The sequence below is a fragment of the Lissotriton vulgaris genome, chromosome 10 (assembly GCF_964263255.1).
Source record: "Lissotriton vulgaris chromosome 10, aLisVul1.2, whole genome shotgun sequence".
NCBI classification, from domain to species: Eukaryota; Metazoa; Chordata; class Amphibia; order Caudata; family Salamandridae; genus Lissotriton; species Lissotriton vulgaris.
Genome location: NC_141698.1, coordinates 1,037,373,708 through 1,037,517,886, shown reverse-complemented (window position 1 = coordinate 1,037,517,886; position 144,179 = coordinate 1,037,373,708).

Genomic DNA, 144,179 nt, shown 5'->3' with positions numbered 1-144,179 from the left:
ACTCTCACCTTCTGGCATTGGTTGTTTAGTGTGTCGTTCAACTGTTTAAGTACTACCTTCAAGGCAATGCAAATGAGACTATTTTACATCAAAAAAGTTCACACAATCAACAGATATTAATTTCTTGAGCTCTTTTATGCACTGGTAAGAGAGCAATACTTTTTGTTTCTTTGACTCCAATAGGCTTCATTTGTATGATTAGTCAGGACTCAAGTTCAAGTTCAAATGACTTTATTCGATTGTTAGCATTACAATCATAAAAGCACAATTCATAAACATACAGTTAAAAACAAGTGATCCATTTCATTTGTGAGACGAGAGGTTACATAGACAATATAAAACAAGAGTAACAGGCAGAATAAACACTTTAAGAATATAAATAGTTACAGCCAAAAAATTAAAAATATACCTAACAACAGCGGCATAATTATCCCTCCATACTTTTCCTGAATGTAATTGCTAATTTCAGAAAACTGCATACAAATAAAGTGCAGTCACAGTTCAGGAGTTGAAGGTAGTAAAGTGCTGGTTTAATCTGTGCAAATTTCAGTTCTTTGAGGCGTGGTTTTAAGTATAGCCTCCGGGGTACTATGTAATAAGGACAAATAAATAAAAAGTGCGCCCGATCTTGCGGAGACTTTCCGTCGCAGCCGCAAGCTGGCAACACTTGACCTCGATGGGCCCCACTCGGTACCGCCAGTAAATGATGAAATAAATAAATCAAAACGGAACCTTGTTAATAGATAACGTTCATAGCCAGTCATGGGCCATGACAAGTATGGTTCCATTTGTAGACAGGTTTTAAGTAATACGTGTTTCCTAACACTGTCTTTATGTAGCTCGGCCTCCTCCCGGGCTAAGTACCTGGTTGTCAGGACTCACCTGCCGGCCTAGTTTTAATTTGATTAGTCCCAGATAATATCAGCCTGACATGAAGATGGATGCCTCCTGAAGGTTCATTGTGATCTCAAAGATGGCTGCCATGTGTGTATGAGCATCCATGGCAGCCATCTTTAGATAAATATGTAATATTTTGTTTAATCCCATTCCAGGATGGGCGCTGTGGATGCATGAGCATTTGCAGCAGCTTCCTAAGCCAAAAAAGCATTGGCAAGGCCAATCAATCAGGCCATTTTCAATCAGGTTTTTAGGTCGAGGCTACCGTCCCACTGCGAAGATTTCATGACTTCAACAGTGTGGGGCTTTAACCCGCCTCTCTCTTCTATTGGCTAGCTTCGTAAATGGAGGCTAGCCATTGGAAGAGATGTGTGTCAATTACTCTTTTCCCCGGCTTGATGCGATCCGTGGGCGTTTCTGTCCCGCCCCTTTTCTAGTGGTGGGCGTCTGTTCCCTCCCTTCCCGCCCCCTCCTTGTAGCCATTTCTGCCCTTGTTTTACTTCTCGTAAAGTCAAGGACACTGGGACAGTTCGCAGTGCTAACTGGTTTTCTCTCGAGCTTGACAAAGCCTGTCAGTGAAAGAAAAGAGGCACAGATGCTGAAAGCGGTGATGCAACCACTCGTTGCGTTTCACAGAATAGAAAAAGACAGCCTTGCTAACTCGTGATTATAACTCGCGCTTCACGACATTTGTTAAATGTATATCCTATCCGTGATACGCCTTTTCATGCTTTTCCGTTGATGGAGAGTTCTCAGCGTTATCGCATACTAACTTTTCCCCTTTTTAGTGGGATTCGGTTTCAACGTTTTCTTTGAAATCGGCTGTTTTGGCAATGTATGTTAGTGGGAGATTAAAAAACTCATCGACTCAGTAACCCACGTCGTTCATGGGGCCTTTTCCTTTAAATTTACATTATATTAAAGAATACATGATCGGGTATAAAATAAAATACTGAAAGCTCAACCTTATATATTTTTTTGCAAAATACTGCGGTTATCGGGCAGTCTCTGAAACCAAATTAAGGAGTACCATGCTATATAGGTAAGCAGCCCGTGAAGCAGATTTAATTCTCATTTTTAACCGAACTGTGAGCATCGTCGAGAGGAAGGGTATGTTGGCAATTTTGCTGATTATGGGTAACGGTTTTCATTTCGTAGTATATGTTATAAAGAATTACGCCATAGACTAGAAATCGCTAACGCGCACCGCACCCTAAAGGTATTTGGTGAGGCGTGCATAATGTCGTTTAAGTTTGATGTGGTTTACGGAACGACTGGGAGAGCAGGAGGTTGGTTTGCTGTTGCTTTTAACCTTTCACGTTTGTGGGAGATTAAAAAACTCATCGACTCAGTAACCCACGTCGTTCATGGGGCCTTTTCCTTTAAATTTACATTATATTAAAGAATACATGATCGGGTATAAAATAAAATACTGAAAGCTCAACCTTATATATTTTTTTGCAAAATACTGCGGTTATCGGGCAGTCTCTGAAACCAAATTAAGGAGTACCATGCTATATAGGTAAGCAGCCCGTGAAGCAGATTTAATTCTCATTTTTAACCGAACTGTGAGCATCGTCGAGAGGAAGGGTATGTTGGCAATTTTGCTGATTATGGGTAACGGTTTTCATTTCGTAGTATATGTTATAAAGAATTACGCCATAGACTAGAAATCGCTAACGCGCACCGCACCCTAAAGGTATTTGGTGAGGCGTGCATAATGTCGTTTAAGTTTGATGTGGTTTACGGAACGACTGGGAGAGCAGGAGGTTGGTTTGCTGTTGCTTTTAACCTTTCACGTTTGTTTCCAGCAAAATAAAGATTGAGCATGCTGGTTTATAGATACGTAGAACTGTATAATACTTTGAGCGGCATGAGTTTCGGTGCTAAAAGTAACTGTGAAATAAAGGTTACATTTGCGGTGTAAAAATAATACTCTGCACACAACTCGATAATGTTTTGTATACTCGTGCTTCAAATCTTCATATTTACTCATTTCACCCACAAACAAGTGGGACTAATATATACCGTAGGGTCCTGTATTAACTGAATTAATTGGAACAATGATGACTTCCTGAAAAGCACCATCAGCAAAACACGCAACTCGTCTTTTAGGCTGCTTAATTTACTCTATCTCCTTTTCAAGCAGTGCATTAAAACGTGGATTTGCAACTTGCGTGTCATTTTGAACAAAACATTATAATCTATCCCAGTTCCCACTACTGAGAAGCAGTGTATTACCCTCATCGTGCAGCGACACGCATGCTCTCTGCAGCTCATCTGATCCTGCAGCTGCACATCAAATGCCATTGTCCAGCCCCAACTTGCTCTCCGCCCACTGTAGATAGCCTCTACCAATCAGAGGTTGCTCAGTTATTCTGAGTCCTGGACAGCCTAGTGCTTATCAGACAAGTTCAGCCCTTGACGGAGGAGAACTTACCTGTCTCCGTCAGACAACTGGCCAGGCCTTTTCTGTGTGGCATCAAGAATCGACTGTAGACCTTTCGTGGTGTAAAGGTTGAACACAGCACGCCGTTCCTCTTGCTTAGACAAAGTTCATAAGAATCCATAGCTGCCAAGTTTTTAGATTGCTTGTGTATGGCATTTCTATGATTTAGTGTGCCTATGTGTGACATTTTAGTGTCTTGTGAGTGACAGTTTATTGATAGTAGAACGAACAGATCTGCCCATATACGATACATTTCGGAAATTACCAACATAATGCTGCAGAGCGCCGAATGTTTAGGCTAGGTCTGAATAGTACTAGAAATGTGCGTCATAAATATCAATACAAACACAATGAGATGATAAACAGAGCGGAGCGCCAACACTTTTCAGACACTCACCCCCAGTCCCAGGATGCTCTTTTCCGAACCAGGGAAGACCTGGATTGGCAGTTCGGTCTGGACTGTTCCCATGAGGCACAGGGTCAAGACTAACTTGCAGATAGCTGGGTCCGAACTGGGGTGGCGAAGTGAGCTAAAGAACCATGATGGATTCAACCCAGATCTGTGACTGGGGTGGGTATCTGAAAAGTTTCAGTGCTCCGTCTATCATCTCCTTATGTTTGCATATTTAACAATAATCAAGCCATTTGGTTACTTTTTCAAATGCATGTAGACTCAATAGTTTTTTAGGTCTCGGCCTCTGTAGCACTGGATAGGTCTCGGCCTCCGTCACACTGGGAAAGCAGTGGGCAGAGTCCGAGATATTTTGTTTTGGCTACAGTGGGGCTTGAACCCGCCCCTCTTCTCCATTGGCTGGCCTCGTAAATGCTGCCAGCCATGGGAGGAGAGGGGCGTCACTCGGTTCAAGCTCCGTCTTTTTCAGATTCGGGGGCATTTCGCTCTCGTTTTTTAAGCCCCGCCCCTTTTCTAGTGGTGGGCGTTACACCCTCCCTCTCGCTGAGATCCATGGATTCGAATAAATGCTTTTGACTGGAAGAGTCGTCACACCGAGTGTTCTAGTGTACCCTGAGGGCTGGTTGATGCTGCGAAGAATGACGAGCAGGACGTCCGAAGCATAAAAAACAAGACCATTAATTCCTCACTTAGATGCACAGACACATAAGCCCATGACCCAGCCACCGACGCAAGGCCTGCCGGACTGGGCGTTTGACTCCATTAAACTCCATCTCGCGCTTCACCTCCGGCTTCCAAACCTCGCCCCCCTGGTCAAATACTCAGGCCCTCGGAGACCCCATGGGGTGTCCCCGTATTTGTACACATGGCCGTGGTCTGCGCGGGAACAATTACACCTACTTAATACTCTTACTTCCATCCACTTAAAGCCAGACTCCTACTTAAAATCTCACTCGCTCCGCACCACTTGCCAAATGTAGCATAAACAGACGCTCAAGCTTCACACCCAGGAACAGGCGGCCTCCCGGGGGCGAGCGCAGGGCAGCTGGCAGCCTGGGCATGTCCCAGCGTGCTCCTGCAGGTCACGGCTGGGTGCAACACTGGTGGTGCTCCCGGGGCAGCTCTGCAGCACGTGCTGCACCTGTGCAAGGCAGGGCCCCAGCTCACGACCCTTTCACTCACCCACTTCTTTAATTTCCCTCCTTACGCCCTGCACTTTCGTGTTCCTCTTCTTTTCCCACCCACCCTTTAACACCCCTACTAGTTGTTGATTACCCTGTTTTCCCTTTCTTTTCATTCTTGCCTTTCAGATTCCTTCTGCCCCGTGCCCTCCGTCCTGCCCCCTCGTCCATTCTAATCTCTTTTACTGCCCGCCCCCTCTTCCTTCCGCCGCTCGCTCACACAATTTCCCCTTTTTGGCGATTCACCCTCTATTTCTTTCTTTTCACCCCCCACCCCCTCAGCATTCCCAGCCTCCGGATGCCCCATTTCCTCAGGGTTCAATTCTTGGCTGATGTCCCTACTCCCATCCCGTGTGCCCCTTTTCACCAAGCGCTGCCCTCCACCTTCCTTCTCTGCTCCCCCCACTTGTGCCCCAATGCACCGTGGGTCCCACCTTCTTTCCCTGCCCTCCCCGCCCACACCTTGTGCCCTTTCGTGTGCCCCTTTTCACCAAGCGCGGCCCTCCACCTTCCTTCTCTGCTCCCCCCACTTGTGCCCCAATGCACCGTGGGTCCCACCTCTGTCCCTGCCCTCCCCACCCACAGCTTGTGTCCTTTTCACTAGGCGCTGCTCCCCCTCGCCTTGGGTTCCACCTTCTTTCCCCCTACCCCGAGCTTGTATCCTTTTTCACGAGGCGCTGCCCCCTTGCCTTGGGTTCCACCTTCCCCCTCCCCCGAGCTTGTACCCTTTTTACCAGGCACTGCCCTCCCTTGCCTTGGGTTCCACCTCCCCCCCCCCGAGCTTGTATCCTTTTTCACCAGGCACTGCCCTCCCTTGCCTTGGGTCCCACCTTCTTCCCCCCGACCTTGTGTCCTTTTCACCAGTGGCTGTCCCTCCCTTGCGTTTCACCTTCCTTCCCTGCTCCCCTCCCGACCTTTTGCCCCTTTTCACCAGGCGCTGCCCCCCCTTGCCGTGGGTTCCACCTTCCCCCCCCCCCCGCCACACCGACCTTGTGTCCTTTTTCACCAGGCGCTGCACCTTGCCTAGGCCCCCCCTATGTTCTTTTTCACCAGGGCTGCCCTCCCTGGCCTCGTTGGTCATTCCGCACCATCATCACAGTGCCCTGTTATGTGTACCACTGTGCCTTACATTTAGATGTAAGTATGCACTTTAAAGATCTAGGTGGCCTATAGGGCACCATTCTGTTTGCCCCTACGAACGTCATGATTAAAAACTAAAATCTGTAAGCGAGCAGATGAGCAGACAGAGGAAGATGTGTGTGATTTCTAAGCACGTGTGCAGCAGTCTGGGGTACATAATGCTAAGTGGAGATTTGTGGTCCAAAAGTTCCATTAGAGCAGCAGATGGCAAGTGTTTCCTTCCATTCTAAGCTTACACACTGAACACGACTTACGTGAGTGCCCGACCCAAACAGGGGCCACCAGGGGCATGGAGGGTTAATTTAGCTGAGTAATCAGCAGCTTGCATCACGTCAGCCTGCTCCCCAGATTTTAAGAGGAGACCATAATAGTGGGCACACCACACACTGAAAGGAAATGAGCATGGAGTTCAGCTGACAGTAGGATTTTGTGCACTTGTTGCTTGTGCTTGCTCCCCTACCCCCCCCTTGTTGCTCGTGCTTGCTGTCCTCCCCCCCTCGTTGCTTGTGCTTGCTGTCTTGCCCCCCTCGTTGCTTGTGCTTGCTGTCTTGCCCCCCCTCTTTGCTTGTGCTTGCTGTCCTGTCCCCCCTTCGTTGCTTGTGCTTGCTGTCCTGCCCCCCCTCATTGCTTGTGCTTTCTGTCCTGCCCCCTCGTTGCTTGTGCTTGCTCCCCTGCCCCCGTTGCTTGTGCTTGCTGTCCTGCCCCCCCTCGTTGCTTGTGCTTGCTCCCCTGCCCCTGTTGCTTGTGCTTGCTGTCCTGCCCCCCCATTGCTTGTGCTTGCTGTCCTGCCCCCCCTCGTTGCTTGTGTGTGCTCCCCGCCCCCCGTTGCTTTTGATCGCTGTTTTGCCCCCCCCTTGCTGTCCTCCCCCCCTTGTTGCTTGTGCTTGCTCCCCTGCCCCCTTTGCTTGCGCTCGCTGTCCTGCCCCCCCTTGCTGTCTTGCTATTGCTTGTGCCTGCTCCCCTGCCCCCGTTGCTTGTGCTTGCTGTCCTGCCCCCCTCGTTGCTCGTGCTTGCTGTCCTCCCCCCTCGTTGCTTGTGCTTGCTCCCCTGCCCCCGTTGCTTGTGCTAGCTGTCTTGCCCCCCTTGCTGTCCTGCCGTTGCTTGTGCTTGCTCCCCTGCCCCCATTGCTCGTGCTTGCTGTCCCCCCCTCCTCGTTGCTTGTGCTTGCTCACCTGCCCCCTCGTTGCTTGTGCTTGCTCTCCTGTCCTGCTATTGGCATTGTAAATGACAATGACATTTATTTATGTTTTTAAAAAAACCAAAAATAATGTCATTAGCAATGCCAATAGCTCTAACTTTAAAAATGCTGAGACCATTGCATTGTAAATGCTTGTTTAAAGTGCAGCTAATCTCTTAATAGGGTATCCAGTCAGTGAGGTGATGGTCCTGAGGGGTGTGGGGAGGCAGTTCAAGGTCTTTGCTGCAATTTGTGAGAAGGAGCGTCCTCCACTTCTTCTTCTGTAGATGCAGGGAGTACGAACAAGTAAAAGGGAGGCGGAGTGGAGCCTTCTCGATGGTTGGTGGAAGTTCAGGCAGTGGTTAATATAGATGAGTCCTTCACTGTGTAGAGCAGCAGTCTTCAATATGTGGGGCGCGACCCCCAGGGGGGTCGTGGAGTCCTGGGAAGGGGGTCGCACATTCTGCAGAGTGCAGTTCCTGGCATTGGGCTGATCGAGGGTGCTCACGGTGGAGGCCTAATTCACACCGAGGTGTGAAAAACATCAACACCTCATCAACAAGTAAAAGGTCTTTTAAAGACCTGTCAAGTACTTGGGTGTGACTGTGTGTGTGTCCTTGAAGCTGTTACAGCCGGGCTCACATACACGAGCTGGGGGGAGCTGGGGGTGGGGGGGGCTGGGGGGGGGCTGGGGGAGTGGCTGTAGTGTAGCCCTTTGAGTTCAATGGATGTTGCGCACCTGGAGCTGTGGGTCCCGTGACACGTCCCACGCACCCAGCAGGAGGCACAGAGATGCCCTCCCATGAGCGGGAAAGAAGAAGGAAGACGACACAGAGAGATACTGATCCCCCCCCCATGAGAGAGGCACAGAAAAGGTGTGTGGATGAATGATGAGTGGATGGATGGATGAAAGGCTGAAGGATGGATGGATGTGTGAAAAGGTGGGTGGATGAATGATGAGTGAATGGATGAATGAAACAGTGGATGGATGAAAGATGGATGTAAGGATGAAAGGGTGGAAGGATGAAGGATAGATTGGTAAAGGATAAATGTATAGATGGAAGAATGAAAGGGTGGACGGATGAAGGATGGATGGATGAAAGGGTGGATGGATGTATGGATGGAAGGATGAAAGGGGGCGTGGCTAGCAGCCGATGGACGCGGTCGCAGCCTAGCGAGGCTCCCGACCCTCAGCCTGAAATCCGCCTCACATCCTGTCTCAGACCCGGGATCCCCGTGGAAATCGGGTCGATCCCGGAGCCAACCCTCAGGTCTGTTCCGGTTGGGTCAGCGCGCCGCAACACCAGGCATAGCGGGCGCTGAAGGGCACGGACCACCCAAGACGGCAGGGGATAAGATGGCGGCTCCCTGCATCGCAGCCGCTAGGGAATAGCGACGACCCCGTCCCTGATGTCCTGAGGCCACAGCGTGGCGCAGCGTACAGTGCTGGACTCGCGGGACACGGCGGCGGCCACACGGGGCATCGGCGGACCCTGAGGTCAGTGCGTGGTCCGCTCGGGAGCGGAGTGCTGGCGGGGCTCCGCCCACAACCACAAGGGGCTCACTCTAGGCCCCGGCTTTGAGGCCTACGACGTCCTGCAACGGCGCAATACCCCCGGAAGCGGCCGTGACACAGCGGGCCTGCCTTGAGGAGGCATACGGAGGCAACAAGAGTGGAGGGTGCTTGGAGGACGTCCAGCCTCGATCGGAGGGGACACTGCATGGCCCACCGGCAGGGCCTGTGACCTGATTGGGCGGCGGCACGGCCCGGACCGAGCGTGCAGGGTGCAATTGACTCCGCAAAGGAGGGGCATTGAATCAGCCCGGGACCCGTGGGAGACGGAGAGCCGGGACCGGAGGGAGGATTACGCCTGCTGGGGTACTGTGCATCTTATACTCACCACTCCGCCCCTGGCCCCGGGTTGTGCACCCCGGGTCGTCGGCGCTGCAGAACGCTGAGATGTGCTCCATGGAGCACTGACCGGACGACGGAACCGGCTGGTGGACCCCAGTGCTGACCCCTGACGCCCGGTCGCCGGGGGAGGCTGTAAGCCCTACCGGTTCACTGGCACCATTTTCGATCTCTGCAACGCGGCCCCCGGAGACTCGGCTCACCCCCCCTGACGACGGCTAGTAGTGTGACTACCTTGAGGTTGGTGGCAGAATATTGCGGGAGGCGTCGTTGACGTCGGACCACCCTGAGGGTCCTGAATTGCAGGGAGGCGCAAGATGGGAAAACCTAGAGGACCCAAAGGGGACGGGAGCCCAGCCACGGAAACACCAGACGACTCCCCGCAACCCCCCACGGAGCTCCAACTGATGCAGGACCGGATTCTAGACGCCATTGCTGCTACGAAGGAGGCCCTACATCACGATATTGGTCAGGTGGCGACGGGGCTGGGGCACCTGCGCGCAGATCACGCAAAGCTGCAGGACAGAGTCAAGGCCGCAGAAGTTACCCTGCAGGATATCGTACCGGCCCACAAATCGATGGAAGGGCGACTCACGGAGGCGCTGGAGAGGATACAGACCCTGGAGAAGAGAGCAGAGGACGCTGAAAACCGCAGTCGGCGGAACAACGTGCGCCTGGTTGGCCTGCCGGAAAAAAAAGAAGGTACGGACATGGTGGGCTACCTGACCGACTGGCTAAAGACTGTGGTTGCCCCGGAGGGCTTATCTCCCTTCTTCACACTGGAACGGGCGCACCGCGTGCCCTCCCGACCCCCGCGCCAGGGTCTCCCGCCGCGCCCAGTGGTCATCAAACTGCTCCACTATAAGGACAGAGACTGGCTCCTCCAGCGGGCCAGGGAAGCGGGCCCATTCCAGGTGGACAATAGTAACGTCACACTCTTCCCGGACTATACGTTCGAAACTCAGAAACAGCGAGCCTCCTTTCTCTCCATCAAAAAGGAGCTACGCACCGAGGGACTGCAATACTCTCTGCTGTTCCCGGCCAAACTGAGAGTGATAGTGGACGACAAGGCGTTATTCTTTGAAACTTCGGCGGACGCCTGGACCTGGTGGGACACCTACAAGGCGGGCACGGATGGGGCTCGATTTAGGGCCGAGGAGGAGCGCCAGAACCATGCGACCAGACGATCGAGAAGACTCCGGGGACGCAACCGGGGAGCCAAGAAGCCTTCAACGTCGCAAACTGAAGAAGAACGGCGAGCAGCGCTGCAGGCGGTTAAAGAGGTGTCAGGAACGGCGCCGGTCCAATCGGCAAGAGAATCAGCCTCGGAGGCCCTGGCCACGGGATCAGACACTGACTTCTCGGGGCTGGACGGGGCTAGGGGCCCGAAGGTCACCCCCCAGACTTCGGGGGAAATCGTTGGACCCTAACAGCTGTCCGCGGCTTCCGAGTGAAGGAACCCTGAAGGCGGCGCCCCCCCATGGACATTGGAACAGACTAATGTGAGACTTTTCTTTTATGAGTCGCATTGAGTATTGTGGGGCAGAGGGTTATGGGACCGAAGCTTAACAGGCCTAGGAGCCAGCTCACGCGCCACAGGGCCCATAAGGCCCCCGTGGTGATTACTACGGACTACAAGTTTACGTGAGCACGTTTGCTCGCTAGTTTGGATGGGTGCCTCTACTTCGCAGTTGAGTCCTGTTCTGGGGGAGGGGGGACCTGGAGTAGTTGGGGTGACTCGAGGTGCAGTTGGGGATGGGAAGTTGGGCGGGGGGGTGGGGTTGGGAGGTGGTGGGAAGGTGCCTGGTGTCCGGAAGCGTACGTTTACTGATTTAATCTGCACTGACTGGGGTGATGGCTGACATGGGCTCGTTGAAGTGTGTGTCCTGGAATGTGCGGGGACTGAATTCCATGACAAAACGACACAAAGTACACGCCTACCTGGTCCGCAGAGGGATACACATTGCCTTCCTACAAGAGACCCACTTGACTAAAAAGGAGGGCACCGTACTGCAGAGGAGATGGAGGGGTCACCTATTCCACACCACATACTCGGCATTTGCCAGGGGGACACTTCTATGGATCCGGGCGGGGGTTCCCTTTCAAGCTACTAGGCACACTATAGACCCAGAAGGGAGGTATGTGGCAGTTGAGGGTCTGCTCCGGGGCCGTCAGCTGACACTTTGCAGCGTCTATGCGCCAAACGTAGAGCAGGCATCATACTTCAATAGACTGACCAAACAGTTAGCCTCTTATTTAACGGGTTCAGTGCTGCTGGGGGGAGATCTTAACTCCGTGGCGGACGCCACCCTTGATAGGTCACACCCACCTCTACATGCATCCCCAGTTCACAGACTGGCAAAACACAGATCAAACTGGCAAGGGTTGTGGGACCTGACGGATGCCTGGCGCGCCCAACACCCAACAGACAGGGATTATTCCTTCTATTCGGGCCTGCACGACCTCCATGTTCGCATTGATGCGTTCCTATGCTCCCAATCGGTGTTGCCAATGGTTACTCGAACCGAATACCTAGCGCGCACGATTTCGGACCACAACCCCCTACTCCTTACATTTGCCTGGATGAACGAAGTCTCGCCAATCCCAACGTGGCGGCTTCATCCGGACACTTTGGACGATCCGCCGTTCAGCGGAGCGTTGGAAGGTAGAATCTCCCAATACTTTGCCGAGAATGAGGGGACTGCCTCTTCCAGGGCAGTGGAATGGGACGCGCTCAAGGTGGTAGTAAGGGGGCACTGTATAGGGAAGTTCGCGGGCGTACGGCGAACACTGGTCGAAGATGTGTACAAGGCCGAGCAAGCCTTGCGTGCGGTAGAGAAACAGCGGCCCAACCACCCCGACTTGCAGGATAGAGTAAGTTCAGCGCGGGAGGCAATGGCGGTAGAGGTGGAGCGCCTTCGCTGCTTTGACCACAAAACATACTTAACCAAAGCACTCGCCGAGGGAGATAAGACGGGGACGCTCCTAGCCTGGTTAGCAAACCCCAATAGGGGTGCTGCCCCAATATTATCTCTGACGGACGCGAATGGCACTGAGTGTAACACCCAGCCGGACATTTTACAATGCTTTAAAGCATACTACGAGCGACTGTATAAGAGAGGCCCGGTAGACCGACCCGAGGTGTTAGAGAGCTTGTTGTCTGAAATACAATTACCGTGCCTAGAACCAGACCAAGCGGAAGCCCTCGGGGGCCCAATTGACCTTGCGGAAATAAGGGGAGCCATAAAGAAAATGGCACGCAGGAAAACTCCAGGAGTGGACGGTCTGCCCATCGAGTTCTACGGTAAATACATTGATATCCTAGCCCCACGACTCCAAACCGTATACAATGAGGCGAAAGAGAGGGGGGAGCTGCCCTGCTCGATGCGTGAGGCGCTCATGATCCCCTTGCTCAAGCCACATAGAACCAGCTCTGACCCGGCATCGTACAGACCACTGTCGATGCTCACGACGGATTACAAAATCTTGAGCACTATACTAGCCACCAGGCTGATGGCCCATATGCAAGACTTGATCCACAAGGACCAATCGGGCTTTATCCCCACTAGAAATACGTCTCACAACATTCGTAGGTTGCTGAGGATAGTTGCGAACCCTCCACCGACCGCCAGAGCCCCGGTGGTGATGGCGATCGACATAGAAAAAGCCTTCGATAGCCTGGAATGGAGCTACTTGTACAGGGTGCTGCGAAGTTTTGGCATTGGGGATGAGTATGTGCGGTGGACAGAAGTGCTATATGCCTCGGCGGGAGCTAGGGTGCGGGTAGGAGCATTGATATCGGGTAGATATGCAGTGCATAGGGGTACTAGACAGGGATGTGCACTCTCCCCCTTGCTGTTCGCCCTCGCGATAGAACCCCTGGCGGCACTGGCCAGGAATGGTGACTCCTACCAAGGGCTGGAGGTGGACGGAATTCGTCATCACATATCATTATATGCGGACGACCTCCTACTGTTCATGGAGAATGCCGAAGAGGCAGTGGAAGGGGCGGAAGATCTACTAGCGCGTTTCGGAGATGTATCGGGCCTGAGGGTGAACTGGGCGAAGACCTGCCTCTTTCCTCTCCGGAGGGCGGAGAGATGCCCCATGACCCGTCCCGAGCCCCGCTGGGAGCCAACCTGTTTGCCCTACCTAGGGGTGTACATTTACCACGATCCCACAGACCTGTTAGAAGGCAATATAAACCGTTGTATCCGAACGCTGCAGGGTAACATGCTTTTCTGGGCCACCCTCCCTTTGTCTATGACAGGCCGTGTCTCGCTGCTTAAAATGATCGCCCTGCCGCGATTGCTGTACTTCTTTCGAACCTTGCCTGTGTGGATACCGAGTGCCGTGTTTCGACGACTAAAATCCCAAGTGGTGTCCTTTCTGTGGGGAACTGGTAGGCGGAGAATAGCCTTGGCAACCCTGACCCGCCCGAAGAACGAGGGCGGACTCGCGGTCCCTGATTTCGAGTATTATTATTTGGCCGCCCAGCTGCAATTCCTCACGCAGGAAGTGGCTAGGGTATACCGAGGCCCGGAGCAGGAGAGGGACACTGGCACCCCTCGCCATGTGCTGGCGTACATCACCCTGCAGCAGAGGCTAGCACTCAGAGACCTGTCTCAGGAGGAACGGACATTGAGGCTCTGCTGGAACCGCGTGCAAAAGCGCGCTGGCCCCGGACACCCGTACGCACCCGAAATACCACTGGGCATGCTCACGGCGCTGCCACATGGCGGCGACTGGTCGAGCCTCCGGGGCTGGGAGGAGGCTGGCCTACAGGTGGTGGGAGACCTCTTTGCCGACGGGGTGCTCACGCCGTACCACTCCCTACAGGAACGATACGACCTCCCGAGAGGGGACTATCTACTGCACGCAGCTGTGGTACGAGGGATCCAAGCGCACTGGGGCGAGGGACTGTGTGAACCCGCGACGTCGCCACCATGTCAATATGTGATGATGGCCGCAGGAACAGTCAAGGCAGTCACGTGCCTACACTCCAGAATCCTCGAGAGCACCTTACGACCCCTTGCGCGCTTAAAGACCCAATGGGAGACTGACCTACAGAGGGAGATCCCGGATACGACGTGGGCCCAGCTGGTTCAGAGGCCCAGGAAGAGTACCAGGAATGCCCGGTTCCAATTGATACAGCTCTATATCCTTCATAGGGCTTACCTCACGCCGCACAAAATAGCGAGATACTTTGGAGCAGAAGACGCAGCGTGTCCTAGATGCGCACGCTTGGAAGCAGACTTGCTGCACATGCTAAGGGACTGCCCGCACCTGCAGGACTTCTGGAGGGACGTGGGCGATACCATGAACGCGGTCACAGACAGGGACTTACACTACGATAGCGCAACCACACTACTACACTGGTTTCCACACACACGTAAGAACAAATTGACAAGCAAATTCATAGACATGGGCCTACTCCTTGCGAAGAGGGAACTCACTAGGGGATGGAAAGCGAAGATGGCACCGACACATGGGAAATGGCTCACAGAATTCCTGAAATGGGCGGCCGCAGAGAGCACGATCAGGTATCAATTGGCTCGACGGGGGCCTGACGAGAAAGCCCAGGAAGCGGCACTAGCATGGGAAACTCTAGTCCAGGCACTTAGGGATAGTACAATAGAGAGCGAGGATGAGGAGGATGCAGAGGACCCTGGGGAACCTAGGGTAGCGGGGTCTACCACAACTCCCCCCATGGACACACACACTCCTTAGACATCTCAAAACTCCACAGGTCACCATCACACCTCAGAGTGCGGCAACCCAGACACCAGACACCATGGGACACCGGGGGTGGGGGGAGGGCTAGGGGAGGGGGGGAGGGGGGTCGCAGTGTGTCATTGACGCTGAGCTATCAGTAGGAACAAACCGGATACTGGACAAGGGAGGGGGGTTGGTGAGGGGGGGGAGAAAAGTTAAAAGCAGATAGCGGTTGATCATTGGACACGCCACCGAGTAGTGGTAGAGGGGGAGCGCTAGGTGAGACAACTATCACCCAGCCCCAGGCCCACGAGCAATGACGATGTCGGAACTTTGTTGTAGAAACTTTGAGAACTTGAGATCCCGCATATGTATACAAACGGAATGACTGTAATGCTTGTATTGAAATCTGCAATAAAAATTGTTTTACAAAAAAAAGGATGGAAGGATGAAAGGGTGGATGGATGAAGGATGGATAAATGGATGGATGTGTAAAAAGATGGGTGGCTGAATGGTGGGTGAATGGATGGATGAATGGATGGATGATAGGGTGGATGGATGAATGATGGATGTATGGATGGAAGGATGAAAGGGTGGATGGATGAAGGATGGATGTATGGATGTATGGATGGGAGGATGAAAGGGTGGATGGATGAATGATGGATGTATGGATGGAAGGATGAAAGGGTGGATGGATGAAGGATGGATGTATGGATGAGAGGATGAAAGGGTGGATGAATGAAGGATGGATGTGTGTATGGATGGGAGGATGAAAGGGTGAAGGATGGATGGATGTGTGAAAAGGTGGGTGGATGAATGATGAGGGAATGGATGAAGGAAACGGTGGATGGATGAAAGATGGATGTATGGATGGAAGGATGAAAGGGTGGAAGGATGAAGGATAGATTGGTAAAGGATAAATGTATAGATGGAAGAATGAAAGGGTGGGCGGATGAAGGATGGATGGATGAAAGGGTGGATGGATGAATGATGGATGTATGGATGGAAGGATGAAAGGGTGGATGGATGAAGGATGGATAAATGGATGGATGTGTAAAAAGATGGGTGGATGAATGATATGTGAATGGATGGATGAATGGATGGATGAAAGGGTGGATGGATGAATGATGGATGTATGGATGGAATGATGAAAGGGTGGATGGATGAAGGATGGATGTATGGATGTATGGATGGGAGGATGAAAGGGTGGATGGATGAATGATGGATGTATGGATGGAAGGATGAAAGGGTGGATGGATGAAGGATGGATGTATGGATGAGAGGATGAAAGGGAGAATGGATGGATGAAGGATGGATGTATGTATGGATGGGAGGATGAAAGGGTGGATGGATGAAGGATGGATGTGTGTATGGATGGACGGGAGGATGAAAGGGTGGATGGATCAAGGATGGATGTATGGATGGGAGGATGAAAGGGTGGATGGATGAAGGATGGATGTATGTATGGATGGGAGGATGAAAGGGTGGATGGATGTGTGGATGGATAAAAGGTTGCATGGATGAATGATGGATGGATGTGTGAAAAGGTGGGGGGACGAATGATGGGTGGATGGATGAAAGGGTGGGTGGATGGATGTATGGATAAAAGGGTGGATGGATGAAGGATGGATGTATGGATGGGAGGATGAAAGGGTGGATGGATGAAGGATGGATGTATGGATGGGAGGATGGATGGATGGATGGGAGGATGAGGGTGGATGGATGTATGAATGGATAAAAGGTTGCATGGATGAATGATGGATGGATGTGTGAAAAGATGGGTGGATGAATGATGGGTGGATGGAAGGAAGGGTGGATGGGTAAAGGATGGGTGAATGGATGGATGATGGGTGTTTGGATGGATGGATGTGTGAAAAGGTGGGTGGATGAATGATGAGTGGATGGATGAATGAAAGGTGGATGGATGAATGACGGATGTATGGATGGAAGGATGAAAGGGTGGATGGATGAAGGATAGATTGGTGAAGGATCGACGTATGGATGGAAGAATGAAAGGGTGGACGGATGAAGGATGGATGGATGAAAGGGTGGATGGATGAATGATGGATGGATGGATGTGTAAAAAGATGAGTGGATGAATGATGGGTGAATGGATGGATGAAAGGGTGGATGGATGAATGATGGATGTATGGATAGAAGGATGAAAGGGTGGATGGATGAAGGATAGATTGGTGAAGGATAGATGTATGGATGGAAGGATGAAAGGGTGGACGGATGAAGGATGTATGGATGGATGTGTGAAAAGGTGGGGGGATGAGTGATGGGTAGATGGATGGATGAAGGGGTGGGTGGATGGATGGATGGATGGATGAAAGGGTGGGTGGATGGATGGAGGAAAGGGTGGATGGATGAAGGATGGATGGATGGATGGGAGGATGAAAGGATGGCTGGATGAAGGATGGATGTATGGACGGGAAGATGAAAGGGTGGATGGATGTATGAATGGATAAAAGGTTGCATGGATGAATGATGGATGAATGTGTGAAAAGGTGGGTGGATGAATGATGGGTGGATGGAAGGAAGGGTGGATGGGTAAAGGATGGATGTATGGATGGAAGGATGAAAGGGTGGATGGATGAAGGATGGATGTATGGATCAAAGAATGAAAGGGTGGATGGATGGATGTGTGAAAGTGTGGGTGGATGAATGATGGAGGGATGTGATGAGGTCTAACAGGCGCATTTATGGTTGTCAAAAGTTGATGATGAGAGTACCAGTTTCTAGAAACTTTTGTCAGAAGGGGGTCCTTACGCCTAAAAAGGTTTTACAAGGGGGTCTCGGCATCAAAACGTTTGAAGACCTCTGGTGTAGAGCCTTGTGTGTGTAGATCAGCAGCTTGAATTGGCATCTCTTTTGTACGAGGAGCAAGTGGACTTTCCTGAGGTGGGGTCTGATGCAGGTTCATCGAGGAAGTTTGAGGATGAGTCTGGCTGCGGCGTTCTATATGGTCTGAAGTATCTGTAGAAGGTGTGTTGCAATTCCTACGTAGAGGGCATTGCTGTAGTCAAGTCGGCTGGTGATGAGGGCTTGTGTCACAGTGCAATCAGTCTCAGTATTGAAAACTATTGTCTTTGATTGTGCTTTTTTGGGCTAGTTAGCCTCCACAAATGTGCATAGATTTCACTGATGACACTTAATAGGTTTACAGATGGCTGTTAAAACTGTTCTCAGGGGAGAGCCCATCTTAACTCCACTGGAACAGATCTGGCTTGGTCAAGTTTGTCGCTTTCTGTGCAATCCTGGTTCATAATTCCCTCTCCACTTTGTAATTTCTCCAGTTGCCGCTGCCAGTGGGTTCCAATGGGAATTCTGCAAGACGGAGTTTATTCAATAATTCATTTTGTTCTGCTTGGGAATAATTAGACACCTGCTGATAGAGTTCGAGCCCCTATTTTAGAGGACGTGAATTGAATGATAAATTTAGTATCATTACACCTGCGTGTGATTGGACCATGGCAAGCATATTTGGGGGACAGGACAAACACAAAGGTAAAATGTCGTTTGCTAGTTATATCGTAGCCAGTGGTCAATTTGCAAAACAATAAGTGCCAGGGTTCTCGTCAGGAGGCAGCTTGCACCAGCCCATTTCTCCTGTTAGCGCTGCCTAAAAGAAAACCAAGTGGGGGGAGGGTGTGGCAAAATGGCCAGAGCTGCCGTCCTTGGCGCTGGAGCACCAGGCTCGAGTCTCGGTATCGGCTCAACAGCCTCTGATTCTGGACAAATCACTTAAGGGCAAATTTACAAGCCCCTTGCGCCACTTTTGCGTCACTTTTCCCATGTTAAAAGTGACGCTAAAGTGGTGCCAGGGGCTTGTAAATCTGCCCCTTAATCTACCCGGCCTACCTGAAATGTGTCCTTAACTGGTGGTCATGATAAGCGCCGGTGTTGATGATTAAGTGCACGTGCTGAGCACCGGAGACCACCGGGCTCAAATTAAGCACTAATTATATGTGCTAACATATCTGTTTTTCATGTAATCTACTGCAAAATCGATATTCTCCTTGCGTATTCTATTTATGGTGGCAAACTGTGAGTTGGCGTACATTCAAAATTGTGAATCCTATTGAACAGTAACGAGACAGAAATATGAACTATGAAGAAAAACAATTGTTTTCCAATTCTCCCAAATGCGTAGAAGCAATTCATTTCACAGCGTGTGCTGTAGTCAAAAACACATCTCTGTGCGCGCAGACGACTGCTTTCTAAAAGATGTTTAACAGCTGGCAGGGTAGGTAGATTTCAGAAACATTAGCATAAAGAGCCTACTCCTCACAAATCAAATGTTTAAACCCTCATTAACAAGATGTATTTACTTATTTTGTTTTCAATATTGTGTTGCTAAATGGCCTGCTTGTTTATTCTTGACGGGCTTACAGCGCCACCTGCTGGAAACTACACATAATGCCAAACACGTTCTATTTTCTCTCGGAGAGACTGCGCATAAGAGGGGCAGTATTTCTGGTGTCTATTCCATATACTTCTGCCGCGCCTAAACAAGAGCAGAGGGAAATCGTATTATTCCCAGCACCGCAGAGAATGCTCCAATGCTTCCTAATGACTCTCGTGATGTGATTGGACATCGGTGAGAAGGTGGTTACTCACACGTGGGGGGAGGGGAGGGGGGCGTTTTTTAGGGCTCGCAAGCAGTGGTTGAAGTGGGAAATAAAAAGTAGGGGATCTGTGGGTGGAGAATCAGGGGGCAGGAATAACCAAAGATTGAAACAGTGGGCGGAGTCAGGGGTGTGGCTAGAAATAGCAAACATACCAATTTTTAGTACGTTTAGCATTTCACTGACCAGCTACAGCTTATAACATTATTTAATTAAAACAATGGATAAACATGTTTATTTGAGGTTTTATTCAGGAAAAAGCAAACACTTATAGGGAATACAGGTTTATGTAAAGCGTGTGAAATATAAGCAGGAACAACATGTTACCTTAACCCTTTCGTTGCTGCCGTCGGCACACAAGGTGCTCCATGCATGGCCCGGTTCAAACCAGTTACTGGGCCACTCCAGCCCCAGCTCTGGCGCGAAACTAGACAAAGGGGAAGGGGTGTAACCAGGGCCGGTTCTAGGATTTGCGAGGCCCTGGGCTAAAATGGAATGTGCCCCTCTAATGTAGATAAGTGGCCCCTTTAGGAGACCATTCACAGACACTGTGGGAGGCCCATTGTCCAGCATTTTGGCCCCCCGCACAGTTTTAACTTTCAGACCATAAGCATTTCTAACACCTTCAGTCTGCCAGGTGTGAGAATTGCTTGTGGGCTAAAAGTTAAAACTATGGGGGTGCCAAAATGCTGGACAATGGGCCTCCCACAGTGTCTGTGAATGGGTCTCTTGCAATTGAAGGGAGCGTCTCCCTCCCCTATGCCTCAAGACACCATCCCTGAGGGGCCTGGGGAGGGGGGCCCCTCTGAAGGACCTTAATTGCAAGGCGACACCTTTCTCTGAAATGGATCGCCAGGTAAACAACAGGACACACCACCAGTGCGTGGCCCCATGCTGGTGGGCTGAGTGCGAGGCCCTGGGCAGCTGCCCACGCTGCCCATGCCTAGCACCGGCCCTGGGTGTAACCACCCCCTTCCCAGGTTCCACCCATAGGAGGGACCTAGCAGGTAATCCAGCCCCTTAGTTTAGTATAAAGTTAGGAGCTGTGTATAGAGACTTTAGATTTATCCTGGAAAGAAACTCTGAAACTAAACTCTTGGACTTTCGACGTTCCATATCGACTGGAAGACTGAAGACATCTCCCTTGTGGCCAAGGAGTGACCACCCTGTGCAAACAGGCACCAACAGTAACTTGCCGGTTTGCTTTGTCGACGCTCCCGCTGGAACCCGAAAACTTAGCGACGCAGGAACTGGACTTCCAGACTTCTGACTCCGACCCACATCCACAGCAAAGCTGAGACCCGTGGCGGACACGAGAGACGTGGGACCGGACATCCTGGAGTACCTGATTTTTGCTACCTGTGCAACTTCTGAGGTACCCTTGAAGTTGTGAATTGGAGTTTGAGAAGCCCCAGACCCGAGCAGAATTTGCACCGAAGCTCAGCCCTCCACACTCTACGAGTGCCGCGTGGGGCCTGCGCCTGCATTTCAGCTCAATACGTCTTCGCGGTTGCTAGCCCGTTGGCTAATAGGCCCTCTGAAGACATCTCTGAAGCAATCAGATCTGCAGCCATTGCAGTCTCAGACAAACAAAGTCAGCATAGAGGGAATTGAGACAAATAGTTTTTCTCAGTCTCTTTTGATTGTACTGGGTTGCCTTCCTGAGGAACAGTGCAAAACATTTCAGTGCATCAGTGAAAAAAAATGTATTAACCCTATACACAGAAAAGGCATTTCTTTCAGGCCTTCTCACATAACATGACACAATCATTGTATTGTATTGTTATTGCATTTATATGGGGCTTACTACCCCCAACGAGGCGTCGAAGCGCTCTTTCAGGGAAAGCTCCTCTGTAATCACTAACTCCAATCTCAGTGGCACATGAATTGCTAATGGCAGGCGGCGGACGCATTGTCATTCGAAAGGGGGTCATCAGCCTTAATCGGAATGACAATGGCCTGCCCTCAGCCTGTGCAAGCTCAGGGAGGGGCTGCTGCTGCCTCTGGAGCTTAACAGAGAAGTGCGAGCAACCCCTGAAAGCTGAAAGAAAAAAGTTGTAGTTTTTATTAAGTAGAACTATTCTTGCCGTCCCGGGATGCGTTTTTGAAATTAAGAAGTAGGGGAACGGACTGGAATAATTTCTAGAAGTAGGGGCACGCCGTGCCGTTCCGTCCCCGCCCACTTCTACCACTGCTCGCAAGAGAGCCCTCTTGAAGGGGCTTTAAAAACAGACGTGCACATTCCACACACTCGTGCGTGTGATTTTCTTTTTGTGGCCTGCTTTTGGCCTTTCACTGCTTGCTGTTTTGTAAGGTAGACACCAATAGGCCAGAGGTGGGCGCATAGCTCCGCTCCTGGCCTATTGGTGTCTATTACGCGCATTTCCTGACATATGCTTTCAATTAATTCAAAGCATATGGCAGGAAAGGGGCGCGCGTGCTTTTATTTGGATCCATTTCACGGCCGAAGCAACTAAACGCTGAAGTCTTGTTTTACATGCACCAAGCGTGTCTTTACAAGTAAAAAATCTGCTGATTTTCTAAAATGGATGGCCAGTATTTCCAGTTAACTAAGGCAAACTTTAACTTTGATGCCCGGGCAATTTTTCTGCCCCAGTCCGACCCTATGGTGGAGTTCTAGGATGGGAGGGGGCGTCACATGAGAAGAGGGATCTGACAGACAACTTGAAAATCTGTTTTTTAGATTCAGTTTGCATCTTGCAAAAATGGCAACAAAGACAAACCAAACAGTAATTCTGTTCCTGCTTATATAATTGAGCGCAAACGAACTGCATTTAAAATGTATTTATTACTGGGTGGAGGCACCTGCGGCCTCGATCTCTGTGGACTGCGCAAACTCTGGGTTGTAGTGGCGGCAAGGCAACTCTGGTGGTTCCTGCACTGGCTGTTGGAGAGTGGCTCCAAAAAACTCAAGGGACACTGCCAACAGAGACTTCGGGACAACCAATTGCTTCCTTACCCTGCCGCTGCGCTGCACGAGTCCTCCCGCCGCCGCTTCTACCATCTTAGCGGCCGCCGAGTGGAGGACTCGGCTTCCCATCACCCACTGCGGCAGCGCAGCCCGGAATCGTCATCCCTGCACCTGGAGGCGCTACAAAGGCTGCGAGTCCTCGGTGGAGCGGGTGAGGCTTCAAAAAACTCAAGGGACACTGCCAACAGAGACTTCGGGACAACCAATTGCTTCCTTACCCTGCCGCTGCGCTGCACGAGTCCTCCCGCCGCCGCTTCTACCATCTTCGCGGCCGCCGAGTGGAGGACTCGGCTTCCCATCACCCCCTGCGGCGGCGCAGCCCGGAATCGTCATCCCTGCGCCTGGAGGCGCTACAAAGGCTGCGAGTCCTCGGTGGAGCGGGTGAGGCTGCAAAAAACTCAAGGGACACTGCCAACAGAGACTTCGGGACAACCAATTGCTTCCTTACCCTGCCGCTGCGCTGCACGAGTCCTTCCGCCGCCGCTTCTACCATCTTCGCGGCCGCCGAGTGGAGGACTCAGCTTCCCATCACCCCCTGCGGCGGCGCAGCCCGGAATCGTCATCCCTGCGCCTGGAGGCGCTACAAAGGCTGCGAGTCCTCCGCATCGCGGGACGCCGGGCTAAGCCCGGGCAAAGGGCGGGCCCTCTGTGGCCCTCAGAGTCTGGAGGAGGCTGGGCTGGGCCATCCCCCCTTCGTGGCGCTCCCTGTAACTGTGATCAAGGTGACTCTTGACTTTTTTCTTTCTGGTAATTGGATTTCCATTTTGGCGCACGTCTACACCTTGTGTCTGCATGATAACTTTACTTGAGGGGGGTACTGTATACTATACTTGTAGCCGTTCAAAGGAATTTTAACATGATTAAATCTAAAAATACACCAATGTCGACCAGATCTACCTCAAGGAAAAAGGCGCAAGTTACCACCCCACTCCCAAGTCTCACCGCATTTGATAGAGTGCTTCAAAAGACCATAGGTGTTGTGGTCAATGCGATTGAGAGTACGGAGAGGCGCCTCTCCTTACCCCCAAGTATGTGTCTATCCAACCAGTCAACCCAAATTACTACGAATGTTAACACCGCTAATACTACCGTGTACTCACAGGATTCTATCCTCATGCAATCATTTGCAGGTTTCCCAAACATAGATAGCAATCAGATAATTTCACTAGACCAAACCTTACCACCTGACCTTGGCAACAGGGAAAGCAGGTTGTCACTGACCCCTAGCATGCAGATAAATGTAGAACTCCCCAACCTCATCAATGAGTTGGATGGAGAAGAAGGGATTGATGTTTGCATCCCTAATGACGTTTGTACATCACCTGATAAAGGGAGCCCCCTAAATGAGTGCTCGAGAGGGAAAGGGTACACAGGCAATTTGTCATCTAGAAGAATCATGAGGGCTGCCAGTAAATTCAGGGAAAAACCGAAGGTTGTATGGCATAAATCTAGACTCGGGCAGAGGAGAAACACGAGTCATACCCAGAGGATCATCCATAGGGCGCCACAACCTATCACATCAATAGCCCAAAACCAGACAACAGTCACCCAGGGAGTTACAGGGCAAGACACTATCAAATTAGCAAACCAGGCCCGTGATAACTCTACTTGTGTGAAGACTCTCATGGAAAAAATGGAACACCTAATGAGGTCTCTCATACTCCCCATTCATGAAAGGGTAAAAATGATAGGGGAGAAACTGGAGAAACTAGAAGTAGTACAACAGCAAAATAATTAAATCTTGACAAAATGTATTAAATCCCACAAACCACAGTCTCAACATAGACTCAATGATAAACCATCGAATACGCTAAATGATAAAAACATCCAAGAAGCTGTATCGGTTACATGTAAGTCAGCTAAGCAGATACAGACACCGACACCTCCAGATAAAAGTCACAAGGAGTCTCAAAACAAACGAGGCGAGAGTAGGGACGTGTTGCCCCCTCTTGATGCACAGCCTAGGGCTGCAGCAGCAGAAAATGCAAATGGGAGGGACGGGAGCGATTGGGCGGCAGAGGGTACGACCAATACTGTTAGCAAAAGCCGGCCAGAGCAACCTAAAAGACCAAGACCTGTTAATAAGAATGTGCGCATTGATTTGCCTCCTGAATCTCACCCCTTTACCGTGGTCATGATAGGTGTATCAACACTAGGAGAGGGGAAATCGGAAAATCATAGTGAACTAAAAAATAAAGTTAGCCACTGGTTAACCAGATATAGGCCAATTCCCCCATACCTAAATGGCAAAATACTTCACGTTAGAAGGGTAGACTGGGTGGGTCAGAGAAACAAGGTCTTAGAAGGCGATTGCATTATTATAAATTTTAAAGATAGGCGTGTGGCAAACTATATCAGCGGTTGGAGGGAAGGCGACTTAGACAGTAGGATTCAAACTGTGGAACTCAGTTACTTTTACCCACCAACCGCCATGACCCAAAGAAATACGTCCCAACTCTACATAAAGGGAAGCAGGTTTTATGATCATTATGATAACCAACATATGATCCATGGTAATCCGTACTCAAACTATATCCATGAAAATAGGTACTACGATCACTATGACAATCAATATAGGGTCCCTATCTTCAATCGATTTAACGCCTTCCACTCTCAGGGAGACCTTGAGGGAGTGGACTGACTTTGTGTAAAGACCCCGCTCTCTGTTAGTTACAACCTCCCTGAATCATGAAGTGGGATAGCAAACAGGGAACAGATGAAGGTAGCTCCGGTTTTTTCAACCGTTGTACGGGATATATCAAATTCATTTATAGTTAATATAGCTTGGGTAACTGACGTGGCCGAGCCTCATTTAGGGCAACGAGTGGTAGATAATGTTCCCCTGAATCACAGTGGCCCAGATAAAGTTTACCCTGTAATAACCTGCGAACCTACTCAAGTGCCAAAAATTACCCAGAGAGATGACACTAAATTAAATACAGTCGCAGGGGATAGCATTGAAGCCAGTCCTGTGGCTCTCCCAGAAAAAGGCTTAGCTGCACGTGTGATGGCCCCTACTGAATTGATGACTTCTAAATTCAATGTAATCTCTTGGAACATTGCTGGGTTAGCAGGCAAAATTAGCGACCCGACCTGGGTAGCCTTTATAAGATCTTTTGCAGTGGTATGTCTTCAAGAGACATGGTTGGTCGGGAATAATGTATTCATAGAGGGTTATAAAAGCTTCTTTGTATCCGCAGAGCCGTCACGTAGCGGTAGAGCCAAAGGGGGATTGGCTGTGTTTATCAATCTAGCACTAATATGCACAGTCAAAAGGTACTCCTTCTGTAATACTGATATCCAAGTGCAGTAGGTCAAGAAAGGGAAAGATTCACTAACCCGGATTAATTTTTATAACGCTGTAAATTACAATGGTGAGTGTAGACTCGTGGATTTGGGTAATTTCCTCAGGAATAATCTGGAGAGCCTTCCACACCATATACTTATTGCAAGGGATTTCAACGCACACCCGTGTGGGAACCCAGGGGATACTGTAACGGGCTCACTGGGTTGCCACAGACAGAGATGTTTTCATTTTGATCACACACGGCGGGGTAATCTGTTGAATGACCTCCTGAATGAATTTAATCTAACCCCGGCCATGTCTGTGGTGGCTGACCACACCCTTCATGATGTACCCACTTATAAAGGCAATCCAGGGGGATCCTACATTGACCATATACTTATTTCTGGTGACCTTGGTACTTCTATCTTGGGCTTTAAAATTCAGGAGAACCAACACAGCGATCATAACCCAGTCTGTATCCAAATGGGTGGCGTGATATTTGAACTACGTAAGAAGAGGTTAGATGGTTGTGTCTTAAAGAGTACTGACCGCAAACGACGTTTAAAGTGGGCAATGGTAAACTCGAGCCACTTGTACGAATCAATTAATAACACGTGTGGCCCTGAGTTGTCTCTTTGTGTGTCTTCGGCACCTCCACCCCAGGAGATACTGTCTGCTTTTGGGGGTATTGTATCTAAAGTTGGGGCATTGTTAACCATGCCCTCAACGGGGCCGGCTCGCAGCGGCCCGAAATGGTTTGATCACTCTTGCTCTAAGGCAAGTCATGACTTAAAGGCGGCACTAAAGGCCAGGCCCAGAGACCTGGCACGAATCAGGGCATCACACATTTATTATAATAAGGCCCTAGTTAAACGTAAATCAGAAGTGAAGGCCTCCATCTGGGAAAACCTGTTAGACCCAAAAATTCTTGGAAATAGTGCAAAGTTTTGAGAAATTATAAACAGACCTCTTTTTTGAACTAACAGGTAACTCCGCTGTAGGCACAAACATACTAGAAGAAGAGTGGGTCTCTCACTTTAGCTCTATTTTTAATAGTAATTTACCACAAGCAGAATTCAAAAATGGTGTTTTAGAAGATAACCCTCTGTGCTTTTCCATTAGTGAGGTTGAAAAGGGAATCAAGGGCTTAACAAGTAATAAAGCTCCAGGGCCCGACGGCCTGCCCCCGGACCTTTTTAAGTCAAGTGTATCACTGTGGGCACCTGTCCTTACCGCTGTGCTTAATGCAGCCGTTGTATCTGGATGCCCTAGGTCATGGGGGGTCTCCACGATAGTTCCCGTGCTCAAGAAAGGGGACCGTAATAGTACGACCGTAATAGTACGTCCTGCTACAGACCAATATCTTTAATTGATTCTGTGGTCAAAGTAGCGGGGGGGGTAATCTTGAACAGATTAACAACCTGGGCGGAAGAGCATAACATAATCTCCCCGATCCAATAGGCCACTCCACGATCTCACAGTGTCTCAATTTGTATATGGTCCTGGGAAAATACACCTTGGCACGTCAGGGCACAATACACATGGCATTTATGGACCTCTCATCAGCCTTCGATTGTGTTAATCGGGCTAAGCTCTGGGAGGCCATGGGCCACATGGGCGTGGAGCAACATCTAGTTAACTTGCTGGCAGATCTGCACCAGGACACGAGGGCCAACGTACGTTACTCACAAGAGTTAAAGGTAACAAGGGATTTTGGAGTGCATCGGGGAGTCCGACAGGGCTGTATTTTAGCTCCGTTTCTTTTTAATTTATATATTAACAATCTGGAGGAGAACCTTTTAAACACCGGAGCAGATTACCCCTATGTTGGGCGCAAAGGACTACCCGTTTTACTTTATGCGGACGATGCAGTTTTGTTGGCAAGGACCGCAAAAGGGCTTCAATTATTACTTGACTCCTTTTACAGCTTCATGAAATCCCGAGACCTCGCCATTAACAACACTAAATCCTTTGTAATGAACGTAGGGCAGGGCCACAAAAAGACGCTCTCATTTTATGTTAATGGGGAGAAGATCCCTACCACAAAAACCTTTTCATATCTGGGTGTCCTGTTTGATAACCAGTTGAAATGGGGCCCTGCAGTCCAGAGGAAAAGGGGGGAGTTAACTCGGGCTAACGCGGCCATTTTTAGCTTTTCTAGGAAAATGGGCAACCGCCCAATTGCTGCATTGCTAAAAATTTACCAGGCAAAGAGTGTGGCGTTAGCCTGTTATGGGAGTGAGCTTTGGGGGCACACGGCAATCAATGACCTGGCGGTAGTAGAAAATAATTTCCTGAAACAGATGATGGGGTCCCAAGGGGAATGGCCAGTTTTATAGTGCATGAAGAACTAGGCGTCCCCTTTTTAAGTGATACTATAACTCTATGACCTTTAATCTGCTGGTTAAATTGTTGGCTAAACAAAGACTTGCCACTTAATCACCAACTTCTGAGAGAAGCCCCATCCTGGGACAATATGCATAAAATCCCGTTGGTTAAATATTTGAAAGACTGCTTCTCAGAACTGGGGCGCCCGGAGCTTTTCATAAGACCAGACTCTATCAGCAGATCTGATGTTACATATGTGAGGAAAACCTTTTCCCTTTCTCGGTACCTGTATCGAGAGGAGGTGGAACTGAACAAAAGCATTGTCCGGAAATATGTTGTAATAAAATCTACACCTAGTATGGAACCGTATTTCTCTTGACCAATGTCGGGCTTTGATCGATTCTTGCTAATTAGGTTCCGTTTGGACCTTTACCATCTACTGCTTGCCGTTCCCAAGGGGAGCCACCGAGGTCAAGTGCTACCGTCCTGCGGCTGCGACAACGTGTCTCCGCAGGACTTGGTGCACTTCCTATTTATTTGTCCTTACTATGACATACCTCTGAGGCTTTATTTAAAGCCCCCTCTAAAAAAATGAACTTTACACAGGTTAGACCTGCACTTTGTTATCTACAGCTGCTAACCCACGATTGCACTTTATTTGTAACTGTGTTTTTAAAACTAGCACTAAAATTTAGAAATAGCATGGAGGGATAAATGTTTTAAATTGTTTTTAACATTGTTTTGTACATGGTGAATTGTGATTTTTAATTCTGGAAGTGGTTTTTAGATCGAATCAATCTTTTTTAAATTTTGTTTATTGAACTGTGCTTTTATGGTTGTTTGTCTGAATAACCGAATAAAGATTTTTTGAATTTGAGTGGTGAGCGGTCTAATCACACGATTGACTCATAAAGTTGAACCGAGGTTTAAATGTTGGCTGCACATTCTCAATGATCCGTGACCAGCTGTCCCCTCATCCTGCCCTCCTCCCTCCTAACATCTGTCTTTGTATATGCGACATTACAGTATAGTTCCGTGAGTTCTGAAATGGCTTCAAGGAGCTGCATACAGGCTGCAAGGTGTCCGTTTAGAACCCTGCTGTTTTGTTTATCAATATTTTGGTATGCTAATGTTATTAAAAATTGTTGCTTATTACTTATTTGTGCCACTTTGATGGTTCCTCACTTAAATACTCATTCAGATACATCTGCGGTTCTCACAGTGCAGGCCTGTCTCGTACATACAGAGGATGAAAAGGTCATGAACCTACCTCTAAATCATAGTCTTATCTCTCATGGAGGGACAAGGTGGGGGCCTTTGTTCCCCCATTGACATTGGCGTTAAGGGCGCGAGCTGACTTCCTGCTATGATGACGCTGGGACACAATGAGTGCCGATGGCTCTTTAAGTGATGCATTTGTGTTATCCCCAGCTGCAACACAAAATAAGACACTTTCCTAACCCCTTGCAGTTTGCTGCTCTGAAGATAAAAAAAACACAAGGTGTTGGCACCCCTGACTGTGTCCCCGTGTCGGCAGATTGCACTGGGATACAGCAGTGTGGTGGTCCTGCATCTGGCTCAGTAGTAGCTGTTGCATGCGCCTGGACCCCCTGTTTTATACCACTGCTCATGCTCTCTCTTTCTCAATGTGTGTTCTTTGGCTAACATAACTTCTGGATATAAACTTAAAAATTGTGGACAGGGGAGGAGCCAAGATGGCGGACGGGATGGACGTTTGAGCTCCCGGCTCCGTAAGCCATCTGCCTTTGCAACAATATCCTGTCGTTAATCCTAGCTCACACCGTATTGGAATGACGGAACGAACGCGCAGAAGCCGACTGCTTTCCTTTGGGACCTCCGCCGTCTGATTTGGTGCAGGACTCGCTGAGTTCGTCGACCTCCGGAGCTGCCCGGGTAGCTGTGCCGATCACCACCGCTGGACATCACGAGACCAAGCCGGTAGGACGAGCGGGGGAGGCGCCGTTGACTACGGGAGTATGGCGATCTCGGAAATGGACTTCTGATTTCTCTCCCGATGCAGAGTGACTCACCTTGGCTGAGGAGTGTGTCTTTGTGCGACTGGAGCCCCCCACGCGGCGCTTCCCCCCGCTACGCTATTCATCGCCTGGACAATCTCCATTTTGGGGCGACTCTCGGCTGCTGAACACCCGCATTGGCAAGTAAGGCGAGGTGACTCTCGTTCTGTGCGACCCCCTTGCTGTGGGCTGCATTTCTACCGGCGGTTTCAACGCATGCTTCCCCGGATAGCGAAATCGCCCCCCCCTCTCCTCATTGCGGATTACCTGAGGGGCAGCAATGGCGCTTGCCTTTCGGGACGAAGAGGAAAGCTGCTCCACCATCCCTGTTGCGCGCTGCCCTGCCTGTTCCCGGACTGGAGGCGGACCCCGGGGCATCGCCGCTCGCTGCGGATCGGCTGCTATCTCAGGACACCCTGACTTATGGGGATATTCTGTTCGCCCTTGCAGACCTGGGGACAACATGGCGGCGAAACGTCCAAGAACTGACGGAGAAGATCGAGGGAGCTTCATCTGGCATAACGCGACCGGGGCTGGCTGACCCTCTGCCACCTTTAACATTGTCTGGAACGGTTACAAAGTCGCAATATGAGAGGGCGGAGGTGTGCAGTGTCCCTGGCAACAATGTTGATGGTCTTCTCCTCGGTGAGGCTCTCGATACAATGTTACCCCCCGCTTTGAGAACTGTGACTCTGTCCCCACAATGGCCCTGCTCATCGAACTTCCAGTGCCTGACCCCCCCTAAGGTCTTTGCCTCCGGAGCCGTTTTTCTACAATGGTGGAGTGTGTGCTGTCCGGTGATGGAGGGGGTGTTCAACAGATTTGATGCTGGACTTGGTGGTGACCGGGGACGCTCCTCTCCGCCTCCTGTGTTTCTTCCTTGTCTAGAGCGGCCATCTTGCTCCTTTGTTCTACCCGGGGAGTGCTCGCAGCGATGGCCAGCCCTGGCGGGACTTTGCCGTTCAGGCCAGGGCTGAAGATATTTTCTCGTGGGTTTTGCTCGGACGGATGGCGGAGACCCGGACTGAACTATATTTTGATAGGCTGACTGCATAGAATGTGCTCCTTTTTCCCCACTTCGGTTCATAATTTCTATGTCCTGCTCTTTATTCTTGTTGTGGGGGTTGCGATTACTGTGCTGACCTGTGACTCTAGATATGGCTGATTAGACTCTCTCTTGGCTGTAAGTCTTTCAAATTTATTGATACACGGTGTGGGAGTTGCACATGGCTGTGTGAGTTCGGGAGACCTGATTTTGGAAGGAAATTATGGCCCTCCCCCGGGGTTAGGTTTTCTTGGGAGGTTTAGATTAGAATTGTCTTTTCTGGCTCCCTATATCAAGGTGACATTATATCTTTTTCTTTTTCTTTCTTTTACTACCTCTACTATATTTCGGGTTTATGGGGCGACAGACGCGCTGCTGGGGGGGGGGGGGGGGGTAGGCCGTAGCCTTCGCATGCGTGTAGGGTGGGGGTTGTGGGATGGGTATTTTGTTTCTTTTTTGTTCCTATGGTGCCTTGTTTTTTTTTTTTTTTTCTCTTCCTAATTTATTTCTTCTTCCTTCTATCTTGGGTCCGTGTCGACGTTATTGCCGGGTGGGTGGCGGTGAATGCTGTTAGGGCCTTGGGTCTAATATCCTGGTAACATACATCCTGGCCGCCATTCTGCCTGGTGGGATTTGTCCTCTGAGTTGCTGGGCTGTGTATGCCTATGTTGATATCACTATCTCACGTCTTCATGGACCCTGTTCTTTCTTTTCGTTTATGTTCCACTTTTTATTGAAACGGAATAGTTGGACATTATTGCTTGCAATGAAAACTTTAAAATTAACCTTCAGAACTCCTGAGACGCGACAGCAAGGGCTCTACAGTGTAACTGCTGAATGCTTACTAATTATACTGCTGTACTGTTGCGTCACCGTCTTGCATGTACATGTGCTCAACCGTATTTGTGGCCGGCCTGAAGGTTGTAGGCCACTATTTGTACTTTTCTAGATGCACTAATAAAGGTTTTCAAAAATTTAAAAAAAAAAAAAAAAATTGTGGACAATGGCCCCCAAAACAAATGTGCAGCACCCGTAACGTTAGTCCCCAAAATATTAAATGTGCAACGTAATCTTGCGTGCAAATCTCCGGAAAAATCCCCTTGTCCAAAGAGGGCCACCCTAAACAGAGGGATAATAGACAACAAAACGATATTCGGAGCTGCACCACTAGCAAATGAACATATAACCAACTTTGAACACAAACATTAAAATGACATAATTAAGTTAAAAAGACATTTGTAAATGCAATGCATATATTCATGTTCTTCTTTATTGATATTTATTCTGTTCATAAAAAACCATCAGTCAACGGGTTTCGTCCTTTTTAACATAGGACTTCTTCAGGGCAATGTTATTGTGAAGCGTCAGACATAAACCATAGTGTACAGAAATAAAGACACTTTCCAATATCTGTGCCAACTACTGTCCTCTATTTAAATGTGGATATATTAATCACAACAGAAGAAGAAATAATATAAGGAATCCAATGGACCAACGGAAAATTGTAGATCAACCACGTGGTCTAATAACCATGTGTCATCACTAAGCATGCTGGTTCAATTATGGCTAGCACTCAGTGGTGGAGATTCGCCACTTGATCATAGGCACTGCAAATTGAAGTGCATCTGGGCGTCCCGATGTCTGGAAAAGTCGCAAGCTCCATAACTTCTGTATTTGTAAAGCTCACCTTTACTCACAGGGGCATCTTGGCATTGAATAATCAATGTCTATTGTTACTGTTAGAAATGGGGATTTCTGGTTGGCTAAGGCTTGCGCCAAAGCCAGGCAGAAGCCACCATTCTAAGTCAGGGCAAGGAAGTCACCCGCCAAGATAACCCCTGCTCACCCTCTTGGTAGCTTGGCACGAGCAGTCAGGCTTATCTCAGAGGCGATGTGTAAAGCATTTGCGCACGCACCCACCAGCAACAACATCCCAGGCCCCCCACAAAAGGAACTCCACACAAGGTATATGTAAAAATAGCCTTTGTATTACAAAACACATTAGATAGTAAACACACACTTTACAAAGTTCCAGAGGCACGGGCAGAATTTACAGGGGATTATGTACATGGGACAGGGCCACCTGGACCACTGTCAGGAATAAGCACTTTTAGAACTAGCTTTTGGTAGAATTAGCACTTTGTAGAAGTAACACTTTTAGAACATAGAATATATAATAACTGGCGGCAGATACGGACCGTACCTTCCGTTCTGGTTGCGCAGGATAATGCGAGTGATCTCCTCAGTAGGCCTGAGCGGGTGGCCGGCGCACTCCAAGTGTTTGACTGGGGCGACCTAGGTGTGGGGCTCAGAGGAGGGCGCAAGGCAGGGTGCGGGGCGGTCCGGCCGAGCGGGCACGGCTCCTGGAGGGAGCGGTGGGGGCTCAAGGTGGGAGCGGCCAGGCACAGGCTGCCGAGCCCAGGGCAGTGTGCGGGGCGATCCGGCCGAGCAGGCACGGCTCCTGGAGGGAGCGGTGGGGGCTCAAGGCGGGAGCGGCCAAGCACAGGCTGCTCAGGGGAGTGAGCGAGGTACACTTCAGGCAAGGCCCGAGCGGCCCAAGGAGATCAGACAAGTCCCAGCAATTTGTCAGGGAAGGCACAATAGAGTCCACTGGTCCTGGGACTCTGGTCAGGGGGCAAGCTCAGTATCAAGCCCTTGGAGATAGTTTTAAGCACCAAATAGCAAATCTAGCACTCAATCAGTAACCACTAGTAAAAGGTAAGTACCACCTACGCAACCCTAACCACCGTAGGAAAATATTACGCAGGGAACCATGAACTCACTAGCATAACTATACTAGGAAACACCACCACCTAAGCATAAAAATACATTTAGGGGTATAGGTCAGGAGCATTACACAGGATGCATAGAAACACATTCAGAGGTGTAGGGAAGACACATGATGCATAAAAACACACTCAGAGGTATCAGAACACAGGGTGCGCAAAGCATACTACACACAGTGCATTTCCTAACACCCAAAGCATTAGCGCATGAATCATAATATCACATAAATCACATTAGTGCAGAAATCACATGTAGCACATAACTCACATCAAAGTCCAGGTTGCGCCACTGCGCCAGAACCTAAACATAGCAGCTGCCCACTACTTGCTGGGCAGCTGGGGACAATAGCAAGGAGCCTACACGCTGCAGCTGGCACTAATTGCTGCGCAGCTGGGGAAGCCCAAGGTAGGGACGAGGGAGTGCGACTCACTCCTGAGTCCAAAGTACATGTCCCTAGGAAGGAAGATCCTAAACGGTGCAGCTGCCCACTAAGTGCTGGGCAGCTGGGAACAAAACTGCAACAGGGGCTCTCGCTAGCCCTCAGGGACAAAACTGCACAACTGTGGGAGCCCTCTGGCTCTAGAAATCAACTGGTGCACTCCCAGGCTGTCCTAATAACATGGCCTAGGGATCACACTGGCTCCTCAAATCATAAGGCCCCCAAAAATGTAGAATGGGCTGGCGCTTGAAATAAACATGCCATGGTGGAGCCACTCAGGCTCGGTAGTTAATGGGGCCTAGAGGTCTGGAAAGAACATGGGCATTTTAAGGAAGTACTGTAAAACGCTGGAGTGCCCCGCTGCCATCTGGGGCCGCCCTGAGACACCTGTGCGCCTACTGAGCCATCTGGCTCTGGGGGAAACGGGCCAGATGGGGGGGCCCTGGAACAACAAAAGACCCATTGGTGGAGTGGCCCGCTGCCATCTGGGGCTGCTCGAAAGAAGGGCACCACTCCGGTGCCCGGGGAACACATGTGGCCTTCCCCCCCCCCCGCCGTCTCAACTTACCGGCTCTCGGCGGGGGAAGGCTTTCTCTTTGTCGGGTGGCGGTAGCGCATGGTGGGGCTCTCTCTCCTCATGGGAGCCCCGCCTTCAGAAGGCGCCCGCTTGGCCCGGTCTTGGCCCGGTCCCCCATCTCGGAACCAGGACTTTGTGGGTGGAGCCTTCGGGGCCCTTGAGGCAATGCTCTCTTCCTTCGACCGGGCACCGGCCAATCCCTGCACGGTGGCCGGTGGGACTTCCTCCGGCAACCTGGAAGTCCAGGCGCGATGCCGCCTGACTTCCGGTTTCGCCTGCGGCTGCGGCGGTGATTTCAGGGGCAGTAGCGAGGGGTAGGCACCCTCGAGGTACAAAAACAAAAGGTAGAAACGGGGTGGGCACCCGTTAGATAACCAAATAAACGGGGTGGCACCCGTCAATAAAAACCATTAAAGCATCGGAGTGACGCAGGGTGGGCTCCTGCCATTGGGGCAAATTCGGGGGGAATCCCTACACCGGGGATTCCCTCAGGGAAAAGGGCAGCTCAGCGCTGCCAGGCTAAACTAAAGCGCTCCGAGAGGCGCTAGGGGCACCACAAACACACAAAGGCCCCAGGAATGGCCCCTTTAGAAAACAGGGACCCAGCAACAAGGTCCTCCATGGTGAAAAGGGCAGCAGGGTCCAAAAGAAGTCCTCCAGGGCATCAAGGCAAGGCAGAAAAATCCCAGAGGGAGAAGGCATCCAGGGGCTGGGCATGGCCCAGATAGGCAAGCCTTCCCCTGGGCCTCAGCAGCAGCACGCCCCTGGTAGATTCTAGTTAGGAAAACAAGAACATTTTACAAGAGGTCACAGCCTCTTTTTATACACAAAAATCCCATTGTCTAAAGGTGCAGGGTGGGGGCAAAACCAGGAACAGCTGGTTTGGGAGCACTCTTGATGGGCTCAGCCCCTCTCACTATTCACTGGCCATGCTAGGGTCATTAGACGCACCACAGGGGGCGGAGCCAGCCTTGTGTGGGGAAAGCCCAGCCCTATTCAGGTGCCAGGTGCAGCCCCTCCCTCACATCAGCGGGCTAATCTCAACACTCACCACCGGGGCAGATCCATCCTGACTCCTGGAGCCAGGCTCACCAGCCAGCTTCAGCCAATCACACGCCAGACACAAATTAAACAACCATGCCAACTTCTAGAAGTGGCACGTCCACACTAGACACAATCACGCTGCATACATCATTGCGCAGCATTTAATCACATGAGTCCGCACATACCAAACTCGCACCTGCACTCCCCACGCATCAGGAACTACCAGGGACACACACATTCCCCATGCATTCCTATGGGAGGGCAGGCCAATCTCACACACCCACTCAGAGAGCGCACGCACTTTACACTGCGCCACAGTGCTAAAGTGCGCAAAGACCAGAAATCATTATAATTATTTAACACTAAAAGGCAAAAAGTTCAGGGGTGAACCTGCCAGAAGGGCCAAGTCCAACAGTTACTCACCTCAGTGGTCCTCGTTTTTTGACCCTAGGAAGATAACAGAATGAGTGGACCCAGCAGGATTTGGATCTGTGACTTAGAGGGCAAACACAGACCCCTGTAGTAAATACATTGGTCCACTCGCCGTCAGGTCCGGTGTTGGATGTCTTTAACTCCAGGGCATGCTGGTAGCTGTAGTTCTTTGTTACTGGAGGTGCTCTTCTTCTCAGTGCAGAATATTTTGGTATTTTCTTTTCACTGAATATTCCTTAGTGCTGTGAATGGTCATATCTATTGGTCTCCGAATGTCACTCCTCCCAAGGAATTCTGGGAATTGTAGTTTTACTGTTCTGTCTTGTTGCAGAGTTGCTGATATTTATAGCTTGCATGATTTCCTCTCCTCTGATTATGCTCATGTTCTCAGTTCTGACTTTTGCTGCATTGAATGATGAAAGTGATTTTTTTTTTTACAGCAGGGCATGCTCGTAGGTGTTTGTAAGTGACCCTCACTGCATAGAATACTGGAACTTGTAGGTATTTTTTGTTACTGCACGCCACACACTGCTGCACGCCACACACTGCTGCATGCCACACACAGCTACACGCCTCACACAGCTGCACGCCACACACTGCTGCATGCCACACACAGCTACACGCCTCACACAGCTGCACGCCACACACTGCTGCACTCTGCAGGCCACACACTGCTGCACACCACACACTGCTGCACGCCACACACTGCTGCACGCCACACATTGCTGCACGCCACATTTCTGCACGCCACACACTACTGCATGCCACACACTGCTGCAAGCCGACACTGCTGCACGCCACATACTGCTGCACGCCACATTGCTGCACGCCACACACTACTGCATGCCACACACTGCTGCAAGCCGACACTGCTGCACGCCACACACTACTGCATGCCACACACTGCTGCACGCCTCACACTGCTGCACGCCACACACTGCTGCACGCCACACACTGCTGCACGCCACACACTGCTGCACACCTCACACAGCAGCACGCCACACACTGCTGCACGCCTTGCACTGCTGCACGCCTCACATTGCTGCACGTTGCAGGCCACACACTGCTGCAGGCCACACACTGCTGCACCCCTCACCCTGCTGCACGTCACACACTGCTGCACGCCACACACTGCTGCAAGCCACACACTGCTGCACGCTGCACGCTACACACTGCTGCACGCCACACACTGCTGCACACCACACACTGCTGCATGCCACACACTGCTGCACGCCTCACTTCTGCAGGCTGCAAACTGCTGCATTACTAGATACTGATGCATGCTGCACATTGCCGCACGCCTCACACTATTGCACGCCTCACACTGCTGCACGCCTCACACTGCTGCACACTGCTGCATTACTCACACTGCTGCATGCCGCACACTACTGCACGCCGCACACTGCTGCACGCCTCACACTGCTGCACGCCACACTGCTGCATGACACACTGCTGCACGCCACACACTGCTGCATGCCACACACTGCTACACGCCTCACATTGCTGCATGCCTCACATTGTTGCACGCCTCACACTGCTGCACGCTGATGCACGCCTCACACTGATGCACGCCTCACACTGCTGCACACTGCATGCTACACACTGCTGCATGCCACACACTGCTGCACGCCACACACTTCTGCACGCCACACACTGCTGCACGCCTCACACTGCTGCACGCTGCACACTGCTGCAGTACTCATACTGCTGCATGCTGCACACTGCTGCACGCCTCACACTGCTGCACGCCTCACACTGCTGCACCCCTCACACTGCTGCACACTGCTGCATTGCTCACACTGCTAAATGCCGCACACTACTGCACGCTGCACACTGCTGCATCAATCACTCTGCTGCACGCCTCACACTGCTGCACGCCACACTGCTGCATGCCACACTGCTGCACGCCACAAACTGCTGCACGACACACACTGCTGCATGCCTTACACTGCTGCACGTCTCACACTGTTGCACACACTGCTGTACACCTCACACTGCTGCATGCCTCACACTGCTGCATGCATCACACTGCTGCACGTTGCACAATGCTGCATTACTCACACTGCTGTATGCTGCACACTGCTGCACGCCACACACTGCTGCACGCCTCAGACTGCTGCACGCCTCAGACTGCTGCACGCCTCAGACTGCTGCACGCCTCACACTGCTGCACGCCTCACACTGCTGCATGCCTCACACTGCTGCACACCTTTCACTGCGGCACGCCTCACACTGTTGCACGCCTCACACTGCTGCACGCCTCACACTACTGCACGCCACACACTGCTGCACGCCACACACTGCTGTGTGCCTCACACTGCTGTGCGCCTGACACTGCTGCACGCCACACACTGCTGCACGCCACACACTGCTGCACGCCTCAAACTGCTGCATGCCTCACACTGCTGCACACCACGCACTGCTGCACACCACACACTGCTGCACGCCACACACTGCTGCACGCCACACACAAACATCTTTTACTTGCAAAATGTGCTTTCTTTTTCGCATACTGTAAATCAAAGTCCCGAATACATATTTTACGTACATACCCATTGCATAACTAAGATTTTTTTTAAAAGATGCAAAATACATACATCATTATTTATTAACTACTTCTTCAACACCATTATCTATCATTTAACTTTTTAATACACCTACGCATTAGATGTGATTGTATTTCAGTATAATTGCAATTCCATAACTAGCACTAACAACATTGCCATTTTCAATGCCAACTGCTCAAACTTTAATAATGCGAGACCTATTGCATTTCTAATGCTTGTTTTTTCTTCCATGGTTATTTTCTTTGGGTGTAGATGCGCTGCGAGTTTAGCTGTTAAGGCATCAGCTTATTTATTGAATGTCTCAGTGCTGGAACAATTCTGGTGAATGAATGGGTGTATTGGCCAAAAGGCAGGTTTCACGTAAGGCGGGCGGATAAAAACTGTCAAATCCTATAAACCCATTTTTGACTGTTGGTGTTTCCAATACCTTTGCCTCACAGTGGCTCTCTTTGATCGCTATTTCCAGAAATTTTAGAAATGGATCAACATCCATTCTACAAACCTTAGGGCCTCGGAGGTGTCAGCACGCCAGATTATCAACACCTCAGTGGTGCACCTGTGCCATATTTTTATCTGCTATTTAAAAGAAATTGTCTCATTGAAGATGTTATCACATTCAAATTGATGGATATATAGGCAGGCCAGGCTTGAGGCAAAGGTTCGGCCCAGTGATGTCACATGAACTTGATGCTAGGGCAGTGCATTCTCTTATGTAAAATAGTTCTCTGTGAGAGCTGTCGTGGCGCACTCCATTACAAAACGCAGGGGGGGGGTGATAGTGTTCTAAATGGGGCTACATAAAATATCTTCTATCAATTCTTGTGTCTGCTCCTGGGGTATACTAGCGTACAGTGCCTCTGTCTCCATGATGATAACCAAGTCACTGGTCTCATCTACATTAAGATCTCATGAAAGGCAGAGGGCATCCTTTGTGTCCTTCAGGTAAGATGGCATTATTGTCACCGAGGGTCTGAGAAGCCAATCACAAAACTCAGAGAGAGGTTCCAGTATGGAGTTCATTCCTGACACTCTGGGTCTCCCTGGTGGAGGGAATCTCATTTTATGAATTTTGGGAAGTTCGTAAAACGACACTGTCTGTGGCTCTTTTGCTAAGAAGAATCCGGCCTCCTGCCCTGTAATCCAGCCTAGCGCCAGTGCCTCTTCTGTAATGTATTGGAGGGTGGCTCTCAGTCTGGGAATGAGGTCAGTTTCCAATACCTCGTAGATGTTAGTGTCTGGGAGACAGGGCCGGTTCTAGGATTTGCGAGGCCCTGGCCTAAAATGGAATGTGCGAGGCCCCTCTAATGTAGATAAGTGGCCCCTTGCAAGGAGACCATTCACAGACACTGGGAGGCCCATTGTCCAGCTCCCCACAGTTTTAACTTTGAGCCCACACGCATTTCTCACACCTTCAGTCCAATAGGTGTGAGAATTGCTTGTGGGCTAAAAGTTAAAACTATGGGGGCGCCAAAATGATGGACAATGGGCCTCCCACAGTGTCTGTGAATGGGTCTCCTTTCAATTGAAGGGAGCGTCTCCCTCCCTTATGTATCCAGATCCCATCCCTGAGAGGCCCGGGAGGGGGCCCCTCCATTTCAAAGAAAGGTGACACCTTCTTTGAAATGGATCGCCAGGGAACCAACAGGACACATCACCAGTGCGTGGCCCCATGCTGGTGGGCTGAGTGCGAGGCCCTGGGCAGCTGCCCACGCTGCCCATGCCTAGCGCCGGCCCTGCTGGAGAGAACCTAGACATCAGGGCCGGCACTAGGTATGGGCAGTGTGGGCAGCTGCCCAGGGCCTCACACTCAGCACACCATCATGGGGCCCGCACTGGTGCTGTGTCCTTTTGTTTCCCTGGAGATCCATTTTAAAGAAAGGTGTTGCCTTGCAATTAGGGTCCATGGGAGGGGCCCCCTCCCCGGGCCTCTCAGGAATGGTGTCTGGAGGCCTAGGGGAGGGAGACACTTCCTCTTGTCTCAATTGCAAGAAGACCATTCAGAGACACTGTGGGAGGCCCATTGTTCAGCATTTTAGCGCCCCCACAGTTTTAACATTTAGCCCACAAGCAATTCTCACACCTATCGGACTGATGGTGTGAGAATTGCTTGTGGGCTGAAATTTAAAACTGTGAGGGCGCTAAAATGCCAGACACAGGCGTCCGGCAGTGTCTCTGAATGGTTTCCTTGTAAGGGCCCACCTATTTAAAGTAGAGGGGTCTCGCGCATTCCCTTTTAGCACAGGGCCCCGCATATTCAAGAACCGGCCCTGCTAGACATCACCACAATAGCCCTTGCTGCGCCTGAAGGTTTTATGACCATGTCATGGTTGTTTTCAAGCTACATGTACTTGACATACCACTGGGTATCCGCCAAAGAATTATAGTAAGAGATATTCTTAGCTTCATTTTTTCGTAGGTGTCAAATAACCATCCCGCCCCCCCAAAAAAAGACAGTATTATGAATTTGACTCAGTTTTTTACATGAATCTACTAAACAATACTGACCCTAGGTAGCATAGGTAGAAAGTTGGTAATTAACATATAGTGGTGTGACTTTTTTGCTCCTAGGGAACAATTATCGCCCTGTCCTTTTGCAAACAGCTTCATTAGTTCCATCTAATTAAAGAAAGTTTGAAGGAAAATATAATATTCTTTTTTTAATGGGAGCACTGTTTTTTGAAGCCCCATTAAATAAATGTGAGCCTGATAGTAAAACAACAAAATACAACTCTACATAACTATCCTTAGTGGAGGGTGACAGTATGAACAAGGTTTTTCAACTACATTTCCCAGCAGCCCACTCACCTCTGATGTCAGGCACATGCCTCTCTGATTCGTGAAATGAAGGACAGAATACAAACGGGGTACTACAACTATAATTCCGAGTAGCCCCGCTCAGTCATGACATCAGGAACGCGCCTTGTGCCATATGATGTTTCGCGGGCACACTCTGACTTGTGAGGTGAAGGCTGCCTTGTAAGCAGTCTCCTCCAGGTACCAACATCTGGAGGGTCCGCCTTGCTGCATAGGTAACACAGCGGCAAATACCTTTGATGGCATAAGTGTACAGGGTACGGTGCAGACAAGGGATTTCTCTCTTTTACTGACTGGAAGTGGGCATTATTTTAATCAGGGTAAGAAACTTTAGGGTACGAGCACAAATCATGGATTTGTGCACATTCAGGGATTTGCAGTGGTTTATAGTTTGTACCTATCACATGTCTGACAACCTTTTTCACAAATCAATCAATCAATCAATCAATCAATCAATCAATCAATCAATCAATCAGGTTTATAAAGCGCAGTTACTCACCTGAGGGTTCTCAAGGCGCTGAGGAGGGCGTGCAGCTCGCAGAAGATCACGGAGCTCCGTCGAAGAGCCAGGTCTTGAGGTCCTTCAGGAATTTGGGGAGCGTTGGTGTCTGTCAGAGGTGGAGGGAAAGGGAGTTCCATGCCTTGGCTGCGAAGAGGGAGAAGAAGCATCCTCCCGATCTGGTCTTCTTGATGCGTGGTACCATCCCAAGGGAGAGTTGGGCCAAGTGGAGGGAGCTTTGAGGTGCGTGGAAAGTGAGGCGGTGGTTCATGTAGGCAGGACCGGTGTTGTGGAGGGCTTTGTGGGCGTGGGTGGTTAGTTTGAAGGTGATTCTCTTCTTGACGGGGAGCCTGTGTAGTGTCCGAAGGTGTTGGCTGATGTTGTCGTGGTTCAGTAGGTTGAGGACTAGCCTGGCGGTGGAGTTCTGTATGTTCTGGACTTTGCGGGTGAGGTTCTTGTTGATTCCGGTGTAGAATCCATTTCCATAGTCCAGTCTGCTGTTGATGAGGGCATGGGTGACAGTTTTCCTGTGTTCGAGAGGAATCCAGTTGGAGTAGGTGGTGGGTGTGGTACCAGGAAGAGGTGACGGCGTTGATCAGGCGGTCCATTTTGAGTTTGGAGTCCAAGATGATTCCAAAGTTGCGTGCGTGGTTTGTGAGGGAGGGAGTGTTCCCGAGGGCTGGGGGCCATCAAGTGTCTCTCCAGGCGTCTGGGTCTGGGCCCATGATGAGCAGCTCTGTGTTTACCGTGTTGAGTTGTATGCAGCTGTTCTTCATCCACCTGGCAACTGCACCCATTCCGTCTTGAAAGTTATGTTCGGAGAGGTTGGGTCCATTGAGCAGGTAGAGGATGAGTTGGGTGTCGTCTGAGTATGATACGATGTTGAGCCCTTGTGATCTGACGATGGAAGCAAGCGGGGCTGTGTAGACGTTGAACAGGGTCGGGCTGATGGAGGAACCTTGTGGGTCTCTGCAGGTGGTTGGTGTGGGTTCCGAGAGGAAAGGAGGAAGTCTGACCCGTTGTGTTCTGCTGGAGAGGAAGGAGTGGATCCAGTCTACGGCCTTGTTCTGGGTTCCCGTGTTGTGGAGTCTGCGGGCTAGGGTGCGATGAGAGACTATATCGAAGGCCGCAGAGAGTTCCAGGAGGATGAGGGGCACAGTTTCTCCTCTGTTGAGGAGGGAGCAGATGTCATCTGTTGCGGCACAAAGGGCGGTTTCAGTGCTATGGTTCTTCCTAACGCCTGATTGGGAGGAGTCGAGGGTGTTGTTATCTTCTATGAAGTTGACTGTTGACAGCCTTTTCCATGACTTTCGCCAGATACAGGAGCAAGGAGATTGGTCTGAGGTTTTTGAGGTCGGTGGGGTCCGTCAAGGGTTTTTTCAGGAGAAGGTTGATCTCAGGTTCCAGTCACAGGGGAAGGAGGCAGTCTTGAAGGAGCGGGTGATGATTAGCTGAAGCTCAGGTGATGATGTCTGCTGCTCTGTGGTAGATGTGATGGAGGCAGGGGTCCATGGGGGCCCCGGAGTGGGCGGTCTTCATAATCTTTAGGGTGTCCTTGATGCTGAGGACAGTCCAGGTGTCCAGTGTCGGCTGCGTGGGGCTGGGAATGGTGGCAGAGGGTTTCTCGTGGAGTTTGCTGTCGTCGAAGTTGTCATAAATGGTCTTGATTTTGTGGTGGAAGAATGCTCTGAGTCTGTTGCAGCGGTCCTGGGAGGGTGGGATGTTGGCAGTCGCGCTGTTGGGAGCCTACACAGCATAGATTAAGAAAAGCTGCCTGTTGTTTGATTTTATTATTATTTCTCCCCTTTTGTGTCCCCAATGTTATGTAATGTCGAATTGCATTTATATTTGTTTTTTGGCTAACACAAACTTACAAGACCATCCAAATCTGGCAGACTTCGCAAACCGTATCAGTCAGGACTGTATTTATAGGTATAGTGTGGATGTTTTCTGATGAATGCATGAGTGTAACTATAGAACTGAATTAGGAAAGTGAGGTTCTATCATCTGGGTCCTGAAGAAAGCCAGGGACTCCTTTTGGGGCCACCACATAGGCTGAAACAAGTTGACTCATGTAGATGCAGAGATAATAGGCAGCCCAATGCATTGCAATAGTGATTCATCTCTTTTGCTGACCCTCAATAAATAGAAACACTTAGGGCAAAGAGATTTGTATATTCTCTAGATCCCATTTCCACTAATACCCAACCCTAAACCTAGGGATTTTTATGTTCTCAAGATCCCATTTCCACTAAAACCCACTCCAAGATGTACTCCCCTTGATAACAGGAAGCCCATTCACCACTAGAATTTTCATGGATAGGAGGATTTGCAGAAGATGGGTGATTCTCTGTGGGCGACCCTCTATTTAGTCTCTCCAAGACCGGTCACATTTGCTTTTGGTTTTTAGGTGCATAGAAGGAGAGGATGCGAACAATGACAGCACCTCTTTTCCTCGGTTTCCCACTGACTCCTCTCTTTGTTTTGGAAAGGGGTTCCATATTTTTAGATGGGCAAAGTGGGCTCTGGCCGAGGACCCAGGCATTTCACAAACCTTTCAGGGACCCTCTTTAATAAAGTCTTATCAACTGATTGCCTGATGCATCTGTTTTATTCTGACAGTCCTGCCCTGATTACTGTAATGCTCCTTAAAATAGATTGCTTTCAATACAATTTCATTTCATGTATTTTTTGCAAGGGAGAGACTGGGGGATGTGGGAGTCCATTATAGAAAATTCTCAGAGCAATGTTATTAGCCCCATGGGACATCCATAAAGAAAGTTAAATTAGATCTAAACAATATCTCACTGATGAGAAAAAGGAGAAGGGCAAATAGACTATTCCTAATAAGGCTAGTGAGCTGCACCTGTATTGCAATATTGAAGACTCAAATGTTACTGCTTTGCCTTCTGGTACATGTATTCTAAATATTAGATGTCAAATCTGTCAGTAGTATGTACCTATAAGGAAAGACAAACATATTCAGTGCTCATTCCGCTTCCAAGCGTGATATATAGCTGCTTTGCACTATTTGCTCAAACTTTGTTACTTTGTGTGAGGAAAGCTTGCTTGGTTTTTATGTACAGATCTAGCACTGCAGGTGAAGGTAGCTTGCATTACTAGGCCTGTGATGTATCTCATCTGCGTGAGCGAGGTTTGCATTTGCTGCTGCCTGTTATGTGTGAGTAGCCAATCATGTGTTAGAAACACTTGCATTGTTGCTGCACAATTTGGTGTGAAGTGTGTGTGATAGGACCTTGCAAGCATGATCTTAACTATGCTTCACCAAGTTTGTATATGAGAGAAGCTTGCACTGGTGTCGTCTGAACGAAGCTCTCACTGGTACTGCCAGTTGGTGTTTGCAAGTGATGTTTGCACTACTGCTAATAATGTTTGCTTTTTGGTTGCCTGCATTCTTCCTATGCAGTTCATGAAGGAAGATCACAAATCTGCTGCCTTAGTCTGTCTTCAAACAAGCCTTTGAGATTATGTAAAATGTTGTGCTTTTGTGTGAGACCTTAGCTGGTAGCATTTATGTAACCTGGGGATGAGTTGGTTACCTGAGGTCTGAGTCTGTAGCATTTCCTTAACACAAGGGACTCCTTTGAGTTATATGACTGAGCCTGTCAATTCTGTGTAACCAGAGGGATACATTCGTTTTCAGATGTTTCAGCACAAAGGACCTTCATAACCTGGGAGCAGCCCTGCTGCCATAGGCCTGAGGGTGCAGGGGTGTAACACAGGCCCCTGCAGCCCATGAGGAGCAGGGGTGTGTGGCAGCACCACAGGGGTCCTCAATCTTGTAGGGGTCCCTATTCAGCTCAATGTCAATGAGTATTTGTGAGATGTGGGACACTCAGGGGCCCCTTATAACATTCCGGTGGGGGGAGGGGGGGGCATCATTATGCGTTACGCCTCTGTGAGTCTGTAAGATCTGTATATTTTGAGGAATGCTGATGCTCTCATATAGCTTACCTTCACAGTATTTATGATCCGGATATTCTTGACACAATATTTTGTCCACATGGTATTTTGGACTCAATATGTTGTCCAAACATCTGTCATCTTCAAATTGTGGTTTGCTTAGTGATCTTAAATTACTCAAACTCAGAAATGATTTACTTTCCAACGGCCTTGGGACCTGCCTCCCTTCCCTCCCTTATACATTTCCCCCTGACACCATGACCACAGCATCCTCAAATAGCAACACTTCGGGTACATTTACTTTAAACAGTGTTGTGAGCATATATAGGTTTATAACCAAAAAAGACACCGCATCATCAATTTAATAACCAAACATGTGGTAAATACACTGTAATATTTCCTTCCACGCAGCCAACTAGTAGGCCTCACTCAGTGTTCTTTTACCCCACTGAAAATGTTTCAAAATCTTCTGCATTTTCCTAGACACTCACACCTCACTGAATCCGCTGATTATCAGGTGATAACAAGGCTCTGTGCAAGCTACTGATTCTGGTCTTCCAAGCCATAAAACACGCCTCCCTGAACTATCTCTGTAATCCCGATTTGATACATGCCTCTTTGCAACCTAGGCCCACCCAACAAAACCTCCTAGCTACAAACCCAACCTCCAGAAGCACCCCTGAGGTGCCTTTCCTCACGGTTACTTGGCCACAGCACAGGAGCTCTCTTCCAGCTGAAATGCACTCAGTCACTCAGCTTGCGCCAGTGAAAACTGCTCCAAAGGCACCTCATCTTACAGGAAGAGCCTTAACGAACATAACTACACCCTTTTCCCTAACTGTAATTCAACTTTGCATATATTTCTATAAAATAAATGTATGCACTGCCATGTATTCTTCATCATCCATCAGCCTACATATCAAACCCCATTTTATGTACCTGCCAAAACTGCTAAGAGGTCTGAGGTCTGTGCCCTGCCTTTATTTTACAACATTTCTTGCTGAAATGCTCTATTGTATGCCTCTACAAAAATACTCACATTCATTCATGGTATGTCAGATGTATGCATCATTTTGTCTCCATTTAAATAATATTTTTTAAATGTTGGGTACTTTAAGGTTTACAGAGGACACTGATACACCATTAATGATGACGTATCAGTTAAATATGCAGCAATTAGTGTCTAATTGCTGTGATATCTGATCACTACAGTATACATTCATATAGGAGTTCCTGCAAGAGAAGGGATCCATCATATAAGAAAAGAAGGTATATTTTCGTAAAACGTGAAGTGGAGAATTCTCATGTTACCAGGAGGAGTGCAGTAGAAGGGTCATTTTTTAATATATATCAAAGCAGGAGCTCTGGGAGGAGGTGAGCTTGGGGACAAGGAGTGAAGGACCACTCAAAGCCATGGGGGAGACCTCAGGAGACCAGGCAGTGTTTGCACCACTTCCAGCACTCCAGGAACACCTCTGAATTACAGAAGAGGTCACAGATGTTTGTGGAACCCACTTCTGTTATATTTCTTGCATTTATACCTCATACCACTTTCTTACCCGCTGGCACACTTACTGTGTCTTTAACCTCACTGTGAGAAGTTGGCCTGATATATAATGTTCACTATTCTAGGGAGCACTTTGTATCAGTCCAAACAACCCTTATTGATGATTGGTTGTAAGTCAACCTTATAGACCAGCTATCCTAGTAGCATGGATACGAGCAGTCTTCGGGCTAAACTCTAGAGGGCATGTTAAGCCAGCTGTTATACCATCACATATACCCCTTGAACACCAAGTGAAAGGACACCACACAAGTGTTATGAAAATAAACAGTGTATTTATTAGAATCACAACAGCCCTGTACTCTTTATGAGGACAGGGTACTAAGCACACAACAAAACACTTATGAAAATACTTTAAGTTGCACAATTTACACAAATGCCCGAGGGGCACGGAAAACCATATACTCTGGAAGTGGAATGCGAAATTACTAGCAGGTAAGTACTGGACTAATAGGCTTTGGAATCGCTAGGACTACGTTACTGAACCTTCAGATTACTAGTAGGAGGCCTAGGGGACTCGGGTGCAGAGTGTGCACTCTCACGCGGGATGCAGGACAAAGTCTATGGGAGCTAGTAAAGACAAAGTTAGTGTTCTCGGGCGAACCCGATAAGGTAGGTCGAAAACGACAGTGGATCCTGACCCTTGGATAGTGAGGCTATGCTGGGGCACCGAAATGCCGAAGTTACCTAGCCCAGGGGCTGCAGCTGCATATGTCTCAAAAGACGTCGGGAATCCTCGTAGACGAACCAGCAGCCTGAAGAAAGAAGTTGCTGGCAGGCGACCAGTGAAGATAGTTCGAGTGATCCAAGCCTGGATCGAAGATGGATGACACCTGAAAGCAGAGGGGACCAAGTTCGCGACTACTAGCCAGTAGTCAGGTGGCACCAGGAGGGCACCGGATGGTAGTCACCTCGACTAGGTGAGTGGGCGACGCTGTGCTCTGCAGTCTCACGGACCAGGAGGCGTTGTCGGCGACCAGGATGGAGGTACGAGCTGTCCCACGATGGATGATGCTGTCGACGTCGCTGGACCCAGGATTGGGCAACAAGTCTTGGCAAATTCAAGCCCACGCGGGTGACTTAAAATGGCGTTTGGAGTGGACCAGGAGGGTCCGGGATGCTCCTCTTTTGGAAGGGAGCAAGGGCCAGTCTGGAGCAACCAGACCAGCAGTGGTGATGTCGTCGTTAGGAAGGCCACAAGCCAGCGGGCTAGTAGCCAAACAACGCGGTGAGCAGCAAAAAGCAGAAGGGCCCCACGCAGATCGTGGAGATGCTGGGAGGCTGGACTTCGGTGCTGGAGCTGCTCAGGGTCGGGGCTTCTCGGACCCCAAAGCACTCACCAGAGGATCCCTCGGCAGTCGTGCTGGATAGAAGTCGTGCAGTCTTGATGATAGCCGGTTCCTCGAGGTCTCGTCGCGCATACGGTTCTCAGCTTAGCTGTAGAGGTAGGTAGAGGTCAGAGGTGCCAGGGAAGCCGGGTCTCGTCAAGCTGGGCAGTCGGATTCCGGAGGAAGGACGTGCAGCAAACCGCAGAGTTCTTAGATGGTGCCTGCGGATGCAGGGTGACTACTCCTTAGTCACAAGGGAGAAATCTTGAGAAGAGTCTTGAGTTCCTTTCGTAGAAAGTAGTTTCTTGATTCAAAGATGATCTAATTTGGAAGGGTCCCAGCTCCTGCCTTTATCCTAAAGAAAGGGGTGGGTATGCGACTAGGTCCTGCCCTAGGGGTGGGACCAGGAAGGGGGGTGGTTACACCCCTCTTCCATGCCGGACTTCCCCAGGCCAGGGGCTGGTGTGCCCCTGGAACTGGTTCTAGCCGGCAGATGCGTAGTGAGCACCGGGGTGCCACTTTGCAGTCACCTTCCTGTAAAGCCCTGCCTACCCAGGATACACAAAACCCTGTCTGGGATGGTGCTAGCACCGCCCCTGACAGAAAACCCTTTGTCCAGGCTCCCCTCGCTGGAAGGACTCCCAGCTGCAGGGGGTCAGACTTGTGTCTGTGGTGGCAGCATCCATTTTGTGGAGCTGAGGCTTCAGTTAACTTTAACCGGGGTTCACAGTTACATACATGTCGTGTCCCTCTAGAAGGGTGGAATGCTAACCCCGTCGCCAGAATTGGTGAGGGGTTAGTATTCCAATTCGTATGACACCTTACTCGACATGTTTTGATAAAGCAATACCAAAGATAGCATTTAACCGCGAGGATTATAATGCACTTAAGAGTATATGGTATGCGTTATCATGGAACAGCTATTAGGACTTGGTTCCGCAAGCTGCAAACGGGCTCAGCTCATGCCAGAGCACCATCTCACACGATTCCAAGCACTCTGCCTTCAGGATTGTCAAGGCCTGCCATAGGAGTGACTGATAGGAATCTGTGTGTCCATTTTTAGAGTTAGATATAGGTATACTATATCTAAAGCAAAGGGTGATTACACCACCTTGCCCCAGCTGTCGTGCAGCCAGTTGTGTCAGATTTAGATGGCCATTCAGGGGTGGCATAATACATGCTTCAGCCCCTGGTAGGCCCTGGGTACACCTATGCCCTGAGTTACAGGGTCTGATAAGGCGGCCCAGTACCAATTGGAAATGTACCTAAGGTACATGGAATCCATTTTAGAGAGTGAGTAGTAGGCCTGGGGTCCTGATTGGCAGGGTCCCAGGCCAACTAAGTCGGAAAACCAGCAAAACACCAGGCAAAAAAATTGGGGGTAACCATAGTCAGGTATCTACCTTCCTACACTCACCCTTACATGCACTTGTTTATCCCTGCTTTCTCAATTTGTCACTCTTTTCCTACGTTTTGATATTTTCTCCCTTTTCTGCTTTTTTAATTCTATACTTTTGGGTGACAGTCTATGATGGAAAATTGGCCCCATCCCCAAAGACAAGTGATGGTAGCCAACACCTGCAGGCATCTGTGCAAATGAAGATCTGCTTGGGACACACCACAGCCAGATTGGAGTAGAGGTGGCAGATTTTAGGATTTAAAGAGAATGAGGGAGGGTATCAATGAGGTGGCTATTGTACACGTATATCATTCTCAGCACTAGGGTACAGACCATGTCTTGACAGAGAGGAATGTTAAGTGGAGCCGAATGTGTATGTTAATAAACAGAAGAAAGCAGGAAGACGTGGTACTGGAGGTGATGAAAGAGGATAAATGCATGCAGATGTCCATGTGGACCAAAGTAGGCAGATGTGGTGCTGGAGGTGATGAAAGCGGATAGATGCAACGTAGATGGAGATGTAACTCTCCATGTGGACCAAAGCAGGCAGATGTGGTGCTGGAGGTGATGAAAGCGGATAGATGCACAAACTCTCCATGTGGACCAAAGCAGGCAGATGTGGTGCTGGAGGTGATGAAAGCGGATAGATGCACGTAACTCTCCATGTGGACCAAAGCAGGCAGATGTTGTGCTGGAGGTGATGAAAGCGGATAGATGCACGTAACTCTCCATGTGGACCAACGCAGGCATTTGTGATGCTGGAGGTGATGAAAGCGGATAGATGCACGTAACTCTCCATATGGACCAAAGCAGGCAGATGTTGTGCTGGAGGTGATGAAAGCGGATAGATGCAACGTAGATGGAGATGTAACTCTCCATGTGGACCAAAGCAGGCAGATGTGGTGCTGGAGGTGATGAAAGCGGATAGATGCACAAACTCTCCATGTGGACCAAAGCAGGCAGATGTGGTGCTGGAGGTGATGAAAGCGGATAGATGCACGTAACTCTCCATGTGGACCAAAGCAGGCAGATGTTGTGCTGGAGGTGATGAAAGCGGATAGATGCACGTAACTCTCCATGTGGACCAAAGCAGGCAGATGTGGTGCTGGAGGTGATGAAAGCGGATAGATGCACGTAACTCTCCATGTGGACCAAAGCAGGCATTTGTGATGCTGGAGGTGATGAAAGCGGATAGATGCACGTAACTCTCCATGTGGACCAAAGCAGGCAGACGTGGTGCTGGAGGTGATGAAAGAGGATAGATGCACACAGCTGTCCATGTGGACCAGAGCAGGCAGACGTGGTGCTGGAGGTGATGAAAGAGGATAGATGCAGGCAGCTGTCCATGTGTACCAAAGCAGGCAAACGTGGCTCTGGAGGTGATGAAAGAGGATAGATGCACACAGATGTCCATGTGGACCAGAGCAGGCAGATGTGGTGCTGGAGGTGATGAGAGAGGGTAGCTGCACGTAGCTGTCCATGTGGATCAAAGCAGGCAGCTGTGGTGCCGAAGGTGATGAAAGAGGATAGATGCACAAACTCTCCATGTGGACCAAAGCAGGTAGACGTGGCTCTGGAGGTGATGAAAGAGGATAGATGCACACAGCTGTCCATGTGGACCAGAGCAGGCAGATGTGGTGCCGAAGGTGATGAAAGAGGATAGATGCATGCAACTGTCCATGTGGACCAGAGCAGGCAGATGTGGTGCCGAAGGTGATGAAAGAGGATAGATGCACACAGCTGTCCATGTGGACGAGAGCAGGCAGATGTGGCTCCGGAGGTGATGAAAGAGGATAGATGCATGCAACTGTCCGTGTAGACCAAGGGTTTGATCATTTTGGATGAGGGCACTTAGTGGTCATGGAGGAATGAGATGACACATGGTACTCTCAACAGCGAGACAGGTGATGAGCGATAGAAAATGAAAGTTGCAGACGAGCTGACCATCAGGCCTTACACCAGCAGATCGTGTTAGATATTCTGTCACTTGGAAGTGAGATTGGTGAAGGAAAGTGAGGAAAAGAAAATGTGCATTTTGCCAATAGATAATTTGTGGTCACACCGGAAATAAAAGATGATGTTCCTAACGTGTTCTATTATTTCAAGAACATGAGGAAAGGCCTTTGGGAGAGAACGCCAGCATGTTGGGTGGTCGGAGGCAAGGCTCTGTCTAGGGTTTTTATTGAGTGAGGATTTGCAAAATATAACATCATTAACAACAGCAATAAAGTATCAAACTGCCATAAAACATGCTCTTCCTCTCTTAAACCGATAAAGTTGGATCTGGTGTACTAAAAAGATAATTTCAAACACCAATTCAATTATATGTCAGGAAAAGACAAAACCCTTAATCAAATTGAAGCTTCTACATAAATGTGTTTCCTGCATAATACTGTCATTTACTATTTCATTATGCTCTGGATAATTTACTGAACCGTGGCTTTGACCTTGACCATCAGACATTTTGCTGAAGCCGTATCTCCAAGGTGATATCACCCTCGTTCAGCATTTATTGCAGCTGTTTGTTACTGAAATAGTTGCTAGCCCTATAGAAGTGAGAAAAGGTGAATGCTGTGGTTCGATTACAAGATATTTCCCCACTTTACACCATTGGGAAGACGCCTGGAGTATTGAAATGTTCATGCCTCATAGTGCGTTGTTAGTTCTGTGGTCGCACTATCTCCTCGATAAAATGAATGTTAGTTGTGCTCAGTGCGGGGTCGGGTGTTGTTGTCCTCATAAATAAATGAGGCAATGTGTCCCTAAGGTTAAGATTCAGAACAGCATTTCAAAAATACAGTCAATATTGAAGGAAAAAAGAAAAACAAAAGAAAAGACTGACTCAAAAAGGAGTTCGTGATCAAAAATGTAAGAAAAACTATGTAGGTTTATTACAATATTAAAGGCAAAACAAAGCCAATTTAAGGCTCAGTTGGTTCAATATTCGATCATAAGGCATAGAAATCATTTGCCATGAAGACTTTTAGAAATTTAAAATAGATGCAGCAATGTAAAGTCAAATCTAAAAAATGACTGAGTCCAAATTATGCAGCAAATAACCAGAGAATCATGCAGCATCCCAAGGGGCTCAGAAAAGAGTCTGGCTTGGAGGGGCCTATATACCCTTTTCTAGCATAGAAAGCATAGAAAAATAGGTCAGCATGGTGCAAGGCAAATTATTGTTAAATTAACAAATCACATTTCAGCATTATAAAACACCATATTAACCACCTGCATGAATATTGATTTGCCCCTCTGACCTAATGTCATCTGGCGATGTCAGAACAAACTAGTTACAAGAACAATAAATAGATTTTTAATTGAATGCAATGCAGCCCACTAGCAGGAAGAGCCTGGGAAAGTATCTAAAGGCTTCCTCCAGAGGGTTCTTTGAGAGCAACACGTCATACAAAACATGCAGTATGCATTTTGCTGCATGTGTTGTCAAATGAGAACTATACATGCATGATTTATTGCTCTATTCTTTGATTCCAGTGAATCCCCTCATGTACAACTTGTAAATGTAACCACATAACACGTAAAGCGCTCTGATACCCTCGGGTCTAGCACGCGCTACATAAAACTCATAAATAAATACACAAATGATGATTATTATGAAGTCAGCAGCCAAATTAATGCTTAGTTAAGCAGAGGCCAGGAAAACACTTTGAAAAACCTTAGCATTTTCGTTTCGATTGCATTTTTATTCATATTAACAAGCATTAATATTTCTAGTTAAAGAAAACTCCAGCAGTTAGTATCAGAGATGCCTTTTGTAGCCTTTTGCTGCCCTACATTATCTAAATATGACAGAACTCTCTGTCAGTGATCATATCACTAGCTCAGTCCTTTCAAATATTTGTAATGCCTAATTTTGATTGTTGTCCTTATATTTACTATCATCATGCTACCCCTGTCCGTCTGGTTGTTTACCTAAATCAAGTAAACTGAACTAAAAAGGGTAGTAGTGGAAAAAGAATTGCACCTCGTATAAAAGAAATACAATTTAGTGGACATGTAAAACACCTTGGGTAAGTATAAAGAGTCAGTATGGGAGATGGTGCCACAAGGGTAATACCACGCCTACGACCCTAGGCGTGATTGCACACGGGACAGATGACCCGTGTGCCACATATATCCAGAAAGTATACCCCGGCACTCCACGTTCAAATGTAAATCAATTTAGGTATTAGTCTGTCCAAAAGAGAATGTTATAAGACAAACAGATTTCTGTATTGCTAATAAAATGTTATTCAGCAGTTTTACATCAATTTTCTCTTTTCACAGGTTGAGATTTTCAGTCATAGTCTCTTTCATAGCTATTATCTTTCAAATTTACAATCCATCAATAAACAAATTATATCTATCCAATTTTCAAAAGAATGATGACAGCCTCAATATAATGATTAGCAGTTACAGCCCGTCCAATTTGCGATGTTTGGTAACAGACGACACGTGTTTCGTCACACAGTGACTTTTTCAAGGCTGTATAACAGTAAAAGACATTTGTGGAGGAATATCAGGGAATAAGTAGCTAGTTGTCGAGAAGATAGTGAGTACCAATCATGATAAATGTCCGGAAAGAAAGTCCTCAAGAAAGCCAAAAAAGAAAAAGACCAGTTATAAGGAAATAGACCGTCAGTGACATAGATTTCTTCCACAAGTGGTATAGAGGTATGCAATCAATGTGCGAGAGGTAGGGCTCTCGCTGGCAATGTTCTTAATGGGTTTTTCACAAAAGAAGTCAAGAAAGGTAACACCAGCTGTGAAAATGAAACATAGGGTGAGTTAAGAAGGTTGTCTAACCTTAACAAATGTGTTCCAAGATTGTCCATCGCAATAGATGGTAATGACGAGTAATTAAATCAAGTAAACTGTCGGAGAAACATAGTGAAATACAACAGTATATGGGAAACACGCAAAATTAATATTATTATTAATTCTTGTATAGCGCATAATTACCTGTGAGGCATCCCAGTGCTGGACGATATTGGTCTGTACCCTGCACGTGTGACCTATATTAGACAAGTACGTTTTTAACTGTTTGCAGAACGGCTAAGAGAGTAACAGCCTTTCATTGACTCCAAAAGTGTTTTCCAATGTTTAGGTCCGATGAAAGAAAAGGACCAGCCCCCTATTCGAGAGCATCTGGATTTAGGCACTGAAAAGCGAGACTGGTTACTAGAACTCAGTGTGCGGGAGGGACGATAAGGCTCAGGCAACTTTTGTAAAAATTCCAGGCCGGTGCAGGTTTTGATTTTTTTCATGAAGCAAAGAGCCTTGAAGATGATGCGTTTATTCATGGTAAGCCAGTGGAGGTCTTGAAGGAGACAGGATACTGAGGAATGTTTAGGAAGCTGGAAAAGCAGCCCTTCTGCGGTGTTTTGCACCAGTTGAAGGCGTCTGATTGCTGCCTTGTCAGTGCCCAGATAAAGGATGTTGCCATTATCCAGTCTAGAGAGAATCATGGCCTGATGACCATTCTTTGGGCAGAAAAGGGGAGTATCCAAAGAATCTTTTTAAGCCATTTCATAGTGGGGAAACTAGAGGAGTCAATTTTGGCTGCTTGAGGCTTCATAGACAAGGTGAAGTCCAGCCAGACGCCCAGTTCGGGGAGTGAACCAAGGGCGTCAAGCCAATACTGTTACCCCAAAGCTGGTGGTTTTTGGCCAGTAATAGCACCTCAGTCTTATCCCCATTTACTTTAAGAGAGTTAGAGGTTATCCAGTTGGCTACATGGCTGAGGCAGTAGCTGAGATCTTGTGAGCCGGCCTCCCGTTCCGGCGATAGGGAAAAAGTGATCTGGGTGTTATCAGCGTGGGAGAACGTAGTCAAACCTTGGCTTTCCACTAGATCTGCCAAAGGGCGGACGTAGATATTAAAGAGCAAGGGGCTAAGAGCAGACCTCTTTGGGCCACCCCAGGTGAGGGAGTGCAGGCTTGACGCAGTATCTGTAGAAAAACTTGAAGAGTGCGCTCAACCAGAAAGGATTTTAGCCAAGCAAGAGCTGCATTTAGGAGGCCGAGTTGAGCCAGTCTGTTGATAAGCTTGTTGTGAGACACCATGTCAAAGGCCACACTGAGGTGTATGAGAATCAGTGTCCCCATGCCACCCCTGTCTAGCATTTGGCGCAGGTGTTCCAGGAATCCTAACAGGGTGACTTCTGTGCTGTGATCAGCTCTAAATCCTGCCTGGGAGGGACGAAGGGCATGTTGTGTTTCTACATTCATACAGAGTTGAGTGTTGACATGTTTTTCAAAATTTTAAACAGAATGGGCAACAGTGAGATGGGTCTTTAATTTGCCCAGTTAGCAGGGTCTAAGTGGGGCTTTTTGAGCAGGGGAAGTACCATGGCATGCTTCCGGGTTTTAGGTAGGTGGCCTTCTCTTAAAGTCGAGTTCAAAAGATCCACTAATAGAGACAAGATATGCTGACTTAAGGCACTCAGCTTAGAGGGGGGGGTCAAGCGGGGACCCTGATTTAATGGACCGTAGTAAGTCCATGAGTCGGGTAGCAACCAAAGGGGAAAAAGACTGTAAGTGGGATGGTAATAACATACCATCTCGTGGAGTTACTTCCTTCATTGGTGCAAGGTTGAGTGTCGGGTAGGGGCAAGCATCTTCAAGTGGAAAGGAGCAAGCACTTAGTTCCCCTGGCCAGAGTCTTTGTGTCGAGTGATGCTCCTCATGCAGGGTAGTCTCCAGCCTAGAGAACCTACAACAGAGGCATATGATGTGATGAAGCCAAAGTCTTTTAAACATTGATGTACTGTTCAATGCTTTCCTCTGGCTATTGTACCCCTGAGTAATATCTGAGTCCTTCTACCACCACATGCACTTTGGTTATGTAATTTTATTACATCACTCATTTAGCTTGTTCATAGTCAGCATCTTCAAAGTCCATTTTATCATCACTGTTGATTTCTCTGTTTGGTTTATGTAACTCTTTTTAGAATAGCCTGTCTTTCACTCCAATATTGAGTCATAAGAATGCCATGTTTTGAATCAAGACGACCACACCCTTACCTATAGCTTCAAAATACATCTCATATGCATCATTCTGATCTTTACAGCCACTGAAGAAATATTGATGGGGATACAATTAAATTCCATTGCCTGACTTACTCACTTGAAAAGAAATACAAAATATTGTGCAAACTAATAACAACAATAGTGTGAATTACACACGCCACTTGTTATAAATAGAATAGGAGCATGCATTTAATTGCTTTAAATTCTCTTGACTTGTGAATTCAGTTAAAATTTACATAATTGTCCCTTCCACTCTTTGTCAATTATTCTTTCTGATGTATTCGTTTGACATTAAAGATACATTGTGTAGGAGAGTAGGGTCTGCAATCCTATGATCACCCCAGATTTTTGCTTTTTGCTTCACTGGTTTACGACTTCTCTGGCTGTGGGCCTGCTAATCAGACCCACAGCCTTGCTGTTCTCTCACTAAATTGACACGTGTACCTTAGGTGCATTTACCAATTGGTACCTGGCCACCTTATCAGACCCTGTAACTCAAGGCATAGGTGTACCCAGGGCCTACCAGGGGCTGCAGCATGTATTATGCCACCCCTGGCTGGCCATCTAAATCTGACACAACTGGCTGCACGACAGCTGGGGCAAGGTGGTGTAATCACCCTTTGCTTTAGATATAGTATACCTGTATCTAACCCTAAAATGGACACCTGTATTTCTATCAGTCACTCCTATGGCAGGCCTTGACAATCCTGAAGGCAGAGTGCTTGGAATCGTGTGAGATGGTGCTCTGGCATGAGCTGAGCCCGTTTGCAGCTTGCGGAACCAAGTCCTAATAGCTGTTCCATGATAACGCATACCTTAAGTGCATTATAATCCTCGCAGTTATATGCTAACTCTGGTATCGCTTTATCAAAACATGTCGAGTAAGGTGTCATACGAATTGGAATACTAACCCCTCGCCAATTCTGGCGACGGGGTTAGCATTCTACCCTTCTAAAGGGACACGACATGTATGTAACTGTGAACCCCGGTTAAAGTTAACTCAAGCCTCAGCATCACAAAATGGATGCTGCCACCACAGACACAAGTCTGACCTCCTGCTGCTGGGAGTCCTTCCAGCGAGGGAGGCTTGGACAAAGGGTTTCCTGTCAGGGGCGGTGCTAGCAACATCCCAGACAGGGTTTGGTGTATCCCGGGTAGGCAGGGCTTTAGAGGAAGGTGACTGCAAGTGGCACCCCGGTGCTCACTATGCATCTGCCGGCTAGAACCAGTTCCAGGGCCACACCAGCCCCTGAGCTGGGGAAAGTCCGGCATGGGAGAGGGATGTAACCACCCCCCTTCCTGGTCCCACCCATGGGCAGGACCTAGTCGCGTGCCAGCCCCTTTTCCTAGTATAAAGATAGGAGCGGGCCCCCTTCCAAATTAGATCATCTTTGAATCCTGAAACTACTTTCTACGAAAGGAACTCTCGACTTCTTCTCAAGATTTCTCTCTAGTGACTAAGGAGTAGTCACCCTGCATCCGCAGGCACCATCCAAGCATCGCGGGCTGCTGTAAGTCTCTCCTCGGGATAGCTGGGCCTAGACTATGCGATGCTGTACCCAGCCAAATTGAGGATTAACTCCGGCGGGAAATCGTACTTCTTCACGGACCCTAAGGAACTACAGAAGTCACTGAAAAACTGGGCCAAAGAACGTAAGGAACACCGACAGCAGCACGGAGAGGATTCGGGGGAGGCGCCGACCCTGGAGGAACAGGACTGAGGCAGTGCACCTGGTTTTTTCTGTACTCCGTTGCACGTGTCTTTGTTGGACAGGCTACGATGGGTACACTGTGAGTCTCCATATTCTGAGCCGCGCCCTGGACCCAACTGGAGTCATTGGCTGGGAGTCGGGTGGAGTCATGTCGCAGCGGTTCCTACTGCCTAGTTGTTGCCGGACCAATCTGCAAATGCCGGTGAGGCGTTCTTTGAGTTGTACTCAGGGTCGGGTTGGGGGGCGAGGGGGGAACTGGGTGAATTCAGTGTGAGGCATTGCAACACGATGGGGCTAAGAGGGGATGCGGAACTGGAGAAAAAAGTACTTTTACACCGCTGGTGTTTTTTATGCAGTTTCGGCACGCTTTGCCCCTGTGCTTTTGGTTGAGACACTCCCCAGGGAGTTGGGACTTGTATCGCCCGCTACTTTGGGGTACCTGAGTTGATGGGGAATTGTGGGGGGCTCTGTCTGGCCGGGTTGGGGGTGGTCAGCTGTGGGTGGGGCGGGGACAGGGGGGAGGGCGGTGGGGCTAAAGTTGAAGGGTTTGTTGCTGTTCGGAAATTGAAAGGCCTGTGGTTTGCTATGAGTATCTGGCGAATGGTGAGTGCGCGTGAGCGGAGTGACTGTCTGCTTGTCTTGAGCGATGATGTACTGTTTAAGGGTTCGCCACCTCCTGACGGAGTTAATATGACGCGTTGCGATTTACGATGTCTGCTGCTGTAATGTCTGAACACTCGCATGCCATACGCGCGCTGTCCCTGTTGACCTGGAACGTGCGAGGGCTTAATGACCACCGAAAGCTACGGAAGGTCATGAGCTTTCTTAATAGACACCATGTGGATGTGGCCCTGCTGCAAGAGACACACCTGCCCGTCCACAGTAAGATGTTGCAGGCTAGAGGGTTGGCAGGGAATATAGTAGCAGCGGGTTTCACCTCCCACGCCCGTGGCGTAATCACCTGGGTTAACCCCGCCTCGAGATTGAAACTGACCCCGCTATCTGTGGACACTGAGGGTAGATATGTAGTGGCTAGGTGTACGGGGAGGGGGCTGGACCTGCTTTTGGTAAATATTTATGGCCCTAACCATGATAGTCCGGAGTTCTATGCAGCACTGTCGGCCACCTGTAGGTCACACACGCACACCAAGATGCTATGGGGGGGGGGACTTCAACTTTGTATTTGACCCTGACAGGGACCGTTCTGCGGGCCCTGCTCGAAGGCCAGTTGCGTCTGCTGTCTACATGAGAGCGGAAATGACGAAGCTGGACCTGGTGGATGTTTGGCGGGAAAAGCACCCTACGCAGGGCGGTTACACGCATTACTCAGCATATCACAACATACACACTCGGATAGACTACTGGCTCGCCTCCTCCTCGGTACTGGGCGGCATCGGCTCGTGTGCAGTTCTCCCACGCACGTTATCGGATCATTCCCCGGTCCTGATCAGTCTCTCCACCGACAGAAAGGGGATCCCGCCTTATACTTGGCGTTTCCCGCCCTATGCGCTACTAGACGACGCCTTCCGAGGGGAATTGGCGGAAGATATAGAAAGATTCTTCGCCACCAACACTAACTCCGTAGATAGCTTCTTCACTGTGTGGGAGGCCTTCAAAGTCTATATCAGGGGGATGGCCATGTCCAAACACTCCAGCGTCCTACGCTCCATTAGACGGGACCTCTCCGACCTGGAGAACAAGATGGTGGCCCTGGAGAGGGAACAGCTGGCGGACCCGGAAGGAGTGGCGGGACAAGCACTAGTGCCCATGTTGGCGGAATACCACGCGCTTGCGGATAGAGAAGTCCTCTATATGGGAAAGTATGCCACGGCTCGGGCTTATGGGGAGGGGGAGAGGCCAGGGGCCCTGCTGACCCGTATGGCCAAGGGATCCCGTAAACCGTTAGTGGTAGATGAATTGCAGACCCCGGAGGGCAACCGGGTGGTTGAGGAAGACCAGATACTGGAGACGTTCCGACGATATTACTCGGAACTGTATCGTTCTAGGGCGGGGGGTGCGGAAACCGAGATTGACGACTATTTAGATTACATTTCGATGCCGTTCCTTAAGAACTCAGACAGGGAATTTCTAATGGCCCCCTTCCATGAGGATGAAATTCTGGATGCCCTGGGTGGCATGCGGTCGGGGAGCGCCCCAGGCTCTGACGGCCTCACGGCTGGCTTTTACCAAGCTTTCAAAGACTTACTACTCCCACATCTGATTGCCCTCTTTGACACCATTTGCAAGGAGGGAGAAATGCCTCCCTCAATGCGGGAAGCTCTGCTGGTTACGGTCCCGAAACCAGGGAAGCCCCCGGACCACTGTGGATCGTACCGTCCGCTCAGCTTGCTGAACGTGGACGCGAAGCTCTATGCGAAGGTTCTAGCCAACAGACTCGCGCTGCTGGTCCCGGACCTGGTGGCGCCGGAACAATCGGGCTTCGTGCCTAGCAGGAACCTAACCTATAACATCGGCACTGTGCTGGGAACGATACAGCATGTGAAGCAGGAGAATCCCGCCTTGGCGATATTCCTGGATATGGAGAAGGCGTTCGACTCTGTCGAATGGCCGTTCATGATTAGGGTATTGCGCAAACTGGGGCTGGGAGAACCGTTTCTGCAAAGAATAGGGGCACTTTATCATCACCCTTCGGCCCGCCTGCGCCTCGGCGACAGGGTCTCGGACCCGATACACATCGGTAGAGGTACTCGACAGGGATGCCCCTTGTCCCCCCTGTTATATGCACTGGTGGCTGAGCCACTAGCGTGTGCCATGCGGGAATACCATAGCCTGGAGGGTGTCAGCTTCCCCACATATAAGATTGGCATCTCGACTTATGCAGACGACACCTTACTGTATGTTCGGGACCCAGTAACCAATCTGTCGCCGATACTAAGGGAAGTGGTCCGCTTTGGGGCGCTGTCGGGACTCAGAGTGAACTGGGACAAGTCCATCGCTTTCCCCCTGACCCCAGTCACGCAGCCGTTTGAGATGGAGTATCCCCTACAGTGGACGGACGACTCAGTGCGATACCTGGGCATCCGTCTCCACACGGACCCTGAGATCCTGATCCGGGACAACTACGGGGTCGCGTTTACCAAACTGGTGGACGATGTGGACGCCTGGATTAAGCTCCCCCTCTCCTTGTTGGGCAGAATTGCCCTTATGAAGATGGTAGTGCTTCCCCGGTTCCTCTTCCTATTTGTCAACATTCCGGTGGTATTGTCGAAATCGTTCTTTAAGCGCTTAAACCAAGTCCTAGTCAGGCTCGCCTGGGGCGGAAAGCAGCCTCGTGTCAAGTGGGCGACACTGATACTCCCGTGTGAAATGGGGGGACTGGGGGCGCCGGACTTGGAGCGCTACTACCGGGTGGCACAGGCGACCCATTTACATTCCTGGATCCATGGAGATCCCCGCATTCCACATCTCATGCTAGAGAGGCTGTTCGCCGACCCACTCCCCCTGCCAGCCACAATTTGTCTCCCAACAGACCGAGCAATTGGGCGGATGGACTCGCTTAAAGCGACGAACCATGCATGGCACGCATTGCTGAGAGAACGGGGATGTGCCTTACTGTACTCCCCACAGATGCCGGTGGCCTGGGCCCTATGGCTAGATCCGCTCAATGAGAAGGGGGTTACAGAGGCCTTGAAAGCCCTCGGCGTACAAACAATGGAGGACCTGTTCTTGGACGGTACGTTGAAAACCTGGGAACAACTCCCCCCTATCACCCCGGCTCCGTTGCTGCTGCAGAGGTTCCAGTATCACAGGATACGGTCGGCCTGCAGGGAAATACTGGGCCCCGCGCTACAGGAGCCAGAAGAGGTCCCTGAACTGACACATATCATCAAAACGAAAACTCCGGCCAAATTGGTCTCTATGGTTAACAGGCTTGGACCTTCATATCAGACATTACCCACTTCGGCCCCTAGGGCGGCGTGGGAGGCGGATCTCCACACCCCCATAGACGACGCTATGTGGCGCTATTGCTGCGCCAACACCCGTAGGGTCTCGCTTAATGGCAGACACCGCTTGGTGCACTTCAAATTTCTACAGAGAGTATACTATACCCCGGAGCGACTTCACCGCTACGGCCTACGTGGCTCCCCGGAGTGTGAGCGCTGCAGGACCGGTACCGCTGATTTCTTTCATTTAGCGTGGCTGTGCCCGGGGGTGAGTGCTTTCTGGGAGGAGGTCTTCGCGGAGTTGGAAAAGATTTTAGGGGAACCGCTGTTGAGATCCCCATTGCTCGCGCTATTGGGCTTCTCCAAACCGCTAGCCCCTGCGTTGCGCAGATTAGTAGACGTAGCGTTGCTGTTGGCCAGAAGGGTGGTGGCAGCGTGCTGGATGCGCGGACCACTCCCCACCAAGACGAGATGGCTCAGGGATCTCCAATACTGCTGCACTCAGACGGAATTGTACAGCGAGCTGCTGCCGCCCAAGAGCAGACCGAAGTCCTTTTGGGATCTCTACAAGGAGTACCAACAGAGGGGGGAGGTGGACGACAGTGACATGTCGGTAGCCGAGGAACATCAGGATGAGGAGTTAGAGAATGCTATGGAACTGGGGCAATTACCGCAGGGGGGGCTTTAATGTTCTTCTGGGGGGTGGTGGGTCCAGGGAGAGTGTAGGCGGTTAACGGGGAGGGTGGGTCGGGTGTGTCATGACTTAGTGGACAGGGCAAGCGGGTGATGGGTGCAGAACATACACAGTGCATACACGACATCACTCACACAGGAAGCGTCACTAAGACTCCTTCACGGTACTCAATAGCAGACGGGGAGGGCCCGGGGGGTGTTTAGGGGTAGTTTAGGTTAGTTTTTCCCTTTTCCACTTTTCCTTTCCTGCCCGTTCCTGGTTCATGAAAGACCGTACTACTATGTCTCCAAGCATTGACTGTCGACTGCCTTGATGCTAAGCTGGGGGCCAACAGTGCACGATAACATTGCAATGTGTTGACTTATGCCATCAAGTTACGCCGCCGGGCCTCCGGGATGCCGGCACACAGGCTGTGTATAAGGTTCAGCGGATCCGCCCCTAGGGCTTATGTAAAGTTTTGTGCACTGTACAGTCGAACTGCAATGACAATGTATACTGACAGTTGGCGATACTCACAATAAAGGTCTTTTTTAAAAAAAAGAAAAAGTCTCTCCTCGGGATCAAGACTGCCCAGCTCAACGAGAACCGGCTTCCCTGGCACCTCTGACCTCAACCTGCATCATCAGCCCAGCTGAGATTCGTGGGTGTGACGAGACCTCGAGGGACCGGCCATCTTCAGGACTGCACGACGCTTGCCCAGCACGACCGCCGAGGGATCCTCGAGTGAGTGCTTTGGGGTCCGAGAAGCCCCAACCCTGAGCAGCTCCAGCACCGAAGTCCAGCCCCCAAGCATTCACCAGATCTGCGTGGGGCCCTTCTGCTCTTTGCTGCTCACCGCGTTGTCTGGCTACTAGCCCGCTGGCTTGTGGCCTTCCCGACGACGAACGACGACATCAACACCACTGGTCTGGTTGCTCCAGACTGGCCCTTGCTCCCCTCCAAAAGAGGAGCACCCCGGACCCTCCTGGTCCACTCCAGACGCTATTTTAAGTCCACCGCGTGGGCTTGCATTTGCCAAGACTTGTTGCCCCAATCCTGGGTCCAGCGACGTCGACAGCAGAGACCTTCGTGGGACAGCTCGCACCTCCATCCTGGTCGCCGACAACGCCTCCTGGTCCGTGAGACTGCAGAGCCCAGCGTCGCCCACTCACCTGGTCGAGGTGACTCCATCCGGTGCCATCCTGGTGCCCATCTAATCACTGGCTAGTGATTCAGAACTTGGTCCCCTCTGCTTACAGGTGTCTTCCATCTTCGATCCAGGCTTGGATCCATCCGAATCTCTTCACTGGTCGCCTGCCAGCAACTTCTTCTTTCAGGCTCCATAGACTGCAACGAGGATTCCCGACGTCTTTCCAGACCTATGCAGCCGCAGCCCCTGGGCTAGGTAACTTCGGCATTTCGGTGCCCCAGCATAGCCTCACTATCCAAGGGTCCAGATCCGTTTTCGTTTTCAGCCTAACTAGTCGGATTCGTCCGATAACACTAACTTTGTAATTCCTAGCAACCATAGACTTTGTTCCACATCCCGCGTGAGAGTGCACACTCTGCACCCGATCTCCCTAGGCCTCCTGCTAGTAATCGGAAGGTTCAGTAGTCAAGTCCTAGCGATCCCAAAGCCTATTAGTGTAGTACTTACCTGCTAGTAATTTCGCATTCCACTTTTAGAGTATATGGTTTTTCGTGCCCCTCGGGCATTTGTGTAAATTGTGCGACTTTGAGTATTTTCATAAGAGTTTTGTATTGTGCTTAGCACCCTGTCCTCATAAAGAGTTCAGGGTTGTTGTGTTCTAAATAAATATCCTTTTATTTTCATAACAACTTGTGTGGTGTCCTTTCACTTCGTGTTCAAGGGGTATATGTGATGGTATAACAGCTGGCTTAACACGCCCTCTAGAGTTTAGCCTAAAGACTGCTCTTGTCCATGCTACTAGGATAGCTGGTCTACGGTTGACTTACAACCAATCATCAATAAGGGTTGTTTGGACTGATACAAAGTGCTCACTAGAATAGTGAACATTATATATCAGGCCAACTTCTCACACATTGCATGTAGTTCGATGCCACCATCAAAATGGCTGCCATGTAAGGTCACATCATGTTTGACCTTGTGGTACTTATGTGTAATTGTTTTGTCAAAGGTTGGGGTGTGCCATCTTAGCTCTACCTTCTTATGCATAAAGACGTGCGCTTGAGTCTCCATTCTCTGCTGATGCACTAGATACTCCGAGATGATCAATGGGGATGAGTCAGCCTTTAGCTGCTCACACCTGTCTATTTAAAAAACATAAAGTATTTGTCAATCATGTACGCACTTCAAATTACTATTTTTATTTTGCTTGCCTAAAGTGATAACTTCCATCCCAACCTTGCTGAATACTAAGGTGTATCTTCTTCGTAGACCAATCTCTCTTCCAATGACATAGTTGTTCCTCATAACAGTTCAGAATTCCTGTAAACTCTTTGCCTTCTGGATCTCACCAGGATTTGCATCTTTCTTGCCAGCCAATTAGAATTGACTAGTCCACTTCTTTAAAGTGGCAAATAAGAGTATATTTGAACACCAACAGTTCAAATATACCTATTTTGTAATCCCTATATGAACCCCCAAGAAACTTAAATGCAAACTGCTGAATGTATTGCCACCAAATTATAAAACGTATGCTTTCTGGGTAGGGTGCTAAATGTTTGCCAAATTTCCATAGTTCCATCTAGCCATTTTTAGGTCTCGCGCCTGCTGTCGCAGAGCGAGTCTATTGTAATCGTTTCAGTCCTTTTTGCTTTCAAGGACTAGGCAGAGCGGACAAGAGACTGTTACGCGCACGCAGCCTGCCGGAATCGGATCAGGTCACGCGCATGAACACGCGCTCCGATTCAGGCAGGCTCTTCACAACACATGCCCAACACACATACAACCCAACCCCCCCGCCGCGCATACACACACATACAGAACCCTCCCCCTGCCAAGCATACACACACGCACACACAGAACCCCCGGCGCTTACACACACACATCTCCTACCTCATCCCAGCGTGTCTTCTCGCTCCCTTGCCCCCGCTCCTCTGGTGCACGCGCCGGCTCCTCTGTGGTGCAGTTCCGTGCTTGTTCTAATTATCCGCGGGGTGGGGAGCGGAGTGGGGGGAGTTGCGGTTCAGGGTTCTCTCATCGTCGGGGCCCGCAGCGGCAGCAGCGTTTCAGCACAAAAATGTCTGTAGCATGAGTTACTGGTTCCACCAATCGATAGGAGCCAAGACCAGAATCGAAGCACGTGATAGGTAGAAACCCGGAAATTTCTGAATTGGCAGATACAAGTTAAGCGAATCAAATTAGAGATTGATTCTTTCAACCAATTGGCATAAGGTGGGCGGTGGAGTGGGCGGAAATAGAAGCCTGCGAGTCTTATAGTCTTATGTGGCTTTAGACTGCTGCGAGAGATTCCTGCGAAAGTGGGATCACTTTGTGCTCATTGGTAAGTACTGTTTCTAAATTCTCTTTTAAATGTTTATCTTGGACGGTAATAAGAAGCTTTCATTCTGTTATGAATTAAAAAATATAATCCAAGTTTGGATTTCAAGGAAAAGCCACTTGACGGTTATTTTAGTGATGATTGCCACAAGCTATCAGTGCTTGCCGCTTGAGAATAAGCAACTAGCTTGGAGAACTTACGAGATGTGTCATAAGTAATTTATAGCTAGGTATGAGTATATGTGGGGTTGAACTGAACGTCTTGGGCAAAAACGGTGATAGTGGTGGATACGGGTAGCCTCCCCAACATTGGGACATATCTCCAGGACGTTTTCTCGACTCCTTTCTGGCCACTGCTAAATTTCAGTTTCCCGGTGGAGGTACAGAAGAAGTTTGTGCCCCGCCCGGCTGGCTCTGAACATCTGCTTGCCCTCGGGCAGGGTCAAGGTGTGACACATCGAGGTCAGATGAACATAAGAAGCAGACCCGAAGAGGTGGTCCACGGTTTAAGGGGTAATATAAATGAAGTTATAATGGAATACAATGTAATTAATTTGAATTTCCAGCCCCCTCCTACAGCATCCTTTCAAATACACCAGTTGCTTGCGTAACATACACCTGTGATGTTCTCTGGTGCTAGCTATCCAGCTGCGGCAGTTTCTCTGCATATGGAGACTTATGTCTGTAGATGGTCACCATAATGCCCGTACATGATGTGAAATGTGAATAGTGCGAGACACAACAGTGCACCCATAGTGCACTAGGAGTTGGCGTCTGAACTGACCAGGTTTAACATACGTGGCTGATCACTTCATGTATCCTTGATATCCCAGAGTGCTTCTGCTTGTTTCCGGTCCAGGGAAGACATGGCTTGGCAGTTCGGGCTGGACTGTTCCCATGAGGCACAGGTTCAGACTGATTTGCATATGGCCATGTTTGAACTGGGGTGGTGAAGCGAGCTAAACACTGATGATGGATTAAACCCAGATCAGTAGACTTGGGGTGAGTGTTTGATTTGCTCAAACGCTCCGTCCATCATCCCCTTTTGTATCACTCTGCTTCTTTCATGGCAGGATGCGGTGCAAACTAGTGTATAATGCAGATTTTCCACAGTTTTAATGGGAAGAAAATCATGATTTTATTAAATGCACGAAGGCTAATATTATACATAATCCTTATTGCTCTCATACATAGCAGTAACAAGAATCTTGGAATTAGAATACATTAAAACTCTAGAAAATACATGATGCAGTGCAAACTAGTGTATAATCTTGATGCAGAGATGTTTTCTTAGCATATAGAGCATTATGCATTCTGTTCCTGGACGCTATTGTTGTGTTTTCTGTAGTACTACGATATCAAAGACTATTGAGGATGCATCCTGAAGCGATGCGCTAACAGTGCAAAGCAGAGACAGAGATAGATGGAGCCTTTTGTGTAATCTGTTCCCAATGCGTTGTTGCATACCAGGTGGACACCTTGGTGACTATATTCCAGAGTTCTTCACTTCTCAATGTAATTTTTCTGCCTTATGGCTTGCATATACGTAATTACAACACATATTGCGTTACAAATGCTATAGGTGTCACATTTGCAAAAGTTATAACTATTGGCATTGTCATACACAATGCCAATAACTTAACCTTTAATGCTGCGAGACCTATTGCATTGTAAATGCTTGTTCTGGAACTGTGAAAGAATTTTCTTTGGAGAATTACCTTGGAAAATCAGTGCTTTAGGTCACTCTTTTATTTCGCCCCGCTTGATGGATCACCCTGAAACTTTCCAGGAAGGAGCTGGGGTGCTGAACTTGTTTTTGCAAAGTTTTGTGCAGAATTATCAAACATCACTGTTAATGTTAATGTTAATGTTATGGGTGTCTTATATAGCGCTCGGCTACTCCGAGGAGTGTCCCGGCGCTTTCTGACCCATAGCTGAAACAGACAGGAAAAAAGGAAAGGAAGCAGACCTATCATTGACTGTAGAGCCAAGTTTTCAAACCTTTTCTAAAGGCCAACAGGTTCGGAGTACAACGGAGTGCCAGGGGGAGGGTGTTCCACAGCTTGGGAGCGAGATGTTTGAAAGAGCGTCCCCCTACCCTAGCTTTCCTAATAATAGGGACCGTTGCCAGACCAAGGGATTCTGATCTGAGGGATCTTGTCGGCTTGTAAAAGGTAAGACGTTTCTGGATGTACTTAGCCCCAACAGCATGGAGTGCCTTGTGAGCCAGTGTCAGTGCCTTAAAAATAATCCGCTTTCTGACAGGAAGCCAGTGAAGGGAGAGTAACAGATCCGAAGCTCTAGCATGGCGGGGAAGGCCAAAAATGGCCCTCGCCGCCGAGTTTTGGACCACTTGAAGTTTTTGCAGTAGGTAGTCCGGCAGACCCAAATATAAAACATTTGAGTAATCGAGCTTGGAAAAAATTAAGGCCTGAACCGTCGTCTTCCTATGGACCAGAGGAAGCAGAGGGAGGAACTTACGCAACATTTTCAGAAGACCAAAACAGGTGCCAGTAAGGCCCATGATCTGGGACTTCAATGATAGGCCATTATCAATTTTAACCCCAAGGTTCTTAGCAACCAAGGAGGAAGATGAGGGAGGGAACATATTCACAGGCCACCAATCCTGCCATGGCGGGTCAGCCTGACACCCAAAGAAAAGTACCTCCGATTTGTCGGGGTTGCACTTGAGGCTGTTTCGCTGAAACCAGTCGAAAACAGCCCCAAGACATCCGCGGATGCTCTCTCCGTCGAACTCGGCACCCTTTCTACAGGTGAAGAGAAGCAGGGTGTCATCAGCGTATGATATGATCTGGGCCCCAAAAGACTCCGCCAGCACCGTCAAGGGAGTCATAAAGATGTTAAAAAGGGTCGGGCTAAGCACCGACCCTTGAGGAACTCCGACCTCCAGAGGCGGCACTTCGCCAGAGTACGGGGGGCCCAGACCACCTGTCGACGACCCGCCAGATAAGATCTAAGCCAGCTCAACACCGTCCCTCTCAGACCGATCTCATAGAGTCTGCTGAGGAGACCCTCATGAGGCACGGTGTCGAAGGCTGCATAGCTCTTCCACCTGAGTCAAGTACTTCCTTGATGGCTTCATTTACCTCCAGGAGAGCGGTCTCAGTGCTGAGATTAGAGCGAAAGCCTGACTGGGTGGGATGGAGCAGACCATGACTTTCAAGAAAAGTAGAGAGCACAGAGTGGACATGCTTTTCCACAATCTTTGCCAGACCCGGTAAAAGAGATATTGGCCTATAGTTTGCATGATTCTCAGGATCAAGGCCAGGCTTTTTAAGAAGTGGAACAATCATTGCCTGTTTCCAAGCCAGGGGGACAGTGCCACTCGCCAGCGATAGATTTGTAATGTTGTTCTACTCCCCCACAGGATACACGAGGACTCGAGTGAGTGAAGAAACAGGTTTATTGATACAACAAGAATTATCCAAGCTAAGGGCGCCGAGCGTCTAACTGTGACAGCTCCAACCGCCAACTCCGCTCTCCTGTTCGCGCCTTTCCTTTCATAGTCCTGCGCGTGCGCGCCTTGCCGCTCTAGCTTATGGCGTGACGCGTCATCGCGTATGCGCCCATAAGCTAGAGCGCATACCACATATCTCCCCCCTTTACCGAAACAAGGTGAATGACATTCCCCCCCCCCATCAATTGCAGTGTCCTCCTCTGTAAACATTGTCTATGTGAGGCACCGAGGGGGCCGTATCCAACTAGTGTCCATCCACCACAAAGTCATTATAACGAAAAGGCATTACCACTGCCCTCCCGCTACGGGTGTGTCTTACCGGCATGTTCTCTCTCGTCTCTGTCTGTCCTTGGGACACCCCCACATCTCTCACAACGGTTCTCTGCTCAGCATTCACTTGTACTCCTCCTCCGTCGGTCTGCCCAGCTCCCTGGACACCTTCCTCACTGACATCGCCTGCATCATCTCCTTGGCTATCAACACCGTGCTCCTGATGGGGTCTCACCTCTGGGTGATCTGTATAGCTGTCGGCCTCTTCTGCCTTGGGCCAGACCAATATTTTGTTGACTCTGGCCATGCGATCCTGTGACCAGACCTTGCCGTCGCTGAGGAGGGCCGCCCTTCCACGCACTTCCTTAACTTGTAGGGGTTGGCTGAATTTGCTGTCGCCCTTCTTTTGGAGGGTGGGAAGTTTGATCCTGACCCACTCCCCTTCTTCCAGCGACGTTTCTTTCGTGCTGTGTCGCTTGTTATAGTGTGCCGCATATATTTTCTGGGCCTTCTCCAGATTACTTTGTACCACCGCTGGGGACCACTTGCTGGTGATGGTCTTCTCCCTCCATGCTACATTGTCCCGGGTGAAGGGATGTCGTCCCCTTAGCACCTGGAACGGACTATACCCCACCACCGAGGGCGTTATGCGGTAGGCCCATAGCATGTTCATTACTTCCACTTCCCAGTCTTTACCTTGCGAAATGGCTGCCTGGATGGAGCCCATGAGCACCCTATTGAACCTTTCGACCTGGCCGTTGCATGCTGGATGGTACACAGCCGTGTGTCTCACCTCGATCCCATTTCTTTTCATGTATCTTCCCCATTTGTCCGACACAAATTGCGGTCCATTGTCGCTGAGGATCGTTTTGGGTATTCCTTCTCTAAGGAACACCTCCGTTAAGAACTTCAAGATCGTGTCCGTATCCATCGACTCCTGTATGTCCACTTCCGGCCACTTGGAATACTTATCCATCAACACACAGATATACTTGTTCACTCCTCTATTGTCCAGGACGGGCCCCAGAATGTCTATCGCCACGTCTTCCCAGGGGCCATGTGGCGTGTCAAACTTCCCTAGAGCTGGTCGGAGTGGCCGGAGCACCTTGTCCGCTCCTTGGCACTGCCCACACTCCCGCACTTGCCTCTCGATGTGGGCATCCATTCCTGGCCACCAATACATCTGTTTGACCAACGCCTTGGTTTTTACTATGCCCAAATGTCCCTCGTGGAGTATTTTTAGCAGTCGTGGTATTAGTGTCACCGGGGGCACCACTCTCTCTCCTCTGTATAAGAATATCCCCGAGTCACTTAGGGACAACTCTTCTCTCATTTCATAAAAGCGGCGTACGCCTTCCGCCAGCTTCCTCTTGTCCGGCCACCCCGACGTGAGATGTTTCCGGACTTCCACCTTTTCCACATCGAGCTCATAGGCCGCCTGCCACTCCTGTGCGCTGATCGATGTCTCGTGGTCCTCCATACTGGCGACCATTTCTTCTGTGTCCGGGGTAACACCCGGAGCCTCCTCCATTGCTGCCGCCATGCTGAGGTAATCAGCTACCTTGTTCTGCGTACCAGGGAGGTACTCTACATCGTAAGTATAGTCAAGCAATTTCAGGGACATTTTCGCTATCCTCGGGGTGGCAGTGTCGTGGCCCGATGACGTCAACACCTTGACGAGTGGCTTATGATCTGTTTGGAGCTTGAATCTCGTGCCCCATATGAACTGGCGAAATTTATTCAATGCCCACGTGACCGCCAGCATTTCTTTTTCTATCACGCTGTACCTCTGTTCCGTCGGGGACAGCGCCCTGGATGCAAAGCTGATGGTTTCTTTCGTTCCGTCCGCCCTTTCCTGCGCCAGGACAGCCCCCAAGCCCTTGTCGCTTGCGTCTGTGGTTACGATGGTCTTGCCCGTTGGGACGTACCCCTGCAAGGGGATGGCCTGGCTGATGCAGTCTTTGATGGACTCGAATTCGGATTGGGCCTCCTTGTCCCATTCGAATTTCGTATTGTGCCTGATCAGTTGCCTCATCCTGTGCGTTCTCGTGGCAAAATGTCTGACAAACTTACTGTAATACTCGGCCATTCCGAGGAATGACCGCACCTCTTCTTTAGTCGTGGGGGCTTTGGCGTCCTTTATAGCCTTGACATTCATTTCTTTCGGTAAGATGCCATGCGTTCCTATCTCGTGCCCCAGGTAGGTCACTGAGCGAGACCCAATTCTGCACTTGCTCCACTCCGCCGTCAGTCCTTTGCTCTGTAGCACTCCCAATACCTGGTGCAATTTCCTATCGCGCTCGTTTTTGTCGGGGCCCATCACCAGGATGTCGTCTTGGAAATATTGCACTCCCGCGATGTCTTTAAACAACCTGTGCATGAGCTTCTGGAACACAGCCGCCGCGGATGCCAGCCCGAAGGGCATTCTTCTGAATTGGTAGCATCCAAATGGCGTTATGAAGGCCGTGTATTTCCTGCTCGACGGGTGCAGTTCTATCTGGTAGTATGCAGACGTGAGGTCTATGGTGGAATAGTGTGTGATCCCTTTTGTCTTCGCTAACATTTCTTCTATTCTGGGGAGCGGGAACCTCTCCACTATGAGATTTTTGTTGAGCTCCCTCAGGTCCACGCAGAGCCTGACCTTACCGTTGGGCTTTTTAACTACCACCAAGGGCGATAGCCATTCTGCACTATCCACCGGCTTGATGATTTCTAGCTCTTCCAACTTCCGTAGTTCCTGGCGCATCGCCTCACTTGTGGATATCGGTATGTTCCGAACCTTGTGCACGACAGGTATTGCTCCCTCTTTGAGGACCATTTTATGCACGAATTTCTCCAGCTTGCCAACCGTGCCTTCGAATACCTTGGGGTATGCCGCCTTCCAGTCTTCCTCCTTCGAGAGGGGCCATTCCTCCGTTAGCAAGATCTGTTCTTTCCCTCCGGGATTCAGTACGATGCCGAGGGCGCCCGCATCTCTCCATCCTAGCACCGACGGGCCCTTCTCCGCCACGTATAGGGTGCACGTGGCCGTCCTTCCTCTGAATTCAAACACAAGGTCTCTGCACCCCACCAGTGGGATGGCATTTTCCGTGTACGAGATGGGTCTGATATCTGGCGGCCATAGGTCGGGTCCTAAGACTGGGGCGAAGTCCTCCTCCCATATTGACCTTTGCACGATGGTCCAGGGGGACCCTGAATCCACCGCTACATGTACCTTGACGCCTCCGATGAGCATGTCGGTGCGGGGCTTGTCCCTTCGTTGCCCCGATACGTCCAGCACTTGGTCCTCTATGCATAGCACTAGGTCATCCTCTTCTGGGTCGTCTTCTTCGCTTGCGTCGGCTGTGGCCGCGTCTATGCACTTGACCGTTGATTTCGTTCCTTTCTTCCGGCAGACTTTTTCGAAATGCCCTGTCAGCCCACAGAATGAGCACCTGGCGCGAAACGCGGGACAACGCCTGTCTTGGGCCGCGTGCGCGGCACTGCCACACCTGTAGCACGCGAACTTCGTCCCCTGGCTGGAGCGAGGCATCTGCTTCCCAGGCCCTCTTGCGTTCTTCCTCTGGTCTCCACTGACACCTTTGGGTTTGCTGGAATGGGGTGCCTCGTCGATTTTATTGATCATCTGTCTTGGCGCGCTTTCCCTTTTTGCCGCGTCTGCGCCTCTCTTCGACATTTCCGCCTTTTTGACCATCGCCACCACTTCCTTCAGGGTTGTTTCATTCATCGCCCATAACTTGTCTTGGACTGCTCTGCTGGTGGTGTGCATTACGATTTGGTCCTTGATATATTCGTCTTGCAGGTTCCCGTACCTACACGTGATTGCTAGTCGGCGGAGGGCAGCCACATAGTCGTCGATGGATTCTCCCGCTTCCTGTTTTCTCTGTTGGAAGTTATAGCGGTCGATCGAGACACATACCGCTGGGCGATAGTGGCTGTCCAGGTCGTCGATTGCATTCACGAATACATCCGTTTCCTCTGCACCCCTCTCCTTGGGCACTAAGTTCTTATACACCCTTACCCCTTCTGGGCCTAAATTGTGGAGCAATAGTCTTTTTTTTCTCTCCGGCTTGTATTCGCCTTCACTTTCGTCCTCCAGTGCCTCAATGTAATTGAGGAAATATTCTTTCCAGTCTTCCCATTTTAGTTGGGGTTCGCCTGGTCTGGTCAGGAACGGGACGGGCGCCATTAGGGTCGACGCTTGACTCGCCATTCTGGCATCACCTCTGGGTCCTCCCTCCTGGGCTCTTTGGGTGGGCTCACCGGACGCTCCTGCGTTCCCTGCCGTGTCTCCTTGGCCCCTTGGACTGCCCGGGGTATTGTCCCTTGTGGTGTGCGCTGTCTGTGCACCCGTCCCCCCTTCCTCTGGATTAGGGGTGTCTCCTTTGGTTGCCAGGGTGCTGCCTGGGGGTACCTGGAGTCTTGGGCCGCACTGACCTGATCCTGTGCCCGGGTTTGTTCCTTTCTTTGCTGCTGCGCTGCTGCCACGCCCTTGCTCTTCTGTGTAGCACCTGTGCCTTGCTGACCCGTGGATGGGGCTGTGGAGGTATTCTATATTTTTCCTGCACCTGGTGGTGTCCGGATCTCAGCCTCGTCGCCACTGTAATGTTGTTCTACTCCCCCACAGGATACACGAGGACTCGAGTGAGTGAAGAAACAGGTTTATTGATACAACAAGAATTATCCAAGCTAAGGGCGCCGAGCGTCTAACTCTGACAGCTCCAACCGCCAACTCCGCTCTCCTGTTCGCGCCTTTCCTTTCATAGTCCTGCGCGTGCGCGCCTTGCCGCTCTAGCTTATGGCGTGACGCGTCATCGCGTATGCGCCCATAAGCTAGAGCGCATACCACAAGATTGAGAACAGGATTGATCAGAGGGTTCAGAATCTTCCTGTTACTGGCCAAAAGGGTAGCAGGACAAGGGTCCAAAAGGGAGCCTGACTTGTTCTTGAGAAGGAGATCAAGAGAAGTGGAAATAGACATAGCTGGAAACTCCAAGCGAACAGGACTGGACTCAATTGATAAACTTGATGGGTTACTAGAGTTGGAGACTGCGCTAAGGCCAGAGGAGGGAAAGGAGTCTTGGATCTGTTTAATTTTTGTTGTAAAGAAGTTTGCCAGTGAGATGACCCATGGCTCAGAAAACTCATGATGAACTGCGCTAGCCTTGGGGGGGACTAAAGTTATTTCTGAAACAAAAAACATTCCTATGGAAACTCTGACCTAACTATAACTTCCCAGGGGCGACCTTCACTGTGTAATGTTCTACATAGAATATAATGGGAGTTATATTTCGGCGGGCGGGATATTCGTCACCGTTGTGACTGAGTAACCCGTCTACCAAGATCTAAACCAGGCCCTAGGTTTGTTTTTGGAATAAACACAAGAGCAAACAAAATCTGCCAACAACCTGTTCATGCAACCACAACCAACCTTGGGGTGGTAGTGAAGCTCACTAAGAAACAGTCACACTCGCTGGTCCCCATTCCCAGTAAACTCTTTCCCTGTTGCAACAGTTACCTGTCTTCATTTTATGTAAAACAGAAACAGACTAATGCAGAGTGCTTCCCTCACTCAACAGGCTTGTTAAATAATTGAAAGCAGTCTTTGGATAACATTTGTGAAATCTTGACAGGTAGTTGAATATGTGTCCTTCGTAGATGGATGGGAAGGTCATTCCATAATTTGGGGGTACAGACAATGGCGAGTGATGAACTCTGAAAGTGGTGGGGTGTAAATTTCTACTCCAAATTTCACCAAGCGATGTAAGCCAGACAGATTTCTCCCAGTGGACTTTGGCAGCAGGGCCTCTCCCCACTGACATTCTGGACCAATGAAGCTAAATTGTGTAGTACATCCAGTTTTAGCCTAAAGCCCCATGTTTTGCAGGCAGCTCTAAGGGTGCACTCACTTCTAATCCTTTCATTTTGTGACAAGAGTGCCTGACCCTCCCTGCACAAAGCAGTGCTACTGACCTCTTACACCACATAGTGCTCCCATGGGGCATATTACAAGTGTTTCATTGGGGTCATTCATCCACTGCCCCTGTGAGGTGCATCATTCATACCTGCCCTGTGATAGATTGCGTTACTGGGGCACATCACATTGGGCTCTCCTACAGTTTTATCAGATTCTTGCACCGTATAAACATTATCTCGTGCCCCCACTGGACAACCATGTGTGATTTGTTGATGCACATCCTTCCATGCCTCCTGATTCATATGATTACAGCTGATAAAGAGGGTGGACTTGATAAAGCTGCTAATGTGGGTTATTATATATTTGTTAACAAACATCAATATTCATTAAACCATCTATAAGTAAAACTATTCACCTCACATAGTTCCAAAACTCAGTGGGGACAAAAAACAACTTATTTAAAGGCTTACAATAACAATGTGCCAGACCCACCTGTAGTTAGGCATGGGCGGTAAATCCGTTTCGCTCGCGGATTTTGCGGATTTTCGGTAAATTCGCAATCCGCGAGATTCGCGAATCTCCCGCAAAATCCGCAAATCCGCGAGCAGCGGATTTTGCTCGCACTGCTCGCACTGTTCGCGTGAGTTCGCGGCTTCCCAGTACAACTTCGTGCCCCGCGAATAAGTGCAAAATTGCAGAAATACGATCTAATCAAAACTGAAACTACTTACCAGGTTCAAAAGTTCAGGCTCATCATTAGTAGCCATTTCCTGTAGTGCTTGCTGAGGGGCCCCTCCAGAGTTCAGTTGCCAGTTGCAACTATTATGTGACCCTGCTCTGAACCTCAGAATAGTTACACATATGCCACAAAGGTCCTGAATTACAGCTAAGGGAGACAAGCAGGAGCCAGGCTGGCAGTTCAAATCCATTAATCAGCCCCTAATTCATTATTGTCAGTTGGGGCAGGGCAGGTGTTGTAACTAATTTTGCAACAATGAAAGCACTTAGCAAGTGCAAAAGTTCACTAATCAGGAAGCACTAAGGAAGCAGGTGCCAGCTAAAAAAATATTCTGTGACACATTAATCAGCCCCAAATTAATTCAGGTCACTTGAGGCAGGGAAGGTGTGCTTGCGTTGCCACAATAATGTACACTGACTGGACAACCTGAGGGTGCTGTGATGAAACAGAGGGTGGCATGGGTGGGCCAGAGGGTGGCATGAGTAGTCAGAGAGTGGCAGTGGTGACAGAGAGTGGCAGTGATGAAGAAGAGTGTCCCAAACAGGCTGGACACGTAGAAACAACAAGTTCGCGAAACTTGCGACCCGACAGGTAAGTTCGCAAATTGCGAAATTGTAAAAACCCTCGCGAACTGGCAGAAACACGGGCGAACACAAAAAAAAAAAATCCGCAAATTCGCGGGAATTCGCGGATTTTGCGGATTGCGAGTTTGCAAATCCGCAAAATTCGCGAACGCGAGATCCGCAAAATTCGCCCATGCTTACCTGTAGTTTTCACAATGCACCTACAAATTTTCAATTGATAATCCCACTGCATTTTTAGGTTTGACCTAGAGACAGTGTTAATGGGCTCACCAGTTTCTTCTTTCCCCACACAACATAATACAAATACATGCGTGTATATACACACTTGTGGGATTTTACTTAGTCCTCTTCAACCATTAGTCTGTTCAAGGGCTATTTGCATTTTGCTTCCATCCACCGCAGCCTACAACATGGGGGAAATGGGCCAGTCCTCTTCAGCCCTAATTTTCTACACCGTGAGTGATGGCAGTTTCATCCTTCACATGTTTATGTCTGCCTAGAAAATAGTCTACTTAAGTTTTGGGGCTGTTAGGTCAATCTATACTTTTATTTCATGTATATTTTATTTATTTTTGTGATAGATCCTTTTTTATTACTTACTTTTTTGTAAACATATGCATCCCACCTTTGAAGGTGGCATTTTTTATTTTATTACGGTTACACATCTAATGTTTATTGCATATGTTGGCAAAAAGAGGGAAACGCTTCAGACTTGCCAAGGCCAAATCTATTGGCTTTGCACATGCTTGTCAGGTCTAGTGATAGCCAAGACGTTTTATTTTTAATAAAAATAAATGTTCCTTTCATACAGAAAGGGGTTTTCAGTCTGCCCTCTTCATCCATTGGTCTGCTACAAGTGTCATTCACATTTTGTTTCTGCCCATCACAACATACCACATGGGGCATAGGGTCAATCCGCTTCTGCCATTGGCTTACCTGACTGTGAGTGATAGCATTCTGTTCTTGCACAAGGTGCACATCAGCACAGTAGGTAACCCCATGCAGTTTCATGGGCTATTCGTGTAATGTGTGCCTGACTATGTTTTTGCTGTTAGACAATGCTTGTTTTACTTAGGCAAGACCTCTGCAGCTGCCTCGACACTGCTACCAGGCCACTCATGTGTCATGTGTCACGATACATAAACTTTTCACGAACAAAATAAGCACTGGCAAGGTCAGAAGGTTAGGTGCCAATGCCAACATATTGGGTTTGCCAATGCTTGTCCATTGTGGGAAAAATATTCTGCAAAACTAATATGCTCAAAGAACCGGAAAGGAAAGAAGCAAAATAAACAGTGTTTAAAAAATGTAAAAAGTGCACATCTATATCTCAATCACTTCCAATCTGTGTGTTCTCAGACAGCAATTTCTCACAAGGCGCGTGCAAACAGCATTCTGTCCAACCTTAAAACACCTCCTTGAGCCCAATATGCTGTGACAAGTGGGAAAGAGATGGATGTGTGTCATGGACGCCTCAGGCTAGCAGGGCTTGAGTGCTAAGTTTCCGATGCTTGATTGAATTCACACATTTAAATGTTAGCACGGCTGAGTTTCATCACCACTGGGATCAGCACTGCTTGCAATGGGAATAAAGCCTGAGCTGTGCACAGCGGGGATCTGTAAGTCTCCATGGCTTTGACACATGCACATCTGGATACCTTTCAGTGCCTGACTGCCTGACCCTCGCTTGGATTGAAAACTAATACAACTGTAGTTTGTATGTGATCATTAAACAGTGTGAATGGTGTTGTGAATATGAGGCAGGGCAGAGACTGAACACCCTGATGTGCAAGTTACGCATGGGTACAAATAGCTAAGAGTCCTGCCCTCTGCAGGTATGTTTAAAAAACTGGGGAGTGCAAAGTAGAGTGTAAAGTGCGAATGCAAAAGTAAATCAGAACACAAGACTCATTTGTGCAATTGTGGCTCTGCCTATTGTCCAGGTGCACGTCCGAATGTGGTGCAAACGCTCCATGAACTGTCACGTTCTCAAATATACACGGTATAATAACATTACCCTCAAGAATGTTAAGACACCTGACAGCAGCAACTGAGAGTAAATTTAATGATATAATGGTCTTCAGAAAGTTAAGTGATGTGTAGTGAGAGCCTTCCACAAGTTGATTAGTCGATCACTGACAGAATATCGGAAACACAAATATCATGTGAACAGAATATTGGGTCAAAAATATCGAAGACCAAAATATCGAGAAGGTAAGTGCAAATAGCGAAGTATAGATTTACTATTCTTAACTCCACATCTACGCAACTTGAAAATATATATATTGTCAAGGTACATATATGAGGAGTTATATAGCGTAAAACGTTGCTTTATATAGAAACTTACCTTCACAATATTTTTGTCCTTCTTTTTGGGCAAGATATTTTGTCCACAAAATATTGTTTCTCTGATATTTTGTCTAAACACCAGTAAGGTGCTGTAATGTTGGCTCTTTCAGAGTTGCAACAGCAAACACTTATATCTCTGAATTTAACAAAAGTTTTGGAAGCATCTCTTTATTTTGTGGAAAACATATAGTGAACTTGAAAGCAAACATATGAGGAGAAGCAAGCCTGCTTTGCCATCAGAGTAGGCAATATATCCAAAGTTCATCTGCTCGGAGCTCAAAACCGAGCAAAGTCCAGGATAGTTATCAACATTGGATGGTTTTCTGGTTAAAGACAAGCAGCATGCTAAGGAGCTTCCTGCAACTTAACTCAACAACTAGATATTAGATATGGGGAGCACTCAGCATAACACGAGGTGCAGTTTTGTAATTACAAAAGTCCGAAGATGAAGAGCTTCTTATTGCCCCAGCTATTTGGCACGTGGAGGTAGGAAATACTGTCAGACGTATCAAAACCCGACACAGCCTACTAGGATCCTTCTATTTTTTGCTCTTGAGTGCTTGTTGCCGAATGCAGTGAGAGGGCACCTAGCAATGCAGGAATGTTTTTAAATGGCTTGAAGACTCTCAATCAATTAGTGTTTGTATAGTGTTTCTAATCACCCGTGAGGGTATCCAGGCGCTGGGTTGCTGGGCTCAGTCAAAAAGCCAGGTCTTGAGCCTCTCCCTTAATTTTGCAAGAGAGGTGATGTTCAGAGCTGGAGGGTTAGGCCAGTTCAGTACTTGATAGCGAGGCAGGAGAAGGAATGGTCTCCACTGAGGCTTCAGAACATGCGCAATGTCTGTGTGCGGGTGAGGGAGGCGGACTGAATGTCACTGGAAGTTTGGTAGAAGTTCAGGTGGTGGTTGATGTATGCTGGTCCTTGGTAAACAGCTTGAATTGGCATATTTTTTGAACGGAGATCAGTGGAGGTTCCTGAGGTGGTGGTGGGGGTGATATGGGTACGTTGGAGCAGGTTCAGGATGAGTTTGGCCACTGAATTTTGTATTGTCTGGAGTCTCCTTATGAGTTGCATGGTGGTACCTGCATACAGTGCATTCCCGTAGTCTAGCCGTCTGGCAACTAGGGCTTAAGTGAGGGTTTTCCTTGTGCCAATGGGGAGCAATATGAAGATTCTTTGTAGCATGCAGAGAGTGTGGAAGCAAGAGGAGGAGACTGTGATCTGTTGTTTCATGGTGAGTTTGCTGACCTGAATGATCTTGATTTTGCTGGGGTGGTCTGTCGGTGTAAGAGTGGGTCTCAGTATGGCAGGCCACTAGGTGTCATTCCAGGGGTAGGTGTTATTCCCAAAGATCAGCATTTCGGCCTTGTCAGTGTTGAGCTTTAGACTAGAGGTGGGCGGAAGTCACGTAATGGATTTTCACGGAGAGGCACGGAAATTGAACCAATTTCCGTGCCTCTTCCCTAATTTCCATTACATGACGCCCACCCGCCTCCACGTCGCTCGCCCGCCGCCCGCTCGCCTCCCGCCCGCCTCCTGCCCACAATATTACATAATTTAAAAGCCCCAAAATAAGTTTAAAAACACAAAGCAGTTTGAAGAAGAAGCCGAGATAGAACAGCAAGATGCCCCCGTGATAAGGTAAGTGTTTTTAAACTTATTTTGGATCTTTTAAATGATGTAATATTGCGAGCGGGAAGCGGGCGGGAGGCGGGTGGGCGGCGGGCGGCGGCCAACTTCCGTTCCGCTCCCGAGTGTGTGGAAATTTGCCCCTTTTTCCGCCTTCTTTGAGGGAGGCGGAAAGGGCAAATTTCCGCACATTCCGTGGGCGGAACGGAAATGTCCGTCCACCTTTACTTTAGACAGTTGATCTTCATCCAGTCTGCAACATTCATCATGCAGTTGTGGAAGTGAGTCCTCATGGTGGTGGAGTTGGCTGAGAACGAGAGGATGAACTGGGTGTCATCGGCGTAGGATATGATGATGACATCATGGGTCCTGATGATGTCGGCTAGCAGTGTCATGTGGTAAAACACCATCACTCCGCATTTTTTACTCCGCATACCTTTACTCCTCATTCTATTATAACGCAGGTACCGTTACTCCGCAAAATTTTACAACGCATGCCATTATATATGATATGCTTTTACCACGCATGCTTTTACAACAAAATTCGTTGTAAAAACATGATTGGTAAAAGCATATGTTTTTTATATTTAAGTGTAAGGTAAGTATATGGTTTTAGTTTGGGGTGTTGGAGTATATGTTTTAGGGGTTCAGGGGTATTTTAAGGGTGGGTTTGGTTTATGGTGTACAGGGGTATTTAAGGGTTAAAGGATAGGTTTGGGTATTGGGGTATAGGGGTATTTTTAGGCTTCAGGGGTACGTTTGGGTTTTGGGGTACAGGGGTAATTTTAGGGTTCAGGGCTAGGTTTGGGTTTTGGGGTACAGGGGTATTTTTAGGGTTCAGGGCTAGGTTTGGGTTTTGGGGTACAGGGGTATTTTTAGGTTTATGGGGTATGTTTGGGTTTTGGGGTACATGGGTATTTTTAGGGTTCAGGGCTAGGTTTGGTTTTTGGGGTACAGGGGTATTTTTAGGGTTCAGGGGTAGGTTTGGGTTTTGGGGTATAGGGGTATTTTTAGGGTTCAGGGGTAGTTTTGGGATACAGGGGTATTTTTAGGGTTCAGGGCTAGGTTTGGGTTTTGGGGTACAGGGGTATTTTTAGGGTTCAGGGCTAGGTTTGGGTTTTGGGGTACAGGGGTATTTTTAGGGTTCAGGGGTATTTTTAGGTTTTGGGGTACAGGGGTATTTTTAGGGTTCAGGGGTATTTTTGGGTTTTGGGGTACAGGGGTATTTTTAGGTTTCAGGGGTAGGTTTGGGTTTTGAGGTACAGGGGTATTTTTAGGGTTCAGGGGTAGGTTTGTGTTTTGGGGTACAGGGTATATTTATAGGGTTAAGATGGATTAGTGTTTAAGGGTGTTGGGGTATTTTAAGGAGTAAGGGTGGGTTTGGATTTGGGGTGCTGGGGTATTTTAAGGGAGCAGGGTGGTATTCGTTTTTAGGGTGTTAAATGTATTTTTTAAATTTTTTATATATATATATATATATATATATATTTATTTTTAAAAATTATTTAAAAAATATATAAATGTAAAATATATATTTATGTATATACATATGCATTATTTGGTATATTTGTGTATATATATATATATATATATATATATATATATATATATATATATATATATATATATATATATATATACATATACATACATTTATTTATATAACTTCTCCACACATGCTTTTGCGTTGTAAAGGCATGCGTTGTAAAGTTATATGCGGGGTTAAATTTTGCGGAGTGATTGTACTGCGGACTAATGGTTCTGCGTTGTAATTAATGCGGAGTCATGGTATGCGGGATTTTTGAATGCGGAATTTCGTCACATATTCGTGTCATGTAGGTGTTGAAGAGGGTTGGGCTTGGGGATGAGCCTCTGGTGCTCTTTGGTTCGAAGGCAAAGGAAGGTAGGCGGATTCTCTGAGTTTGTCCCTTGAGGAATGAAGCGATTCATCTGAGGGCATCTCTCTGGATCTCAGTGTGATGCAGTCTCTTGATGAGTGCGTGCTGTGATTTGGGGTCGAATGCTACAGAGAGGTTGAGGAGGAGGATCAGGGACACTGATTCTCCGCTGCCGAAGAGGGTGCGGATGTAGTACATAGTGGAGCTCAGGGTGTTATTGTGTTGTGGTTGGGGTGGATACTGGATTGAGAGACATTAAGCAGGTTGTTTCTCTCCAGGTGTTCAATGAGCTGCCAATTGATGGCCTTTTCGATGCCCTTTGGCGGGGAAAGGGAGCAACGAGATGGGGCAGTAGTTCTAGAGTTCCCTGGGTTTGACAGAAGGTTTCTTGAGGAGAGGTCTGACTTCTCTGTGTTTCCATGCATCAGGGAAGGTGCCTGTGGAAATGGATGCGTTGAGATTTGTGGTGAGTTTATAGCTGATATTGTTGCTTCTGAGGTTGTAGATATTTACAACAAGGGGTGGTGAGGGACAGAGTCTCTGAATTAAGCAGAATACTCTCACCCAGTCAAGAGATCAGGGCTAGATCCAACACCGTTTTTTAGCTCACTGCACCATCCCAGTTTCAGAACCTGGCTGTATGCAAATTAGTCTGTTCCTGTCCCAGTGCATGATGGGAACAGGGCAAACCAAACTACAAAAGCCAATTCTTACACTGGGAAGGAAACAAGCTACCGGGGACCGGTTTCTGGCATTTCAGCCGTCTTCGGCCCGGCTTGCTTGAATCCTGATGGTGCAATGAGCAAGGGACTCACATCTGAGTATACCCTTCCACGCTTAGGGTGGACAAAAATATTTACAACAAGGGGTGGTGAGGGACAGAGTCTCTGAATTAAGCAGAATACTCTCACCCAGTCAAGAGATCAGGGCTAGATCCAACACCGTTTTTTAGCTCACTGCACCATCCCAGTTTCAGAACCTGGCTGTATGCAAATTAGTCTGTTCCTGTCCCAGTGCATGATGGGAACAGGGCAAACCAAACTACAAAAGCCAATTCTTACACTGGGAAGGAAACAAGCTACCGGGGACCGGTTTCTGGCATTTCAGCCGTCTTTGGCCCGGCTTGCTTGAATCCTGATGGTGCAATGAGCAAGGGACTCACATCTGAGTATACCTATACCCTTCCACGCTTAGGGTGGACAAAAATATTTACAACAAGGGGTGGTGAGGGACAGAGTCTCTGTTTAAGCAGAATACTCTCACCCAGTCAAGAGATCAGGGCTAGATCCAACACCGTTTTTTAGCTCACTGCACCATCCCAGTTTCAGAACCTGGCTGTATGCAAATTAGTCTGTTCCTGTCCCAGTGCATGATGGGAACAGGGTAAACCAAACTACAAAAGCCAATTCTTACACTGGGAAGGAAACAAGCTACCGGGGACCGGTTTCTGAGTCAAGAGATCAGGGCTAGATCCAACACCGTTTTTTAGCTCACTGCACCATCCCAGTTTCAGAACCTGGCTGTATGCAAATTAGTCGTTTTTGGCCACTATAGGTGTGGCAGGGTATACTCAGACATGAGTCCCTTTCTCACTGCACCATCAGGATTCAAGCAAGCCGGGCCGAAGAAGGCTGAAATGCCAGAAACCGGTCCCCGGTAGCTTGTCTCCTTTCTGGTGAAGAATTGGCTTGGTAGTTTAGTCTGCCCTGTTCCCATGATGCACTGGGCCAGGGACAGACTGATTTGCATATAGCCAGGTTCTGAGCTGGGATGGTGCAGTGAGATAAATAACGGTGATGGATCAAGCCCTGATCTTTGGACTGGGTAAGAGTGGTCTGCCTAATTCAGACACTCTGTTCATCACCACCCCCTTTTCTGAATCGTCTGAGGTTGTAGAGGCAGTGGAGTGGTGTGGCTCACTGGTTAGAGGCGGCAGACCCGGAAGCAGAGGATGACCCGGGACCAGGGTTCAATTCCTGACGTGGCAGGGTCGTGAACCAGGGTCAGCGGACTCGATAATTCTCGCGTTGGTGCCTACTCTAACCAGAGATCACACTCGGCAACTCTGGGCATTAGCTTGCCACATCTCCACAACGGCCCCCCACAAACGCCGGGGATGCCTGGTTTCACCTTTGAGATACCCAGGAGGGAACATCTCACAGGGAAATCCAGGACGGGGTCCCCAGCGGTCTATAGCGCCAGGACGCCTCCGGGTAGCAGTGCGCTTTACAAGACACACACACAGTGGGAGCAGTGGTCTGTGGGTGCTTCTGACTGGATGGAGTTCATGATGGCTGTGGTGTTCTTTGAGTTTAACTCTTCCCATTTAGCAAGCCGGTGGCCGGGGTGGCGTCCATTGGAGTGCCGGGACAGTAAAGATCGGCGGGTTCTGGTTCAAAGTTCCTTTAGATGGTGGACATCTTGTTGTGGAAATGATGCGCTAAAGCGTCGCAGAGTTGCTGTGAGGGGAATATTGTGTTCTTGGTGGGTAGGAGATCTCTTTGACGATGCTGAAGAGTTCCTTGGTGTGGTTGGAGCTTGCTTTGATGTGGTTTGCTAGGGCATCTTTTTTTTCTTCTTTGAGGTTATGGTGGTATTTGTTGCGGGCTGACTAGAAGACTAGAAACTAGACTAGTCAATAACAGCAAATTGGAATAAGTGTGTTGTAACAGGATTAATAAACTTAAAATGCATATGTACGAATCCCTGACAGTGATAAGTAGATGCCAGGTATTTCAGGGATGTTATTGAGCAAAGCAATACAAAAGGGGATGATGGACGGAGTGTTTGAGCAAATCAAACACTCACCCCCAGTCAACTGATCTGGGTTTAATCCATCACCATTCTTTAGCTCACTCAGCCACCCCGGTTCAGACATGGCAAATGCAAATCAGTCTGACCCTGTGCCTCATGGGAACAGTCCAGCCCGAACTGCCAAGCCATGTCTTCCCTGGACCGGAAACAAGCATCCTGGGACTGGTTTCGGATTCATACTCCTCATCAGCCAGGCTATCTTGAATCCAGTGGCCAAGTGAGCAAGCCATGAACTAGATCAGTTGATAAAAATTTCAATTTTGGAGTGGGAGAGAGGGTGGGCCTCATGACGGCCTTATTAATGAGAGTTACTCAGCATCAGCAGCAGTGCCTCCATTAGTGCAGAGGAGCGTTGCCCACCATTCTGCCAGCACAGCAAAAATGAAAAATAAAACTGTAATAAAATGATTTTATTACCATTTTATTTTTCAGTACAGTCAGCCAGCCCGAGCCAAGTGTAGGAGTGGGGCCATCACCGCTGGCTGGCAGCAAGGGAGCCAGCCAGCCTGACATGCACACTTTAAACCTCTCCGCCCGAGTTGTTTTAGACAGCTAGGTGGAGAGAAGGCACAGGACTTCAATGGCTGTAGGAGCACTGAGTTAGCCTGCTCCAACCAATGCAGGTGCTTATCTCATGCTGGTTAACAGCATGAGAGCAGCCTCTGGATTGGTTAATCAACCAATCAATCAAGTAATTTGTAGAGCGCACTACTCACCCGTTAGGGTCTCAAGGCGCTGGGAGGGAGGGGAGTCGCTACTGCTTGAACAGCTAGGTCTTGAGTTGTTTCCTGAAGGAGAGATGGTGCTGGGTCAGCCGTAGGGGGGGTGGGGAGGGAGTTCCATGTCTTGGCCACCAGGTAGGAGAAGGATCTTCCTCCGGCGGTGGCTTTGCGAATTCATGGGACGGCGGCGAGAGCGAGGCTGGCGGATCGGAGCTGGCGGGTGGGTGTGTAAAATGTGAGGCGGCTGTTGAGGTATTTGGGGCCCATGTCGTGGAGAGACTTGTGTGCGTGGGTGAGGAGTCTGAACGTGATCCTCTTGCTGGCGGGGAGCCAGTGCAGGTCTTTCAGATGGGCAGAGATGTGGCTGTGACGGGGGATGTCCAGGATGAGTTGTGCAGAGGCGTTCTGTATGCGCTGGAGTCTTTTCTGGAGTTTGGCTGTGGTTCCAGCGTAGAGGGTGTTCCCGTAGTCCAGTCGGCTGGTGACGAGGGCCTGGGTGACCGTCTTCCTGGTGTCGGTGGGGATACACCGGAAGATCTTTCGGAGCATGCGCAGGGTGTTAAAACAGGATGACGAGACGGCGTTGACTTACTTGGTCATCTTGAGGGTTGAGTCCAGGATGAAGCCCAGGTTGCGTGCATGGTCCGTGGACTTGGGGGCGGTGCCCAGCGCAGAGGGCCACCAGGAGTCGTCCCAGGCAGAGGGGGATGGTCCCAGGATGAGGACTTCCGTCTTATCTGAGTTCAGTTTCAGACGTCTGAGCTTCATCCATTCCTCGACGTCTTTCATCCCTTCCTGGAGGCTGGCTCTGGCGGTGGCGGGGTCGTTGGTGAGGGAGAGGATCAGCTGGGTGTCGTCAGCATAGGAGATGATGTTAAGATTGTGTTGGTGTGCGATGGCTGTGATAGGGCTCATGTAGACGTTGAAGAGGGTGGGGCTGAGCGAGGACCCTTGAAGAACGCCGCAGATGACTTCGGTGGCCGCGGATAGGAAGGGAGGGAGGCGGACTCTCTGGGTTCTTCCGGTGAGGAACGAGATGATCCATTCCAAGGCCGTTCCTTGGATTCCGGTGTTGCTGAGGCGCCGTATCAGGGTGCAGTGGCACACAGTGTCGAAGGCTGCTGAGAGGTCCAGGAGGATGAGGGCAGCTGTATCCCTGTTGTCGAGCAGGGACCTGATGTCGTCGGTAGCTGCGATGAGGGCGGTTTCAGTGCTGTGGTTTGCTCGGAAGCCGGACTGCGAGGGGTCGAGGGATTCGTTAGTCTCGAGGAAGGCGGAGAGTTGTTTGTTGACTGTCTTCTCGATGACTTTGGCAGGAAAAGGGAGGAGCGAGATGGGGCGGAAGTTCTTGAGGTCCGTGGGGTCCGCAGTGGGTTTCTTCAGGAGGGCCCTGAGCTCGGCATGTTTCCAGCTCTCCGGGAAGGTGGCGGATGCAAAGGAGCTGTTGATGATGTCCCAGAGTTGGGGTGCGATGATGGAGTCAGCTTTGTTGAAGATGTGGTGTGTACAGGGGTTGGTTGGGGAGCCGGAATGGATGGTGTTCATCATGCGGGTGGTGTCTTCGGTGCTGACCGGGGTCCAGGTGCCGAGGGTGGTGGTGGGGGGCGCTGGTTCGGTGGTAGGGTGCGTGGTCTGTTCGCCGAAGCTGTTGTGTATGTCGGCGATCTTGGGGTGAAAGAACGAGGCGAGTGAGTCGCAGAGGTCTTGCGAGGGTGTGATGTCGTTGTTGCAGGCGCTGGGGTTGGAGAGCTCTTTAACAATGCTGAAGAGTTCCTTGCTGTTGTGGGTGTTGTTGTCCAGTCGTTCTTTGAATGTTGTCCTTTTGTTGGTGCGGATCAGCTGGTGGTGTTGGCGGGTGAAGTACTTGAGGGCTGTCATGTTTTCTGCTGTCTGATCGCGGCGCCAGGCTTTCTCGATGGTGCTGCAGGTTTTCTTGGAGTTTTTGAGGTCGTTGGTGAACCACAAAATTTTCTTGCTGCCGGGTCTGCTGGGAGGGTTCTTCAGTGGTGCAAGGTCATTGGGGCAGTTGGTGAGCCACTGTGTGAGGTTGCGGGCTGCTTCATTGGGGTCCGTCGTGTTGGTGGGAGGGTTCTGGCTGAGTGTGGTGGTGAGCTGGTCGGCGGTGATCTTGCTCCAGCTTCTGCGGGGAACCTGTTGCGGGTGGTGGAGGGTCGTGGTTCTCCTGAAGTTGAAGTGGACGCAGCTGTGATCTGCCCAGTGTAGTCCGGCGGAGTGGCTGAAGGAGATGTGCTTGGTGGAGGAGAAGATGGGGTCAAGCGTGTGCCCGGCGTAGTGGGTGGGGGTGTTCACCAGTTGCTTGAGTTCGAGGTTGGAGAGGTTGTCCAGCAGGGCGGTGGTATTATTGTCATTGTTGTTCTCCAGGTGGAAGTTGAGGTCCCCCAGGAGGATGTAGTCAGGGGAGGTGAGGGCGTGTGGGCTGACGAAGTCTGCAATGGCTTATTTATTTATTTATGAGATTTGTAGAGCGCGAACGAATGGCCGAGGGCGTCTCGGCGCTAAAGCTCCATTCATGACACTCCTGATTTCGGATCCCTGCTTAGGTTACTGGTTAAACAGCCAGGTCTTTAAACTTTTGCGGAAAGAGAAAAGACAGAGGAAGTGAGTTCCAAAGTCTGGCTGTCGTAACTGGGAACCGTCTGTCTCCCCAAGAGACTGTTTTAGTATGAGGAACGTTTAATTGGTGCAAAGTCACCGATCTCAGTTGTCTTGGAGGACAGTAAGGTATTATCTGGTTCCTAAGAAATTGCGGACCTAAGTTGTGTAATGCTTTGAATACAATGCAAAGTGTCTTGAATTTTATTCGATTTTTGATTGTTAACCAGTGACGATTCCGAATGGTTTGGGCAATTGGTTTAAATTTAGGGGTCCTGGAAAGCAATCTTGCCGCAGCATTTTGTACTGATTGCATTTTGTTAACCACCCGAGTTTGTGCATTGGTAAACAAGCCGTTGCGGTAGTCGAGTGATGAAAGTACAAGTGTGCTTACCAGGGTTTTGCCTGCGCTGTCAGATAGGAATGGGATGATTTTTTTATAAGTTTGAGCTTATGAAAAGCTGTTGTCGCTATTTGATTAGCGTGAGCAGAGAAATTGAGATTTTCATCAAATACAACTCCTAAATTCCTAACTTTTGGAACGGGGTTGGGCACGGTTCCAAAGGCTGACGGCCACCAGACGGGGGACCAGCAAGGGGAGAGTTTCCCGAAGATGACCACCTCAGTCTTCTAGGAGTTAAGTTTAAGGCAGCTAGAGGACATCCAATCTCCAATCGCCAGCATGCCTTCCTGGAAGCGTTCCGCCACCTCTTCTCCGTCGTTATTGATGGCGAGAACTAACTGGGTGTCATCTGCATAGGAGGTAAGGCCCATCCCAAATTGCTTGATAACTTAAACACGTAAATGTTAAAGAGTGTCGGACTTAGGGATGAGCCTTGAGGAACCCCACACAGTAGAGAAAGCTTGCTCAATTGAAATGGTCCTAATGTAACTGCCTGGGTCCTTCCGGATAGAAAGGAGGCAAGTAAGTTCTTTGCTCCCAGTTGGATTCCCATCTTTCCGACACGGTCTATCAGGATGGAATGATCAACAGTGTCGAAGGCCGCAGATAGGTGATAGGTCCAGCAGTACAAGCACTGCTGTTCCTCCCTGGTCTCTGATGACTCTAATGTCATCAGCTGCTTTGATTAGGGCCGTTTCGGTGCCATGAAATTGGCTGAACCCGAACTGGGTGCTGTCCAGCAGGCAATGTTCTTCGATGTAATCGGACAGCTGCAGATTCATAGCTTTCTCTCCCACCTTAGTTAAAAAAGGAAGGCTAGCTATAGGTCGATAGTGTTGAGCAGGATGCACTTGAGGTGATCGTTGCTGGCGCTTGGCTTGGTGGGTGCGGTGCACGTTTGGAGGCAGGTAAATTTGCAGGCTTGCAGATGAAGGGTCCGTGGGTGCGTTTCGGGGTGGCTCGGTGGCAGGCGGGGTTCCGGCCGGCGTGAGTGCGTGGAGGGTGGAGGCGTCGTAAGTCCGTCGGTTGGGCAGGCGTCGTCAGGGGCCAGGGGTCCTGGTGTTGGGCGCGGTCCAGGCACGAACGGGCACAGACGGGCTTGCCGTTGGCGCACCTTTGGCACGCCAGCGGCGTGCCCGCTGCGCGCCCGCTTTGCGGTCTCCATAAGAGGGAAACTGGGAGGGAGGAGCAGCTGGGTGGCAGGAGCGGGACGGCGAATGGCCTTGGAGGGGGCAGGGTCGCAGAGAGGCAGCGGCGGGAAAGTGCGGAAGGGCGGGAGGAGCGGCAGGGGGAGAGAGCGAGCGCTGGATAAGCGCTGAGGCAGGCAGTGGGTAGCAGCAGGCAGCAGCGGCGTGGGGGCGACCTAGCCTGAGGGCAGGGTCAGAGGTCGCTCCCTGCGTCGCCGCGCGATCCCCTTAAGAGGGAAACCGGGAGGGAGAAGCAGCTGGGTGGCGGGAGCAGGGCGGCGAATGGGCTTGGAGGGGGCTGGGCCGCAGGGAGGCAGCGGCGGAAAAGTGCGGGAGGGCGGGAGGAGCGGCAGGGGGAGAGAGCGAGCGCTGGATCAGTGCTGAGGCAGGCAGTGGGCAGCAGCAGGCAGCAGCGGCGTGGGGGCGACCTAGCCTGAGGGTAGGGTCAAAGGTCGCTCCCTGCGTCGCCGCGCGGTCCCCTTAAGAGGGAAACTGGGAGGTAGGAGCAGCTGGGTGGCGGGAGCGGGGCGGCGAATGGGCTTGGAGGGGGGGACCGCAGGGAGGCAGCGGCGGGAAAGTGCGGGAGGGCGGGATGAGCGGCAGGGGGAGAAAGCAAGCGCTGGATCAGCGCTGAGGCAGGCAGTGGGCAGCAGCAGCCAGCAGCAGGCAGCAGCAGGCAGCAGCGGCGTCGGGCCGACCTAGCCTGAGGTTAGGGCAGTTGGCTCATAGACCCCTTGCTGATGAACTGCGGGACCGGAGTAGGTAAGTTCGAGCTTTTCTTCTTGAAATTTAGTATACTGTTTAAATAATTTTTACAGACTACCAGGCAATTTGAGAAACTTACACTGACTTCAACCTCAACTCCAGAACTCTTAATCGTGGCCTGTCATAACCACTGTTTATAATGGACCACGATTGAGAGCTAAGGGGTTACACCTAAGGGCATTCCTGGAGTGCACACCTCATTGCTCTACTACTTTAAAAACGGATCAGTCACCACTGCTCAGTATAGAGGCAGATGGTTAAGGGTCTGCTGATGACAAAAATATTAAATGTCAAGGATCCGAACTCGACCAAATACGCAAATTAGCCATTTAAAAAGGGGAGTTGGGCATATTTTAAATACATTCTAACCAGGTGAGGTGTAACAAAAAGACCAGCCCTGACACAAGAGTGGTTCCATGTAGATGAGACAAACATTTGGTGCTACTAATAGAAAGCGTGGCCTACAGTGTTAATATGCAGAAATTAATTCTGTCCCCACATTCACCACTGGGAATCTGTATCAGGAACCCAATCAATTTCTCACTTTGTTCCATTCCTACATATCATTCAAACCATTATATCAGCATCCTTGGAAAAAAACATTGGTTCTCTTTGAGATTCAAGAGGCCATTTGCCTTGCATGCGCTGGGGATGGCCATCTCAACAATGGTCCATTCAAAATTCATAGCATTATGGCATAGTTCTTTGAAATATGTTACCAGCTTGGCCGTCAATTTACAGTTTCTACATGCCCTGATGTTTTCCTGTACGTGAGTTTTTATATTCCTGGTGCTCAACCCAATGGAGAACAAGACACATTTGCATTTGAGCTTGTGAATCGAAAAGGTGGTATTACAATTGATGAACGTTTTCTGGAAAAGTGCACCCTTTGTCCATAGTGATCTGGTTAGTAGATCTTGTGAGGGGACAAACATTGCAGTTGCCACAAGCTGTGTCCAAATAGGTGTAGTGAATTTCCCTGGTTGTGACTCCTCTTATGTTCAACACATGACTACACCAAATGAGCTTTTAAATGTGATGCTCTTCTGAAGCCACATCGGGGTGGTGGCATCTTGACATTACCGGAGTTGAGAATGTTCCCTTTTTTTTCTTATGATGTTACAAATTTGGGTAGATGAAGGATCATAATCATGTTTATAAAATCCTCTGGAGCTTTTTGAGTCTTTTCGATTCAAACAGCCCTTGGGGTAGTAAGCGCCATTTTGTATACTGTATAATGAGTCGTTTAGGGTATGTTCTTCATGAAAGTTTAGTCTGCAGTTCATCTGCTTGCTCAGTAGATGTAGTGGTGTAAGTACAGTTGTGCAAGTAGCGAACAAAATGGTCATCGGGTAAGTTATCCTTTAAAGCCCTTGGTTGTTATGAAGTTTAGTGAAGTAGCAAATTGCTATCCATAGGTTTCCTGTAGAACATTGTGGATTTTCTTGATCTCTCAACTCTTATGTCTCATTCTAGATATGTAGTGTAATGATCAGGTCTGATTACTAATTATGGATAAAAGTCTAAACAGAGAAGTTTGGCAGACAAATGTTTAGAGAATCTCCATTAAAATTGGAAATAACGGTGCCATTAAAATTATTAGGGGGGTATTCACAAAGGGATTTTTAGCTATTTATGTATGATTATGACCAAAAGTGCCTTTATTTATATCTTGTAGAAATTCACAAATATGACTGTACCCCAGTGTAATTCTCCACCATGTATGCAGAGAAATGTGAGAAGGTATCTCCCTGGCAAGGAGTAGGAAGTGAGCAGAAGAGGGCATGGTTTACCCTTAAAGTCAGTGAACACCCACAAATGTGTATTCTTTAGGGTATTCGCAATTTTCTATCAGACTCTTTTCCACCAAATTTATCACAGGAAGGGATGAGAAGCAGAAAGGATCAACCATGAACTTTGGTGGGGATATAGGGAAAAGGGTTAATGCACTAGGAAAAAAAATGTGTGGAGAAAAAGAGAAGAAGAGAGGAAGGGAAGAAGAGAAGGGGTGAGGAGAGGAAAGGGTAGGAATGGCAAGAATAGGAGAGAAGAGAAAAAGAAATGTACATTGACACATCGGACACCGTTTACCAAGGTCTGAAGTCTATACCATGTAGAATGATGCACTGTTGAAATGGAAGCCCTGGGAACTTGTCACCTGACAGTCCCAGTAGTACACCTGGACACGTGCCCCTGTCACAGCTTCCAACACATCCTACTGGAAATGTTTGTGAGTTCCAAAAAGTAATAAATCCGCACCCATTCATACGATTACTTGTACGGGTGCAGATGTACTGCTTTTCTTTTTTCAAAGGTATTTTTATTGGAATTATAAAAAAAGACAAAAAGAATGCGACAGTCCCGCACAACTTCCCTCACAGGGGGCAATCACCAAAGCGAATGTCCAGAGGCATGTAGCATAAAGAAACATTCACGTTCAGCCCGTAAACCAGGCCAGCGGCGAAGCATAAAGCCCCCACAGTGCTACCATAGAGGCATTACAGGGTCTATAATCGGGTGAAGGTGGGTAACTACGGGTGCAGAAGGTAACCAAAAAGGCAGTATGTAATGCGTTAAGCCCCCTGTTGCTTCAGCGATTGATCGGGTGTCGTAAACAAGAACCCCTTGAACCAACCCCCCTCCCATACCCTTCCCCCCCCAGTGGTGGCGGCAACATTCATACTCAATCAGTCAATCATTCGCTATGTTCACACCTGGAATAAGTGAAGCGCTCGCACCGTTCGCGCCTGCCCTAGGCCTGGTCACCCCCTCCTGCCTCCCGCTGACGCCGACCGCCCTTGAGCAACCCAGCCACCGCAGAACCGGCCGCCAGAGCTCCCCAGCCACCACAGAGCGGCCGCTCTCTCCGACTTTTCCCGACGCTGCCTCCCTGAGGCCCACCCCCCGACGCCCATTCGCCGCCACCCAGCTGACCCGCCCTCCTGGCTCCTAACTTGAGGGGACCGCGGACAGCCGTCCTCAGTGACCACCGCGCCTGTCCTAGGCCTGGTCACCCCCTCCTGCCTCCCGCTGATGCCGACCACCCTTGAGCGACCCAGCCACCGCAGAACCGGCCACCAGAGCGCCCCAGCCACCGCAGAGTCGCCGCTCGCTCCGACTTTTCCCACCACTGCCTCCCTGCGGCCCCGCCCCCGACGCCCATTCGCCGCCACCCAGCTGACCCGCCCTCCCGGCTCCTAACTCATGTCACCCACTCCCACGCGCAGCGTTGACGCGCAGCGGGCGAGCCGATTGTGCGCCGAAGGCACGCCAAAGGTAAGCCCGTCTGCGCCCGTCCGCGCCTGGACCACGCCCAGCGGCAGTACCCCTGGCCCCCAAAGATGCCTGCCCACCCGCCGGACTTACGACGCCGCCACCCTCAACACACTCAACACCGGTCGAACCCACAGCTGCTACCGAGCCATCCCGAGACGCACCCACAGACCCTTCACCTGCCAGTCCTGCAAGCTCTCCTGCATTCGGACCTGCACCGCACCCACCAAGCCGACCCCCAGCAGCAACCACCTCAAGTGCATCCTGCTCAACACCTGTTCCGTCCACAAACACGCCATGGAGCTCTGGAACCTCCTCGACTCGGCATCTCCAGACGTCGCCTTCCTCTCGGAAACATGGATGAATGCCTCCTCAGCGCCCGACATCGCCATCGCCATCCCGGACGGATACAAGATCACCCGGAGGGACCGCGTCAACCAGACAGGAGGAGGCATCGCCATCGTTCACAAGAACACCATCCGCATCACGACCAACACCGACGACACCCTCACAGCCGCCGAACACCTTCACTTCCAGATACACACCGACCCCAAGACCACCCTCAGAGGCACCCTCATCTACAGACCCCCGGGACCACACACACAATTCAGCGAAGCCATCGCTGACTTCGTCAGTCCGCACGCCCTCACCTCCACAGACTACATCCTCCTAGGGGACCTCAACTTCCACCTGGAGAACAACAACGACCGCAACACCACCACCCTGCTGGACAACCTCGCCAACCTCGGACTCAAGCAGCTTGTGACCACCCCCACCCACTACGCCGGCCACACGCTTGACCCCGTCTTTTCCTCCAGCAAGGACATCTCCTTCAGCCACGCCACCGGACTCCACTGGACGGACCACAGCTGCGTTCACTTCAGCTTCAGAAGGAACACGATCCACCACCACCAGCAACAGGTTCCACGCAGAAGCTGGAACAAGCTCACAGCCAACCAGCTCGCCGCATCCCTGAGCCAAAACCCTCCCGGCAGCTCAGCGAACCCCAACCATGCCGCCAACAACCTCACGAGGTGGATCAGCAACTGCGCAGACGACCTCACCGCACTGAGGACCCCTCCCAGCAGACCCAGCAGCAAGAAAGCATCCTGGTTCACCGACGAACTCAAGAGCTCCAAGAAGAACTGCCAAGCCCTCGCGCAGAGACCCGACACCAGACAACATGACCACCCTCAAGCTCGCCACTCGAAAACTCCACCAACTGATCCACACCACCAAGAAAACCGCATTCAAGGAACGACTGGACAGCAACGCCCACAACAGCAAGGAACTCTTCAACATCGTCAAAGAGCTCTCCAACCCCAGCGCCGGAAACAACGACATCACCCCATCACAAGACCTCTGCAACTCACTCGCCTCGTACTTCCACAGCAAGATCGCAGACATACACAACAGCTTCAGCACACAGCCAACGCACCCTACGACCGCACCTGCGCCCCCCACCACCACCCTCCACGCCTGGACCCCGATCAACACCGAAGAGACCATATGCACGATGAACTCCATCCACTCCGGATCTCCAACCGACCCCTGCCCTCACCACGTCTTCAACAAGGCCGACTCCGTCATTGCACCCCATCTCTGGGACATCATCAATGCCTCCTTCGACACCGCAACCTTCCCGGAGAGCTGAAAGCATGCCGAAGTCAGCGCCCTCCTGAAGAAACCATCCGCCGACCCCACCGACCTCAAAAACTACCGCCCCATCTCGCTCCTCGTGTTTCCTGCCAAAGTCATCGAGAAGACCGTCAACAGACAGCTGGCCGCCTTCCTCGAGACGAATGGATCCCTCGACCTCTCGCAGTACGGCTTCCGGGCCATCCACAGCACCGAGACCGCCCTAATCGCAGCCACTGACGACATCCGAGCCCTGCTCGACAGCGGTGAAACAGCGGCCCTCATCCTCCTGGACCTCTCCGCGGCGTTCAAAACTGTCTGCCACCGCACCCTAGTGCAGCGCCTCAGCAACGTCGGAATCCAAGAGAAGGCAGTGGAATGGATCATCTCCTTCCTCGCCGGAAGGACACAGAGAGTCCGCCTTCCCCCGTTCAGATCAGAAGCCACCGAAGTCATCTGCGGCGTAACACAAGGATCGTCACTCAGCCCCACGCTGTTCAACATCTACATGAGCCCCCTTGCGGCCATCGCACGCCAACACAACCTCAACATCATCTCCTACGCCGACGACACCCAGCTGATCCTCTCCCTCACCAACGACCCCGCCACCGCCAGAACCAACCTACACGAAGGGATGAAAGACGTAGCCGAGTGGATGATGAACAGCCGCCTAAAACTGAACTCAGATAAGACAGAAGTCCTCATCCTGGGATCGTCGCCATCTGCCTGGGACGACTCCTGGTGGCCCCCGGCCCTGGGCAGCGCACCCAAACCAACGGACCACGCACGCAACCTGGGCTTCATCCTGGACTCCTCCATCTCCATGACCAGACAAGTCAACGCCGTCTCCTCGTCGTGCTTCAACATCCTACGCATGCTACGGAAGATCTTCCGGTGGATCCCCACCGAAACCACCCAGGCACTCATCACCAGCCGACTGGACTACGGCAACTCCCTCTACACCGGAACCACTGCAAAACTCCAGAAAAGACTCCAGCGGATTCAGAACGCCTCAGCACGACTCATCCTGGACATCCCCCGACACAGCCACATCTCCACACACCTGAGACCTGCACTGGCTCCCCGTCAACAAGAGAATCACGTTCCGACTCCTCACCCACGCACACAAAGCTCTCCACATCCAAGGCCCAAGATACCTCAACGACCGCCTTCACTTCTACACTCCCACCCGCCAGCTTCGATCGACCAGCCACGCCCTCGCCGCCGTCCCCCGCATCTGAAGAGCCACAACGGGAGGCAGATCCTTCTCCTACCTGGCCGCCAAGATGTGGAACTCCCTCCCCACCCACCTCCGCCTGACCCAAGACCACCTCGCCTTCAGGAAGCAACTCAAGACCTGGATGCTCGAGCAGTAGCGGACCCCCCCTCCCCAAGCGCCTTGAGACCCTCCGGGTGAGTAGCGAGCTGTACAAATGCTTTGATTGATTGATTGACCGTGGACGTGCATATCGCTGATGGCAGCCCTTTAGAGAGAAAGCGGACCATGGGGCCCCAGCGGAACATGAAGTTCTTGAAGTCCCCCAGGAAGATATCCGCCATGCGCTCCAAACTCAATAGCCTCCACAGCCTCGTATGCCATTGGGAGATCGCCGGGGCCTCCGGTTTCTTCCAGGCCGCAGCCAGAGTAAGTTTTGCAGCACCGATACACAGCCATAGGATTTTTTTGTCCGCTCTAGTCTGATGTTCTAGATCTGGGTCCCGAAGGCACAGCAAAATGTGAGCCATCGAGTCAGCAATTGGGTATCCTAAGAGCTCCTTCATATGGGACAGGATCTCCTCCCAGTACGGGCAGATGACCGGACAGTCCCACCATATATGGCGGAAGTCCCCCAGAAGGCCACAGCCCCTCCAGCACCTATCCGAAGAATTCGGAAATATCCGATGCAGTTTGGCTGGGTATAGGTACCAATCCATGAGCGTCTTAAGGTGTGCCTCCCTGAGTTCCACCGAGTGATTATGCGTAGCGATGTCATGCCAAAGGTGTGACCATTCCACATCTGAAATATTGCGCTCCTGGAGGTCCTCCCAGAGACCGATATATCTCGTCCTTGGCGATGCGGTGGTAGAGAGAAGGAAGTTATAGAGAAAGGAGATGACCCCCTTCATGGCGGACGTCCGGGACAAGAAAGCCTCAAATGGGGATGGCGGTCTCGTGGCTGCATCACCGACTGCAAGAGACATGGCCCAATGGATTAGCTGGACATAGTGGAACCGTTCCGACGCAGGGACCCCATAGTTCCGTATGCAGTTCTCAAAGGTGAGTGGGGCAGAGCCGTGGAACAAGTGCATGAGCGCATGGCAGCCCTACTCTCTCCATGCATCAAAGGGGCCCTCCCGCAGGGCAGGCGGGAAAGCTGGGTTGAAGTGCAAGGGCGTGAAGGGTGACAGGAATGATGTCCACCGATCATCACCAGATACCGTGTCCCACACTTTCAGGGTAGTGCTAGTGTGAGTACTTATATAAGCATTTTTGGGCCTATCCCCTTTCAGCTTCCACACTAGGTCCCATATCGTTCTCCCCGCCACAATCCTGTCCATGTGGAGCCAGTGTTTCTCCGAAGTCTGTTGGGACCATTCCACTATAACTCGTAGCTGAGCAGCTTTGTAATATAGGTGCATGTCGGGGAGGCCCACTCCACCCTCTTTCCGCGATCGGCAGAGAGTAGTGAAGGAAAAGCGTGCCCGACCTCCCTGCCAGACGAAACGAAGCAGTAGTGTTTTAAGTCGCCGGAAGAAATCCATCTCTAGCGGGATAGGCAGAGCCTGGAAGAGATACAGGAATTTGGGGAGCAGGGTCATTTTAATCACATGTATCCTTCCCAACCACGATATATACATTGGCTTCCAGCGGCAGAGGTCGGCCTGAATCGCTGCCAATAACGGGGGGAAATTCGCAGAGTACAGCTTCCCAATTGTGGGGGTCAAATGGATCCCCAAGTACTGGATGGACCTGGATGCCCACACCAGGTTCGTGAGCGGCCGCAGTCGGTCCACCTCCGGTGAGGGAAGTGTGAGGTTAAGAATATAGGACTTGTCATAATTAACCCGAAAGCCTGCCACCTCTTCGAAGTGCGACAGGGCGGTCTGGACGTGCGGAATGGACCGAGCCGGGTCAATGAGGGAAAGGAGGACGTCATCCGCAAATAGTGTAATTTTGTGCTGCTCCCCAGTAAAGGGAATGCCCCAAATCTCCTGGTGCTCCCGTATAGCTAATGCTAACGGCTCTATACTCAGGGCGAAGAGAAGGGGGGAAAGGGGGCAGCCCTGTCTGGTGCCCCGAGAATACGGGAAAAAAGCCGACAAGTGCCCAATAACCGCCACTCTAGAGCGGGGGTTACTGTAGTTCGCCCTGATCATCGAGAGAAGTTTAGCCGAGAAGCCAAAGGCCAACAGGGTGTGGAACTGAAAGCCCCAATCAACCCGGTCGAAGGCCTTTTCTGCATCAAGGCCCACCAGGACCGCTGGGATCCTGAATCTACTAGCTTTCTCTATTAGATGTATCACCCGTCTGGTAGTATCGTGAGTCTGACGACCCTTAATGAATCCGGATTTATTTGGGTGTATAAGGGCCGGCATCAGGTCCTGGAGCCTATTCGCAATGATAGATGAGTATAGCTTGGCGTCGAGATTGAGAAGGGCTATTGGTCGATATGAGGAGCATTTGGATAGGTCTTTCCCCGGTTTGGGGATTACCGAAATTACGGCCTCCGCCATAGTACCTGATGTTTCCCCGGAGTCGGCCATACCATTAAAGAGGTGCACCAGGAAGTCACTCACTTCAGTGGTAAAGATCTGATAAAAAGGGCCGTATAACCATCCGTCCCCGGCGCCTTATGGGGCTTCAAGGCCTTAATGGCCTCTAGGACCTCCTCTCTGGTGAAGGGGGCCGCCAGTAACTCATTCCACTCATTGGAAACCTGGGGCAATGGGAGGACGCCCAAGAAGCTTCTTTGTTTCTCGGGATCTAGGGCATCACCCGTGTAGAGTGAGGCGTAGAAATCACCGAAGATATCAGCCTTGACCTTGTCGCGATATTGCACAGTCCCGGATGGGTCCCGGATTCCCCCCATGTATTCCTTCACTCTTTGGGCCCTAAGTTGACGAGCTAAGTGTCTCCCCACCTTGTTCCCTTGGGAATATGAAAGGTGACGCAACTTCAGTAGGGTGAACTCCGCTCTATTGTTATAATGGGCCCTAAGTTTCCCCCTGACCGCAGACAGTGGGCGGAGCGTCAGCCAGGAAGGGTTCAATTTGTGCGCCTGTTCCAGAGCGGAGAGCTCCTTCTCTAACTCTTCCCGTTCCCGTCGCCGCAGCCTGTTAAGGTTAGCATTGAGGGCCAAGCAAGTGCCCCTCATAGATGCCTTAAAGGCGTCCCACGTAGTAAACACTGACGTGTCCTGCACTGGGTTGAGTTCAAAGAACTCACGGATTGCCTTGCGCACTTTTTTGCAGGAAGTCTCGTCTCGGACAAGAGAGGCCGGAAAATACCACTTGCGTTGGCCATCTCCTGCCATCGGCCAATGGAGGCAGAGAGCGAGCAAGCTGTGGTCTGAAACAGAGAGCGGGAAGATTATGGCTTCACGTATATTCCACCCTAAGGGAATGACTCAAAAAAATGTGGTCTAAGCGGGAATAAGAATGGTGGACATGCGAGAAAAAGGTGAAATCCAGAGAGTGCGGGAGAAGGGAATGCCAGCCATCTATTAGCCCCATGTCCTCGTACAGTTGCTTTGTCTCTTGGGAGAACAGACCCGCCTCGGATCTCTGTTGGTGAGAGCTATCCAGTTCCTTATCCCAGACCAAATTTAAGTCCCCCATTAGAACCAGGTCGCACTCCACAAAGTCCTCCACCCTCAGCAGGAGCTCTTGAATATAACCATTTTGTCCCACATTCGGGGCATATAGGACTGCGAACGTGCAAAGCCTGCCACGAAGCAGGCCCCTAACCATAAGCCAACGACCCTCCTTATCACTACTCACACCCATGGGCTAAAAGTGGAGGTCGGAGCGGAAGAGAAGGGCTACGCCCCTGTGCTTTGTGGGGGCAGATGACCTGTAAACTAGGGGAAACTGTCTATTTTTGAGGCGGCCCTCATCTCTCCTCGCCAGATGGGTCTCCTGAAGACCTACCACATCTAACTGGTGATCATTGATATACTTCCAAACTTTCTGGCGTTTCTGTGGGGAATTCAATCCTTTCACATTCCAAGTTCCTATAGTAATCGGCATTACAGGTTAACAATCCCTTCCCTCCCTTCCCGCATGCACTCCATAGATAGTCCCAACGTCCCCTCCCCTCCCCGCCTGCACCCCAATTGCCATGGGGTGTAGCAGCAAGAAGCAGTACCCAGATCAGAAACAAGATCAATGCATCTCGCCCAGCATCTCGATCCCTTCACCACATCCCCCCCAGGACCACTGTTGCCCCATAACCCTGCCTCTGGCCTTCGTCTAGCCCACCCTTCCTCACCACCACTCCCCACATCAGAGCCCCCACAGTGCGCAGTAAGCAAAGCCACAGCTACCCCACAGCAAATCGTCAGCATAGCTAAATTCAAACCCAGTGGAACATCACGCAAAAATATAGCACACCATAATGCGGGAACCAAAATCATACATACATCCAAGCCACCACCACTGGCTCCCTAACTCCCTACTCTCCCCACAACCCCAACGTCCCACCCAACCTCCCACCCCACCCCACAACTCAAGAGACTGAATATTAAACCAACATTCCCAAGTCCAGCAATGAAGAGTCTCAGTAAGAAACTAATATAACAAATCGGAGAATCCGATAGTCCCAAATTGTGGACGTCAAGAGGTGTCCTCCGAAGACTGGGTGTCGTGGTAACAGTCAGTGATCTCCCAGAACCCAGGACCGGGGTGTCTTCACAAAAGTACATAAATACCCACGGTACCTGAAGAAGGGAGGGGGGTGCCCCTCCGGAGCCAGCTGACCTTTACCTCCGGGTTCATGCTGCTCCAGAGCTGTCCCGCGTTGGCGACTCCGTCGCAGTTGCAACAGAGGCAACGGCTGCACCTCTTTCCTGTAGGCTGACTGATGGATCAGGTCTCCCCGAAGCCGCAGCCCGGCCCACTCTTTGCCAGGAAGATGAGCACCGTCTCCGTCTCGCTGGAGAACCCCCCCCCCAGCGGGGGAGGCAGGGGCATCACTTAGGCCCAGGAGGTCCTTGGCATCCTTCAGCGATCTGACCTGGACCAGCCTATTCTGCCACCTAAAGATCAGGCGGAATGGATGGCCCCAGGAGTAGGCCACATTTTGATCATGCAGGAAGGCCGTCACCGGTCAGAACTCACGTCGTTTTTGAAGCGTCGAGTTCCGCCAGGTCCTGAAACAGCTGGGGACGGAGGTCCCGAAATTGCAACGAGGCCATCCCACAGGCCTTTCGGAGAATACGTTCCTTCAGCTGGAAGTCGTGAATGCAGACCAGGATATCAGGCGGGGGGGCCCCCGCTCCCCTCTGTAAGCCAACTCTATGGACCCTGTCCATGTGGATTTCATGGAGATCCTTCTCTCCCAGGATCTGCAGGTAGAGAGCCTCGACATATTCCCGCAAGTCTCCAGCTTCTCCGTCCCATGGAACTGCTCTAATGCGAATGTTATTCCGTCGGGACCTGTTCTCCAGGTCTTCCGCGTGGGCCTGGAGGTCTAGATTCTGCTCCGTAAGCCGGAGGACGTCTTGCTGAAGTTGGTGGACATCTCCAGCCAGGCCCAAGTCATGCTCTTCCAAAGTAGCCACCCTTTCTCCAATGCCATCCACATCTCTCCTCACCTCGCGGAGATCCGAAGCCAGCTGTGTGCGGAGCTTGGAAATGTCTTCTTTTATGGCAGAGAAGAGCTCCAGCATAAAGGCTTTAGTTGCAGGTGCCTCATCATCCTTCCTTCCAGGTGAGGTGCTGGGGCCAGGTGGCGACGCCTGCTGGTTACCCCTCGGGGGGACATCTTTGCCAGGTTTGTCTTTACGGGCTTTGTTGGACATTGCTTCGTCCCACTCCCGCTGTGCCAACGTCCGATCCGCTCCGTCGTCAGGTTAGGCCTCTCCGCCAAATACGCCAGATGCCAGGCTCTCAAAGTCACCAGAAGCAGCTGCGGTCCAGCTAGGAGGATGGTCCTACAAGTACAAGAGGATGGTGCGGGACCCCCAAATGACCAGCGGCTATCAAGTCCTCCACTCCACTCGCGGCGGGCACTCCCACCCGGGGGCCCCCCTGGTGATAGTTGCCGCAAGAGGGACCAAGCTTCCTCCAGGCCCAGCAAGATCCGGCGGGCCCCACTAGCGCCCAAGGCTGAACCACATGTGACCAAGTGCCCCAATCGTTCAGGGTACTCCCAGCGTGAAGGGCGGTCAGGCTATGCCGCGCATCGATCCACCGACCAGGGCCACAACAGGGTGCAGGTCATCCAAATGGCCCCAGTCGCCGGTCACGGGCACAGGGATCCAGTAAGGGGTGTCCTAGCTCCAGCCACCGGGTCCCCCGAGCCCCACGTGTCTGCCGAGCCTCAGCTCCGATTCAAGCGTACAAGCGCGGTATGATGTCGAGCCCCCTGCCAGGGCCCCCACTCAAAGTGTCAGGTCGCACCAGCCGCCAGCTGCCTCAAGTCACCTCTAAAGTGCTGACCACCAGGTCACCACTCTTCTGCTCCACTAGTATCAGGTCCGCCGCCTCCCTTTTCCTCTCCTCTCACCTCACTTCAAAGGATCACTCTAGGCAGGCCTCGTAGGGTCGTCCCTCTTAGCCCACAGGCCGCTCCAAATCGTAGGCCCGTCAGGTTAGGCCCAAGGCAGCTTCGCGGCCCGCGTCGACCACGCACAGCCAGCGCCCACAGCGGGCGAATCGGGGCTCCTGAACCACGAGGCCCCGCCCGCAAATGTTCACCCGCAGCCGGGTGTAAGGGGTTCCGTCGTCGTCGGGTCACAGCAGCAGTCCCCAAGGCGACGGGCCGCGAGAGCAGGCCCACTAGGCCCCAAAGCCCCAGCCTCAAGTAGCCAGCACTGCCGCGCCCCTGCGTCCCCAGGCCGGCAGCCGGCTCCAGCGGGTCTCGTCCTCCAACCCGGTACGGGCAGCCAACAACTCGTCCCCCGAGGCGTCAGGTTCGGTCCGCTACCGGCCTCAGCCCACGGTGGCACTCCGATCGTCAGCCCCGGCCCGGGAAGCAGCCAGGCCGCTCCGCTCCCTCCACGGCCGGGCCGTCTGCCTCCAGGCCCTCCGGCAGCTTCCGCAGTCCGCCTCGCTGAACTCCCTGAATCCCGACTCGGCGGGGCAGATGAAGGCACCAGTCGGGCGGCGCCGCAACAGAGAGCATATAAGCGGGCAGCCACAGGTGGATGATGGCCCAGGGAGATGCTGTACAAAGCTTTAGTTGTTACGGCGCCGGAGGGACTCGGATAGATGTCCTACTCCGCCGCCATCTTGGCCACGCCAGAGATACTGCTTTTAATGTAATTGCTGCCTCCATGCATAAAGTAGAATGGTTCGAAAGAGAAACTCTTTTACAGGCCACAAGTCAAGCTTTTGCCTCACCAATTATACCTAGTCAAAGTTTTTCAAGTCTATATTACAGCACAATTACGCAAAATGATGCATAATTATGTGAAATGCATCTTCCACTCAAAAAAATACCCGAATGGTCTGTTGAGTAAAAATTCAGCTCACAATTGTTATTTTTAGCTGATTTGTGGTTGCGAGCATTCAGAATGCTGCCGGACGCATTCAGGTGTGTGGTTTTGCTCTCACAAATCATCAAAATGTTCAGCTTGGGAAAAGAAGTCAACCTGAAATAATGCATGCATTACAAAAATTACCTGCCTGGTGCATTTCATGTTAAAACTGTTCCATGAAATTACGTGAAATTAGCAAAATGATGCCAATTACTCAGGCATAATTCAAATTGTACCCAGTCCTACTTTTTATTCCCACAGATGTCAGCTGAACTCATTCACTGATTGTGGACAATCAATGGCCTGTGACTACAGTTGGGTGTGAATTCTGTGCTGTACAGTGGACCAGGCCGCATGAATATGCTATGGAACTCTGCAGAAAGTCTGATCTGTTCTCTGACAATGTTCTCAACTTTGGGGTCACATTGTGGTAAACTTACTATGGGGTTTTGATTATCTTAGCCAGAGGTATTTACAAGGTGACAGACTGCATGGCATTTACGTCTGGAGAGGTGTTTGTGTTGTATTTGTGTTGTGTTGTACAGTGCCAGACACACACCTACATGTGAAGCCTGCTGGGTATGGATAATCAGCTGGAGATGTGTGTCTTCAGACTTTGGGAATCAGATTCTGCGGCCTCCTACTCAAGTGGTCCTGCAACATATTCTATGTGAACCTGTGAGATGGATCCTGGCCTTGGTGCAAAGTACTTTCTCTCAAACAGAGCATCCCCCAAAATGTGGAATGTTTGAACATTGTGATAAATAGGGACTTGTAATTCTTGTGGGGCTCTGTAAGTTATTATGAGTTTGAGGCTTGGTGAGATATATTCAGAGACACATCTCCCAAACTGTCAGATTAAGGCACTGGGATTTAGGGGATTTTCAGACTAGGTAAATTTATAATTTTCAGGAAGGTGCACATTTGTAACTTGGAGTTAGATCGTACAGCAGCCACTGCCCTGCAGGTAAGAGCGCTGGGCCCTCGTGCCGGGGGGGGGGGGGGGGGGGGGTGGGGGGGGATTTGGCAGGCGACGAGGGAACATTTTTTATTTATTTAATTTTCCTGCATGGTCGTCTGTCAAATCTCCCCCCAACCCGGCCCTACCGCTCTTACCTGCATGGGCCGCTCCTGTCTTACAGTGATTGACTAGGGGATGCTGTGAGTCTAGTTTCAAAAAATAAAATGTATCCATAAACTGCCATTCGCGTAATTATGTAATTTTGCTAACATTCACAGTAATCTCATAACACAGGAGTGTAGGAACGTCATAACAACCTAAACACAAGCAGCTTTCGTTCACGCTATTTTTTTTAGAACGAAATTCATCCTTGTGTTAATTTTTGGAGCAAGGACACATTTTGCACTGAAATATAGCTCTGAATGATGGAGTTGCATTTCCTGTAATTACATGAATTTTCTCATAATTTTTCCATTTTTTTGTATAATTACGCAGATTTAGCACACCGCTAATAAATTGCCAAAAGCTAGAGCCACTGATCTCTCTTGTATTAGAGGTTGAGTTTGTCAGTCTATAGAACAGGGATCTCCAAACTTTTCTGTAATAAGAGCTACTTAAGTTCAATCATCTCAAGCTACTATTATTATAAGTGTTGTAATAGTGATGACATGAGGGCAAGATTCTATTCATAGCCACCAAATGCAAGATTACGAGCAGTGGTCACCCTATTCATCAGGCAGGCTTGCCAGTGGTAACATTATATGTGGAATGCCTCTATGTGGGCAATGCATATCAGCCACAGCTGGACTGCCCTTTGTACCACAGTAATATTATTGGGAATAAAGTCTTCCAAGCGCCACATGATTGATCTATCATATATCAGCTTTAAATATTTTTGGGCTATTCAACTATTTTTCTCCAAATACCAGCTAAGGAGTCCTGAAACCACTTATATTGTCATCTCAAATACATGCTTTTCAATTTTTGATATACGTATATTAATGTAACCAATCAAAGCTTTTAATTTAGTAAGCTGTGCTGTACACAATAGAGCTACCTAAAGGTAACTGGAGAGCTACCAGTGGCTCACAAGCTACTGGTTGGAGAAGGGTGCTATAGAAGAATCCAAAGGACACCTTTCTGGTAGCTGTACTTCAGGGTCTTGACAGAGGCCCTCCACTCAAAACCCACTGTAGGCCATTGGTATATCTGAAAGTCTCCCTTTCAAAACCCTTCCTATCATTCTCTGGGGTGTCATAGTGAGCCATATTCCCCCATGAGACATGCAGAGGCACTGGTACATCTGATGACTTTCAAGAAGTTGCAGTCCTGTTTCTTCTCAGCCAACACATTATTAATAGTGGTGTCCTCACCGGGGAAGTCTGAGGGGCATATCATCAAGAACGGTGTTAAAAATTCTCGCCGGTTAAGCGGCGATAATGGCCTTGATAATATGCCCTTGAGAATTCCAATAGAAGTCCATGTTCTGGTGTCAACATGGGTTTCTATTGGAATTCTCCAGGGCATATTATCAAGCCCATTACCGCTGCTTTAGCAGCAGTTTTCTGCCGCTAAACCAGCGATAATTTTAACGCAGTCCTTGATAAAATGCCCCTGGGTTTTTCCATTTGACATTTTGTACCATATCACAATGGAAGGAGGGGGCACATTGCTGGCATCGCAGCAAAACTCTGTAAAAGTTCCTCATTAGATTCTAGTAAATGCAGTTCATGACAGTTTCAGTATCTCACAAGTAGAGAAGTGTTCCCATCCGTTGGGGCTCTCACCGCGGGTACTTTTGTGAACTCCTGGACACTGTGTTTCCGGGTGGTTACCCGTCTTCAGTGGGAAGTGGCAGGTTTCGAGTTTGCTTCCTGTATTGAAAGCAACAGCACACACACAGGAGCTCCCCAGCAAAGCCTAGTGAATCCTGTTTTTTAGCCAAAGGTGCTCTACTTTTCGTATGGTGCTCGGTACTCAATGTATAAAAATACTAATATATGTTTTATTAAATATTTTCTACATAAAATATAAACATTTTGAATGATGAATAACTGCCACATCTCTCATTGGTGCATTCCTCGATTGAATATATAAATATTGTAATTTTGTGATTAATATTGGCATACTGTTTTATTACCTACTATTACCCGTCGCGTGTTGCTGCGATCTGAGAAGAAAGGAAATTTAAGGAAAACTTGTTATGATAACATTCAATTTACATTGTGTCATTTTTATTGAAACTTATTCATTTTAATATGGAAAACATTTTAAAGCGTTGTTTTAATTCTGTTTATTTATTCGAGTGCTTGTGGATACACGGTATTTTTTGTTTTTCCGTCTGGTGCGTACACAAATAAATCAGAAGGTTTTCCGATGCGTGAGCTGGCCACATACAGTTGTCCATGTGAGAAGCACGGATTCTCCAAATCTAGTCCACACACTTGCAGCGATTGTCCTTGTGCTTTGTTGATGGTCATTGCAAAAGCGAGTCGCAAACTGTAAACGTTCAGTATTGGAAAGATTATGAGGGCCCTGGGGAGCCGGGGGCCGATATTTAACACATTTTTCTTTTTTATTTGCCAGAAACCTTCACGGGATTGTACTCAACAATTTTTAACAATTTTTTTCTTTTTCTTTTGCCGGAAACCTTCGCGGGAGTGTACTCAACAACTTCCCAAAGTTTCATGGCAATCGGATGAATGGTGTAGTAATGCATAAAGGACAAACAGACTTACTTTCGTTTTTATATAGATAGATAGATGACTTGAATTGTGTTAACAACCAGTGACTGGCTGCCTGCATCCTGAGCCTAGACTGGCTGCCTAGCAGGGGAGACATCTTCAGTGACACTTACAATGGGGCAGCCGTAGCAGAAAACGTTTCCCGATACCTCCACAGCTCCTGCATGGCTCTCAACGACAATCCTGGTGAGTCTTTTGAGTGGTATTGTGCATAAGCATGGGCGAATTTTGCGAATCTCGCGTTCGTGAATTTTGCGGATTTGGGAACTTGCAATCCGCAAAATCCGCGAATTCTCGTGAATTTGCGGATTTATTTTTTGTGTTCGCAAGTGTTTCTGCCAGTTCGCAAGGATTTGGTACTAGTTCGCAATTGCGAACTTACTTGTCGGCTCGCAACGGTCGCGACTATGTTGTTTCTACGTCTGGTTCATCATCACAGCCTCCCAGCACCCTCTGTTTCACCACTGCCACCCTCTCTTTGACCCATGCCACCCTCTGTTACATCAATGCCACCCTCTGGTTCATCATCACTGTAGAAGATGGGGGGGAAAAGCAAGCCCACCTGCCCTGCTTGAACTGACATGAATTAATTTGGGGTTAGTTTATTAACAACACCTGCCCTGCCCCAACTGACAATAATGAATTAGGGGCTAATTAATGTGTCACTGAATTTGAAGTTCCAGCCTGGCACCTGCTCCCTTAGCTGTAAATCAGGACCTTTGTGGCATACAGTTAAGGTCAGAGCAGGGTCACACAATAGTTGCAAGCAGGCAACCGAATTCTGGAGGGCCCCCTCAGGAAGCACTACAGGGAATCGTTACAAATCATGAGGTTGACCTTTTGCACCTGCTCATTGCTTTTGCTTTTGCAAAAATCGTTTTTCGGCTTTTTCGCGCTATTCGCGGGGCGCGGCGTCATGCGAAACCGACCTCGGAAGCCGCCAATTCGTGCGAATGAGCTTTATATTTTTTGCGGCTTGTTGTTTCGCGAGTTTTTTTGCAGTATTCGCGAGCCGCTTGCAGCGCAACACGCAAATTTACCCCAAGGTCGAGTACGGGCGCGGCCATTTTGTTTGCGTGACGTATTTCCGTTTCCGCCCGCTATGTATAATCTTGCACAGTAAGCGCATTGTGAGTACAAGTTCGCACGAGATCGAGAGGAAAATCTCGTGCGAAATTACTTTCGTGCTCGTGAACGGGCTCCGGCCATCTTGTTTTTCATTCATTTCCTGTGTCTGGGCATGGTGTTTAATCCTCTTGCTATCTTTGCCATCCTTTGCTTGTTTTCAGTTTTTTTTAACGATTTTGCTTCTTATCTATCCCTCTCTTTTCCTAGCTGTATATTTTTGTCTTTTCTGCTATTTTTCTTTACTTTTAAACTACTTTTTTAAACTCTTTTCTTTTCTTCTTCCCTATCCTATTCCTTCTTAATTTTCTACTTCCTACCTTACCTGCCCAGACCATGGTGAGGCCAGGCGCCGTGAAGCTGCCCAGGCACTTGAGGGCGGCAGCGGCGGCGGGGAGGAGGAGTCCTGGACCCCGTGCCAGGACACCATGCGGTCGATTGAGGGGGGAGCAGGTGATGCGACGGGAGATCTTCAGCCCGGAGGAAGTGGGCGCGCTGGTCTACTTCGTCCAGCGCCGCCTGCCCAGGACCATCGCGGGAGGCGGCAGGATCGCGGCCGGCGGCTACAACATCCGGGAGCGCCGGAAGCGGTGGGAGAAGGTGTGCTGGGCCATATCCCACCTCTACGGGGTCCAGCGCACCTACAGCCAGGTCACCCATCGCTGGACGGACCTCCTGGACCGGGAGCGCGACCTGCTGGACCAGCTCGGCTTGGAGATCCCCGGGCTTGGTGAGTAGTAGTAGCCATTTCATCATTCACTACTATGATGTTTTCTCCTGCTCTGTGTTGTTGTATTGCAAATATTTGTTTTTTACATGGAGCAAGCCAATAATGCCGCTGATGACGATTACATTGTAGTTAAATTATATTCCAAAATCTTCTGTGCATTTCAGGTGCACTGCTCTCCTTCTCAGTGGGGTTGCTACTATGCTTATTTGTTTTCTATTTTGTGGTCTCATTGGCCTGAGTAACTATTATGTATGAGTGTACTTTACAGAACTGCGTAATGCTAGACACTAGGGGGCAGATTACATTTACAAGCCCCTTGCGCCACGTTTACGTTGCCTTGCGTGATGCAACAGCGGCGTAAACGTGGCGCATCCCTGCGAGTCATTTACAGCATGACGCATCTAGGGAGATGCGTCACGTTATAAAGCCATGGGCCTGCACCACAATGGGTGCGTTCCTAGTACGCAGGGTGGGCGGTCCGGCGGCTGTGCGCCTCGCAAAATTGCCTGCGTGAAATCTACAAGATTTAACGGAGGCACTTCTGCGACGCTGCTACGTCAATTCAATTCCTTATGCCTGCTTGAAGCAGGCGTAAGGACTGACACAGCATGTTAAGTATTGGGTGGCCCTGAGCATTACTGGAGTTGCATTGCATTGGCGACGTGACTCCAGGGATGCGCCGCTCTTACGTGACGAGATGGGTTCTGGTGTTAACCTGGGCTGCTATGGGAATTCACAAGGGCATATTATTAAGCCTATTATCACCACTTTAGCAGCAGTTTCCTGCCGATAAAGCGGCGATAATTTTATCGCCTGCTCTTGATAATGTACCCCCAGATGTGTAGTGTAATAATCAGGTACACGTCTGATTACTCACTAAGGATAAAAGACTAAAGAGAGAAGTTTGGCAGACAAATATTTAGAGACTCTTAGCTAAAATTGGAATTACCAGTGCCATAAAAACATTTTGGGGATATTTAGAAGGGGATTTTTAGCCATGTACGTATGATTATGACCAAAAGTGCCTTCATTTATACCTTGTAGACATTTATAAAAATGACGGTACCCCAGTGTAATTCTCCACCATTTGTGCAGAGAAATCCGAGGAGGTATCTGGCAAGGAATAAGAAGTGAGCAGAACAAGGCATTGTTTACCCTATAAGTCTGTGAACATCCACAAATGTATTCTTTTGGGCATTCACAATATTCTATTAGACTCTTTTCCACCAAGTTGACTACAGGAAGGGAAGGGAAGCAGAAAGGATCATCCCCTAACTTTGGTGGGGATATAGGGAAAAAGGTTTTATGCACTAGGAAGAAATCTGTTTTGTGTGGAGAAAAAGAGAAGAAGAGAAGAGGAGAGGAGAGGAAAGGGGAGGAGTGGAAAGGAGAGGAGAGAAGAGAAAAAGAAATGTACATTGGCACATTGGACACTGTTTACTAAGTTCTGAAGTCAATACTATGTAGGATGGTGCACTGTTGAAATGGAAGCCCTGGGAACTTGTCACCTGACATTCCAAGTAGTACACCTGGAAACCTGCACCTGTCACAGCTTCCAACACATCCTACTGGGAATGTTTTTGACTCCCAATAAGTAATAAATCCACAACCATTAATTCGATTACTTGTACGGGAGCAGATGTATTGCTTTTATTTGAATTGCCCCTTCAGTGCATAAGGTATAATGTCTTGAAAGAGATACTTTTATTCACAGGCCACCAGCCAAGCTTTTGCCTCACCAATGATACCTGGTCACATTTTTTCAAGTCTATATTACAGCACAATTTTGCATAAGTATGTGAAAAGCATCTCGCACTCAAAAAAATACCCAAATGGTCTGTCGAGTAAAAATCCAACTCAAAAATTAAATTGTGAGCTGATTTGTGGTTGCAAGCATTCAGAATGCTGCCATCTGCATTCAGGTTTGTTGTTTTTTTTCTCACAAATCATTAAAATAATCTGCGTGGGAAAAGAAATCTACCTGAAATACTGCATGCATTTAAAAAACTACCTGCATGGTGCATCTCATGTTAAAACGGTTTCCGTGAAATTACCAAAATGATGCCAATTACTCAGGCATAATTTAAATTGTGCCCAGTCCTACTTTTTATTCACACAGATGTCACCTGAACTCATTTACTGATTGTCGACAATCAATGGCCTGTGACTACAGTTGGGTGTGAATTCTGTGCTGTAGAGTGGACCAGGCCACATGAATATGCTACGGAACTCAGAAGAAAGGCTGGTCTGTTCTCTGACAATGTTCTCAACTCTGGGGTCACATTGTGGTAAACCTACTATGGGGTTTTGATTATCTTAGCCAGAGGTATTTCCAAGGTGACAGGCTGTATGGCATTTACGTCTGGAGAGGTGTTTGTGTTGTATTTGTGTTGTGTTGTACAGTGCCACACACACACCTACATGTGAAGCCTGCTGGGTATGGATAATCAGCTGGAGATGTGTGTCTTCAGACTTTGGGAATCAGATTCTGCGGCCTCCTACTCAAGTGGTCCTTCAACATATTCTATGTGAGCCTGTGAGATGGATCCTGGCCTTTGTGCAAAGTACTTTCTCTCAAATAGAGCATCCCTCAAATTGTGGAATGTTTGAACATTGTGATAGATAGGGACTTGAAATCCTTGTAGGGCTGTAAGTTATTAGGAGTTTGAGGCTTGGTGAGATATATTCAGGGACACATCTCCCAACCTGTCAGATTAAGGCACTGGGATTTAGGGGATTTTCAGACGATGTAAATTTATAATTTTCAGGAAGGTGCACATTTGTAACTTGGAGTTAGATCTTACAACAGCCACTGCCCTGCAGGTAAGAGCGCTGGGCCCTCGTGCAGGGGGGGAGGGGATTTTGGCAGACGACGAGGGAACATTTATTATTTAATTAATTTTCCCGCATGATCGTCTGTCGAATCTCCCCCCAACCCGGCCCTACCGTTCTTACCTGCATGGGCCGCTCCTGTCTTACAGTGATTGACTAGGGGATGCTGGGAGTCTGGTTCCAAAAAATAAAATGTATCCATAAGCTGCCATTCGCGTAATTATGTAATTTTGCTAACATTCACAGTAATCTTATAACACAGGAGTGTAGGAACATCATGAACAACCACAACACAAGCAGCTTTCGTTAACGCTATTTTTTTTTAGAACGAAATGTATCCTTGTGTTTATTTTTGGAGCAAGGACACATTTTGCACTGAAATATAGCTCTGAATGATGGAGTTGCATTTCCTGTAATTACATGAATTTTCTCATAATTTTTCAATTTTTTTGTATAATTTCGCAGATTTAGCACATCGCTAATAAATTCCCAAAAGCTAGAGCCACTAATCTCTCTTGTATTAGTGGTTGAATCTGTGAGTCGATAGAACAGCGATCTCCAAACTTTTCTGTAATAAGATCTACTTAAGTTCAATCATCTCAAGCTACTATTATTATAAGTGTTGTAATAGTGATGACATGAGGGCAAGATTCTATTCGTAGCCACCAAATGCAAGATTACGAGCACTGATCACCTCCATTAATCAGGCAGGCTGGCCAGTGGTAACATTATATGTGGAATGCCTCTATGTGAGTAAGGCATAGCAGCCACAGCTGGACTGCCCTTTGTACCACAGTAATATTATTGGGAATAAAGTCTTCCAAGCGCCACATGATTTATCTATCATATATCAGCTTTAATTATTTTTGGGATATTCAACTATTTTTCTCCAAATACCAGCTAAGGAGTCTTGAAACCACTTATATTGTCATCTCAAATACATGCTTTTCAATTTTTGATATACGTATATGAATGTAACCAATCAAAGCTTTTATTTAGTAAGCTGTGTTGCACACAATAGACCTACTTAAAGGTAACTGGAGAGCTACCAGTGGCTCACGAGCTACTGGTTGGAGAAGGGTGCTATAGAAGAATCCAAAGGACACCTTTCTGGTAGCTGTACTTCAGGGCTTTGACAGGGGCCCTCCACTCAAAACCCACTGCAGGCCATTGGTACATCTGAAAGTCTCCCTTTCAAAACACTTCCCATCATTCTCTGGGGTGTCATAGTGAGCCATATCCCCCCATGAGACATGCAGAGGCACTGGTACATCTGATGACTTTCAAGAAGTTGCAGTCCTGTTTCTTCTCAGCCAACACATTATTAATAGTGGTGTCCTCACCGGGGAAGTCTGAGGGGCATATCATCAAGAACGGTGTTAAAAATTCTCGCTGGTTTAGCGGCTAAAAACTGCCGCTGAAGCGCGATAATGGGCTTGATAATATGCCCTTGAGAATTCCAATAGAAGTCCATGTTCTGGTGTGAACATGGGCTTCTATTGGAATTCTCCAGGGCATATTATCAAGCCCATTATCGCCGCTTTAGCTGCAGTTTTCTGCCGCTAAACCGGCGATAATTTTAACGCAGTCCTTGATAAAATGCCCCTGGGTTTTTCCATTTGACATTTTGTACCATATCACAATGGAAGGAGGGGGCACATTGCTGGCATCGCAGCAAAACTCTGTAAAAGTTCCTCATTAGATTCTAGTAAATGCAGTTCATGACAGTTTTAGTATCTCACAAGTAGAGAAGTGCTCCCATCCGTTGGGGCTCTCACCGCGGGTACTTTTGTGAACTCCTGGACACTGTGTTTCCGGGTGGTTAACCGTCTTCAGTGGGAAGTGGCAGGTTTCGAGTTTGCTTCCTGTATTGAAAGCAACAGCACACACACACAGGAGCTCCCCAGCAAAGCCCAGTGAATCCTGTTTTTTAGCCAAAGGTGCTCTACTTTTCGTATGGTGCTCGGTACTCAATGTATAAAAATACTAATATATATTTTATTAAATATTTTCTACATAAAATATAAACATTTTGAATGATGAATAACTGCCACATCTCTCATTGGTGCATTCCTCGATTGAATATATAAATATTGTAATTTTGTGATTAATATTGGCATACTGTTTTATTACCTACTAGCTTACCCGTCGCGCGTTGCTGCGATCTGAGAAGAAAGGAAATTTAAGGAAAACTTGTTATGATAACATTCAATTTACATTGTGTCATTTTTATTGAAACGTATTCATTTTAATATGGAAAACATTTTAAAGCGTTGTTTTAATTCTGTTTATTTATTCGAGTGCTTGTGGATACACAGTATTTTTTGTTTTTCCGTCTGGTGCGTACACGAATAAATCAGAAGGTTTTCCGATGCGTGAGCTGGCCACATACAGTTGTCCATGTGAGAAGCACGGATTCTCCAAATCTAGTCCACACACTTGCAGCGATTGTCCTTGTGCTTTGTTGATGGTCATTGCAAAAGCGAGTCGCAAACTGTAAACGTTCAGTATTGGAAAAATTTGGAGGGCCCTGGGGAGCCGGGGGCCGATATTTAACACATTTTTCTTTTTTATTTGCCAGAAACCTTTGCGGGATTGTACTCAACAACTTTTAACATTTTTTTTTCTTTTTTTTTGCCGGAGTGTACTCAACAACTTCCCAAAGTTTCATGGCAATCAGATGAATGGTGTAGTAATGCATAAAGGACAAACAGACATACTTTCGTTTTTATATAGATAGATAGATGACTTGAATTGTGTTAACAACCAGTGACTGGCTGCCTGCATCCTGTGCCTAGACTGGCTGCCTAGCAGGGGAGACATATTCAGTGACACTTACAATGGGGCAGCCGTAGCAGAAAACGTTTCCCGAGACCTCCACAGCTCCTGCATGGCTCTTAACGACAATCCTGGTGAGTCCTTTGAGTGGTATTGTGCAGCTTGGGAGATTGTCATCTGCCAGTCATCGGGGCTCTTACATCATTGTTAGTCAAGTGCACATGCTGGCCGCTACCCTAAGTCTTGCACAGAAACAGTTAATTGACTCATGTCGCAACTGGTTCAACTGGTGTAGGACAACTCTTTCACAGTCTGTCATACTTAGAAACCAAAGCTGACGCTAAGGACTGTCAAGGCTTTCGATTAATATATCAAAAGTGTGAGATGCAGGATTGGGGATTTCTAAATCTTCGTAAAACTAATCCTTATCCAATTCAAAAGCCACCACAAAACAAGATTTAAAGTAAAACCATACACACAAATTCACATTTAAGTTCCTTACAGAAGCCAAAAAGTAGTTTGTTTGTCAAATTCAAGTCTTCATCATTAATGAATCAAATAATGCAAATGTGAGAGGATCAACATAAGGTCTACGTACAAAAAAGTAAATAGCCTAAACTAAAGAGTAGTTCAGGAAGATAACTGATATAAGATCTTCTTTAAAGGCTATAGGCCAGGGTTAAATCAATTGAGGGGCTAACATAGAGTCAGCACTCCAAGCAAGTGCAAAAGGCTTTAAGTATATATCAAAAGGCAGACTGAGGCAGGCTCTGCACTGTTAAAAAGAAAATCAAAAGACAGTCTAAGGTAAAATCTGCTCAATCCAAAAGTCAAGAAAAGTCTGGGCCACATCCCAAAAAGGGCACACTTTCTAGGTTTGTAAGCAGTGAAATCCACACACTCTGCATGGTGTGAAATGAAATCATAGGGCTGGACAAATATTGTTACACGTAAAAACACCAATCACTGTTCAAATGCAAATGATACATCAAATAAGATACATTGTGGACCACCTACTTTGCTGCATACTAATAAACAAAACAGGAATAATAAATAGTATAAATGACTGTGCATTTCATAATAAATAAATACATTAGCTAGTTAAAGCCATGCAAGAAAACGCAAGCAAAATGAGTTGAATTGTTACAATTACAAAAACATCCTGATGAAGGCTTCCTTCTGAGGAAATCAAACTAATACATCACAAAATAAACAGCACCATGAAAATGACTTCTGTTTTGCCTATTTTCTGAAATGGGAAATCACTCAACAACAAGAAAAATGCACTTGGATAACGCATTCATGTAAAATAAAAGCACACTTCTATTTTTATGTAAATACGAATGAATGACAATGTTAGCGTGCCACAGCCTAGTCATGCCAATTAAATCTAAATACTTCTGAATTAGGCATTATTTTCTAATTATTTAAAAATAGTCCTAAATTATTTATAAATAGTTCTACAGGACCAGGCTGAGCCGGCTATAAATAACACATGAGGCCAGAGATGATGGCTATAGGTCCAGGCCAATGACATTGGGGCCGATTATGATGGCGGGAAATCTGCGAACGCAGGGCCCGCGGTCACGGATTTCCCGCCATCACCCTTAAAATTCCTACTGACAAATTAGGATGGTGGTGAGAAGGGGAAAGGTACCTCGGCGGATGGAAAGACTGTCCGCCGTGGTCCCGCAAGGCGGGCCTTTTCCGCCCGCCTTGCGGGACCAGGTACAATGGGGCAATGGAGGCGGTGCCGTGCAGGCACCGCTGTGGATATTAGGATGCCTGTCTTTGCCTCAAAAAGACAGACGGAAAATGCCTTCAGGGGCCCATTGCAGGCCCCCAGGTGGGTGGGGTGCTGCACGTGGGGGGTACCTATGGTACCCCCCTTCATTTGAATGTACAAGGTGGCAGGCACCAGACAGTGCCTACCACGTTGTACATGCAAATGAAAAACATGTATTTTTACATTGTGGTGGGTGCTGCCATCCGCCACAATGTAAACATACAGGATGAGCCCGCCAGTGTTGCGGGCGCATCTTAATTCATTTTGCGGAACCGCCACACCTATGGCGGGCGGTCCCTTTTGCACCAACGATGGCGGGTGGGTAATCGGCCTCATGGATCGGGCTAATAGCTTCATCGTTGTAGGCCTGGGTGAGGTGAGCTCACAGTCATCTGCCTACACGTTAATGTGTGGTGTGGGGTCAGAGTGTGCAGGGGCAGAAATTGCATTTCCTGCATCCAGAAGACTGTTCAAATCTGTGATTTAACAAGCTTTGGAACCTCCACATTTTTGGCTCACTGTTGCCAGTGATGTGAGTGTGTGGTGCATGTCTGTGGCCTCTGGTGTTTAAACACACAGCAGTACTTTGAAGAATGTATAAATATTTTAAAAAATATTTATTTGAAATAAAAATATAAATATTGTTTAAAATATTGATATTTTCAGAATGCCTACAAATAACAATACAATATTACTGTACACTTCAGCCGTAGAAGGCGATTCGAGCCTTCTGAATCACTTCTAGCTGTAAAAGCGCCTTCTCGTCATCGACCTACCAGGCCTGCCACCTTTTTCAGATAAAAATACCAGCTATTTGTGTGAGTTTAGGGTCTCGAAGGGCCAGGAGGTGCTGCTTGGATGACAGGTTGTTTGGGATCCTCTGTATTCTTTATTAACAAATCAATTAGGCCTCTATTTGGTTTTAAATCCATTTAGGAATATTCGCCCTACCATTAAAATTATTTTGGCATGTTTAAAGTCTAGGTTTGCTGCTTTAAGTTTGTATTTCAAAGAGGGAAAAAAATCCAACTTTTTAATCTGTCATGGCAGTAAAATACTGACCAGGCTAGTAAAATACTTGTAAGGTTGTAACCTTGAGCCTAGGTATTTTTGACCCTTTCCCTACAAATAGGAATCTAGCAGAACAAACAAGCATTTGCAATGCAATAGGTCTCGCATTAGGAAAGTTCGAGCTATTGGTATTGTAAATGACAAAATTTGTATTCAATTCAATTCAAATAAACTTTATTCAACAATTAAGTCATAAAAGTAAGACATAAAATCACATTTTCCATTAATTAGAAGACCATTAAAAAGATTATACAATAAATAGAATCAAAAAAGAATTAAACTCCAAGAGACAGTTGTCGAATATCACATAACTAAAAACACATCCTTAAAATGTATAAAGTTCATCAGTTGTATGGGTCATGCTATATAGCAAGGCTCATGTCCCAACTACATCCCAGCATTTACAATGTAAATAAACAGTTTAGATGGTATTCTCAGTCTAATTTAGTAGAGCTCTTACCCGGATTATCCATGCCCATTTTAAAAATGTTGCCACTGCTATGGCAATTGGGGGATTGGGGTCTGTACACAAGATTCGTAGCGCCTCCTTATGTCGGCGGATTCCTATTAATTTACAAATTGGTTTGATCCACAACTTTCTAGGGGCCAGATAGAGAGGACAGAAAAAGAGGAGATGACTTATCGTCTCTAGCTCTTCTATACACCTCGGGCATTTGCCATGATGATTTTCACCTGCCCAATTAGCTGTGAATGACCTTGTTGGAAGGGAGCCTACTCTAGTTTGAAAATATAGTTTACGGTCCAGCTGCTTTTCAATGGCATCCCAATACAATTCCAGCTTAGGGTATCCCTTGAAATCAAGGAAGCGACCTGTAAGGTGCAGGGAAAGGCCCTTCGTTCTTGCATTTGCTGTAGTCATCTTCCAATATTTTGACTTTAAATCTTTTTTAGAGGGGAAAACCGCATTAGACGGGTCATCCCAAAGTTCCCTCATCCCTAAACTAATTAGCAGTGACTTTATGGCTTTTAGCCAACTAATTTTTTGGGAGGAGTCTTTAGCTATTATTTCTTTTAGGCCCTCTGCATAGTGCTGAAGCTCTTCTGTGGTCCATATCCTGCGCCAATACAGGAGCGGGCGCAGGAAAGCAAGATCTTGGACAGATTTTTTCCCTAGATCCCACATTAACGCTAGCAATGGGGTACTTATCGGGACGCTAATCGCTTTTCTTAGAAATTCGTTTTCTACTTGGGTCAGGCTCCCTAGTTTTTCAAAGCCCCATAGTTCAGCTCCATAAAGAGCCGAACTAAGTACCTTCATCCCATATATTTCTAACAGTGGACTAATGGGTTTTGTTACAGAAGATTTAAATCTTTTGAGAAGGATACCTGCCTGTTGGCGATGCTTAAGGACTGCTAGTTCTAATTGGCTAGTCCAACCCAGATCTTTCTGAAGGGTAACCCCCAGGTAGGTGAATGCTTCAACTTGTTCAAGCGGGGAATTGTTCATGTATATCCTCCCTCTATAAGGTTTAGTGCGGCCAGTAGATTTACGGTTAGTAAGGACCATATACTTAGTTTTGGCTATATTTATTTCCAAACCCCTTTCTAGACAGAAGTCCTCAAAGCGCTTAAGAGCACGCTGCAAGCCACTAGGAGTTTTCGAAATTAATAAGGTGTCGTCCGCGAACATAAGGATCGGGACTCGCTCACCACACATCACAGGGGCATCGGTCGGGACCAGGGAGAGAAAACTCGCTACCCCGTTCACAAAGAGCGAGAACAGAGTAGGTGCCAAGACGCAACCCTGCCTCACCCCTCGCCCAACAGGGAAGGGTTCCGTAACATCTCCCTGGCCCCCCCACCGTACCCGAGCAAACGTAGCCTCATGTAACCGGACGACCAAACTCAGCAGCTCAGGGGGCATCCCTAGTTCCTCTAGGACTTGCCACAATTTATTGCGGGGCACCAAGTCAAAAGCCGCCCTTAAGTCTACAAAGACGGCGTAAAGAGTACCTTTGTCCAAAACCACAGTGCGCCAAAATAAAATAATGAATCGGAAGACCTGATCTATAGTGCTGGTCTTGGGTCTAAACCCAGCCTGGAGGTGATTCAAGATGTTATTATCATCCATCCACGTCTGGATTTTTCCCAAAACCAGCCGTCCCATGATTTTTTGGACAGAGTCGATCAGGCTGATGGGCCTGTAATTACCTGCTAACGACTTGTCCCCTTTCTTAAACACCGGAACTATTTCCGCGCATTTCCATGAAAATGGGACTTCCATCCCCTGGGCGATGGCATTTGCCAAATGCATGATATACAGTCGCCATCTTCCCTTATTATATAAAAACAAATCGGCGGGGACGCAATCCATTCCAGGTGCGCGGCCCGCGGTCACCAGATCTAACGCTCTGTCCACATCTCTTACTGTAAATACTACTTCAGTATAGAAAATGTGGACCCGTGCTCCCTCTATGCCTCCCGATTCATTAGCGGCGAATTGCGGTTTAAAGTACTCAACCCAGGCGCTATGGCTACATTATTTTGGGGTGACTCATGTTGCCCATCCCTACCCCATTTAAAGAAGTCCCAAAAAGCTTTTGTGTTTTTGGCTTTACAAGCTTCTTTAAGGTCCTGCCAACTAGACTCTTCCCATGCTTTTTTAGCAACAAACTGTTTGTTCCTATAGTTGGCTCTAGCCGCCCTTACTTCACTTGGGTCCTTTGATTTTAGTGCTTTAGATAGCTCCCCCCTGGCTTTACGACAGGAGCCGTCATACCAACTCTCAGATCTTCGAATTTGCACACTTTTTCCTTTACGGGTCTTACAGAAATAGCTTTTCAGACTAGTAAAATAAATATTGTGGGCCTCCATGAAAGCTCTATACGAGAGCCCATCATTAGGTTCAGCCTCCATAGTTGCCAGGACACCTTCCAAACCCTCCTCAATTTCTGTAATGATATCCTGGTGTTCAACCACATGACACCACTTTAAGCAGCGCTCATCATTAGCTAAAACTAGGTTCGACTTAAAGGGGCCCCTAGTCGTTTTATCCACCATCTTTAGACCCAAATCAAACACAGCGGAAATGGGTTTATGGTCACTCTCGATGCGGTCCACTACCTCCATATCAAGAAGGGTGTACCACAGCTTGAGTGGAACAAGTAGATAGTCTATACGGCTTGCTCTAATGCCATTATCAAACGTTACTTTACTCATTCTATCCGAGGGTGTGCGGCCATTGGCTGCCCTCAACTGATGCCCCAAACATAGGCCTTTCAGTTGAATTGCAGCCTCGGTCCACTTATTTATAGGGTTGGTGTCTAGCTGGGGGACTCCCCATCTGCTATCCTCTTCATCCGTCAGGTGCGTATCCTCGGGCCCAATGGCTCAAAAGTAGTATTAAAATCACCTGCTATTATTGGTAGTACATTTCCAGGGGTTTCCTGAAGCATTATATCCAGGGCAACTACCACCTCTGATTTTTTCCCTCCTGGGAGACCCCTAGCATAGACATTATAAATGCCAATTTTCAAATTCAGAGGGAAGGAAAGCCTTACAGTCAGTATATCGCAATTTGACCCGGGTAGTAAGTGGCTATGTCAGTTAAGACTTTGCCTAACCCAAATAATTAGCCCCCCCTTAGGGCGACCGGGGTGGCTTTTAACCGCAGGGACATAAAAATGTAAATAACCCTCTTTACACACAGGATCAATCGCCCAAGTCTCCTGGAGCAGACAAATGTCAAAGTTATCCATAAATTCCATCCAGGCAGGTGAGTTTATTTTGGACCCCACACCCGCCACATTCCATGAGATGAACGATGTCCGACATAACACCCCAGCATGATCACAGACTAAATTTCCGGATACAGGAGAACTCACGGTTACTTGGAATTCCCTATTCTGCATAGACAATCCATCCACTCCTAAAGTCTCGACTATATTTCCAGTACCTGTCATGACAGAGCTGCAGGCACCTTTCTCTATACATCTACCATCATTGGCAGTCACTTCAGCTGCCCGCTTTCCACGCCCATCCTCACCTATACCTGGCGACACATCACTTAAAGCGATATTTTGGGGCACATAGCGTCAGTCACACTCACTCAACACCGACAAAGCCTCAAACCTATTGAACAGCCTTAAGTTGCCCAAAGGGTGTATATTAATTTGCTCTACCGATCTAACAACATTCCTTCTAGTGGGTACCCTGGGGCCATAGAAATTTGATAAGGGGAAAGTTTGTATCTCAAGTGACTGATCAGATCGTGGCCAGCTACAAATGTAGTTTACACTTCTCCAGTTTTTAAAATTAATAATGACACAGTCCCCTTCAGAAGACTTAGGGCTTCTTCCCAGCCAGTTCACTCTCCTTGCAAACAGAATTTCCGAAAAAATGTTTGGTGGTAATGGGCGATGCTTATTGAGCCAAAAGAGACACTTATTTTTCAACTCCCCATAAGATTCCCGTTTGCCCTGAGCTACTGGAGGTACTCCCACTAATATTACCACATACGGTGCTGATTCAGGTGGGAGATCAATAGTCGGTAGGGTAGCCACAGATCTTGGTACAGGCCCCACGGTACTTGCTGCGGGCCCCAAAGATGGATTTGACAGAGGTGCTGTTGGTCTAATCTCTGTAGCATGAGGCCCTTGCACCGTCCTCACTATGCTTCCAGTATCAGGCAGTGTAGGTGGCAGTGGTGGCAGTGCAGTCAACGCGTTAGCTGCCTCAGGGGCTCTGGCTCCCTCAATGGTTTCCCCAGAATTGGGAGGATCTGGAGGGTTTTGGGCTATTGGTGATTTCCGTTGCAGGTTTGGAACACTACGCCGTGATCCAACCTGTTTCTGGACTGTTGATAGTGAAAGTTCCAGACACACCAGTCTATTTTCAATAGACTCCAACCGATCATATATTGGGTTGCATAGCTTTTTTATGGTTCCCTCCAATTTTTTCCAGAATGGTTGGCCTAGATCAAAAAGTGGCTCATTCCTTACAGGCACCTGTGGCCCTCCATGGCCTTCAATAATAGGTGGTACAGTCTGAGTTTGGCTACCAGATAACGTTACTACTGGCGTTACTACTTCCACCTTCTTTGTGGTAGACTTCTTCTGGCACTTTGCTTTCCTACCCTCAGTTTGTATGGATGGACCGGGACGTTTTCTTATAGCTGACAAACCCCCCTCTATCCGTGCTGGACCTGATTTTACATTACAAGCTGAGCGGGTTTTGATGTTGGGTGAGGGGACTCTTCGAGCACCAGGATGGGGGAGTAATGACATAGATGAAGATGTGCTTAGCTCTTCCATAAGATCTAGGTGGGGTGAAGAATTAACATTCACCACCCCCGAGGGAGGAAGTGTTCCCTGGGTATCTTCCTGCCGAGGTAACAGTGATCTAGCTGTTGCCAAATTCCCCAAAGAAGAACGTTTATCAAACAGGGTGTCCAAGGATAGCCTTTTTTCCGTGAGTTCTATGTCCTTGGCAAGGGCTGTTGAGACCCTGATCAGGAAATTGTCCTGTGTTCCCAATAGGGAGCCTCCTGTAGACCTTCTACCATTAAGGGCTGCCTCTGGTGGCGTTGCCATGATCACTGATGTAAGATTACTAGTCCTCCCAACCATATGGGCCACACAAAAAAGTCTGAATTAACACTAACCTTATATCTGTACTGGAGATGTTAGTGGTCTGGCCCGTCCCGTCCTTGATCGTGCTTGAACGGGCTTAAACGGGCCCACCCTTGGCCCAGGCTTCGCCCAGCGTCCCGCTTGCGTCCCGCGGAGCGGACCTCAGCGCAGATTTAAAGCGCCTCCGGGCGCTGGCGCGAGGTCAGAGGTGCGCGCCGCCGCTGAGGCTTCCGGGAGTTGTGGTCCCGGGGCGGCGGCGCGATGTAATGCAGGGAATGACTCTTGGGCGGTGGCGGCATTCGTGGCCCCTTGTATGGCTTACTGCAGGTAAATTGCTTTGGTCTCCCCCAGGCTCCGTCGACCTCAGCGCCGATTTAAAGCGCCTCCGGGCGCTGGCGCGAGGTCAGAGGTGCGCGCCGCCGCTGAGGCTTCCGGGAGTTGTGGTCCCGGGGCGGCGGCGCGATGTAATGCAGGGAATGACTCTCGGGCGGTGGCAGCGTTCGTGGCCCCTTGTATGTATGTAAATTGCTTCGGTCTCCCCCGAATTTTTATTCATGTTTTGTTTTTGAAAATAGCAAAATTAATAGCCTTGTCATTTACAATGCCAATAGTTATAACTTTCGCAAATGTGACACCTATAGCATTTGTAATGCAGTATGTGTTGTATTTGCGTGACTTACATGTATTGATATTACAAATAACAATGGCTTTGAATTTTTTCCAATAATTAATACTTAAATAAAAGTTATTGTAATTTATAATGGCAATAGCTTAAAGTTTTGTAAATAACTTTTGTGAAGATTATGTTCAGTGTATTTTATTGTGACGAAAATCCAAGAACATAAGTAAAATATTAACATCTTTTTGTTACTTTTGTAATAAAGCTTGAAACATTGAGAGAACATATTTGAACCAGGTGTTGTTGAATGGTTGTACAGGTTGATGCTGTGGTGGCGCTGAGTGATGTAATGGCGGACGAGTGATGCTGTAGCATTCAGTAATGCTGTGGTAGTGCATAGTGATGCTGTGGTGCCCCTGAGTGATGCTGTGGTGGTGCGGAGGGATGCTGTATGCTATGCTATGTTTTGTTTTGCTATCCTATATTTTGTTTTGTTATGCTATGCTATGTTTTGCTATCCTATGCTTGGATGTGTTATGCTATGCTATGCTATGCTGTGTTTGTTTATGCTATGCTGTGTTTTGTTGTGTTTTATTATGCTATGCTTTGTTTTGCCATGCTATGTTTCGTTATGCTATGCATCTGTTTTGTTGTGTTTGGTATGCTATGTTTTGCTATGCTATTATATGTTTTTTTGCTTTGTTTTTCTATGTTTTGTTGTGTTTTGCTATGTTTTGTTATGCTGTGTGTTGTGTTGTGTTTTGTTATGCTATGTTTTGTTATGTTATGCTATGTTTTGTTATGCTATGCTTTGTTTTGCTATCCTATGCTTTGTTTTGTTATGCGATGCCATGTTTAGTTTTGCTATCCTATGCTTTGTTTTGTTATGCTATGCCAAGTTTAGTTTTGCTATCCTATGCTTTGTTTGCTTATGCTATGCTATGTTTTCTTGTGTTTTGCTATGCTATGCTATTTTTTTTGTGATTTATTATGCTATACTTTGCTATGCTATGTTTGGTTATGCTATGCTTTGTTTTGCTATCCGATTCTTTGTTTTGTTATGCTATGCTATGTTTTGCTATCCTATGCTTTGTTTTGTTATGCTATGCTATGATGTGTTTTGTTATGCTATGCTATGTTTTGTTATGCTATGCTGGTGAGGGTGTGTGTGAGGGTGAGTGGGTGTGAGGGTGAGGGGGTGTGAGGGTGAGGGTGAGGGGGTGTCAGAGTGTTTGAGGTTGAGGGGGTGTCAGAGTGTGTGAGGGTGAGGGTGTGTGAGGGTGAGGGTGAGGGGGTGTGAGGGTGAGAGGGTGTGAGGGTGAGAGGGGGTGAGGGTGTGTGAGGGTGAGAATGTGTAAGGGTGTGTGGGGGTGAGGGGGGTGTGAGTGTGTGTGAGGGGGTGAGGGGTGTGAGGGTGAGGGGTGTGAGGATGAGGGGGGGAGGGGTGAGAGGGTGTGTGAGGGTGAGAGGGTGTGTGAGGGTGATAGTGTGTGTGAGGATGAGAGGGTGTGTGAGTGAGTGAGGGTATGTGACTGAGTGAGGGTATGTGAGGGTTACGGTGTGTGAGGGTGAGGGTGTGTGAGGGTGAGTGAGGGTGAGAGGGGGTGTGAGGGTGAGGGTGTGTGGAAAATTGATGATGACAGCCCTGGGATCAACTGCTGGCTGACTCAACAGGTACACCATATCTGCACTTGCCACTCATCAGTTACATAAGCAGTTCACCATGTTTTTAAATACATTCATAAAGAGGGCAATAAATCCATTTTACGTACTCAACTGGTATGCACTAAATAAATGTCCCTCACAATTCCACTATCTTTTTTTCAATGAAAGACTGCAAAAGCATGGGATCACCACAAAGCAGCAGGTGATGAGTCAAAAAAAAGGTTTTAACCCCTTTCATGCTGATTACGGCCCCCAGCCGTCATGCATCACGGTGCTCGTGTGCTGATGACGGATGGGGGCCGTCATAAACCCGCCCACTCTTCAAATCGGCCGCACAGGCGCAGAATCGCGGCCGCGCCCAAGGGGTTAATAAATAAAACCTGAGCTACAAAAAAGAATAACTAAAGACCTCATACTAGTTAACTAACCACACCAAACAACTGGCCACCACTACCTGATGTCCCACTCTTCTCCTCGATTTGAATTTATTGGGACTTTATAGATGGTACATCTGCTTTACATCGCCGAACCACAATTGTCCTAGAGGGCGGAATATGATCTTTCAAGCATCCAGAAACCCATATTTACAATACTTATTATGTATTTTGAATAATATAATCATGCAATACAACTGCTCAATTCAGCTGATGTTAAATAAGACTACAGCTTCCAGAAAGCAGCTTTAAACTGGATGTGAACCCCGGAACGGAAGCATATGCCGTTAATGGGAAAGGAATGCACAGGTAAGTTAAAAGAAAACATTAAGTCAGGCCATATTAGATGCAATAATGCTGCACCTACACTCTTACCTGCCCTGTGATGCTGGTGATGAGTACTACTTTCCTGGGCTTGACGTTGCCCCCTGGGGAACCGCTGACTGCAGTGCCGGAGTGCTGATTTTGGGCCATGATGGGTGGGCTGTCGTAGCTGTTAGAGGAGGGCACAGGTCAGAGCTCTGCGAAAAGGCTGGCAGGTACAGGTGTGGTGCTTGCAGGAGAGAAAGCTGGTGTGCAGGCTGGTGTGTAATGTACTATTTCCGCATCACGGGGGAGGGACTGGTGGAGGCCAGGTGTCCTAGTGAAGCACCAGTAGCAGGACGGGCATGGGCGGTGCCACTCCGGGCTGCAGGTGCACCAGGGGTGTGGCAAGCAGGAGAACTGTGGAGCCGTGCACCCAGCACAGGCTACGCTGCTCACAGATTGAAAAGAGCCGCTCCGCGGCATAGATCCTAGAATACTCATTTTAGCACCCACAACAATACCATCTGCGCCCCAGGGTACTGTACACTACACCCACTCAAAATTGGTGCGTTGGGATAAAGTAAAAGCGTCAGATGGCACCGGAAGTTAACTGTGACCCTGCTGCTTCTACTGCCGAGTAGTGGGGGCGGAGTCAGGGGGTGTTATCGGAGTCCGGTGAGTCATCAGTGCTGGAAGGCATACAGCGCTACTGATACAAAGAAAGGCGCTCTCGCTCGTGAAAGCGTGATGGAGCGCGAAAAGAGACGTGCGCGTTCACAGCGTGAGACGCGTCACAGCGCGCATCTCCTAAAGCGAAACACGTAGCAGCCTAGAAGGAGCAGGACGACCAGGAGGAGGGTCTGGAGTTCGAAGCGCTGCCCGAGGGATCTACCGTCACCACCCACATGCTGGCCCATGGGCGGCATCATGGAGCATGCCTCATGTAGCCCGTGGACTGCGTGAAGGTGCAGCCGGTGAGTGGGGGGGGGGTGGTGGGGGGTATGTGCGCGTGTGTGGGTGTAGCTGTGTGTGTACGTGTGTGTAGGTGTGCGTGTGTATATGTGTGGCTCTGTGTGTCTGTTAGCTGTGCGTGTGTATATGTGTGGCTTTGTGTGTGCGTGCGAGATCCTTGGTGACTGAAGAGCATGCCGGAATCGGAGCGCGTGTTCACACACGCGACCTGATCCGATTCCGGCATGCTTCACAAGGCGCGTGTCGTAATCTGATTCTGCCATGCTGTCTACGGTAGACGCTGACGCGCGCGACCAAATCCCATTCTACAATGCTGCCTTTGCCCATCTTTTGTCCCCACTTTGGCTCGTTGTAAGCTGAGCCGGCGACTATAGTTCTTGCAGCGAGAACGCGCTTTGCGTGCTTTCGCCAGGGCGAGACCTAAAAAGGACTATGCTGTCTCGTTGGCAAAATATTCCTCTGATTTGTCTCCTGGCTACTCTTCTAAGCAGCAGCTGTATTATTGTGTCATGAAAATACATAATTTCATCTTTAATAAACCTCTACTTCCCAATATTATTCTGCAAATTTAGCTCAGCTGAAATGCAGCTATAACATTTTTAATTACCCTTTAGTATTCATGGGAACATCATTTTGGCACATACACAGATTCAGAGCTTGCCTCCCATCCGCAGACTAAGCAATTGTTTGGACCCAGGGACCCATGATTCACAAAATGGCCGCAGCACGGTTGAAGGAAGAAACGCTGAAGATGAAGAAATGCAGGTCTGGGTCTGTCAGGGGAAGTGTTAACTGTGCCGGTTAAACTGGAAGGAGGCACTGTGCATTTAGGGAAATCAACTGAGTAGCTCAAAGATGGTACCCTAAAGGCCAATCACAGATTGGTGTATAAGGTGTGCAGAGCAAATATAATTAGAATATGTCCATACTGAAGACTGCAGTTCTGGGAAGCTAGGCAAACATCTTCTTGCATGGAGGCCAGTTTAATCACTCTTGAAGTTGCGTTACAAAACAGAGAGAGCACACAGTGAATCGATTGAATGGCTACACTCATGTATAATTCTGGAGGCATTGTAAAGATGCATGTATCATGAGATTATCTTTCGATCTGTGCTAGAGTCAGCCCAGATCTTCTCTAAATAATATATAGAATTATAGATGGTAACAGAGAAACGCAGACATGTTTTTTGACAAATGGTTCTGAAATACATCAAATAGACAACGAGTGTGAAGCTCGAGTTGTCTATGATGTCACTCAGAACCCCAAGGTGAAGAACACCCCCGTAATTCAATTTTTACCCATCTATAATTTTACGTTTTGTTCACACCACCTCTTCCCCCTAAATGATCTGCCCTGCTTTCAACTGCTACGCAGGGGCCGAGGAGTGATGGAGGAGCAATACATAACATGCCCTTGCCTCCCTGTCCCAAATAAAAAATTAAAAATACCTGATCAATCGCTTACCCTGACCCCTCTCTGTACCTTCCCTTCTGAAGCGGTGCTTTATGACGTAGAGACAGTGAGTTATGAGATCTGTAACTTTCTGTTGCGTCACAGCAGTAAATTGTCAGATAACATATCATATAAAATAATTTGTAGGAAAGCAATACACAAAGACCGGCTTCTGGGCATATCATTGCAGTCATTGCTTTGTTTGAGTGCCACTCACATTTTGGGCCAGCCCACCAGACTGCAGGCCTAGAGTGGGGAGTGGGAAAGCCGCCTTAAGCAGTGCCATTCGCATTTTAAATCAGCCAACAGCCCAGTCAGTGCGTGTCCAGGCTATCTGTCACATTGAGTGATGGCATTTTGCTCCAGTGTCCTGGTTACTGAACATCTGTTTCTACTGTGTCGCATAATAACACTCCTGAAGTCAACAGGAGCGAATGGGAAGGCTACAAACTTTCCAGTAATTCTTACAATGCCTCTGCCTGGCTTTAGCTGAACGAGAGGTAACAATGTTACCACTAGGGTGCCAATTTCACTTAGGCTTTCAGATGAACGCAATGCACTGTGGGTATTGTAGTCTTGGTTTGCTTGTTAGACCCATAGGTATGGTTTGTGGGTTGAAAGCCCCAGAAAGTGAACTGTGTACATGATGAAATGTTGTGAAGTGGTCATCCTACCGCTGGGGGGGTCCCCCGTCTTTTCTCGACACCCTTAGAATGTGATAGAACAGACTTTCAGTGAAGCTGTTACGGACTCTGCGTACGTATTAATAGGGCCCATAGTTTCATAGCAGGCACGGAACGTCCTATTTAGAAAGGGGAGGTTGCGACAGAAGATGTCAGATTAATGGTTTCGCCATTTTAATACACGAGGGTGTTTTCATGCTGTAACATTCAGGGCCCCTGCTGTGGCTCTGACGGTAACTGCCAGATCTGGGTCTGCATGCCTGCTTTTCTAACATTATATTTTTATATTTGAGACCGTTAAGTCTTCCTATTCTAAACTAACAGGAGACAACAATTCTGTCAAGAGAGGGAATCGTAGCAATCGTTACAGGCATTCATTATTCATTAATGTTGCGATTTAGTTGCAGGTACTGTGAATTGACACAGTGTGTGATCTTGGGCAGATCGCCATTTGTTCATCTGCTGTTCGACTGTGAAGAGTGATAACTGAAAACTGGCTGAACAAAAAGTGTTCTAAATGTACCCGATGTTCCTATTCTGTCAGAGCGGTTGGCTCTTGATGTGCTGGGCAATCTTTTAGAAGGATGCCCGTTTGCCAAGGCCTGCTGAACAAATCCATTCTGATGACATTTTAACTTATTATGGCCCTGCCTGGCTTGGTGAAATGACCCTGCGATTGCTCATTTTACTGTGTAACAGGCGTACAGTAGTGGTGTGACCGGATGCTTGGTAAACATGAGCCTTCATTTGCCTTCACCCTGGGTGAAATGCAGGGCCCCTGGGTGAAATGCAGGGCCCCGGGGTGAGTTATGAAGGATGCCAAGGTTGAATATAGCGCCTCTGGGGCAGCAGCGTAGACCCTATATTTTGGGCCCTAGTGCAAAGAAGAAAATGCCCCTCCCCCCACCCGGCTGCTGTTTGAATGATAAAATACAGCAATAATCAGGATTCAGTGGGTCCCCAGGACTCAGCCTGGGTGCCACTGAACCTGCTGCACCCCTGCTCTGGGGGCCCTCGTTCCCAGTTCCTCACTCTTGGATCCAATACCTGAGGTGAGAGTCCCTCTCTAACATGAAGCAATAAAGGGCCTAGAGGGAGGTGGGAGATATATGTGCCCCAAGGGAGTCAGTGAAATGTGGGGAGACAACGCTTTGTAAATAAGCCCTTTCCTTGAAATGAAGAAAAAACGTATAGGTAAGAAGCATGACCACAAAGGGCAACCCTGTATCTTCTGTGTTGTATGTACATAACAGAAGCACATTTGCAATGCCCACAGTGTTTACACTCGTGTGCACAGTTGGAGCCTTTTATTGACGTTCGGTGTTCTCCTGAAATGATGAAATGAGGATCCAGGTGAGGTAGCTGAGGAGTAGCGGATGTGCCAAAATGTGTGTGGGTAACGCATAATGGCGAGCTTCGAGATAAATGGTGGTTCTGGAGCAAAACTAATATTCAATGCGTTCACTGAGAGGGGAGGGCTCTCAAAGCTTCATGTCGAGAATAATGTGTCTGGCGAAGGGATAAAGGTAAAATGATTCGAACGCGGAAATCTCCACTGCCCCAAATGTAATTTGTACTTGTAAAGGGCACTAATACCCCAAAAGGGGTGTCCTGGCACTGTAACGCATACCGCTGTGGAACCCTTCCTAGCTGTTCCTTGTGAAATGTCCACTCCTGGGCACCCCCAAGGTGAAGCCGGGCATCCGAGCGCTGTTGGGGCCGCTGTGGAGATTAAGCAAGCTATTGCCCAGAGTTGCAGAGTGGGACTCCATGATTGGAATAGGCACCGAGGCGAGAATTATCAGGTCCGAGGAAATTGAGCCCAAGACCCGCCGAGGCGGGGAATTGAACCCTGGTCCCGGGCTAGACCTCTGCATCAGGGTTTGCAGCTCCAATCATTGAGCAACACTTCTCCACTTGTTATATAACGCGTGTGGAGACAAGGACCCTGATTCACAAAGAAAAATGTGCACTTTTGTGTAAATTTATATATTTTTTTATTTACAACTATGAAGACTTCACAGGCGGGGCAGAGATCTCAGATGTAAAAAGATAGAACTGACCGGTAATCCACCTTAGTATAAAGCAAGTTTCTTTCACTTCCTGAAGCCTAAATGTCCCAGAGATTGCCAAGAAACTAAGGAATCAGGAATTCCCAAGCGACACCTGATGGACTTTCAAAGGGCGGGGGGCATCATTCCCCAACTCCGAATTGTGCGAGCAAGAGATGCGAGTGAGTCAAAAAGCCCCCCAGAAAGGGAAGTTTGGGGGTACGGAAGGGCTCTGCCCCTCAAGGTATCTTTAAACAGCCTAAGGCAGATGGGTACCTTTCAGTACAGTTCAGTTAAGAAATTGACCGGAATACCAACATGCTTAGAGGTATTTCAGAATAGGCCCTCATTAATTATTTTGTAGGATTCTTGGTTTGTCAAGCAAGCCAGAGTATTTCCATGGAGATTTTGAGGGTTCTCTCCACCCACAAGACATACATGAACTCTTTTACAGAATATTTTCTAATCAAAAGAATATAAAGCATCATATAAGGCATTTGTAAAGAGTAGCTAACTCAATAAATACTTCAGCGGTACCCAAAACCTTTTACCAAATCCATTTCAGTACCAAATAAGAAATTGTAAATTCCAAGTCTTTATCAGTCACATTGTACGATTTCTTGTTTGGAATCTTTGTGCATGAGGCCTTCAGTATAGTAAATTGCCCGCTGCACTGAAATCAATCAATCGGGATTTATAAAGCGCAGCTAAACAGCCAATAGGGTATCCAGGCGCTTGCAGGCTCCGGGGGCTTATTCGAACAGCCAGGTCTTGAGGGCCATTCAGAATTCCAGAAGTGAGGAGATGGCCACAGGTGTGTTGGGAGGCTGTCCAGGTATTTGCTGTGATGTGGGAGAAGGAGCGTCCTCCATTTCTGCTTCGGTAGATGCGGGGAGTATGGGCAAGCGAAAGGGAGGCAGAGAGTAGTCTTCTTGATGATTGGAGGAAGTTCTGGCGGAGTTTCATGTAGGTGGGTCCTTGGTTGTGCAGAGCCTTGTGTGCATTAGTCAGCAGCTTGAATTGTGTTATTTTATGTTAGCTGGTATTTATAGAGCTCATGGCTACTCCAGGGAGTGTCCCGGTGCTATGCAAGACCACGTAATACAAGACAGAGTGCACCAATGCAGAGTCCAGCCAAATCTACTGTAGAAAAAACCATGTTCTGTACAGGGAGCCAGTGGAGTTTCCTGAAGTGGTGTGGGGTGTGATGTGGGTTCGTACTTTTGGCCGAGAATGAGTCTGGCAGCGGCATTTGTATGGTCTGAAGTCTCTAAAGAAGGTAAAAGGAAAAAACAAAGAAATTATTGTTTTCTCTATGGAATGTATTTATGAGAAGAAACAAATTAAGTGTGATTATTCAGCAGACTTTTTGAATGCAAAAATAGTCTTTAATGCATTGGAAAACAAAAAGGCCTTTACCAGAATTCACAGGTTTTTGCAGCTTCAGTTGGCAAATTTTGCAGGCAAGAAAAGGGCAAACATTTGCGGCCTGAAACCTCAAATTTTTTAGGTATTTTTGCAGTAGGCAGAAAATGTGCCTGTCACAAAAATACTGTCCGGCCTATGCTCTGTAACTGCTGGGGTCTGTGCTATGTCAACATCTGTGAAACCATAGAGTCTCCAGCAGCATGGCGCCTCAGAATATGAGGCTGTCTAGTGCCACAGAGTGTATATTACAATATGAAACATCCCTGCAGTGCATTGGGGCAACATGGGTTTGGGGCCTGGGGGAGAAGGAGGGAACAGGACAGGGGTGGGGAGCAGAAGAGTCTAGGGGAGTGGTGGGAGTGGTGGGAGCATCAGATAAGTCATGGGATGTGGGCATAGAAAAGACTGGGAGGAAGGAGGATGTGAGAGAGGAGTCACGGGGCAGCAGGATGGGATAACAGAGGAGGCACTGGGGAGGGAAGGGGTGCAGGAGACAGATTGCGACAAAGGGAGTGAGGCCTAGGGAAGGAGAGTAGTGACAAAGTGCAATGGAGGGTGGCATTAGGAGTGTGGTCCAAGGGCCTGAAGAGTCTGCAGAGAGCACACTGAAACGTGTGAGGTGGGTCGCAGGAGAATGGCAGAGGAGGGTGCTCTGTGCAGTTACACAGCAGGCGACAGAGGTAGTTAACTTCTCTGTTGCCTGCTGCTCACCATTTTATTAGTGGCCTCTTGCATAGATCCCGGGCACACGTGTATATAAATAACAGTTGATACAAAGAAATGCTTGTTTATGTAGAGGTGTTCATGAGAAAAAACAATAACGCCAGCCGACACGTGTTTCGTCAACAGGTAGCCACCTGTGACTCTTCAGGGCTGGGAATAAAGTGGTATAACAATAGTACAATAGGAACAAATCATAATGGTTCCTTTATTCAGGGTGAGAAGATCATCCAGTGACAAAGGTGGGGTGACGAATAGAAACACCACTCTTAGCGTGGAAACCCTAATGAGACTAATGATGGAAAAGAAAGGGGGAGAAAAACAGAAGGAAAAAACGAGCCAAATTGACGAAGCTGAGTAACCTGGCCCTGCTGGATTGTATGCTGAGTAGGTCGAAGAGAGGGAAAAGAGCGCGTTGGAACAGGACTCGGAATAAGACCGCACTAGGAAGAGAGGATCGATAAAGTATTAAATGGCGGAAAACTCACCGACAGACCGGTGATATTTCCAACCCGGTGTACGGGTGTAGAGAAAGCCATGGATGTGGCAGTCAGGGATGGTGGACCAATACGGGCGGGTGCGACCGTATGCCAAAGGAGCCTGGAAAGAAGTAGTGAATCTGGCATAAATAAGTTCAATAGGACAAGGGCAGCTTAAATGCCCCGGGACTCCGTCTAGTGTAGATGGTAGGTACCTGAAAATGCAGGATCCAGTCATTGCTCGTCTCGCCAACCGAGCTTTGGCAGGAAGTGTGTTTTAACGAAAAGTGATCGAAAACACTGGAACGTTGTGGTATTATGTAGGTAAAAAGGTTGATGCTAAAAACAATCTTAGACCGGGTCACAGTGAACAGTACCTCGTTAATACTGAGAGTTTACTACTCTTTAGCGATCCTCCCTTAGTGCGATTCCCCATACTCACGCCGAGACCTCTTTTCTCTCTTTATCTCCCCCGCCCTAGGATCCTTAGAAGTTCCATCGGTACGCCACTGCCCACAACCTCCCCAGGACCCAAATAACACACAGACAAGTATATTGGGATGAAGAAGTTGCAGGTTTATTTGCTTGTACAAATAAAAGGATGGGTTAACTTACAGGCGACCCCCTCTTTCGGCCCCACAACCCCTTGTTGCAGGGCGCCTGAAGTTGAGCCAAAGAAACACCAGCGGCCATAGCCCGGTGTGGTACCTGGGAGGATAACTCCTCCCCCCCCGGTGGACCTATCGTCCACCCACCCCGCCCTCTGGACAAGGGAGAGTTAACTCACACCTTCTCCAGCCGGGCGGGGCGCTATAGGCAAGCCCCCGGTTGCTCAGGCTTACAACCGCCCTAAGGACTAACGGGGCGCTGTCGAACCCCAAGTCCCCAAGAAGGGCCCCTTGGAGTATGTATGACTCTGCACGGTGTGTTTGCACTGGGGCTTCAGGTCGTGTTCCTGCGCCTGTCCTGTATGGGGATCGCCCTGTAAATAGTTCCAACGCGCTTTAATGTAACACATTTCCCTTTTGAGATTGCAACTGTCCGCGGATATTTAATAGCAGGCTAATGTCACGTTTTAAACCGTTAGCTAGTGTGCCTCAAACCGGGCTATAGCACTATTTCAATTTCCTTTCAATACCACCGCAGCTTTCTATGATGCAGTCTCACATGCTGCCTAGAGCAAACAATAGATTGTTACATGGCTTAATTATGCTGATCAGTCGATCGGACTATTGTTTAATTATACTTTTCTCTGGCACCCGGTTCTAAGCACTGAGTTTTCTCTGGATGAAGTGCCTCAATGTGTTGGTCCTTGCATTCTTTTCACAGCCATTTGTCTGGAACAAGAAATGTCACGATTATGTTGCACTTATGCTCTCACTACCGCACCAGTCCAGTTACGGGAGCAATATGTTTATTTCGTGAATATTTCTATGATGCATTACTATTGTTTTTCTCAAACGAGTATTTTTTCTTTTGCTCCACCTATTCCTTGAGAGGCACTACCAGACGCATGCTCTCCAAGAGAATCTTGCATCTTCTTTGCGTACGCACGTATTCCTTGAGAAGTACGTTTGTTTGCTGTCGAAGCGAATTGCGCAAATTGTCCTTTTATCTTTTCCCTCTCTTTGACCTACTTAGCATACAATCCAGCTAGGCCAGGTTACTCCGCTTCGTCAATTTGGCTCGTTTTTTCCTTCTGTTTTTCCTCCCCCTTTCTTTTCCATCATTAGTCTCATTAGGGTTTCCACGCTAAGAGTGGTGTTTCTATTCGTCACCCCACCTTTGTGTAAATGTAAATGTAAATTGATACTTGTATAGCGCACTACTCACCCGCAAGGGTCTCAAGGCGCTTGTACGAATACCGCTGTGGAACCCATCCTGGCTTTCCCTGTGAGGTGTTCACTCCTGGGCACCCCCAAGGTGGAGGCCAGGCATCCTTAGCGTTGTGGGGGCCGTTGTGGAGATTTATCAAGCTATTGCCCAGAGTTGCAGAGTGGGACTCTATGATTGGAATAGGCACCGAGGCGAGAATTATCAGGTCCGTGGAATTTTGAGCCCAAGACCCGCCGAGGCGGGGAATTGAACCCTGGTCCCGGGATAGACCTCTGCATCAGGGTCTGCCACTCTAACCATTGAGCCACACTTCTCCACTTTGTCACTTGATGATCTTCTCACCCTGTATAAAGGAACCATTATGATTTGTTCTTATTTACTATTGTTATACCACTTTATTCCCAGCCCTGAAGAGTCACAGGTGGCTACCTGTTGACGAAACACGTGTCGGCTGGCGTTATTGTTTTTTCTCATGAACACCTCTACATAAACAAGCATTTAGAAAACCACCGGTGTCGACTTCAGAATTAATACTGCTTTGTATCAACTGTTATTTATATACACTTGTGCCCAGGATCTATGCATGTTTGTTTGGTCATGAGCTTTTAGCTCATTCCATATTTAGAGGTTTTGGGTTCCCTCTAACCTGGCGGCACAATACGCTTTTGTTCTTCTCTTGGTTAGAACCCCAAACTGTTACATGCTAGAGCGCCATTCACCTGTTACTCCAAAACCCTTGGCAGACACTATTATTACTGGCCTCTACAGGTACTTTTGTAAAAATTGCAAGAATTTTTACATAAGTCCCAAATTGTGATTTCTTTTCAAATCCCAAAATCATGAGTTTCTGGGGTGTCTGCTTAGGAGGCGGAATGATATACCAAATATCCAATAGCATTTGGTGGGAGAGAAATACTCCTCTAGGTGGAGCCAAACCCTAGTCTATGTATATTTTTAAGAATAGATAACAATATGTCATGCAGACGACGGTGCAGTCAAGCCAGACTTCACATTTCAATAGAAACAGAATGACTGAACAGTGGCATTGAAAAGCACCCCAGAGAGTAAATGAAAGTTTGCACTATTCGGTGACATGTGGAAACCCTCTTGTCTCCTGTGTTTGCATAAAACACCTTCACATTGGATTCAAATGGATAAAATGAATTGAAGTAATTAAACTAAAAGGATGAAGAGTAAACTGGATAAAAAAATGAATAAGTTGAAGATTAAAAAAGGATTTGATTGATTGGAATCATTCAAGCAGTTTTGGCTGTGCTGCTCGAAGGGGAACCAACATTGAGTTCCCTTAGTGTTTCAGTTACTTTTCACTATAAGGACATATGTAATATTATGTTTCACATGTCCTACTTTACATTCCATGCACACTGCCTTATGGGCAATAAGGCCTACTTAGGAGTGACACATAAATATTTGAAAGGAAGGTTTAGGCTTGTCAATAGGGGTTATTTTAACAGATCGAACTTGAAGTTTAAAAATGCACAGCCAGGCTACAGGTAGTTCTGCAGTCATGTTTACACTGTCACGCTAGTATCATGTCGAGCCTTGACTACTGTTCAAAAAGTATTTTATTCGGTTAAAAGGACAATAACCATAAAAGCAACAAATTAAATTCCATTTACAGTGAATAATAAAACAGCTTTCTGTCTAAGGAGAAGGAGACACAGTTTTTCCCTAATTTGAACAGTTTAAAATTCATCCATACAGATCGATTTCCGCAGTTTTAAAACATGTTTAAGAAACTCTGATAGTGATGCAACAATAAAAACAGTGTCCATTCTTTTCAATTCAGAAAACCCTGGGCGACATCTATTTAAATTAATCTCTTTAAGGATAGGGACAATACATTTCCTACGAGGCAAAGTGTAAAATTTACAAAAAAATAAAACATGAATATCAGATTGCAGGGACAATTCATCACATGGGCACAAACACAATTCATTCGACCAAGAGTTCATTTCTGGGAAGGTCAGTAACCTAAAAACAATATTAAGTCTAAAACATGTAAGAAGAAATCTATCATAATTGGACATAGGGAGGCTTAGGTATGGCTGTAATTTATCTCCAGTTAAAATCAACTGGTGTGAGGAAACCGTCTTTTTCTTTGTTTCTTCTGACAGTCTTTTTTCCCTCAGGTGTTCCATACACAGTTTTTTCAATAATTTTCTAAAAATGTGTACCATTGTAGGTGGGTCCTCATAATATTGTAGACGGTCAATTTCTGTCAGAAAAGTTTTAACATAATTTAACCACTTAAGACAATTAACATTTTCAAGTTTTAACACGTCCTGGAGTATGGCACGGTTTAATACACACTCATTTATAGTCCAGACCCTGTGCCACAGGAGAATGGGCTGGGTTCTAATTATATCTGAGATATACGGCTGCCCCAGCTCCGCATGATAGATAAGGGTGGCAATACTTTCGGGTATGGACAGAATATACCGCATAAACTTGTTTTCAATTAGTGGAATTGATTTTATATTGGCATACCCCCAGAGTCCCGATCCATACAAAGCCACCGATAAACACGTTGCATTATAAATAGTTAAAATTTCCCTTATCGGTTTCTTTCACAGTTTTTTTATGAAACTCTTTAAGGCCATTGTTGTCTTCGAGAACAAGAGAGTTCTTGCCTTTACCGCACTTGTCCAAGAACCAGTCTCATGAAACAGCATGCCTAGATAAGGAAAGGTGGACATATTTTCTAGGGACTACTGTAATTCACTGCACCTTGGACTCCCTGCATATCTTCTTGCTAGGCAGCAGCAAATTTAAAGCACAGCAGTGAGACGTATCTTCAATCAGCTATGCCATTCTCATCTGTCCTCTCATTTGGCCACCCTCCATTTGTTGCCCATGTCCAAGCAAATTCAATGTAAGTGTCTCTGTATGGCCTAATGGGTGCTGCAGTCCAGTGGGTTTTGGGTCCTGCTGGGTACATGTTGTACCATATACTAGGGACCTATAGGTAAGTTAAATATGCCAAATAGGAGTATCTTAATTTTACCATGTTGAAAGGAGGATCACAAGCATTTCATCACTGGTTAGCCAGGATAAAGTGCACAGAGGTCCACTACCAGCACAATAATAAAGTTCAGCAAATGGTGAAAAATCCAGGGTGACCACACAGAAATGGCACTTGTCACTAATTTTGCTGAATTCCTCGCTCCTCTGTCAGCTAAACTAATTGTATGTTTTTGGGTGATTTCAGTTAGTGTGCTGAACAAATTCAACCTTCCTGAGTCTCTTCATCTTTTCGACTCTTGTGTGGCATTAGGATTTTCACAGTTCATCGTAGAACCCACTCTTTTGGCCGGTCATACACTTGACCTCCTTTTTGCAAGGAAATAACAAAATTTACACTCCTCAGTGACTCTTTCAGTTTGGTCTGACCATGCTGAGGCATCTTTTACATGACCTCACCCTTGGCACCTTTTCAACGGTTTCAATCAACACTGAAGCATCCATGATGCAGTGAGGGCTTCTTACTTTATGCAACACTTACAAATATTCCTCTGCCAACCCCATGGTTGAAGACAAAACTTAAACTAGACAAATTGACCAGCCTAGGAGCAGAAAAAGATTGATACTCCAGTTGTGCGCTTTCATTATCAAAAGAACTTTGGTGCTATAAGAAACAAGCTAGAGCTACATACTGCACATGACAAATCGACAATGCCTCCAGTGCATTAAAGGAAATCTTTAAAGTAGTCTCCAGCCTCTTAAAACCATATTTCTTCAGCATGCCTCTGTCATTATGTAACACTCTCTCTATTACCATTCATGACAAAATAACAACAATTGTGATTCTTCCTCAAACTGTACTCATTGTATTACAAGACATCCCTGGACAACTTGGATATTTCCAACACACCACTTCCTAATGAATTGAATACACTAGAATTGGAAATCACCAGAAGGCACATTTGGTCATAAAAACTTAATTTTCCTGAAAACTTTGTCCTGCTCGGATCCTCCATATGACTATAGATTCCATCTTTCTAGTGCTTACCAGACTCTGTAATTTGTCACCCACACAGTGCCAGGTCCTACCCAGCTGCAAACAGGCTATGATAGTCCTCTTAATATAGAATCCCTTTGCGGACACCTCTGTTCTAAGTAATGTTTGCCCAATCTCGTTGCTCCCTCTTCCTACTGAGATTTTAGAAAAATAAGTACATCTTCAACTTTCTTCTTTCCTTGAAGCAAACCTGTGTGTAGATCCTGCCCAATCTGGCTTTCTGACATTACATAGCACAGAAACCACCTTCATCTTTGCACTTGATGATCTCAGACTAGTGGACCAACTTGTGGCACTGTTTCTACCAGACCTTTATGTGGTCTTTGAGGCAGTGTCACCTTTCATCTTACTCACTTCAGTTCATCACTCTGGTGGTCGTGGAAAAGATCCCACCCGGATCTCATCTTACCTACAAAACAGTTTATCTCGCACTTTTTAGTTGAGGTTGAGGAATCCTAAAGAGGGTGTCTCCCAGGATTCACCCATGAGTCCTACTCTTTTCAATGTCTATGTCTTTTCTCTTGCGTAACTCACCCATGAGGCGCTGGAGTGGGGGGGAGGGTGCCGCTCTGGGTTATCCAAAAAGCTAGGTCTTGAGGCTCTTCCTGAAAGTATGCAGAGTAGGGGAGCATCTGATGTTGACTGGGAGTTCGTTCCAGGCCTTGGCTGTGATGTAGGAGAAGGCTCTTCCACCTGTTCTGGTTCTACAAATGCGTAGGGTTTCTGCTAGGTTGAGGTCGGATGAGCGGAGGTTTCTTTTGGGTATGTGGAAAGACACTCCTTCATTGAGGTATTTGGGTCCGAGGTTGTGGAGTGATTTGTAGGCGTTGGTGAGTAGCTTGAAGGTTACTCTCTTCTCTATGGGGAGCCAGTGGTGTCTTGCAGGTGTTGGGTCATGTGCTCATGTCGTGGGATGCCGAGGACCAGTCTGGACACACTGTTCTAGAAGGTCTGGAGTTTGCTTAGCAGGGATTTGTTGATTCCAGCATAGAGGGAGTTTCTGCAGTCGAATCTGCTGGTTATGAGTGCATGGGTTATGGTCTTTCTGGCTTCGGGTGGGATCCAATTGAAAGTCTTGCAGGGGATGTGGAGGGAGTTGAAACAGGTGGAGGTGATGGCATTGATCTAGCGGGTCATGGTGAGGGAGGAGTCAAGGATGATGCCGAGGTTCCGGGAGTGGTCAGTAGGGGTGGGGGGTTTCCGAGTGGGGGAGGGGCTGAGGATGAGGACCTCAGTCTTCTCCGAGTTGAGCTTAAGGTAGATGCAGCTCATCCAGGCTGCAACGTCTTTCATTCCTTCATGGAAGCTGAGTCTGGTGTCTTCGGGGCTATTCGTGAGGGAGAGGAGAGCTGGGTGTCTTTGTTGTATGATACTATGCTGAGTCCATGCTATTTGACGATAGCGGAGAGGGGTGCCATGTAGATGTTGAAAAGCATGGGACTGAGCGATGAACCTTGGGATATTCCATACTTGATTTCTGTGGGTTCAGAGAGGAAGGGTAGGAGTCTTAT